Raw genomic sequence first — 144,179 nt, 5'->3', positions numbered from 1 at the left:
AAGCGGTAAGCGCTTAACCATATCTCTAGCAGACTGAGAAGTAAAATAGCATAACCGAAATTGTTTTAAGAAAATTACTGCAAAAGACACATAATCCACTCTATATTTCAATGCCCTCTACTCATCACGCGTTGCATTTTATTCCCTGTCGTTACTTAAGAAATACATTAACGACATTGAATCTGACACTGAGAAAGCAAAAACAAAAACAATTGCTGCAGGTTGGAACGGCCAACATGTGATTAAGCATGGCACTCTTCTCATTTTTAAATGAGTAAACAGGCAGTAGGGACATGTTTTGTTTTTTGTTCAAACTCAAATATCTCACAGTGAAATAATGCATAATTATTTCAGTGGTTAAACGGCTGAAGATAATGAGAATTATTGAGTACGAAGAAAGAAGGAGATAATGGCAGTTTTGAATACGTTACCATCTAAATTTATTGAATCCACATTTGAATTTAGTCTGCCTTTAAAGCCCGCCGTGCCAGAGGGATCATCCGCAGAACTGAGTTGCAGGCACTGAGCTGGCTAAGGATGAAATTTTGGAACATTATCGTTTGCATAGGCAGGCTTTCTGGGTCAAACTGACGTCAAGAGGAGACTTGACATTGTTCCAGCGATGAGGGGAAGGGACGGAAATATGAACAAGGCCAATTGGCTGGAGCTGGCGGTGTCCCTTTAAAAGCATTGGAGGGGAATCTTGAATACTGAATAGTGAATAAATTTCAGCAGCATATTGGAAGGAAAAATTCTCAGAATCGATTAATACGGTATGGCGAAATTCAGAAATATTGGAGCTGAGTCCTTTGTGTAAGTAACGGAGATATAAACTATGTTCACGGGAGATGTGGAAGCCGGGGGAAATCATAGCAGAAATTGAAAGGAAACTCGTTCTCTGAGATCGAGGGAGGGGAATGGACTGCCACAGTCGAAGTTTACAGTGAGAACGGTGGTAGAAGTGATCGATGATGATGATAGTTTCCAAGTCAAAGCAAAAGATGAAAATTTCACCGACGGAGTCGATAAGTTCCCTCCAAGATAGACGTGTGAGAGAGTGGACAGATTGTCTTACAGAAATTGAATACATTCAGTCTCCAATGCGGAAGCAATTTGAGTCTGGAATAACCTAATCGCATCTATTACATTTGAGGAGCGATGTGGTTTACTGGAGTTTGGAGCAGCAAATCCAGACTGACATGGATTGACCGGGAAATCGAACTCTGGAGCACAAGTACGCGCTTCGAAGGAAGGAGTTTAGTGGCGATGTGAATCATTCAAGGCAGGAAGAACCGATGGATGAACATACTTACCCAGAGGAAGGGAGACACATCATGACGGGATGAACTAATAATTGAGATGGTAGCAATTAAGATCCAACCAAATCATTCAATTAATGTAAAGCAAATATTTGCTTAGGTGGTTAAAGAAAGGATAAATCACATTTTTCGATGGATTTCATTCCAATATATTGCTGAAAATAATATGTGATGAATGAGCAGATTAGTTGTATTCTGTACGTTAATAGTCGTCAGCTGATTGCCAAAGGATTTAAAGTACGAAGTCTTACAACACCAGGTTAAAGTCCAGCAGGTTTGTTTCCATGTCACTAGCTTTCGGAGCGCTGCTCCTTCCTCAGGTGAATGAAGAGGTCTGTTCCAGAAACACATATATAGACAAATTCAAAGATGCCAAACAATGCTTGGAATGCGAGCATTAGCAGGTGATTAAATCTTTACAGATCCAGAGATGGGGTAACCCCAGGTTAAAGAGGTGTGAATTGTACCAAGCCAGGACAGTTGGTAGGAATTCGCAGGCCAGATGGCGGGGGATTAATGTAATGCGACATGAATCCCAGGTCCCGGTTGAGGCCGCACTCATGTGTGCAGAACTTGGCTATAAGTTTCTGCTCGGCGATTCTGCGTTGTCGCGGGTCCTGAAGGCCGCCTTGGAGAACGCTTACCCGGAGATCAGAGGCTGAATGCCCTTGACTGCTGAAGTGTTCCCCGACTGGAAGGGAACATTCCTGCCTAGTGATTGTTGCGCGATGTCCGTTCATTCGTTGTCGCAGCGTCTGCATGGTCTCGCCAATGTACCATGCTTTGGGACATGCTTTCCTGCAGCGTATGAGGTAGACAACGTTGGCCGAGTCGCACAAGTATGTACCGCGTACCTGGTGGGTGGTGTTCTCACGTGTAATAGTGGTATCCATGTCGATGATCTGGCACGTCTTGCAGAGATTGCCATAACAGGGTTGGGTGGTGTCGAGGTCACTGTTCTGAAGACTGGGTAGTTTGCTGCAAACAATGGTTCATTTGAGGTTGCGCGGTTGTTTGAAGGCAAGTAGTGGGGGTGTGGGGATGACCTTGGCAAGATGTTCATCGTCATCAATGACGTGTTGAAGGCTGTGAAGAAGATGACGTAGTTTCTCCTGGTGAGTCTGATGGTTGGATGGAACTTATTAATGTCATTGTGTAGTCGTGTCAGTGATTCTTCGCCGTGGGTCCAAAGGAAAAAAGTGTCATCGATGTATCTGGTGTATAACGTCGGTTGGAGGTCCTGTGCGGTGAGTAGGTCCTGTTCAAACTTGTGCATGAAGATGTTGGCGTATTGGGGTGCGAATTTGGTCCCCATGGCTGTTCCGTGCGTTTGGATGAAGAACTTGTTGTCGAAGCTGAAGACGTTGTGATCCAGAATGAAGCGGATGAGTCGCAGAATTGCGTCTGGAGATTGGCAGTTGTCGGTGTTGAGTACTGAGGCTGTTGCAGCAATGCCGTCGTCATGGGGGATGCTGGTGTAGAGTGCCGAGACGTCCATTGTGACGAGGAATGTTCCTGGTTCAACTGGTCCATGGGTGCTGAGTTCCTGTAGGAAGTCCGTCGTGTCACGACAGAAGCTGGCTGTACCTTGTACGTTGGGTTTCAAGATGCCCTCAATGTAGCCAGAGAGGTTCTCACACAGGGTCCCATTGCCTGAAACGATAGGGCGGCCTGGTGTGTTGGCCTTATGTATTTTCGGGAGGCAGTAGAGATCTCCAATGCGGGGAGTAAGTGGGATGAGAGCACGTAGGGTGCTCTGAAGATCTGGATCCAAGGTTTTGATCAATCTGTTAAGTTAGCGGATGTGTTCCTTGGTCGGATCTGCGGGTAACTGTCTGTAGTGTTCTTGGTTGTTCAGTTGTCGGTATACTTCTTTGCAGTAGTCCGTTCTGTTCAGTACGACAGTTGCCCCCCTTTGTCTGCTGGTTTGATGACGATGCTGCGGTTGGTCTTGAGAGCGCGGATGGCATTGCGTTGTGCTTGGGTGACGTTCGGGGCTGTCTTGTGAATGTGACTGATGAATCTGGCATTGACGCGACTCCTGACGGCTTGAGCATACATGTCGAGTCTAAGGCAGCGGCCTTCCGGAGGGGGCCAATTCGACTCTTTCCTCTTCGGTTGCCGCACCGCAGATTTCTCGGTCTGCTGTACCGGTTCATTGGTAGTCTGCTTTGGTTCGCTGTTGGCCTCTTGGGCTCTGTGGAAGAACTCCCGGAGCCTCATTCGCCTGATGAATTCCTCCATGTCTGCCGCGAGACTGATGGGGTCCATTTTGGTGGTGGTGCAGAAATTGAGCCCTCTGCTGAGGAATTCGATTTTGTCTGGTTGAAGGGTGTAGTCTAACAAGTTGACAATAGATTTCCCTGTATTGTTTTTTACTGTGACACCGGGGGTGGCTTGGTTGCTGCTGGTGGTGATGCCAAGTTTCTCAAGCTTTCTGTTCTTGGTATGCATATAGGTGGCATAGTATTGTTGTCTCATCTGTTTGGCGGTGTTCCGCAGCTGGTCTGCTGCATTCTGAGCGCAAGTTGCATTCAGTTGCATTCTTGGACACACTCGTCTCCATCAAGGACGGTCACCTCAGCAGTTTGCTTTACCGCAAACCCACGGATAACCTCATGATGCTCCACTTCTCCAGCTTCCACCCTAAACACATTAAAGAAGCCATCCCCTCTGGACAAGCGCTCCGTATACACAGGATCTGCTCAGGCGAGGAGGAGCGTAACAGACATCTACAGACGTTGAAAGATGCCCTCGTACGAACGGGATATGGCACTCGACTCATCGATCGACAGTTCCAACGCGCCACAGCGAAAAACCGGACCGACCTCCTCAGAAGACAAACATGGGACACAACCGACAGAATACCCTTCGTCGTCCAGTACTTCCCCGGAGCGGAGAAACTACGTTATCTTCTTCACAACCTTCAACACGTCATTGATGACGATGAACATCTTGCCAAGGTCATCCCCACACCCCCACTACTTGCCTACAAACAACCGAGCAAACTCAAACGAACCATTGTTTGCAGCAAACTACCCAGTCTTCAGAAAAGTGACCACGACACCACACAACCCTGTCATGGCAAGCTCTGCAAGACGTGTCAGATCATCGACATGGATACCACTATTACACGTGAGAACACCACCCACCAGGTACGCAGTACATACTCGTGCGACTCGGCCAACGTTGTCTACCTCATACGCTGCAGGAAAGAATGTCCCGAAGCATGGTACATTGGCGAGACCATGCAGACGCTGCGACAACGAATGAACGGACATCGCGCAACAATCACCAGGCAGGAATGTTCCCTTCCAGTCGGGGAATACTTCAGCAGTCAAGGGCATTCAGCCTCTGATCTCCGGGTAAGGGTTCTCCAAGGCGGCCTTCAGGACCAGCGACAACGCAGAATCGCCGAGCAGAAACTTATAGCCAAGTTCCGCACACATGAGTGCGGCCTCAACCGGGACCTGGGATTCATGTCGCATTACATTCATCCCCCACCATCTGGCCTGCGAAATCCTACCAACTGTCTTGGCTTGATAAAATTCACACCTCTTTAACCTGGGGTTACCCCATCTCTGGATCTGTAAAGATTTAATCACCTGCTAATGCTCGCATTCCTAGCATTGTTTGGCATCTTTGAATTCGTCTATATATGTGTTTCTGGAACAGACCTCTTCATTCACCTGAGGAAGGAGCAGCGCTCCGAAAGCTAGTGCCATCGAAACAAACTTGTAGGACTTTAACCTGGTGTTGTAAGACTTTGTACTGTGCTCACCCCAGTCCAACGCCGACATCTCCACATCAAAGAATTTAAAGGCAGATGATTTGAAACAAAATCTAGCAAAAGTGCAACGAATTATAATGTGGTTAAATAAAGTCTTAGGAAATTAATGAAACAAAATGTAATAAAAAAGTGAAATCCATAAATACAGAATATACTAAACTGTCGTCAGCACACTTTCGAAGAACAAGGTGCAAGTATTTGAATAACTATCAAAATTATTGATTTAATGAATAAGATCGATGTCAAGCTCTCTGATTTTCGAAATACAACATAACAGACTACTGCCAAATGGCAGAACAATTGGAGTGAAGTACAAAAGCAGCAGAAGGGGGGAAGCGATGTTCCAGGAGGATAACATTTTGGATCTTATTTTTCAACAGTCACATAACAGAGATGCAATCGAATGGCAGCAAGGTAATTTCCAAAGCAACAACCAAACCATAATTAAGACGAGAAAAACAACAAACTAGTAAACACATTGATAACAAGTGGTCAATCGTACAATTGACTTTTCCATGGGCTATTCATTCCAATCACGTTAGCCGTCAGGTGTTCGTTTCTTTCGAAATACTATGGTTTCCAAATAGTCCTTCGAAGATAAGTGTGCATGAACGAGATTGGGGCCTTTAGGGGTTCAGGCGAATAGATCCATGAATCAGTTAAATCAGTAACCCAGCTTCGAATGAAAGTACAACCCAACAGATATTGAAATTAATTTCTGGAAGAACGTAAGTAAATGAAACCAAAAAGTCTATCTGGACACATTAAGACTGCTGTCGGGTTGTTACAATTTCTGCAACTAAATAGAAAATCGAGCGATCGTACAGAGGTAATTCAGGTCATTCGTTTTAAGATAGATGAGATCAATGATCACATGTCTGTATAACGGTGATCATCAGATCAGCAGGAAATTTAATAAGTGACAGAGCAGCTCACGTACATATTTAAACAACTCCGATCAGCAGAATAACTTACCAGGAACACCAATAACAGCAAGGAACGTGTAAAATATTTTCATGAGACTTTCAAATGATTCCACCATCTTCAGTCTGAATTGATACGATCCTTCCGGCTGCAGTTAATGCCTCGCTGTCAACTTGTGAGGTGCTTTATGGGGGAAGCCTTTCAGTTATACCAGCTTGAATCACCGCAGGGAAATTGATGTTGCTACGTCAATTAACATTCTTTCTGCTCGTGAACAAACAGATTACGACATTGAGTTAATTAATACAGTTTGTATCTGACATTCAGTTTCCACATTACAAATATTGGCCAAATTCCAACACGTTAATTAACTCTGCAAATTATACATTTCGAAGCATTTTCAATACTGTTGTTTACACAAACACCATCATTTACAGCTCGTACATTTTTGAAAAGAAGTGTTTTATGAAGATGTCAATGTGCGAAACAGAAGCGTATGAGGTTGGCGATAATATAGTAGCATGCATTGAGAACCGATCAGAGACACGGAACAGAGAGCCGGTATAAATGGGTATCTGTCCGGGTGGCAGCCCGGTTAGTCGGATCCGCAGCATTCAGTGCTTGGGTACCGGCAATTTACCACATACATCAGAAATTTGGATAAGGGAAACAAATGCAATGTTTTCAAGTTTCCTGACGAGAATACATTTGGTGGATATATGAGTGGTGTGGAGGATGTTCAGAGAATTTGGAGTGATTTGGACAAGTTGAATGAATGGACAAGCATAACCTGGATGAATGTGAAATTATCACTTGGGACAGAGGAACAGATTGGAAAAAGTATGATTTAAGTGGAGAGAGATTTTGGAAATATTGAGGTGAAAAGGGAACTAGGTATCCTTGTACACCGGTCAGTGGAAGCATTTATGCTGGTGCAGCTAATGTTTAAAGTGGCAAATGGTTCATCGGCATTCATTGCAAGAAGGCGTGCGTACAGGAGAAAGGATATCTTACTGCAATTGGGCATAGCTTTGGTGAGCCGCTACCTGGTGTAGTTGCGTCAGTTTCGATCTGCTTGTCGAACACATGATTCATTTACATGCAGGAAGAGCAAATACTGTTTGGTGTGCTGATTCCTGGGATGATTGGATTGCCGTATGAAGAGATATTGAGTTAGCCGAGCCTGCACACACTCGATTGAGAAGAATGAGAGGATATAATAATTGAAATGTATAAAATGCAGACAGGGCTGGACTTAATAATGCCAGTGGTGTTCTTTGCTTTGGCTGTGGGTTCCAGAATAATTGATCACAGTCTCGGCAGACGTGATAGTCTATTTCGGACTGAGATGATGAGAAACCTCTTCACACAGAGTGTGGAGAACATGTCTAATTCCCTACCACAGAAGGATGTGCAGGCCATTTTAGTGAACATATTTAAGAAGGGAATTGACACGTTTCCAAACTCTGAAGATGTTTAGCGCTATGGGAAGAGTAGAGGATATCGTGTGGAGACCAGGATCAGCCATAATCATTTGGTAAGGCAGAACATCTCGTAGAGCCGAATGACCTACTCTCAACTTATTTTCTATGTGTGTTTATTGCCTTCAAACTGCGCTCATTAGTCACTTAAATTCGAAATGATAGTGTTTTACTCTCCGAGATGTTCTGATCCCTCACTGATACCTCAGATTTCAAATACATATATTTATATTTATTGGTGTTCAGAGTGAGATACAAGGAACCAAGTTTTACATGGAAAAGATAATGCAGCAAAAATAATATTAAAAAATAGACACAAGAAGATTTGAGCCCTTTCCTGTCACCATAACCGTGACTGGGGCTACAATAGCAGTTGACATTTATGTCTGTACGCTAGTGTGTTTTATACTGTGACTTTGCGAGTTTCCGATAGAGCTCCTACCGGCTGGCGATATGGGTTGCACGCAGCCGGTAGGAGCTCAGATATATTAGTGATCCTTCCCTTCGCTCAAATGGAGACTCTGGTACGCTGAGGGATGGTGGGGAGGGGGATGTCCTGCTTCTCCCTTGAGTTTGAGCTTTCGAGGGAAGGTGGGTGCCTGTCGGTCCGATTTCTCCCAGTGTGCAAGCACTTTGGTCCCTCCAGTGGGTGGCCTTCTTCCCCATTATTTCTCTGCCCCTCGCGAACTTCCCTCCCTTTCGGCATCCTTCACGCACCCCCTACCCTCCACCTTCAGCAACCTTAAACACCCGCCCCTACTCCTCCCCACCTCCCTATCCTAGTTAGCTCCTCCACACCCAGCATCGTTGCAAACAGGTCTTGCTGTAGGATCCCTGCATCCTCGTCACAATTCACCCTACCACATAATTTGGTATCATCTGCAAACTTTGAGATGTTACATTTTGTTCCCATATCCAAATCATTAATATATATTGTGAATAGCTGTGGTCCCAGGACCGACACCTGTGGTACCCCACTGGTCACTGCCTGCCAATTTGAAAAGGACCCATTAATCCCGACTCTTTGTTCCTCTCTGCCAACCAGTTTTCTGTCCAGCTCAATTCATTTCCCCCAATCCCATGCGCTTGGGACATAGCCTCAAAGAAGGCCGTCCAGAGGTCCGTGAGACAGGGGTCGGACCACAACTTGTGAGTGTGGTTTGCCGATCCCCCCCGTACCTCTTGCACGTCCTCCACTCATACGTGTCTCGGTGAGGTGTGCTCTGCGCACTATCTTCAGTTGCATCAGGCTTAGAACTTGTGGTGTTGCAGATCAAAATCTGGGTCGCTGCCGAAGCGACCAGTGGGCGCAGTCCGCAACTTGGCGAAACACAACTTGCCGACCTGTTTTCCGGGCATCACGGCTGTAAATTCCATTGGATTCCTTTTCTTCATTCTTTCCAGTAGCCCCACGTTTCTTAGGTTCTGGCACCCCGACCTGTTCTCCTGATCGGCGACCTGTTCCTTCAGGCCTTTTGGGTCTTGATGAAGCTTTCCACCACGCTTTAAGTGCTGTCATCCTTCTCCAGGCCTCTCGCAGTACACTGTTTGGCCTCAATCCGCCACTGCATCTGATCGAAATCATAGAATTTACAATGCAATCGGGTCTGCACCGCCCCTTAGAAAGAGCATCCTACTTAAGCTCACGTCTTCACCCTCTACCCATAACTCAATAACCTCACCTAAGCTTTTGGACGAATGGTCAATCCACCTAAAAGGCACATGTTTTAACGGTGGGAGGAATCCGGATGGGGAAGCTAACAAAACTGGTACCTTGATCTGTGAGGACCCTTCAGGAAATCGGTCGAAGTGCGGTCTCAGAGGACAGAATCTCCCAGTGCACAAACAGAGAGAACGTGTCATTCAGTAACTGGGTGTTTCTCAGCACTGCAGCTACAGAGAAAGATTCCGCTAAATGCGCCGTTCACAGACTCTGTTTGAAGTCCGGTGAATCGCGCCCGTGTTGGTGTTGATGGTAAGAGGTTCCCTGGAATTGTGCCTCAATCTAACTTTTGCTAGGAATGACTCTTACTTAGAATGGGGTAAGTTAAGCCTCCAGCCAGTTTGGCGTATAAATCAGAGAATATTAATCAAACAGAACCTAATGTGCAGAAAATAACCCACACAAACACTGAGACGGCAACCGCGGGTCGCGACCCCCACTTTGAAAATCACTGCTCTAGGGAAGTAAATCTGCCGACCTTACTGCTCTGGTCTACATGTGACTCCAGACCAACAGCAATGTGGTTGACTCTTAACTGCCCCCTCAATGGCGTTTAAGAATGGTCAATTAAGGGTTGCCCACCTAGCGACGTCCACAGGATATGAAGAATAAACATATGCATTTTCACATTCGTATCAATTTCCTTCAGAATAATTTTAACACTTCCGCATTAACTAGCCTTGTTGCGACCCCATTAATACAAACTTAAACCTACACAGATTAATTATAGACGTGTTTTCTTTGAAAATGTAAAATAAATCAACTGCCTGTTGATGTGGCTAATTTTCCTCCAGAATCAAATGTGCGGAGTGTGGCCGGGGAAACTTGGAACAACATCTTGACCCTTTATATTATCTAAAACATTATATTGTTCTATTACTTGGCATGTGGATGTACCTTTAAGAAATGGGTGTTTATCAAATAGCTGCCGTGATGTGACTGGATTCATAGAATAAGAATTGTTTTTGTAATAAAAAGTTCTCTGTTGCATAACACCTGGCGAGTGGACCCTTGTGCTCCCCATTACCAAAATCTATTAAAAGTCTTGGTTCAGGTGAATCCCATGATATACTTTGGAGTTTTCTAAACCCTGGCCCACAGCATACATTAACTGTGCTCGAAATTATTTCCTTTTTACTGAGGAGGAATGAAGAGCACCTCTAGGAAACGGTGAGAAAGTGCAAACTCCACACAGAAGTGTCTTTAGATTGAATTTAACCCGTGTCCCTAGCACAGTGAGGCCGCAGTGCTAACCATGGTGCCACCATGCCGCCCCTTTAATGAGAACCCTGTAGTCGGACTTTCATTCTGTTTCTAACTCTGTGCTGTACCTTTGCTAGCAGTCGATTGGGAGAAGTTATTCCTTTAACTTAACAAATTGAAGGAGTACGTCTGCCGCTAACCATTTAATGTATGAAGAATACCTTAAAGAGGAGCCAACGCTCTCATTAATGACTCAGTGTTCCGCTCAAATAAAATGGCCACTGTGAAGAAAGTTGAAATGGCTGACTAATGTTTTTGGATTTCATTTGCAGATTCCCAGGGAGAGAAAGAGATCAATAGATAACACAAAAGAGTTCTGCGAATCATTACTTCCTTCTCATTGTCCCTAACTGGACCTCAACATTTTCTGAAAGGCAATTATGTGGTTTGTGGAGAGTTGGAGAGGTGATTTCAATGAAACAGACAAACAATTAAATTCGATTCTGAGAAATGAGAAGGGTTACGTTCTACACAATAAGTTGAAAAGAGAAAATATAATGGAAATGGCACGAAATTAAAAAGGCGGAAGGAACAGGGAAACAGTTTCTACAAGTTCTCAATATGACTCTTTTTTCGCGCTCTATGCATGTGTTATCTGTTGATCTCTCTCTCTCTGGGAATCTGCAAATTAAATCCACAAACATCAATCTGGCATTTCAAGTTTCTTCACAGTGGCCATTTCATCTGAGCGGAGCACTGAAACATTAATGAGAGCGTTGGCTCCTCTTTAATATTTTGGTCATACATTAAATGCGATACAGACCATAAGGCCATAAGTCATAGGAGCAGTATTAAGCCACTCGGCCCATGGAGTTTGCTCCGCCACTCAATCATGGCTGATATTTTCTCAGACTTAACTATGGATTCGCAAACGAGGCTTTGTCTATCGTGAATGATGGCGTTTCAGGGACAATTTGATCAAACTTGTCAGGAAAATAAAGGAAACTGATACTGAAGATGGAGATATTTTTTCTTGCTGGTTGTACAGTGCCAGCCAGGAATAAATGTCTATGGACCTTCATATTTCCGCTCTTTGTATCTTCATTCCACAACAGAATCACAAAATTGTGAGAGAGCAAACGCAGGCCATTCGGACCATAGTCTCTCCTAGCTCTGCGAATGAGCAATTCACCCAATCCTGTCTTCCTACTGTAACATAGTATATTCTTAGTTTCCAGATAACGATCCCATTTCCCTTTTATAAAAGCAAATTACTGCAGATGCTGGCATCTGAAAACAAAAAGAAATGCTGTAAAATCTCAGCAGGTCTGGCAGCATCTGTAGGGAGAGAAAAGAGCTGACGTTTCGAGTCCAGATGACACTTCGTCAAAGCTGAGATTCCAGAACGTAACAACGAGGTAACTTAAACTCTCATATTGTCTGGGCGAAGTGTTTAAATCATGAAGTCTACTTTCGATGCCATCACGGGTGGAAATTATTTATCCCGATCATTTCTGTCTCGACTCTTCAAGATCTCTCTCTACGGGCACCATGCCCTAAGAGGGCCTTCGCCTCCTTTGCTTTCCTACATGCATGTGCGTGGCATGTCATGACTATAAGATCATAAGACATAGGAACAGAATTATGCCATTCAGCCTATCGAGCGTGCTCCATCATTCAATCAAGGCTGACATGCTTGTGATCTCCATTGGAACATAGAACATACAGTGCAGCAGGAGGCCATTCGGCCCATCGAGTCCACACCGACCCACTTAAGCCCTCACTTCCACCCTATCTCCGTAACCCAATAACCCCTCCTAAACTTTCTTGGTCACTAAGGGCAATTTATCATGGCCAATCCACCTAACCTGCACGTCTTTGGACTGTGGGAGGAACCCGGAGCACCCGGAGGAAACCCACGCACACACTGGGAGAACGTGCGGAGTCTGCACAGACAGTGACCCAGCGGGGAATCGAACCTCAGACCCTGCCGCTGTGAATCCACAGTGGTATACACTTGTGCTACCTTCTCATGCCTGCTCTGGATAACGTCTATTCCCTATATTAATCAGCAACATATTTATCTCTGTATTAAAGCCAGTCAGCGGTTTGGCCTGCACAGCGTTCTACGGCGAAGTTCCACAGATTCAGCACCCTCTGGCTGAAGATAATCCCCTCATCCATCTTTTAAAGGGTCATCACTTTGGTCTGAGATTGTACCCTTTTGTTATACTTTTTTTCCACCATTGGAAACATGCTGTCCTCTTCTGCTCGATCCAGGCCTCTCAGTATCCTGCAAGATTTAATAATCCCCCTCAAAATAATTGTCAGACATGAGCTCCCCTTGAGGACGCCGTGCTTACTCAGTCCTATTTTATCATACACTTCCCAGTAGTCCACGATATCATCTTTAATAAAGAATTCTAAAATCTTACCAATGACCAACGTCAGGCTAACCGACCTATACTGTACCGTCTCCTGCCTTCCTCCCTTCTTAAACATCGGTGTTACATTAGCTACTTTCCAGTCAAAGAACAAAGAACAAAGAAATGTACAGCACAGGAACAGGCCCTTCGGCCCTCCAAGCCCGTGCCGACCATGCTGCCCGACTAAACTACAATCTTCTACACTTCCTGGGTCCGTATCCCTCTATTCCCATCCTATTCATGTATTTGTCAAGATGCCCCTTAAATGTCACTATCGTTCGGGAAAAGCTTTGCTCCCAGTGATTACTGAACGATACCGACCAATGCCTCCTCAATTTGCTCAGCTATCTCCATTAGAATTGTGGTGTGTAGTCCATTCGGTCCAGGGGAATTATCCATCTTCAGACTTTTCAGGTTTGCCAGACTCCCAACCTTAGTGATGGCCAGCACACTCACCTCTGTTCCCTGAGTCTCCTGGAGCTCAGGAAACCGACTGGTGTATTCCACTTGGAAGACTGATGTAAAGTAACTATTCAGTTCCTCTGCTATTTCTTTGGTTCGTATTATTACTTCTCCAGCCTAATTTCCAGTGGCCCAATGTGTATTTTTGCCTCTCTCTTACGTTTTATATATTGAAGTAAATGAATGTGCATGTCCAGGAACTTCAGTTCCACAGCATAAAATCGACTATTTAAAATAAATAAATATATCTTCCTCTGAGTAACTTGTGACATCAAAGACATATATACACAAACCACAGACTTATGAAGCTCCTGGAAATGGTAACGTGCAAAATAGACTACATTCACTTTCCACCTCTGGCTCTCTATGATTCTCTCATTTGCTCTGACTTGTGGTCCCTTACCGATTCAGCTGGCCATTAAAGTATGTCGCACAGTCAGAGTGTTGAGCAACAGAATTAAACCGAATGCTGTCAATGGGGTTAAAACAATTTTAAAATGTCTAAATCCAACCCAGCCACGATCGGTTAAATATTTATTATCACAGTCACATGGTACATTATCAGCAGCCCTTCTCTCTTCAATCTGATACAGTGGGAATTGCTTTAAACAGAATAAAGTTTCGATTTTTGTTAGCATAGCGGCCGCAATTTTCTAAGTGAAATGTTTAGATCTCAGCTTCTGAAAACAAATTGCGAAAATCCGATCAAATGTGAAAACGACGGAAACTGGACAGAAGAGACTATCGCTGCACGGAGATGAACAGAATGAACAGTACAGGCGCGGGTAATCCACGGAACATGTGTTGGGAAATGACAAGGGTTCTGCCTGAGAATGACCTCAGTAATAAGGACCAGTGGTCCGCAGTTGCCAAGACCAACAGGTAACGAGTGGATCAGTTGGGGAGGCCACAGTTCCCACGGGACAGCATCACGGTTGCTGCTACGTTCACTGGGAGATGGAATGGACAAAACAGATTAGAAATGACGGAAGCATAGTATCTGCGTCAGAGAAAAGGCAGCCTGGATTTTAGCACCATAATATTTTGGGCTGATATCGGCTCAGAGGTTAGTAAATCTCACCGATTACATAAACGACTCTTGAAATCGCACTTTCCTGGTACCCCGTCCTGGAAATGTCCTTCAGATAGGGGAGCCGGATTAATGTGGAGCTATTCCCTGTGATGATGCGACCAGTTATAGATGCATGGCTGATCAATTCAAGGGGGCGGGGGGGGGGGGGGGAATAACGAGATTTGTATATTTGTTCAAATCAAAGGGTTTTATTTATGCTCAAAAATCATTATACAAATAACGTTTACATTTATTAATAGTGAATCGTGATTCAACATAACTACATTTATTTGTAGGCTTCTCACTTCACATCACAAAAATATCAAATCTGCGGGGCAGGTACACACACTGTACAAAAATAACAGGAAACTCTGAGAGATGAGAACAAACTGAAAATATCTGTCTGACTTTGTGTATCGGGGAGGCTGATGTTTAACCGAATGAGTATCTTTCCAACTAGAATGCGTTTTGAGTGTGGAAAGGCGAATAGGTGACAGATACTAATACATGTAAGTTCTGGCCCACTGGCGTCATGCTCCAATTTGTCACCACAAAGATTTGGCACTGACAGGTAAAACTGCTAGCCCTTGTTCACTGAGCTTCCTGCTGATCGATCAGGTAAAGTCGCTCCGAAGGCTACGATCACTTCTGCAGGAACTCGCATCCTTTCCGGATGATTACAATTTAAACACTTGCATTGATCAAACGAAGCGAGTTACCACTGAGATCATAGAGGTTTATCATAGAATTTACAGAGCAGAAGGAGGCCATTCGGCCCATCGAGTCTGCACCGGCTCTTGGAAAGAGCACCATACCCAAGGTCAACACCGCCACCCTATCCGCATAACCCACTAACCCCACCCAACACTAAGGGCAATTTTGGACACTAAGGGCAATTTATCAAGGCCAATCCACCTAACCCGCACATCTTTGGACTGTGGGAGGAAACCGGAGCACCTGGAGGAAACCCACGCACACACGGGGAGGATGTGCAGACTCCGCACAGACAGTGACCCAAGCCAGAATCGAACCTGGGACCCTGGAGCTGTGAAGCAATTGTGCTATCCACAAGGCTACCGTGCTGCCCGTGGACGTGATCTTCCCCAATATTTGAAATCTGGTTCCCCTGTTTACTTGAACGAACTGAGGCGCGGTATCGACTCCCTGGTCAGTTGTGGAACATAAAGTTTTGCTTGTTTTCTGTAAACAATATTGTTCAGGAGACTCAGAAAGGAAAACCCGCGACGTAGCGCCCAGGGATCGATCTCACCTTTTCGAAAGCATTGTCAAGTGAGTGACTGAAGGTGCGGCTGCAGGATCAGGGTCATCGGCTACGCAAGGGCCCTCGTGACCCGTGACCAGTAGCACGGAGTGTCTTCGATGGACAAGCACGCCGGTTAGCCAGTGATCATTGGCCCAAGTTAACGTCGTTACTGCATTTTCCGTCAGCAGCAACAGCACCAGTGCAGCGCTGGCAACAGACACGGCCAGGAGGTGAAAGGCCGCGTACTTCCAGCGCGCATGCCTGCACTCCCTGTGTTGTCACGCCGTGGATGTGCGGCGCACTAGCGACTCAAGTTGCGAATGGTGCAGGACATTTCGGGCCCACTGTGATTTCCGTCCACTGTTTATTGTGTATTCATCGTAGTTTGATTAATATTTGCTAAATGCCACAGTTTGCAGGTCACCTGGAAGTGTGATTCTGTTCCGAATAAGCAGCCGTGCGTCACTGCTCGATCCTGGTTGATGTTATCGATAATTTAATTCATTGGCAGACCTGACCGTTTCAAAAATCTGGAAAGTTGTGGCGGTGTTTATGCTACTGAATGTTGTTTGCGGCAAACGCTGCATGTTGAGTGCAGCACAGGATTTTGAGTTTCCGCGGGGAGTTGTGTGAATACAAAATGAGGTGCCCCGTCCGATGATCAATAGCCCAGTCACTGCACAACGGTTTTGGTGATAGTTGATTTGAAGTAATGTTCAGGTCCGCCCTGCTGAGTTCATCTTTTGTGCGATGTGCACCAGGTGGAATCGACAGGCCATGTGCCAATGTGAGAAAACCAGGCAGTGGAGGTCCTGGGCAACTTCAGAGTTCCCGTTGGGGAATTGAACCAGGGTCTCCCACTTAACAAGCGGGGGTGTTAACGAGGAACTCAGGTGCTCAGGTATCCCCTTGGCGGCGGAGAGAGATTTAGTTATCTTCTGAAGTCCGATAATTTGCAACAGTGTCTGGTTTTGGCTTTGATTTCAGGACTTTCCTTGGCAACAAATTAGGCCAGCAAGAAATTCGTGGTGGAGATACAAGACATTGGTGATCACAGCTGGAGTACTGTTTGTAATTCCGGTCGCCATATTATATGAAGGATATGACGGCACTGGCGTGGGTGTAGAGGCGTTTTACCGGGATGTTGCCTGGGATGGAATATTTAAGTTATAAGCGAGGTTGGATAGGCTTGGGTTGCCTTTACTGGAACAGGGAAGACTGAGGGACGACCTGATTGAGGTGTAAAGCATTATGAGGGGCATGAGCAGAGTAGATAGGGAACAGCTGGTCCCTTAGCTGTAGTGTTAGTTATGAGGTGGACACAATTTCAAGGTGAGATGCGGAGGTTTCAGGGCGATTTGAGGGGGAAAAAACATTAATCAGAGTGTGGTGACGGTCTGGAATGCACGGCCTGGGAGGGCGCGAGAGGCGGGTTCCCTCAGATCCTTCAAAAATACCTCGATAACACATGGCACGTCTCAACATTGGTTGAATTGATGGCAAATTGAATTAGCATTTGCCGATCAGGTCCCTTTCATGCCGCAGAGCAGGCTCGATGGGCCGAAGTGTCTATTCTGCACATTATTTTCCTGTGCTTCAGTGATTAAAAACCAAATATACTCTGGAAACCTCTCTAAAGGTTCTGACTGCTTTGTCCCAGTTTAACACGACATTTTGAATGGAATGATGCAGGATCATCCAAACTCCACCTCATGTGCTAATGTGTAAATATTGAGTTGAGGTGTTGAGATTGAAGCCGTCCATCACTTGAACCTCTGCCAACTGCCAACCGGCTAAAGGATCAATTTCCATGTTCTGACAGGAATATTCTGGCGGTCAGCTTCAGTGGATTCGATGCAGCAGAAGCCAGCAACCAGTCCGCCCCCCCCCTCCCCCCCGCCCCCGCACCCCCCCACCCCCACCAACCACACCCCCGATTCCCATTAACTCCAGGTTAGCGTGGGCTTCTTGATGCCATATTCGGTCAAAAGCTGCCGTGTTGTCAAGGGCAGTAATTCTCACCTCAGCTCTGGCATTCAACGCTTTGGTCCATTTTTGAACCAAGTCTGTAATGAGCTCAGGAGCTGAGTGAACCTGGTGAAACTCAAACTGAGCGTCCGTGAGTAAGTGCCAATAGGTTGCATTGTTGATGACTGCTTCCATAACCTTACTGATGATGGAGTGTAGACTGATTGGTTGGATTAGATCAGTCCTATTTCTTGCGTAAAGGACACACCTGGGCAATTTTACACATTGCCGGGTAGACGCCTATGTTGTAGCTCTACTCGGACAGCTGGCTCGGCGTGCATCGAGTTATAGAGCACGAGCGGCACCAATGGCATAGCTAAGAAAAGGGTGGAGGATCTAAAAAGTGATTGTAGGGAGTTAGGTTGGAAGCTAAAGAGCAGGACAAGCAGACTCGTGATCTCAGGAATGCTACCGGTGCCACGTGCAAGTGAGGCAAGGAACAGAGAGCGAGCGCAGCTGAACACGTGGCTACAGGACTGGTGCAGGAGGGATGGCTTCAGATATGTGGATCATTGTGATATCTTCTGGGGAAGGTGAGACCTGTACATGAAGGACGGATTGCACCTAAACTGGAGGAGCACCAATATCCAGGGTTGGGGGTTTGCGAGAGCTCTTCGGGAGGGTTTTAACTAGTTCGGCAGGGGGTTGGGAACCAGAGCTATGGATCAGAGATAGGGTAGCTGTTGAACAGGCAGAAATAGTATGCAGCAAGTCTGTGAGGAAGGATAGACAGTTCATAGAGCAAAGTTATACTCAGTGGAATGGGTTAAAGTGTGTCTGTTTCAATGCAAGGAGTGTCAGGAATAAGGGAGATGAATTTAGAGCGTGGATCGGTACTTGGAACTACGATGTTGTGGCCATTACGGAGACATGGATTTCACAGGGGCAGGAATGGTTGTTAGATGTTCCGGAGTTCAAATGTTTTCAGAAGAATATGGAGGACGATAAAAGAGGAGGGGGAGTGATACTGTTCATGAGGGAGGGCACCATAGCTGCAGAAAAGGATGTAGTTCAGGAGGGGTTGTCTCCTGAGTCAGTATGGGTGGAAGTCAAAAACAAGAAAGGAGCAGTCACTTTATTGGGAGCTTTCTATAGACATCCCAATAGCAGCAGAGAGATAGAGAAACCGATTTGGCGGCAGGTCTTGGAAAAGTGCAGAAGTAACAGAATTGTTCACATGAGTGACTTGAACTTCCCTAATATTGACTGGAACCTCCTTAGTGCAAACGGTTTGGATTGAGCAGATTTTATCAGGTGTGTACAGAAGGATTCCTGACTCAATATGTATATAGGCCCACTAGGGGGGAGATAATATTGGTCTTGTTGCTCGGCAATGAACCATGTCAGATGTCTCGGTGGGAGAGCACTTCGGTGACAGTGACCACAGCTCCTTGACCTTGACCATAGTCATGGAGATGAATAGGAACACACAGTATGGGAAGGTATTTAATTGGGGGAGGGAAAATTATACTGCTATTAGACAGGAGCTGAGGGGCATAAGTGGGAACAACTGTTCTTGGAGAAATGCACAACAGTAATGTGGGGATTGTTTAAGGAGCACTTGCTGCGAGTGCTGGATAGTTTTGTCCCACTGAGACGTGGACGGAAAGGTACGGTGAAGGAGACTTGGATGACAAGTGAAGTAGAGTTTCTAGTCGAGGAAGAAGGAAGCTTACGTAAGGTTGAGGAAGCAAGGATCTGACTCGGCTCCAGAGGGTTACCAGGTAGTCAGGAATGAACCCATAAATAGACTGAGGAGAGCTAGAATGGTGCATGAAAAAGCCCTGGCGGAAAGGATTAGGGAAAACCCCAAAGCGTTCTACACTTATATGAGAAATACGAGGATGGTCAGAGTGAGAGGAGGGCCGATCAGGGATAGTGGAGGGAACTTCTGCCTAGAGTCTGAAAAGATGGGGAGGGCCTAAATGAATATTTTGCTTCAGATATCACTAGAGAGAGTGACCTTGTTGCCCATGATAACAGTGAACCAGGTTAATAGACTCGAAGAGTTTCATATTAAGAAGGAGGAAGTGCTGGAAATGTTGAAAAGCATCAGGATAGATAAGTCCCCTGGCTCTGACGGGACACACCCAAGGTTACTACAGGGAGCGTCAGTGGAGATTGCTGCGCCGTTGGCGATTATCTTTGCGTGCTCACTCTCCACTGCACTAATAACGGATTATCGGAGGGAGACGAATGATGTTCCCCTATTCAAGAAAAGGGAATAGGGAAATCCCTGGGAATTACAAACCCATCAGTCTTTCGTCTTTGCTGAGCAGTTTTTTTGGAAAGGATTCTGACAGATAGGATTTATGATTATTTCGAAAAACATAGTTTGATTAAAGATAGTCAGCATGGCTTTGTGAGGGGCAGGTCATGCCTCACAAGCCTCATTGAATTCTTTCAGGATGAAACGAGACACATTGATGAAGGTGAGGCAGTGGATGTGGTGTACATGGATTTCAGTAAGGCATTTGATAAGGTTCCCATGGTAGGCTCATTCAGAAAGTTAGGTAGCGTGGGATACAGGAAAATTTGGCTGTCTGGATACAGAATTGGCTGGCCGCAAGAAGACAGCGAGTGGTAGTGGATGGAAAGTATTCCGCCTGGAGGTCGGTGACCAGTGGTTCACCGCAAGGATCTGTTCTGGGACCTCAGCTCTGCTCTTTTAAATGACTTGGCTGATGAAGTGGAAGAGTGGGTTAGTAAGTTTGCCGATGACACAAATGTTGGGGGAGTTGTAGATGCTGTTGAAGGTTGTTGCAGGTTACAACAGGACATTGGCATAATGCAGAGCTGCGCTAAAAAGTGGCACATGGAGTTCAACCTTGCTAAATGTGAAGTCATTTAGTTTGGAAGGTCGAATTTGAATGCTGAATACAGGGTTACATGCAGGATTCTTGGAAGCTTGGATGAACAGAGGGATCTTGGGGTTCACGGACATAGATCCCTCAACGTTGCCACCCAGGTTGATAGGGTTGTTAAGAAGGAATCTGGTGTGTTGACTTTCATTAACAGGGGGATTGAGTTTAAGAGCTTCGAGGTTTTGCTGCAGCTTTATAAAACTCTAGTTAGACCAACTTGGAATATTGTGTCCAGTTCTGGCAGCCTCATTATTGGAAGGATATGGATGCTTTGGAGAGGGTACAGAGGAGATTTACCAGGATGCTGCCTGGACGAGGGGCCATGTCATATGAAGAAAGGTTGAGGGAGCTAGGGCTTTTTTCACTGGAGCGAAGAAGGCAGAGCGGTGAATTGATAGAGGTGTACAAAGTGATGAGAGGCATGGAGAGAGTGGATAGCCAGAGACTTTCCCCCAGGGTGGAAATGGCTGTCAGGAGGGGACATAATTTTACGGTAATTAGAGGAAGGTACAGGGGAGATGTCAGTGGTATGTTCTTTAGTCAGACGTGTACAGGTGTGTGGAATACACTGCCCGCAGAGGTGGTGGAGTCAGAGTGATTAGGGACATTGAAGCGACTCTTAGACAGGCACATGGACAGCAGTAAATTGAAGGGGTGTACGTTAGGTTGATCTTAGTTTAGGACAACTGGTCGGCACAACATCGTGGGCTGAAGGGCCTGTAATGTGCTGCACTGTTCTATGATCTACGTTCTAAGTTTTCAGTACTATTAAGGGGATGTAGTCAGTACCCATCGCATTTGTAGTATCCAGTGCCTTCAGCATTTTCTTGGTATCACGTGGAGTGAGTCGTATTGGCTGAAGACTGTCATCTGTGGCGCTGGGGACCTCTGGAGGAGATCGAGATAGATCATTCTCTCGGCACATCCGTCTGAAGATTTTTACGAATTACTCAGTTTATCTTTTGCACAAAATTGCTGGGCCCCATCATAATTGAGGATGAGAATATTTGTAGAACCTCCTCCTCCAGTGAGTTGTTGAATTGGCCACCACCATTCACGGCTGGATGTTGCAGAACTACAGATCTTAGATCTGATGCGTTCAATGCAGGATCGCTTAGCTCTGTCTGTCGCCTGTAATTTCTCAAAGTTGAAATTAAAGATCTTTCTCTCTCTACGCTCAGATTGAATGACAAGAGTTTTCAGTTCAGGAACAGCTGAAGGTAGGGCCATTTTAAAAAAATAACCTTGGAAGGGCAGTGAGTTGAAAAAAGCAACATAAACAATCGAAGCAAGGACGCAGATCATCCATTTCACATTAATCCACTTTTATTTCCCCACTCCGACTCTCTCTACCTGTGCATGTCGTGTATGTTTCCATATAGGGTGGAACGCTGAAAGGAGATGGTAGCAGATTCGCAGACTTTTATTCCAGTATAATCAATACATAACGTCTCTATTTATATTATAAATACACATCTGATGTGTTTTACTTATAAAGCTGGTGCCTGTAAGTCCTTTGAGCAGTCAAGGGCCAAATAGCTCCGAAACTTTACAGGATTAATTGGTTGTCACTTCTGTTGGGACTCCAGGGCCTGATAGGCTGGATAAAAGCAAATTACTGCAGAGTCTGGAATCTGAAACCAAACGTGAAAATGCTGGAAAATCTCAGCAGGTCAGTCAGTATGGAGAGACAAGAACTAACGCTTCGAGTCCTGAATGACCGCATACTCGCCAAGTGTGCCATAGCCTGCAACGGTCCCACAGGTGTCAATGACGCTGGTCAAACAATGGACACAAAGGGACCCATTGTTATCTCGAGTCAAGGACATGGTCCTTCATGGCTGGCAGTGTGATAATATATTTGAATTACTGCGACCCTTCCAGTTAAGAGCAGATGAGTTAAGTTGTGATCTCACCGTGTTATTGTGGGGAGCTTGGGTGGTCATTCCCACTCCCGCAAATAAACTATTGTTCCAGGAGCAACACTCCGCCAATTCTGGCATGACAAATTTGATGATGCTGGTACGCAGCTACGCGTGATGACCCAGGATGGACATCAACCTGAAGAATCTGCTCAAGCAGTGCGACCGGCGATAAATCTCGCAACACTTGCTGTCTGCGCCCCTAACATACCCTTGGGCGTCGCCATGTTGCCACTGGGTGAGAATGCACGTCGACATTGGTGGCCCATTTATGGCACCATGTTCTTGTTTATTCGAAATGCACAGTCCAAGTGACTGGAAATACAATAAATGATGTCCACAACTTCACCAGCAATGGTGGGTAAATTGTGCAGACGTTCTCCAGCCGTGGGCCATCTGAGGTCTTGTCTCAGAAAAAGGATCTGTTTTCACAGGTATTACTGACAAGACCTGTCAGTAATATGGATGCGAATGAAAGTAATACTGCTGCAAACTTCCCCAAGAACCAAGTCAGGATTGTTTCTGGGGTGCTGGTAATATCCCAGAATAGTTTCATCATCGCCAATTAAGTATCAGCCCGTTGAGGGCCAAATGCCAGTCAGCTTCACTGCTGATGCTCTCGAAAGTAAATTGAACAAAGAACAAAGAACAATGAAAATTACAGCACAGGGATAGGCCCTTTGGCCCTCCCAGCCTGCGCCGATCCAGATCGTTTATCTAAACATGTCGCCTATTTTCCAAGGATCTACTTCCCTCTGTTCCCCGCCTGTTCATGTATCTTTCTAGATGCATCTAAAATGATGCTATCGTGCCCGCCTCTACCATCTCCGCTGGCAAAGCGTTCCAGGCACCCACCACCCTCTGCGTAAAAAACTGTCCACGTACATCTCCCTTAAACTTTCTCCCTCTCACCTTGAAATCGTGACCCCTTGCAATTGACACTCCCACTCTTGGAAAAAGCTTGTTGCGATCCACCCTGTCCATACCTCTCATAATTTTGTAGACCTCAATCAGGTACCCCCTCAATCTCCGTCTTTCGAACGAAAACAATCCTACTCAACATTTCTTCATAGCTAGCACCCTCCATACCAGGCAACATCCTAGTGAACCTCCTCTGCACCCTCTTGAAAGCATCCACATCCTTCTGGTAATGTGGCGACCAGAAATGCACGCAGTATTCCAAACCAAAGTCCTATACAACTGTAACATGGCCTGCCGACTCTTGTACCCAATACCACGTCCGATGAAGGCAAGCATGTTGCATGCCTTCTTGCCCACTCTATCGACCTGCGTTGCCACCTTCAGGGTACAATGGACCTGAACTCCCAGATCTCTCTGTACATCAATTTTCCACAGGAGTCTTCCATTGACCGTATAGTCCGTTCTTGAATTAGATCTTCCAAAATGCATCACCTCGCATTTGCCTGGATTGAACTCCATCTGCCATTTCTCTGCCCAACTCTCCAATCTATCTATATTTTACTGTATTCTCTGACAGACCTCCTCGCTATCTGCAACTCCACCAATCTTAGTATCACCTGCACACTGGCAAATCAGACCACCTCTACCTTCGTCCAGATCATTTATGTATATCACAAACAACAGTGGTCCGAGTACGATCCCTGTGGAACACCACTAGTCACATTTCTCCACTTTGAGACACTCCCTTCCACCACTACTCTCTGTCTCTTGTTGCCCAGCCAGTTCTTTATCCATCTAGCTAGTACACCCTGAACCCCATACGACTTCACTTTTTCCATCAACCTGCCATGTGAAACTTTATCAAACGCCTTACTAAAGTCCATGTATATGACATCTACAGCCCTTCCCTCATCAATTAACTTTGTCACTTCCTCAAAGAATTCTGTTAGGTTTGTAAGACATGATCTTCCCGGCACAAAATCATGCTGCCTATTAATGATAAGTCTATTTTCTTCCAAATGTGAATAGATCCTATCCCTCAGTATCATCTCCAACAGTTTGCCTACCACTGCCGTCAGATCACAGGTCTATAATTCCCTGGATTATCCCTGCCACCCTTCTTAAACAAAGGGACAACTTAGCAATTCTCCAGTCCTCCGGGACCTCTCCCGTGCTCAAGGATGCTGCAGCGATATCTGTTAAGGCCCCAGCTATTTCGTCCCTCGCTTCCCTCAGTAACCTGGGATAGATCCCATCCGCACCTTGGGACTTGTCCACCTTAATGCCTTTTAGAATACCCAAATATTCCCTCTTCCTTATGCCGACTTGACCTAGAGTATTTAAACATCCATCCCGAACGTCACCATCCGTCATGTCCCTCTCCTTGGTGAATACCGATGCAATTGTGTCGCTTTCAAAGGATCTATAAGTCCCCTGACAGGTTGACGCTGTTATTCAAACTTTTTTCCCGAGACCCACTTTCACCAAGTGGCTAAACTTCGGGAAACATGCCTCCACGAGCAATGCTGGTTGACCTTCACAATCCAGCCGGCTGATCTTCGCGACCCACCCTTGCCGACCTCCGTGGCCCACCGTTATTTCTTATATTTAATGCAACCGGTGAACCTGCTTCATCCTCAGAACCTCATTTGCTTTGTTTGTCATTCGATGTAATATTTCTGCTGAGGACTTTAGCTGACGATTTAAATTCTCGTTGCATCCTTTGAACCAAAGAGGTTTGTCCTCGAAATCGCCATGTTTGAGATTTTGAGGGTTTTAAACTTTGTATTAACAGTACCTCCCCCCATACAACACATATGTATTAACATCCTGGTTCTCATTGGCAAAATTAAGACAACACACATCATTGAATTATTTTTAGTCTTCTTTGACCTCGATTTCCGTTATTTTCTTTGTTGGGTATTACTCAGAAGTCCTGGAGTCCTGGATACAGCTCACACCAGGGCTGCTTTGTCCTGGACTCTCCTGTAAAGCTCGCTCCAAAAGATTCAATTGTGAGGTATTGGCCTATTTGTGACGCTGGCCCTCTCTTCCTTATTACACAATGAGACATGTTATATTCTTCACACAGTCCTGTTGCTGGATTGCTGACAGTTAGTTGCAAATGGAGGAATCTCTCCTTCACGACCTTGCGGCCAAATCAGGGGTGCAGATGGCGCGTGACTTCAGTGTACGTGCCGCGCTCGTGACTAGTCCTCTGCCACCGCTTCTGGCGGGAAAACTCCATCGTTTGTATTTAACGATCTGTCGGGGCCGGAATTCCGAAACGATCATCGCGGGAAGCCGGTGGACGCTTCACCCGCGGTCGGGATTGCCGCGTCTGACCAAGGTCGTAACTCTGAGATTGAAAGACGCTGCCATAAGGGACTGCTTTGAAAGATGTGTGTTGTACATTTTTGTAAGTAGTGTATTTGTTCTTTGAGAATGTTAATCAGGGACTATCGGGGAGGGCTATGGTAGCCTTCCCCGTAAAGAAGCAAGAATCATGGGGCACAATGTGATTCAATTAGACAATGGGCCTGAGCCTGTGAAACCTGAGGGTGGCGCGCGGTTCCTCGCCAGTCTGGAGTTTGGAGGCTTTTTATCTTATTCGCTTTCCATACTGCTTACTTTAAATGCAAGTTATACATTAATCCAGCGAGAGGCCACTGGCCGATCAAGATACGACAAGTGCATGAGTGAAGATCGGTATCCTTATCAATCCTTCAGTTTCTTTGAAAAAAAACTAGATTAAGGGCATTAAATGCGATTTTCCTGAACAATAGGCGAGCTTCTGGTCACTCATAAACACCATTGCCTCACTGAGAAGCGATATTCCTGTCCTCCATTCTGACCTGTAGACATGTTCCCACGGCTAAGATTATACTGACTACCTTGTCAAAGAACAAAGACAAGTATTGTTCAGGAACAGGCCCTTTAAACCTCCAGGCCTCCGCCGACCATGGCACCGTCTAAGCTAAATCCTTTTACATTTCCGGAGTACCTTTCACTCTGCTCCAATCCTATTCATGAAGGAGTCGATATGCCCCTAAAAAGTAAATGTCGTAGCTGCGTTCACCGCCTCCTCTGGTAGCGAGTTCCAGGCTCCCATTACCCACTGTGTAAAAATCCTGCCTTGCACATCTGCTCCAAACTGTACCCCTCGCACCTAAAACCTATATCCCCGAGTAACTGACTCTTCCACCCTCGAAAAAAGCGACTACCCACTGTTCATTTCCCTCACAATTTTCTGGACTTCCATCAGTTCGCCCCCTCCCTCCATCGTTCCAGTGAGAACACATCGAGTGCATCCAACACAAACCGAGTTGTCTTTCTATTTCTCCCTTTGTAAATGATGGTGCCTGGAAATCTCTATTTCTCCCTTTATAAATGATGGTGCCTGGCACTCGCAGCCAAAAGAGGTGGTGGAAACAAATGTGAGAGTGACGTTTAAGGGGCGTCTTGACAATGATAATCGTCCGTGTGTGCGTGCGTTTCCTCCGGGTGCTCCGGTTTCCTCCCACAGTCCAAAGATAATCGTCCAGTCCCCTGAAACGACGCACCTATCACAGGAGGATTTAATATTGCGGTCAGTGTTCCCGCTATTTGCAGCTTTCCATCCCTCAGTTACTCACATACTTACAATCCAGACCGTGTTTACCTTCAACTTCAAAGAACAAAGCCAATTACAGCACAGGAACAATACTTCTGCCCTTCAGTCCTGCACCGGCCGTGCTGCCCTTCTGAACAAAAACCACTTACCCTTCTTGGTGCCATATCATTCTATTCCCATCATATTCATGTATTTGTCAAGATGTCCCTTAAAAGGTGCTATCGTATATCGTTCCACTTCCTCCCCAGGCAGTGAGTTCCATGTACGAACCACCCTCTGTGTAACAAACTCGCCTCGTAATCGTCTTTAAACCATTCCCCCTGCACGTTAAACCTATGCCCCCCCCCCCCGTAATTGTTTCATCAACTGTGGTAAAAAAAAACTTCTGACTATCCACTCTGTCCATGCCCCCCACAATCTTGTAGAATTCTATCAGGTCGCCCACAATCTCCCTCGATCCAGTGAGAACAAACCACGTTTCTCCAACCTCTCCTCATAGCTAATGACCGACAGACAAGGCAGCATCGTGGTAAATCGTGTCTGCTCCCTGTCCAAAGTCTCCACATCCTTCTGATAGTGTGGCGACCAGAATATGACACTATATTCCAAGTGCCACGTAACTCATTTGCCAATTTCTAAACTCAATGCCCCGGCCGAACAAGGCAAGCATGCATTATGTCTTGTTGACGATCTTCCCCAGCTGCGTTGTCACCTTCAGTGACGTATGTAGCTGGACACCCAGATCCCTTTCCCTATTAATACTCTTCAGGGTTCTGCCAATTACTGCATATTTTCCACCTGTACTGCACTTTACAAAATTAATTACCTCGCATTTGTCCGTATTAAACTCCAGCTGCCATCTCAACGCCCAAGTCTCCTACCGTTCTATATCCTGTTGTATCCTCTGACCGTCCTCATCACTATCCACAATTCGTCGAAACCTTGTGTTATCCGCAAATTTACTAATCAAACCAGTTGCATTTTCCTCCAAATCATTTCCAGATACTACAAACAGTAATGGTCCCAGCACTTATTCCGTTCGAACGCCAATATTCACAGGGCTCCATTAAGAAACGCACGTTTCCACTGCTCCCTGCTGCTTCCACTGCGTAGACGTGTCTTCTACGACCGAGCCATTTATTTTTTATTTAAACGTTGTTTTTTTTAGAGTACCCAATTCATTTCTTTCCTCTTACTGGGCAATTTAGCGTGGCCAATTCATCTATCCTGCACGTCTTTGCGTGGTGGGGGCGAAACCCATGCAAACACGGGGAGAATGTGCAAACTCCACACGGACAATGACCCAGAGCCGGGATCGAACCTGGGAAATCGGCGCCTTGAGGCAGCAACGCCAACCACTGTGCCACCGTGCTGCTGTTCCAGTTCTGTATTAATCTTGCCAGCACACCTCTGACCCCGTGCGACTTCATCCTCTATACCAGTCTGCTATGAGGGACCTTGTCAAAGACCTTACTGAAGTTCATCTAATGCCCTACCCTCATCAATCATCTTCGTCATTTCCTCGATAAACACGATCAAGTTAGTGAGACACGAACTCCACGTCATAAACCCATGTTGCTTCTCGCTAATACGTTCCACTTATTTCCAAATTGTGTAAATTCTGTCTCGAAGAATCCTCTCCGATAATTTCCCGAGCACTGACATCAGGCTCACCAGCCGGTAATTACCTGGTGTATCCTTGTTACCCTTCTAAACAAAGGAACAACATTGGCCATTTTCCAATCGTCTACGACCTGCCCTGTAGCCCGTGAGGATATAAACATTCCTCTCAAGGCCCCGCAATTCCCTGCATTGCCTCCCTCAGGCGACTTCCCATCAGGTCCCATGAACGTGTCTAGCTTAATGCTTTTCAAAACTCAATACCTGCTCCTGTTTGACCTCGACATAACAGCCACCATCTGCACACCCTTCCCCAGACTCATCATCCATCAAGCCCTTATCCTTGGTGAACACTGACACAAAGAACTCATTTAATACCTCTGACTCCACGCAGATTCCCACCCCTGTCCTTGCGTGACGCAAACCTCTCTCTGGCTACCCTCTTGCTCTTTATATATGTATCAAAAGCCTTGGGATTTTCCTTACTCCTGCTGGCCAAAGACTTTAGCCCTCGTGACTCAATGCTTCATTTTATTTCTACTTTCCTTGTATTGCACACTTGCTTCGTGTGTTCCCAGCCTCCTAGCCTGGAGAAATGCTCCCTTTTTGACTTAATTGTGATTTAAAAAGTTTTGGATTGAAAGGGGTTAACAAAACCTGTTTGTTTAGTGACTGCAATTAATATCAGTCTCCTTGAATCATAATTGGGTCGCTGGAGAATTATCCTCTTCTATTAATAAGGAATTCATTTCGATGTGTTACCCCATACTATGAGAGCGGGAGCATCAACTCGAACACTAGCAGAGACCCAGAGAAGGAATCAAAATCTAAGAAATCGATCGGAACATTCTAACATTGGATCAGAATCTCAGAACAACATTCTAACATTGGATCAGAATCTGAGTACGATCGATCGGAACATTACAAAAATGGACAGGAGTTTATCCGAGGGATTTTACTATATTTCGTCTGGTTATATACCATGGCGGATCAAAGGCGCACTTATGATTATTCAAGTGGGTTACTATCCTATCCTGGCTATTGTTGGTGTAACTGGTAAGTCTCATTGTCCAGTTATTCACTGTATAATCTACTGAAAGTGCAATATTTCTCTCATAATTTACATCTTGGAAAGATTCAATCAGTATGCTTCAGTCCCAGTCACTTATTTCAGTCGGTATCCAGTGTCTCTACTCCGCGCTCTGGTTGATACGGAGGTTATTCACAATCCACGCTCCCTTTGACACTGTAATACTTTATTCAAATGTGTGCTCAACACTTACAATCCTGCCCACATGCCATCGACACCCTGCCTCACCTGAGATGCAGAATAAACTATAATGTGTCATTGTTTAAACAGACTTGATAATTCCCATGATATTCTAGTCACACAAGTTATGTTACAAACCTTCATGGAGCACAGATCATCCGCAACTCTGTTTTCCATATCCTAACTCTCAGCCAATGCCAGTCACCTATCATCCCGGTGCTCTCTGATCTACATTGGTTCCCAGTCTGGCAGCATCTGAATATCAATATCTCCCATTCTGTGATTGAAATTCAGTCTCACCGCAAATTTATCTCACCCCCTTCTCCATTTCCAATGAATGTGAACATTAATCAATTTGTATTTCTTGTCCAGTTCTCTTATTGGAAAGTTAGTGGAAGTTCTGCCGATGGGTTTCTGGATGTTGTGTTGTGAGCTGCCGCATACATTCAGGGAGAACAAAGGGTTCTGTGATCCATCTCTGGACGAGCTGTGAGGATTGTAGATACAGTGTATCTGGACCTACAGCTTGGCCATCATGTGGAGCAGGTGCTGCAGAGAGTGGAAGCCCTGTAAGGGGAGATGAGTAGGGTGTCTGTTCAGGGTTTACAAGAACGATTTGCCAACCTACAGCTAACCCAGGAGCCGACTGCGATCGGACTCTGATTCAACATGGAGGTGATCACTGAAATGTGTCACCTCATTAAACATGACCTGAAGCCTCACACCAGTGTGTGTATAATGTTATCAATGGCCGTTAAAGTCATCATTTTATTGACCTTCTCTGCACCTGGCATTAAAAACCTCGTTTCAGGAATGGTAACGATTAAAGTGTAGTGGTTTGAGGGAGCACTCGGAGTCTTTTGTGTAACGTAACTGATTTATTGAGAACAAGGACAGGGTTAAGTGGAACAGCTATTTTCTCTCGACACCCGAAACCGCTCAGCTCGGGCCCCTGCCCCCAGCCGCCTCCCCCTCCTCACTCTTTCCCCATTCACCGGAGTTCGAGCTTTCATCCAGGATCGGTCCAACCTGATGACGTGGACCACAAGGTATCACCCCTTCAAAACGCTGTCGCACTCCTCGCCCTAACGTCCCTCAGTAACATTGAGACAACATTTCCAGCCAACTATGTAGGAGAAAAGGCTGAGAGCTGACAGTGTGAACGTCCAGAACTGTCCTTGATAGAGTTAATCTGTCAATAGCTTCTGAAACACGGTGCAGCGCCTCAGTCCCTCATTCTGCTCCTCCACCAGTGAGATATTGTCGTTGTGAGCAGGAGGAGGTTACCTTAAGGATTCGAGCACTGCTTCGGAGGCGCACCCTTTCCAGCTCCCTCAGAGGTCATCGGCGGGTTCTCTACCGAACTCCCCATGACTTCTGGTCAGCTCCGCCACAGGGTCAGTGGTGATGCCTGATGGGTCCAACTGTTCTGACAGTGGGCGTGTGTCCGATCAGCACCTTACAGGGTCAGCATACTTCTTCACTTGCCCGCCTTGCAAATCCATCATGTACAAGACTGGGATAGATTTGACCACAATTCTGCCGGGTAACCACAGTGGGTCTGAAGCAGTTTATTTCTCAGATCAGGTCACCGAGTTTAAATAACATGTCTCCCTTTGCCGAGTCACGCTGCCAGTATTGGGAGCCCAATGCACCTTTCGCCTTATTGCATGATTAGGGAAAACGAGGGCTAATCGAGTCTGCTCGTGCCGACCAATTAATAACTCTGCGGGCGTGAGTCGAGTAGTGGGAAGAGCGGGGGGCAGGGGCGGGGGGATGGGGGCGTGACGTGGAGCGTTCTCCGAGAGAAGGACATTTACCAATTTAATGCGCAATGGTCTGTTTGGTTGCTTCTTCACTGCGAACTGAATGGCTGAGCTGACCGCTGCTAACCCGCCCAAGGCCGAGCGATACGGAGCTGTTTGGATGTAGTGGATGTCATTTGGTTTGACACAGCGTTGAAAATATCCCTTGGTGAATGCAGCGGTCACTCGGTGCAGGAACATTCTGCCGAAGAAAGCACCAGCGAAATCAAAATTAACCTTGTCAACGAACGGTCCGTCCTGGGTGGAGACGTTTGCTGTGCCTGGCAGAAAACGTCAATGTCCTTATCAATGCTGCGTCACCAAATGTAGTTTATGACCAATATTCCCATCTTTGTTTGAACAGAGTGTTCCCTGTTTAACTCCTGCTATAGCGGCTGTATTGGTGGGGGTGGAATTACCACCGGGGAAGCGCAGAGTCAGATTCTGGTCTCACCGCGGAACCCATCTTTTCTGATCAGGCATGATCGAAGCTTTGATTGATATTTATCGCCACATGAACCGGACTACAGTGAAAAGCATGTTTTGTGCAGCCAAGGGAATGTACACAGTACGCACATAGTAGGCAGAAGAATAATCGACAGAGTCAAATGGTACGTTAACAACTAGTGATTGGTTCCAGTTCGGAACATGGACCAAACATGCAGTACATGAGCAAAGCAGTATAGTGCGTCATCAATAGCGTTCTTACAGGGAACATGTCTGTCCATGGGAGAGTGGTTCAGCAGCCGAGTAGCTGTGGGGAATAAACTGTTTAAAAGCAAATTACTGCGGATGCTGGAATCTGAAACGAAAGAGAAAACGCTGGAGAATCTTAGCAGGTCTGGCAGCATCTGCAGGGAGAGAAAAGAGTTACCGTTTTGAGTCCAATGACTCTTTGTCAACGCTAACAGTCAGAGGCCGTGGGAAATATTTATACCGTGGAGTGAGAATGAAAGATGAGTCATAGCCACAGAAACCCAGGGAAACGGGGTGCTAACAGCCACAGAAACCCAGGGAAACGGGGTGCTAACAGCCACAGAAATCCAGGGAAACGGGGTGCTAATAGCCACAGAAACCCAGGGAAAAGGGGTGCTAATGGCCACAGAAAACCAGGGAAACGGGGTGCTAATGGCCACAGAAACCCAGGGAAACGGGGTGCTAACAGCCACAGAAACCCAGGGAAACGGGGTGCTAACAATCACAGAAACCCAGGGAAACAGGGTGCTAACAGCGACAGAAATCCAGGGAAACGGGGTGCTAACAACCACAGAAACCCAGGGAGACAGGGTGCTACCAGTCACAGAAACCCAGGGAAACGGGGTGCTAACAGCCACAGAAACCCAGGGAAACGGGGTGCTAACAGCGACAGAAACCCAGGGAAACGGAGTGCTAACAGCGACAGGTACCCAGGGAAACGGGGTGCTAGCAGTCACAGAAACCCAGGGAGATAGGGTGCTAACAGCCACAGAAACCCAGGGAAACGGGGTGCTAACAGCCACAGAAACCCAGGGAAACGGGGTGCTAACAGCGACAGAAACCCAGGGAGACAGGCTGCTAACAGTCACAGAAAGCCAGGGAAACGGGGTGCTAACAGCCACAGAAACCCAGGGAAACGGGGTGCTAACAGCGACAGAAACCCAGGGAAACGGGGTGCTAACAGCGACAGGTACCCAGGGAAACGGGGTGCTAGCAGTCACAGAAACCCAGGGAGATAGGGTGCTAACAGGCACAGAAACCAAGGGAAACGGGGTGCTAACAGCCACAGAAGCCCAGGGAAACGGGGTGCTAACAGCGACAGAAACCCAGGGAGACAGGGTGCTAACAGCCACAGAAACCCAGGGAAACGGGGTGCTAACAGCCACAGAAACCCAGGGAAACAGGGTGCTAACAGCCACAGAAACCCAGGGAAACGGGGTGCTAACAGTCACAGAAACCCAGGGAAACAGGGTGCTAACAGCGACAGAAACCCAGGGAAACGGGGTGCTAACAGCGACAGAAACCCAGGGAAACGGGGTGCTAACAGCGACAGAAACCCAGGGAAACGGGGTGCTAACAGCGACAGAAACCCAGGGAAACGGGGTGCTAACAGCGACAGAAACCCAGGGAAACGGGGTGCTAACAGTCACAGAAACCCAGGGAAACGGGGTGCTAACAGCGACAGAAACCCAGGGAAACGGGGTGCTAACAACCACAGAAACCCAGGGAGACAGGGTGCTACCAGTCACAGAAACCCAGGGAAACGGGGTGCTAACAGCCACAGAAACCCAGGGAAACGGGGTGCTAACAGCGACAGAAACCCAGGGAAACGGAGTGCTAACAGCGACAGGTACCCAGGGAAACGGGGTGCTAGCAGTCACAGAAACCCAGGGAGATAGGGTGCTAACAGCCACAGAAACCCAGGGAAACGGGGTGCTAACAGCCACAGAAACCCCGGGAAACGGGGTGCTAACAGCGACAGAAACCCAGGGAGACAGGGTGCTAACAGTCACAGAAAGCCAGGGAAACGGGGTGCTAGCAGCCACAGAAACCCAGGGAAACGGGGTGCTAACAGCGACAGAAACCCAGGGAAACGGGGTGCTAACAGCCACAGAAACCCAGGGAAACGGGGTGCTAGCAGTCACAGAAACCCAGGGAGATAGGGTGCTAACAGGCACAGAAACCAAGGGAAACGGGGTGCTAACAGCGACAGAAACCCAGGGAAACGGGGTGCTAACAGCGACAGAAACCCAGGGAAACGGGGTGCTAACAGCGACAGAAACCCAGGGAAACGGGGTGCTAACAGCGACAGAAACCCAGGGAAACGGGGTGCTAACAGTCACAGAAACCCAGGGAAACGGGGTGCTAACAGCGACAGAAACCCAGGGAAACGGGGTGCTAACAGTCACAGAAACCCAGGGAAACAGGGTGCTAACAGCCACAGAAACCCAGGGAAACGGGGTGCTAACAGTCACAGAAACCCAGGGAAACAGGGTGCTAACAGCGACAGAAACCCAGGGAAACGGGGTGCTAACAGCGACAGAAACCCAGGGAAACGGGGTGCTAACAGCGACAGAAACCCAGGGAAACGGGGTGCTAACAGCGACAGAAACCCAGGGAAACGGGGTGCTAACAGCGACAGAAACCCAGGGAAACGGGGTGCTAACAGTCACAGAAACCCAGGGAAACGGGGTGCTAACAGCGACAGAAACCCAGGGAAACGGGGTGCTAACAGCGACAGAAACCCAAGGAAACGGGGTGCTAACAGTCACAGAAGCCCAGGGAGACAGGGTGCTAACAGCCACAGAAACCCAGGGAAACATGGTGCTAACAGCCACAGAAACCCAGGGAAACGGGGTGCTAATAGCCACAGAAACCCAGGGAAACGGGGTGCTAACAGCGACAGAAACTCAGGGAAACGGGGTGCTAACAGCGACAGAAACCCAGGGAAACGGGGTGCTGACAGTGACAGAAACCCAGGGAAACGGGGTGCTAACAGTCACAGAAACCCAGGGAGACAGGGTGCTAACAGCCACAGAAACCCAGGGAAACAGGGTGCTAACAGCCACAGAAACCCAGGGAAACGGGGTGCTAATAGCCACAGAAACCCAGAGAAACGGGGTGCTAACAGCGACAGAAACCCAGGGAGATAGGGTGCTAACAGGCACAGAAACCAAGGGAAACGGGGTGCTAACAGCCACAGAAGCCAAGGAAAACGGGGTGCTAACAGCGACAGAAACCCAGGGAGACAGGGTGCTAACAGCCACAGTAACCCAGGGAAACGGGGTGCTAACAGCCACAGAAACCCAGGGAAACGGGGTGCTAACAGCCACAGAAACCCAGGGAAACGGGGTGCTAACAGCGACAGAAACCCAGGGAAACGGGGTGCTAACAGCGACAGAAACCCAGGGAAACGGGGTGCTAACAGCCACAGAAACCCAGGGAAACAGGGTGCTAATAGCCACAGAAACCCAGGGAAACGGGGTGCTAACAGCGACAGAAACCCAGGGAAACGGGGTGCTAATAGCCACAGAAACCCAGGGAAACGGGGTGCTAACAGCCACAGAAACCCAGGGAAACGGCGTGCAATAGCCACAGAAACCAAGGAAAAAGGGGTGCTAACAGCGACAGAAACCCAGGGAAAAGGGGTGCTAACAGCCACAGAAACCCTGGGAAACGGGGTGCTAATAGCCACAGAAACCCTGGGAAACGGGGTGCTAACAGCGACAGAATCCCAGGGAAACGGGGTGCTAATAGCCACAGAAACCCAGGGAAACGGGGTGCTAACAGCCACAGAAATCCAGGGAAACGGCGTGCAATAGCCACAGAAACCAAGGAAAAAGGGGACTAACAGCGACAGAAACCCAGGGAAAAGGGGTGCTAACAGCGACATAATCCCAGGGAAACGGGGTGCTAATAGCCACAGAAACCCAGGGAAACGGGGTGCTAACAGCCACAGAAACCCAGGGAAACGGCGTGCAATAGCCACAGAAACCAAGGAAAAAGGGGTGCTAACAGCGACAGAAACCCAGGGAAAAGGGGTGCTAACAGCGACAGAAATCCAGGGAAACGGGGTGCTAACAGCCACAGAAACCAAGGGAAACGGCGTGCAATAGCCACAGAAACCAAGGGGAAAGAGTTTTAATGGCAGTCCCCAGAAAGAACAAAAGATGTGAGAGGCCAAACAGGAGATAAACTAGCATCAGAGGCTAAACTGTGACAGATGGAGATGTGGGTGGAAGGGAAGGGAGATGCAAAGGGGAGAAGGGGTAAGGAAATGTGGATAAGATTGGCGTTGGGATTAAGTATGTACTAAGAAAGACAAGAAAGAAAGAAATGGTAAGAGACAGTTGAAATAAATGGGATGAAAACAAATGGGTCTAGGTGGGGTAGAGCTAATCATCTGAAGTTGGTGAAATCGATGTTGAGACCGGAAGATTAGAGCGTGCCTAACTGGAAGATGCAATGTTGTTCCTCGAGCTTGCGCCGCGCTTCACTGAAACATTGTATCAGGCTAAGGACAGACATGTGATCATGGGCGTAGGGTCTTGTGTTAAAATAGCAAGCAACGAGAAGATCCAGGTCCTGAATGCGCACAGACCGAAGGTGCTCAGCAAAGCTTTCACACAGTCTGCGTTTGGCCTCTCCGATATAGGGAGGACCATATTGGGAGCAGCGAATGCAATAGACCAGATTAGAAGAGCTGCAAGTGAAACGCTGTTTAACCTGGAATGAGTGTTTTGGGCCTGGGATGTTAAGCATGGAAGAGGGAAAGGGGCAGGTGTCACACCTTCAGCGATTGCATGGGACGGTGCCATGGGTGCTGGGAGAGGTATTGGGTATGGTGGAGGAGTGGACTAGATTATCTCGAGGGAACGGTCTGTTCCTATGTCTGGATGTGTGAGTCTTCAGACTTCTGTATCTTCTGCCTGATGGAAGGGTCTGGAGGGGTCTTTGCCAATGCTGTCTGCCGTCCTGAGGCAGTGCGACGTGTAGACAGAATCAATGGACGGATGGCAAGCACGTGTGACTTCCAAGTTGGTCTGATTTGACATGATTTCTTTCGGTCACGATTATTTGCTTCATTCTGGAAAGGGCGGGATGGCCTTCAAAGAATCGGACAGTACAGAAAAGGCCCTTGGACCAAACAAGCCTGCAGGGAAAAAAGATAAACATCATCTAACCCACACTAGTGCCGCGAGTCCCAGCTCTTGACACTTGTCTTGAATATTATGACATTTCAGTGCTCAGCCGGGAATTTGGTAAACAATTTAACAACACCAGTTTAAAGTCCAACAGGTTTGTTTCGAATCACTAGCTTTCGGAGCAGTGCTCCTTCCTCGTGTTAATGAAGAGGTGGGGTACGGAGAGGTAGGGCAGCACGGTAGCATTTTGGATAGCACAATTGCTTCACAGCTCCAGGGTCCCAGGTTCGATTCCGGCTTGGGTCAATGTCTGTGTGGAGTCTGCACATCCTCCCGGTGTGTGCGTGGCTTCCCTCCGGGTGCTCCGGTTTCCTCCCACAGTCCAAAGATGTGCAGGTTAGGTGGATTGGCCATGATAAATTCCCCTTAGTGTTCAAAATTGCCCTTAGTGTTGGATTGGGTGGGGTTACTGGGTTATGGGGATAGGGTGGAGGTGTTGACCTTGGGTAGGGTGCTCTTTCCAGGAGCCGGTGCAGACTCGATGGGCCGAATGGCCTCATTCTGCACTGTAAATTCTATGATAAGCTTCAGAGAGGGTGCAGAGGAGGTTCACCAGGATGTTGCCTGATATGCAGGGTATTTGCTATGACGAAAGGTTGAGTAGATTAGGAATGTTTTCGTTGGAACGATGGAGGTTGCGGGGGGGGGGGGTGGATATGATTGAGGTCTACAAAATTATGAGAGGTATGTACAGGGTGGATAGCAACAAGCTTTTTCCAAAAGTGGGGGTGTCAATTACAAGGGGTCACGATTTCAATGTGAGAGGGGGAAAGTTTAAGGGAGATGTGCGTTGAACGTTTGTTATGCAGAGGGTGGTGGGTGCCTGGAACGCTTTGCCAGCGGAGGTGGTAGAGGCGGGCATGATAGCATCATTTAAGGTGCATCTAGACAGATATATGAACGGGCGGGGGCAGAGGGATGTAGATCCTTGGATAATAGAAGGCAGGTTCAGATAAAGGATCTGGATCGGCGCAGGCTGGGAGGGCCGAAGGGCCTGTTCCTGTACTGGAATTTTCTTTGTTCTTTGAATGACACTAGAATTGCGGTTGTTCGATGAATCCTCAAGCTTTCCCTTGCATCCGTCGCTAGTTTGGTGTTTCTACTTGTCAAATTCAAAGGCTGCATTCTTCCTTGATAATATCACAATGTTTGTTATCCCACAACTATGGTGGACATCTTTGCATCGAACTTACTGATCTCCCGTTAACAATGAGAACGATTTCTATTGAAACGGGTTTGCTCACTTTCATTTATTTCATTTCTTTGTCATATTCAACTTGTGGATTTCTGATCATCAGATTTATTCTCCTTGTTCGTGACTGGAATTGTTTCTTAGACTCAGCACGCCCTGCCTGTCTCAGCAACATGTCTTAATTTGCCCCTTGGTTTTGCTCAAAAAGAAATGACTTTTCTGCAGTGACCCACTTCTTCGGGGTTGATGCCCACATCAATAGCGGTCTCATGACGAGTGCTGGAAGCATTTCATGATAACAGACGTCAGGGCCACCAGTCGGTAGTGGTTGAGGCACTCTACCTTGTCTTCTTGGGTACTGGTATAATGGTGGTCTACTTGAGGGAGGTGATGACCTCGGGGCGAAGGAGTGAGGTGTTGAAGATATCTGCGAATAATCTCGCCAGCTGGTCTATGCGGGCATTGAGTGCTCACCCAGGGACTACGTTGGCGCCCTTTACTTTCCACGTAATCATTTTCAAGAAGAAAGCTCTTACCTCTGAGGCTGTAATAGTGGGTATGAGCGTGCCCATGGCTGTTGGGGCGGCTGGCACTGATGCATTGGCTGACAGCTCAAAGCGGGCACAGAACCTGTTCGATCATCGGGGAGGGATAGTCCAGCCCCAGATAGTCGATCTGGCTTTGCTTTGTAGCCTGTCATCTCGTGTAGGCCTTATCAGAGTCGTCGTGGGTTACTGCCGTTGACCTGAGATTCTAGTTTGATGCGGTGCTAACTTTTGGCGTCCCTGATGGCTTTCCGTACGTTGTACCGAGGTTTCTCATATAGGTCAGGGTCGTCAGACCTGAACGACTCGGTCGGGGATTTCAGCAGGGAGTGGACCTTTTGACTGAGCCAGGGTGTCCGAGTGCGGAACGGCCGTATCTTTGGTACACCGTCCTCGACACACTTACTGATAAAGTATGTTTTCTCCCTTAGCCTGGAAAATCAGGATGAGAGATCACTTGGTATTCCCTGGATAGTGGAATTCCTGATGGTGCCTGCGCCTCTTCCGCGTCGCCGTGTCAATGGAGAGAGGCAGAGGAACTGAATGAACACTCACTCCATTAATGTACGGTTGGTGTGTGACCATGTGTAGTACATCATGTTGGCGAATGTCCAGTATCCTGGCAGCAGTCTCCACTCCTTCATTCAGGAACAGTCAGTCACTCCCAACTTCGTCAGACCCTCACGGCGCCCAGAGGATAGTTTCTCAGATACAGAATCATAGAATCCCTAAAGGGGAGTAGGAGGACATTCGGCCAATCTAGTCTGTGCCGACCCTCTGAGAGCACTCTCAACTGTGCTAAATCCCCCACTCCAGCATTGCAACACCCCCTGGGACAATTGAGCATATACGGTCCACCTAACCTGCACATCATTGTATAGTGAGAGGACAACGGAGCACCTGGACGAAACCCATGAAGACAAGAGAGGGAATTGCATACTCTCACCAGACAGCCGTAATCGAACTCTGGTCCCTGTTGTTGTGAGGCACCAGTTCTAACCATGGACCCACCGCTCCGCCACCATGAAGGGTGCCCCTTCGTTTCATGGTGCAAATCCCTCCCCCTCCCCCCTGAAAACCAATCATGTGAAAATAACACGTGCATGCAAGTGCAATGGCACCACCAGGGCCACCATCGATGTGATAAAACAATACTTGTGGTTCCTGAACGGCTCGGAGTGAAGCTTCTTGTACAGCTGGAGCAGGGGTCCATGGAGTAGACATAGAGTTCTGCTGTGCCCTTCATATCATCACCATAATGAGGACACAGACATTCATTTTATATTTCACGGGATGTGTATTTTACATGACTAGATATTGCCCATCCCATAATTGCCAAACCACCTCCTGTGTGTAATGGCACAGAGAATAAAACAGGATAAATCTTTAGAATCCATTATGGTCCAGAGGTTCCACTTCAGATGTTCCATTCAGCAACAGATGGCAGAAGCCCTCGAACTGACCTTCCAAATGATTACTAATGCCTGGAGCATGACATCAACAACCTGGCAGCAGTGTTGCAAAAAAACATCATAGCGTCACTTGATTGGTCAGTGCATCTACACTAGTGTTTCTGAAACTTATTTTTTCCGGCAACCAATTTTTATAGAATGGCCAACTCTCGCGACCCACACCACAGTCAGCACAGATTCTGCACAGTTACTGTTCAAAACGTCACACTCATTGTTGGCACTTCTATATCATTAAATGTAAACATTGTAATTTGCACTGCTGTTTCACCATGGAGGACAGTAATATCCTGACACATTGCTCAAGGCTCCAACTGAGGATCATTTGATTATTTAATTTCTTCACAGCAATTATTAGCATTTGGAAAAATGCTTACAAGCGCTGGAAATTTTAACAGGCTCAATATTGTTTAGTTTTAACAACGTCGTACACATTCGGTCAAAGCCTAACATGACATCGGATTGGAAATTAAACATAAACCTCGCACTTCAGAAAGAGGAGCCCTAACGGGTGAATTCAAAGCGCCGCCAGACAGCATATCACTGGACGCCTGTCAATACCGTTTCCCATGTAAACATACAACATACTGAAAACATTTAAAAAAACAATGTTGGGCACAGCTCAGTTGAACAATGTGCAAAATGTGTAGGCACATTCCATTCCATCCACCTGCGACATTTTACCAGGCCCTGTATATGTGAGCGTAGCTTTGTCCACAGTTAATGCCATCTTTGGCGAACAATTGGAGATCTGATAAAGTTAGAAGCAAAAGTCCTTGCTGTCGATGAAAAAATTCAGCTGATGAAGTCCATGTAGTCACACGGCAGAGATGGATGCTTGGAGACGAGTATCTCGGAAGACGGGGTGGATAGAGGCTGAAGAGGAGATGAAAAGTTAAGCGTTTTTAAAGGAGAATGGGCGACACCGTGGCGCATTGATCTGCACTGCTGCCTCAAACCACTAAGGACCTAGGTTCGATTCCGGCCCCGGGTCCCTCTCCGTGTGGAGGTTGCAGATTCTCCCCTGGTTTGCCTGGGTTTCACCTCCACAACCCTAAAATGGGCAGGAAAAGTGGATTAGTCACCCGAAATTGTCCCTGAATTGGTAAAACAAATAATTAGCTAGTCCAAATTCATTGCAAAATACAAGAAAAAGAGATTGAAGGACATGCGCCCAGGTGCAGAGAGGCAATTCAGAAATTGAGTGAGTGGACATAGGGGCTAGTCCGGTTGATGGATACTGTAGGTCAGGCCTAACTCAGAGAATGGTAAAGCACACACGGGGTTTGTTAGTGACACACTGAAATTAAGAAATTTATACAGATCCACACTCTGAACACAGTAGATGGAAAGGCCACCCAATCTGCAAACGGCACCAACTATATTTTCGACCAAAGTGGCAAGGGTGTCCATGGTCCCATGTTCTACATCAGTGCGGTGTGGCCATACACTGTACTGCAGTGAGATTTTACCTCGTGAGAAAATGGAAAAATGGTCAGACGATCATTGAGAATTTTTTTCGGTGTCCTTTTGGCGACCCATGTGCCACGATCCTCCGACCCATCCGTGGTTCACGACCCCCACTTTGAAAATCACTGGATTGGTGCATACTTGTCAGCCATTGTTGCTATTTGGCCAGCAGATTGCACCATCTGATCTTCAACATGGGTTTCATTATTGAAGGTCACCAATTCTTCAGCTCCTCGAAGACAACGACCTCTCCAAGAGCCTCAAAGGCAGTTTCATCTCGCAATGGTACCTATCTATTAAAATGTTTACGTTTATCCCTTTGAAATTCTGGTTAAGTCTGTCCTGGTTGTATCCCTAAATTCCAAAATTCTTTCCTGTATACTTCCGGAATCAATTCGTGTCCATCTACATGAACCTTTCTTGCCGCCTCATAACTCTTATAGACCTCCTGTGACAAGGAAGCATTCACTTCCTGTGCTCACCCCTTCAATTTGTACTGCAGGAGTAATGTAAGATTCACTTTTGGCAACTCAATCTGGGTCACTATTTTCTCAATTGTCTCAGCCACGAGCAAACATACAATAGGAAGAAAGAGAGAGAAAACATGAGTCAAACGGGGGTTAACAGGGGAATGCTTCCACAGGATGATCCACACCTGTCTTTTAACAATAATCTTTATTCGTATCACAAGTAGGCTTACATCAACACTGCAATTAAGTTACTGTGATGAACCCCTAGTCGCCACACACCGGCGCCTGTCCGGGTACACGGAATGAGAATTCAGAATGTCCAATTCACCGAATAGCACGTCTATCGGGACATGTGGGAGGAAGCCGGAGCACCCGGAGGAAAACTACGCAGAAACAGTGGAAAGGGATGAATCTGCACAGACAGTTGCCCAAGAAGGAAATCGAACCAGGACCCTAGAGCTGTAAAGCAACACTGCTATCAACTGTGCTAGCGGGCCGTCCCATTTTGGAAGGGAGGAACCAGACAATTGCAAAGTAAAACAACTCCCTAACGTCGGATGAGGTGGACGTTACCCGTATAGGTCAATGTCTGCCCGGTGTGATGAAAACTGCATCAGTGGGCGTTTCACCGTGATCGATGTTCGCATTGTCACAGGAACTGGACCGACCCTCGATTAACGACCCGCTGTCTTCTGATCTGCAACGGCCGATCCACCTCATAAATGTCGCTATGACGATCCGCACCAGACCCAACTGTGGTTGAATACTGGACAGAAACCACAAAATGTTATCTCAATAGTCTAAACAGTGCTGAAAGGATACGCTCCAGGAACAATGTTCGGAAAATATGGAAATAGTATACTAAAGCTAGCTTTATTGCTAAAAGTAAAACAAGCATATTTAGCATCAAACAAGAAAATAGCGTTCGATTGCCCCTTTAGAAATGCTAATCAATACGGTGCCACAATAGCCCGTCACTGCTCTATCTTCCCACTCAAACAACGAAACAATCTCAGATCCCAGTTCACTGTTTGCAGTCAGAAATACGGACTGTACAGAGCTGTCTTGAAAACTTTAGTTTGAGAAAGAGAGATGTTTTGAGACTTCTTTAAAGAACGAGCACTGTCAGATTAATTCAAAATCTCGTCTTTATTTTTTCACAAAATTTTGACAGCTCAACTTCCAACCAGGAACAAACCCTGACCCTTAGCACCTGACTGCCTCGTAAACTGGTTCTGGCTCCACCCATTTCCAACATCATCTCACTAAACTGAACAGAACGTTGCTGATTAACTATTCCAGACGGAAACATCTTGATAGAAACAAAAATCCATTAGCCCAAACGTTTACAAAACCTTCATTGCATCTGTTGTTGCCCAAAATTCTCGCTGTCTTGCAAATCTGAATTTTTTGTTTTCGAAACTATGACGCAGCCGTTCTACACACGAACGACACAAGAGTTTTAACCCTTACTGCACCAAATACACAAAATATAATATATCTGAAATTCATACATTCAGCACACCCTGCATCAGGCGTCTACTCAGAGCAAACCAGCACCTACCCTACACACAGCAAATCCTCTGTGACCATCAGAAAGGACAGTTAGATCGCCAAGACCCGAACTTCAGACCGGAACGTTGGTGGTGGAGTTTTATTCAATCTTCTAGCTCTTGAGATAAGAACAAAAGAGCGTTTCGCCTGCTACCGTCATGACTGAGCAGCCCTCCAGCCTGCTCTCTGCTCACCATGTATGAGAACATGGAAGAAAAAGGTGCCGAAAATAGTCTGTTCCGATCCGAAAGTGGCAACAACCAGTAACTCATTTACCTGGGGTCAGATTATCAAACCCAAACTGAATTTCAGAACCCGGAATGAACGAACCCTTATGGTTAACGAGGAACACAGCTGGTAAGAACGGAGAGCTCCGTTTGTGGCCGTGAACTCAAACTGTTCAACAATGATGTTGTTGCGAAGCAAGAGACCGAAGAAACAGGTGAAGGGCAGCTGAGCGATTTTGGTGGAGATAAAATATTCCACTGTAGAGGAAAAACCCAACTATCATTGCAGGACGCATTGGATTGAAATTGACATCAAACCAAACTCATTAACCGACTCTTGGAACATCTGGTCAGAATCAATGGGCGCGACATGTCCCATCTACAAATTGGCCGAGAAGAAGCAGGCATGCTGATAGAGTCAGAATCATGAATGTTGATACCATGGAAACAGGCCCGTCCCTCCAACTTGCCCATGCCACACAAGTTTACCCACTACGTTGGCCCCAATTGCCCGCATTTGATCCCTGTCCCGTTCTACCCACCTTAGCCAAATAACTGTCTAAATGTTTGTAAAAGGACAAACCTGTATCCGCCACTACTGCTGCATCTGGCAGCTGTTTCCAGACAATCACCATCTTCTGTGTTAAAACATTGCCTCTCTGGATTATTTAGTATCTCTCCCCTCTCACCATAAACCTCTCCACTATAGTTTTAGACCCACTACCTTTTGGAAAACAGGTTGACTATCTATCTTACCTATGCCCTCATTATTTAGTAGACTTCAATCAGTTCATCCCTGAGCCTCCTATGCTCCACGGAAAAAGTCCCAGTCTCCCCAGCCTCTCCTTATTATTCAAACCATCAAGTCCCGGCAGCATCCCACCAAATCTTTTCTTTACACTTTCTAGTTTAATAATATCCTTTCTATAACAGGGGGACCAAACTGTACACAGTATTCCAAGTGTGGCCTTACGAATGTCTTGTACAAATTCAGCAAGATGTCCCAACTTCTGTATTCAATTTTCTAAACTATGAAACAAAGCATGCCGAATGGCTTCTTCGCCCCTCTGTCCTCCTGGGACTCCACTTTCAAGGAGCGATGAATTTGCATTCGTAGATCACGTTGTTGTCTAACTCTTCCCAACTCCCTACCATTAACTGAGTAGGTCCTGCCATGATTCGATCTCCCAAAATTCAACACCTAACATTTGTCTATATAAAACGCCATCTGCTATTCCTCGGCTCACTGGCCCAATTGATTAATGTCCAGTTTCAATCTGAGATAACCTTCCTCAATGTCCACAATGCCACCAATCTACAAACTTACTCACCATGCCTCCTAAATGCTCATGCAAATCAGAAGGATAACTAACAAATAACAATGGAGCCAGCACTGATGTTGCGACACTGAGCTGGTCACAGGCCTCCAGTTTCACAAACACCCTTTGTCGCCACACTCCGGCGCCTGCTCGGGTACACTGAGGGAGAATTCAGAATGTCCAATTCACCTAACAAGCACGTCTTTCGGGACTTGTTAGAGGAAACTGTAACCCATCTTGGTGGGGAGCGTGAATGCTGATTTGACAAGGTGGAACATTCTTTCGTTGCCATTGGCAGGCCGGGAACAGGCTGTCAAAGTGAATATGTTACCGCTGTTTCTCTGCCAGTGCTGCCCGCAGTTCTACCGAAATCGTTCATCAAGGGCGTGGATAAGTTGATCTCATTCATATTTTTTGTTGTGGGAGGGGCTCACCAGAATTAGAAAGGTGGCATTACAGAGCGGCGACTGTGCCTCCCGAACTCGCATTACCATTACTGGGGGGGGGGGGTAAACGCTGAGAATGTGTGAGGATGGTGTCAGGAGGGGATGGGTCTGTGGGTAAGGATGGAGACGGGCTCCGTGGATAAGAATGGAGACGGGCTCTGTGGGTAAGGATAGAGACGGGCTCTGTGGGTAAGGATAGAGGCGGTCTCTGTGGGTAAGGATGGGGGTGTATTCTGTGGGAAAGGATTGAGACGGTCTCTGTGGGTGAGAATGGGCCTGGGCTTTGTGGACAGGAATGGAGTCGGGCTCTGAAGATAGGGATGCGGGTGGGCTCTGCGGGTAAGGATAGAGACGGGCACTGTGGGCAAGGATGGGGTGAGTTCTGTGGGTAAGGATGGAGACGGGCTCTGTGGGTAAGGATTGAGACGGGCTCTGTGGGTCAGAATAGAGACGGGCTCTGTGGGTCAGAATGGGCCTGGGCTTTGTGGACAGGATTGGAGTCGGGCTCTGAAGATAGGGATGCGGGTGGGCTTTGCGGGTAAGGATGGAGACGGGCACTGTGGGTAAGGATGGAGACGGGCACTGTGGGCAAGGATGGTGTGAGTTCTGTAGGTATGGATGGAGACGGGCTCTGAGGATAGGCATGGGGGTGGGCTCTGTGGAACAGGATGAGGGTTCATGTGTACGTGTGACTGGGCATTTGGTTATGAATGTTCTTTGGTGCGCGTTTTGGTGTTTGTGTGTACGCATGTGGGTGTGCATGTGGTTGTTATTGTGCATGTGCTTGTTGGTGTGTGTGTTGGCTGAGAGTGTGTATGTGTGGGTGTATGCGTGTGGGTGTGGGCGTGTCTTTGTGTGTTGGTATGTGTGTATGTATACATGTGAGTGTGAGAGAGTGTGTGCCGGTGTGTGCGCCTGTTTGTGTGTGCGTTTGGTTGTGTCTATGTATGTGTGTCTGTGTGTATAGGTGTGTGGGTGAATGTGCAGCTGTGTGTGTGCTTATGTGCGTAGATTTGTGTGAGCGGGTGCCTGTGTATTTGGGTGGGAGGAGGTGTTTGTGGGTGGGCGGTATATGTGGACTGTTTTTGAGAAAGTGTTTGGTTGCGTGTGCGTGAGAGAGGGTCAGTGTGTGTGAGGACTTCTGCCTGTGGGTGTGTGTTTTAGTGTGAAAGTAAGTCTGTTTCTGTGGTTGGATTTGAGTGTGAATGTGTGCGTGTGGGTATGAGCATGTGCATGTGTGTGTGAGAGGGTGTGTGGGGGTTTCTGTGTGTGGGTCCGTGTTTGGGTGTGCGTGTGAGCTTCTGTGTATGCGCGGCTGATGTGTGTGTGAATGGGTCTGTGTGTGCGTGGAGGGTGTACGCCTATTTGGGTGAGTTGGTGGAGTGTGGGTAAGTAAACGTGTGAGATTGTGCGTGTGTTCTTGTGTGTGTGAGTGCGAGTGTGCGGCTGTGGGCCTGTTTGTGGAAATGTGTGAGTGGGAGTGTATGTGTATGTGTGCCTATGTGAGCGTCTTTGAGTGTGAGGGTGGGGTTGTGTGTTGGTTTGCATATGTGCGTATTTGAGTGTGTGTATGTGCGCGTCTTGGTTTGGGTGTGTGTATGTGAGAGTTTATGCGTTTGTCTTTGTGAGGGTGCATTTTTGTATGTGAGGGTACGAGTGTGCGCCTGTGTATGTGGGCGTGTGGGGGTGTTTGTGTGAGGATGTATGTATGTATCCGTCTTTGTGTGTTTGGGTATGTGTGTGAGTGTGCTTGGGTGGACTTGTATGTGTGGGTTTGCGTGTGGTGGTTTGTGTTTGTGCATATGCGTGTGCATATTCGTGTTGCTGTGTGTGAGTGTGCGGTGGGGATCTCTGTGAGAGGGTCTCTGTGTATATGTGGGTGTGTATGAGAGTGTGAGTATGAGTGTGCGTGGGGGGACTCTATATGTGTATGCATGTGGGTCTTTGTGTTTCTGTCGGGGTTTTTGTGTATGAGTGAGTTTGTGTGTGTGGGAGTGGATGTGTGTTTGGGGGGAGTCTGTGTGTGCGTATGTAGTATGTCTGAGTGTGCTTGGATTTTGTGTGCTTAAGTATATGTGTGTGCATTTTGTGTTTGGGGGACTAATTTTGCGGGTGTGTGTGGGGGTAAGTTTTAGAGTGTCTGTGTGCATTGGTGTTTGTGTGTGGGTACGTGAGTGCATGCCAGGGTGTGTGTGTGGGTGTGGGTGTGTGTGCATGTTCTTGGGTGTGTGGGTGGGTGCAGTGGAATGTATTTGTGGGTACAAATATACGTGTGTGTGTGTTTGTGTGTGTATGTGTGTCTCTGTGTCTGTGAGTGTTTGTGTTTGTGTCTCTGTGATTTTGTGAGTGTGTGAGTTTGCATTTCTGTGTCTGTGACAGTGCATTTGTGTATCTGTGTCTGCGTGTCTGTATGTGTGCCTCTGTGTATCTGTGTGTGAGTGTATTTGTGCATATCTGTTTGTCTTAGTCAACAACACCTCTATCAAACTGGGAACGCCTTCCCCAGCCAGATGTATAATTTCATTGTCTACTTCCCTTCCTCACAGTGAACCTCATCACAATTATGATCCTGAAGAGAAAAAACTGCGGACTGTCCAAATGTGTCACTTGTTACCTGGTGGCCATGGCAGTGGGAGATCTGCTGGTCGTGATTCTCGACCTGATATTGAGACACATTCCCATTGTCTTTGATAAGCAGTTTGTTTTTCTGTGGTCTATCCCCGTGTGTAATATCCACGCCGTCCTGCTCTATGCAGCCACTGACTGTTCTGTCTGGTTCACCGTCACTTTCACCTTTGATCGATTTGTGGCCATTTGTTGCCCGAAGCTGAAAAGTAAACATTGCAGCCAGAAAACGGCGGCTGTGGTCCTGGCTACAACGACTGTGCTGAGCTGTTTGAAGGACATTTTCTGGTATTTTATGTTCTCAGGTAAGTATCGGTTGATGAATCTGCCATGGTTTTGTCATGTCCCAGGGGATGTTGCGTTCTCTCCTGTCTGGACAACAATCGAGCTCCTCCACAACAGTCTAACCCCGTGTGTTCCATTCGCCCTGATTCTGCTGCTCAATGTTCTCACCGTCAGACACATTGTCCTGTGCAGCAGGGCCCGCAGGAGACTCCGGGCTCACAGCAGTGGGCACAGTCCCAGAGACCCTGAGATGGAGAGTCGGAGGAAATCAATCATGTTACTGTTTATTATCTCGGCCAATTTCATCCTGTTATGGTCAATGTTAATGTTTTTTTCTATGTGGAACCGGCTGGATTATCTGGGGCATACCACTGTATGGGTAGAGTATTATGTTATGGAATTGGGGTTCATGTTGCAGCTCTTGAGTTGCTGCACAAACACTGCGATTTACGCCGTGACACAGACTCAGTTCAGACAGCAGTTTAAGAATATGCTGAAATTTCCCTTTAGTCCGATTCTTCAATTTATGAAATCCTGTGAGGGAACCACAACCACACGGCCCCTCTCTCCTCACACTGCCAGTAAAACTGCCCATCACCAGCCAGACTCACCCTGATTTGTCATCCTGCATTACCAGGATCGTTGGCTATTTATGTTACCATTGGAGATGGTCGCCGGCCACTTTGGGTTTTGTGTGTGTATGTGTGTGGGTGGTGGGGCCGACGATGCGAGGCCAAGAGGTTACTCTGGGAGGGGCAGCTACCACAGCAGTAGAACTGCAGCGGCCCCTGGGAATCGGGAGGAGGTAGAGGAGAAGGAACGCCACCAACTACAATGGGGAAAAGACGAGAAAAGATCTCAAATGAAATAAATCCGCTGACACAAGCATCATTTTAATGTTTTCAAAATGATTGAAACTTCCAAGTTCATGAAATGGAGAAATTCTCTTAATCAGTCAATAAAAAAACGTAAAAGACCTCAGCACCAACAGTCAGAATAATAGGGCAGCATTACCGAGGCACACTCACCTGCGCCATCCCGGAACCCCAGCTAACCTCCTGCAACCCTCCTAATCGCTTCTCGCCCCCCGCCCCTCCCCCGCTGAGGGGTGGGGGACTCTTTAGTCCGTTGTATAAAAGGTCGTTCAGGACGCTGTCCACCAGGGGAGAAACCCAGCTGCTTCTGAGTCATTCCCCCATGACCAATCAGCTGAGTCTAGTGGGGAATGTCTGAATCACACAGACACCTTTACTATTCGGGTCAAACTAGCTTTTTCAAGTTATCCCCCGGTATAACCCATATCTTCGTAGAATAATTTTATTTGCTTACCACTTAGTAACTTACACGTGGGTCCAGTTTGCTAAGTGAAGTAAAGTAAATTTTATAAAGAAAATAATAATCACCACTCTTTCAGGTTATCAATTTCAACTTAACTTTATTTTCAAGTTAAAAGAGAATAACTACTTTTACAGACAGGTAAAAGGATCTTTGCTTGTTCGGGCCAGTTGCAGAATTTCAAGTCACTCTTGGCAATCAGTTTTCTTTAACCTTTGGTCTTCTGCTGACTTCTCTGGGCTACTCGGTCTGTCGATGTTGCTTGTCCCATCACCGAGGAAGATCCTGATTATCAGCTCATTTTGGGGGGGGGGGGGGCAATGTGGGCGGCGCAAATTTGGGGGAATAAAATTGTGGGGGGATTATTATTGGCTGTCCTGTAACTTGACTAACCTGGTTGGTGGATTTAAACACATTCTCTATTCAGCCCCTGTGCTGTGCAAGTCTGCCTATATTTAGTGTTTAAAGTGATAATTACCTCCTGTTCTGGTCTACATGTGAATGCAGATGCATAGAATTCTGCTTTAATCTTACCTTCCCTCTGAAATGGCCGAGTTAGAGACTGAGATCCAGTGCAATTATCATGGATACGTCATGCTGGCCTTTCCAGAGATGTCCAAACCACATGGCAGAATGGACAAAGAAAACATCTCATTGTATTCTTGTTCACAACGCAAAATGGAAAAAATACATACCTCTGTTGTGCGACGTCTATTGATGCAATTCCGCAAGCGCCAAACTGGCGAAAAACAACAGAATCAGCGAAACACAAAGTATTCAAATTAAATATATAATTCCAACCTCATCCACCCCACAGCAATCCTCAAACTATCTGGACAATGGTTAAAGTTGTAGACAACATGCAGACGGGTAAAGTGACCTATTCCACTGCATGGGTCTGATCTAATCATGAAGATTAATTTCAGAACCAAATGCTGTGTAGACTGAAAACTGACAGAGGACGAAAACATTCTTAAGAAGTTCAACAGTCCAGGCAGCATCGGTGGAGATAATCCAGCTAACGCTTCAGTTCAGGATGTCCTGCCATCATAAGGAAAGAATGATAAAAATGTCAGAGTAATAAACCAGGGGAAGAAGGACGGGTCAGGGCGAGCAAAGGATGAGTGTGTGTGAGTGTGGAGACAAACAATGATGGAAGAGAAATATATTTCATGATAGAAATACAGAGGGAATGGACATGGCAGTAGCAATGAAATAAAGGTTGTGTCTAAAGAACTTTGATTGATACATGTGTCATGTGAGACTACCTTTAAGAAACGGGTGTTTATCAAATAGATGCAGTGATGTCAGAGTCTGGGTGGAGCTGGGCTGTCTGTCTGCTTTTACTTTCGTTTTTGAGCTGGTTGCTACAGTCTGTGTTTAGTTTCGCTTTCAGAGTTGGAGCTGCAACCAGCCAAACAAGATGTAATTTTGATCTCTCTCTGCATGAAAAGAATGTCTTCAGATTACTTGCTAATTTCAAAGTGATATCTGCTCTCAGTAGAGAATTTAAACTTGATGTATTTGTTAAAGAGAGTATTTGTCTTCTGGATGTTGCTGGGAATGATTAAGGGTTACTTATAGAGTGCTGTATTCTTTTGGGGGGGACTTTTTGAGTTGATAGTTGCCAATATGTTTACTATGTGTTTATAACATGTTAACTTGATTCATATGATAAACATTGTTTTGTTTGAAAAGCACTTTTGATCTCTGCTGTATCACACCAAAGTGGGCCCTTGTGCTCGCCATAACTACAATCTATTTGAAAGTTGTGGGTCAGTTGAACTCCATGATACACTTTTGTGATCTCTAAACACTGGCCGGTAATATATGAAACCGATCTGATTGTAACATGATGCGAGAAAGAAAGAAAACCAAGCCAACAATGTCAAATAAATATGAAACACAAACAACAAGATGGAGACAAAGGTTAGGAGATAAAGCTGTTGAACTCAATATTAAGTCCAGATATATGTGGATTTCTGAGTCTGGACGATCATGAGCTCATTGTCGAGGTTGTATTGAACTTCACTGGAACAGCCCTGCAGACCAATGACAGAATGATCAGAGTTGAAGCAAGGCAGCGAATAAAAATAACACGACGGTCATGATTAAGCTAGTGGACAGAGCAGAGGTGTTGTCTGCCTCTTGACACAACGTCCGTGGCTGAGATACTCTGCGTATCATAGCTGCCACCTTTTCCAAGATACACCAATTGAAACTTGGATGCTTGACTGTATACACACTCCAAACCCGAAAATCTAGATAACCGCTCAAAGGCTCTGATCTAGCCTGAACTTATACCTGACAGAATAGACATAGGTAAATATAAACAGAGTTAGGAGAATTGATTCCACAACATTATTTCAGGGAAAGAGTCGAAAGATATTTCCATGGGCGGAGAAGGGTTGGAGAAATATTTTGGGACAAACAGATCTGATTTACGATTAATAACACATGACACAACGCATTACACAAGCTTGCCACCTGCACATTGATTCTGTCTATACCTCCCGATGCCTCAGGCCGGCGGACACCATTCCCACATAGCCGTTGCCTTCTTCCAGACCCTTCCATCAGACAGAAGATACAGAAGAAACAGCTTGTTGCCCAAAGCTGCTAGGCTCCTCAACGACTCCCCCTCGGACTGATCTGCTCCCTGTAAGGCGCTATTCACGACGCCCTATGTTACTCTTGCTCATGTATTTGCTTTGTTTGGCCCTTTGTTCCGCATGGTAACCAATTACTGTTTGTCGATGTACCATTTGTCAATCTACTCTGTCAATTATTATTTTCGTCCACTATGTACATCTCATTGGCAGCAGAAAATACTTTTCACTGTACTTCGGTTATTGTGACAATAAATCAAATCAAAACAAATTAAATAGGTGCTACCTTGTTCATCTTATTTTAGTGATGACAACATAAAGGATAACTTGAGTTCATAGAATAAACATTGTTTTGTTGTTAAAAATACTGGGCCACTTCTGCTGTTGCATGACTGTGGGCTGTAGAATGTGCTCCCCAAACCACAATCTATTAAAAGTTGTGGGTCAGGTGAACTCCATGATACACTTTGGGATTCTCTAAACAACGACCCGTAACAACTGGGGGCTCATCCGGGATAAAAGTCTATCTATTTGATTGGCTGAGTGAACTTAAAGACCGTGGGGTGAGCATATTGTGGTTGATTTTCAGGTGTGCTATTTTCGTTTAAGTGGGAAGGGGTGGTGGTGTTATGGACAATGGCTCTTTCAGATGCTCAGACGTTTTTGGGGGTGGAGACGGTCACTCACAGTACCTTACGGACAGAGACTAAAAGCAGCCTGTTAGATTCAGCAAAAACATTGCAGTTAACATTATCTGACAAAATGCGAAAAGATGAGGTATTTATGGCGGTGGAAAAGCATTTAAAGTTGCCTGAGATACAGTTTGACTCATTGGAAATGGCAAAAATTCAGTTAAAAATTAAACAAATGGAACATGAGAAAGAATTAAAGCAGCTTAAATATGAAAGAGAGAGGGCAGAAAGAGAAAGTGAGAGAGAGAAAAAAGAAAAGGAGAGAGAAGAAACTGGTAAAGAAAGAATAGCTCTCGCAGAACCAAAATAAAAATAAAGGGAAATAGACAAAGAGAGAAAGTTTGAACTTCAGAAAATGGCCATGAAACATGACAGTCATTTAAATTTAGCAGACGTAAAGGGAAACGTACAGTTGGATGATACTGAGTAGGATAGTGAGAAAGAGCGTCATAGTCGAAGGCGTGGTGGGGATCTATTTAAATATGTCCAAGCATTGCCAACGTTTGACGAGAAGGAGGTAGAAGCCTTTTTCATTTCATTTGAGAAGGTAGCTAAACAAATGAAATGGCCACAGGACATGTGCGTTCCTGATTGAAACAAAGCTGGTAAATAGGGCTGGTAAAGTGTTCGCAGCACTACCGGAGGAGGTATCGGGGTCGTATGAGGAGGTGAAAAAATCCATTTTAGGTGCATTTGAACTAGGGCCTGAAGCTTACAGATTAAGGTTTAGAAATTTAAGGAAATAATTTGCTCAAACATACATGGAGTTTGAAAGGCTCAAACAGAGTCATTTTGATAGGTGGAGAAGGGCTTTGAAAATAGACCAAACGCATGAAGCTCTCTGAGAAATTATGCTTTTGCAGGAGTTTAAAAATTCAATTCCTGGTGGAGTGAGAACTCATGTGGAAGAGTAGAGTGTTAAAACTGCGAGATTAGCAGCAAAAATGGCAGATGATTATGAATTAGTTCATAAATCAAAGCTTGTTTTCCGACATCAGTTTCAGCCTGTGAGCGATAGAAACTGGGGAGATGAGACATACTCAAGTGGTAAAGGTAAAGGTGATCTGATGGGAGATAATAAGGAGAGTGTACCTCAGATTTTCTTTTTAAATCCAGGAGGGTAGAAAAGAAATGAAACGTTTCAAATGTTTTCACTCAAATTAACTAGGCCATGTAAAGTCACAGTGTCGGTGGTTGGAGAAAAGCACTGGGAAGGCTGATGTGATGAAACAGGATAAGACAGTGGGGTTTGTTAGAATGGTGAAGGAAAGCCCAAGAGAAGCCAAGAAAGTGCAAACGATTGTACAGACTGTTCAAGAAGGTGCCAGGTCTCCTTAAAGAATTTACTTGTGTGGGTAAAAGTTTACTCATGTGTATCAGGAGGAGCAGATAAATAAGTCACAATTTTAAGAGATACGGGAGCTAGTCAATCTTTAATGGTAAGAGATGCGGAGTTATGTAGGTTGGGAAGAATGTTGCCAGAAAAGGTGATAATAGGTGGAATGCAGGGTGAGAGGAGTAGCGTTCCATTATATAAGTTAAGGTTGGAAAGTCTAGTGAAGGGTGGTGAAGTGGTAGTAGGAGTAGTAGAGAAACGATCTTGCCCAGGAATACAGTTTATCTTGGGTAATGATATAGCTGGATCGCAAGTGGGAGTGATGCCTACTGTGGTTGATAAGCCAGTGAAAAATCAGACAACTGAAGTTTTGAAGGGCGAATACCCTGGGTTTTCTCCGGATTGTGTAGTAACAAGGTCGCAAAGTGACAGGTTAAGACAAGATGATAAATCAAAGAGTGAAGATTAAATTGAAGTGCAATTATCAGAAACGATTTTTGATCAGATGATTGAAAAAGAACACGAACAGGTGGAGGATAAGGCGGATATTTTTAGTTCAGGAAAATTGGCGGAGTTAAAACAGAAAGATATAAAAATGAAACAGATGTATCAGAAAGCATATACGGAAGAGGAATCTGAGTGTATACCAGAGTGTTATTACCGTAAAAGTGATGTATTGATGAGATAATGGAGACCTGTACATATGCAGGCGGATGAAAAGTGGGCAGAAGTTCATCAAGTAGTATTGCCGGTAAGGTATAGAAAGGAGGTATTGCGAGTTCCACATGAGGCACCAGTGGGAGGTGATTTGGGGTAAGGAAAACTCAAGCTAATATCTAGAAACATTTTTATTGGCTTGGACTACATAACGATGTAGTTAAAAGTTGTCAATCAAGTCACACATGTCAAGTGATACCCCAAGCAGTGATAAAAACCAGTGCCCTTAATACCCATTGCAGCATTTGAGGCTCCGTTTAAAAGGGTCCTAATTGATTGCGTAGGGCCGCTTCCTAAAAAAACCGTGCGAATCAATATCTTTTGACTATAATGGATGTGTCTACTAGGTTTCCATTACGTAATATTACAGCTAAAAGTATTGTGGAGGAATTACATGAATTCTTTACTAGATATGGACTACCCACAGAAATACAATCGGATCAAGGATAAATTTTACCTCAAAAGTTATTCAAAGAATTTATGGATAGCCTGGGAATAAAACAATTTAAATCAACTGTGTATCATCCAGAATCGCACATTGCGTTAGAAAGGTGGCATCAGACATTAAAGACAATGTTGAGGGCTTATTATCAAGATTATCCAGAGGATTGGGAGAAAGGAATTCCATTCGTACTGTTTGCAATTAGGGATGCACCGAATGAGTCAACCAAATTTAGTCCTGTTGAACTTATTTTTGGTCACGAGGTAAGAGGACCAGTTAAATTGATTCAGGAAAAATTGGTGAGTGAGAAATCGGAAATTACATTATTCGATTACGTGTCAAAGTTTAGGGAACGATTAAATAGAGCAGGCAAATTGGCCAGACAACATTTAAAAGGTGCACAAAATGTGATGAAACGGGAAGCAGACAAGGAATCCGAAGTCCGTAGTTTTGCCAGTGGGGATAAAGTTTTAGTGTAGTTACCAGTGGTAGGTGAACCTTTAAAAGCTAGGTTTTGTTGACCTTATCAAATTGAAAGGAAATTAAATGAGGTGAATTATGTGGTAAGAACACCAGATAGAAGGAAGACTCGCCGAGTGTGTAATGTGAATATGCTGAAAGGGTACTTTGAAAGGGAAGGAGAGAAAAAGGAGGAGGTTTTAATGATTCTAACTCAAAGTAAAGAACCAAATCCAGATGACTGAATTTGGCATATCTCAAATTAAATAGGATAATGAGGATTTTCTTAGCAATTGGGATAAATTGTTGAGTTATCTTCCGGAGGAAAAACGAACTGACCTGAAAGAGTTATTGATATCATATGGGCAAGTTTGTGGAGATAAATTGGGAAGTACTAAACTGGCTATACATGATGTAGATGCGGGAAATGCTGTGCAATCAAACAACATCCATGTACACATCCTTTAAAATTGGCACATGTTAACAAAGAGATTGAGAGTATGCTGACAAATGGCATAATTGAAGTGGGTTGCAGCCAATGGAGCTCACCCATAGTGATGTTACCGAAACCAGATGGTACCCAACGGTTGTGTGTGGACTACAGAAAGGTTAATGTAGTTACAAGAACGGACTCTTATCCTATCCCACGTTAGGAGGATTGCATTGAGAAAGTGCGACAGTCCGCTTTTATTTCCATTTGGATTTACTTAAAGGCTACTGGCAGGTACCGTCTGGTCAAATAGTTATGCTATTTGGCATGAAAAACGCCCCAGCCACATTTCAACGGTTAACTAACGATGTTGTTTCAGGATTACTTGGATTGTGCGGTATACATCGACGATCTGGTAATTTTCAGCCAGACATGGAAAGAACATTTAAAACATTTGACCGACTTCAGGAGGCGGGTTTGGTGGTAAACCGAGCCAAAAGTGAATTTGAAAAAGCCCAAATCACTTTCCTTGAGGAGTATCCGATACCCTCGAGACGAAGGGAAATAATGCAATTTTGTGGAATGAGTGGATTTGATCGAACATTTGTGCAAAAGCTTTGTAGCATGATTCCGCCACTCATGGACTTTCTGAAGAAACCTCGAAAATGTCAATGGACAACGGACTTTCAACAGGCATTTGAAAGCCTGAAAGCTGTGATAACCAATGCTCCTGTGTTGGAGAATTGCAAGGGACTCAATGATCAGATTGAACTAAAGCATCTGAATATAAAGAGAAATGTCGAGGCGCAGAGAAATGGACTGATCTTGCAGAGACCTCCTTGTTCAAAGAGACTGTCAATCGAGAAAGATTTCAGTTGGAGTATGAAGAAAGAACAAAAAAAAGGAATATATTTTTATACCTGTTCGCGGGTGTTGTTTTTTGCAACGATAAAGTATATTTACTGTGTTCATTATTGAAAGGATGTTGAAAAGCTGAAAAATCGAACCATCTTGAAGTTGATGGTATATTTTCTTTGTGGGGGTGGTGTCATGAGAATGTCGCTTTAAGAAATGGTTAGCTTCTCATGTTACTGCAGTTATGTCAAAGTGTGGGTGGAGCTGAGCACTGCTTCTGCTTTTTAGTTTCACTTTGCAAAAAGCGTGGGCGTGTCTGGGTTTTCCAATCAGCTGCAGTTGAAGTTAAACAAAGAGCTGTCCCGTTGATCTCTGCCATCCAAAGACTATCTCTGGATCATTTGGTGAAATCAGAATTATAAATGTTCTCAGTAGTGAATGTGTACCTAATGTGCTCGTGTTTAATTGTTTGTTAAGTCTTTTGCATGTTAAAAGGACAGCTTAAAGGAGTACTTAGTGTTGTATTGTTTGGGGGTTATCTCTGAATTAATGTTTGCTCAGATATTCACTGTTTGTTTTAAAACGGTTAACTTGAGTTCCTAAAATAAACAATGTGTTGTTTCAAAAAATACTGGTCCATTTCTGCTGTACCATACCTGCAGAGTGAGCCGTGTGCTCCCCATACCACAATCTATTGAAGGTTGTGGGTCAGGTGATCTCAATGATTTACTTTGGGGTTCTCTAAACCCTGGCCCATAACAATTAACTTACATATTTGACTTTGTCTATAAATATGTTTCTGGAACCTAACTTTTCATTCACCTGAGGAAGGAACAGTGCTCCGAAAGCTAGTGATTTGAAACAGAGCTATTGGACTTTAACCTGGTGTTGTAAGACTTCTTACTGCACATTAAAACAGTCGATGTAAACAGTGCCCTACAGTAAACAGAGTCCATATAGACAGTGACCAACAGTAAACAAAGTCTATGTAAACGGAGCACTACAGTAAACAGAGTCAATGTAAACAGTTCCCAACAGCAACTAGAACCTATGCAAACCGTGTCAAAAGAGTAAACAATCGATGTAAATCGTGCCCTACAGCAGTCTATATAAACAGTGCACTGCAGTAAACAGAGACTACACAAATCTGTGCCCATAGTAAACAGAATCGATGTAAACAGTGCCCTACAGTAAACAATCTTTGCAAACAGTACAGAACAGTAAACATAGGCTATGTAAACAGTGCCCACCAGTAAACAGAGTCGATGTGAACAGTCCCCGATAGTGAGAAGGCAATCTAAACATTGCACTGCAGTAAACAGAGTAGATGCAAACATTACCGACAGTAAACAGAGATTATGTGAACGCTGTCCTACGGTCAAGGCAGTCTATTAACACAGTGACCTACACTAAACATAGACGAAGGGAACAGTGCCCAGCAGTAAACAGGGTCTACAAGAAGGGTGCACTATCGTAAACAGAGTTTATGTAAACAGTGTCTGATAGTAAACAGAGTCCACGTAAACTGTGCCCTAAAGTAAAAAGAGTCTATGTCAACAGCTCCGTTTTAAATTGGATTTGTTTATTGCCACGTGTACTGATGTACAATGAAAAGTATCGTTCTGCAGACTCTATGTTAAAAGTGCCCGACATAAACAATGTTTAGCTAAACCGTGCACTACTGTAAACAGAGTCTGTGTAAACAGTGTCCTACAGTAAACAGTGTTTCTGTAAACCGTCCCCTGCTGTAAACAGAGCCTGTGTAAACAGCGACGACAGTAAAAAGTGTTTTTGTAACGGTGCAATGCTGCAAACAGACTATGTAAACAGTGCTCTTCAGTAATCAGCGTTTATGTAAACCGTACACTGCTGTAAACATAGTCGATGTAAACAGTCCCCTACAGCAAACAACGTTTATGGAAACCGTACACTGCTGTAAACATAGTCGATGTAAACAGTCCCCTACAGCAAACAATGTTTATGGAAACCGTACACTGCTGTAAACAGAGTCTATGTAAACAGCGCCCTACAATAAACAGAGTCGATGTGAACAGTCCCCGATTGTGAGAAGTCAATCTAAACAGTGCACTGCAGTAAACAGCGTATATGCAAACAGTACCGACACTAAACAGAGATCATGTGAACGCTGCCCTAAGGTCAAGGCAGTCTATTAACACAGTAACCTACACTAAACATAGACGAAGGGAACAGTGCACATCAGTAAACAGGGTCTACAAGAAGGGTGCACTATAGTAAACAGAGTTTATGTAAACAGTGTCGGATAGTTAATAGAGTCTACATAAACTGTGCCCTGAAGTAAAAAGAGTCTATGTCAACAGCTCCTTATTAATTTGGATTTGTTTATTGCCACGTGTACTGATGTACAATGAAAAGTATCGTTCTGCAGACTCTAAGTTAAAAGTGCCCGACTTATAAAATGTTTATCTAAAACGTGCACTACTGTAAACAGAGTCTATGTAAACAGTGTCCGACAGGAAACAGTGTTTATGTAAAACGCCCCCTGCAGTAAAAAGTGTTTTTGTAAACGGTGCAATGCTGCAAACAGTCTATGTAAACAGTGCTCTTCAGTCATCAGCGTTTATGGAAACCGTACACTGCTGTAAACATAGTCGATGTAAACAGTCCCCGACAGCAAACAATGTTTATGGAAACCGTACACTGCTGTAAACATAGTTGATGTAAACAGTCCCCTACAGCAAACAATGTTTATGGAAACCGTACACTGCTGTAAACATAGTCGATGTAAACAGTCCCCTACAGCAAACAATGTTTATGGAAACCGTACACTGCTGTAAACATAGTTGATGTAAACAGTCCCCTACAGCAAACAATGTTTATGGAAACCGTACACTGCTGTAAACATAGTCGATGTAAACAGTCCCCTACAGCAAACAATGTTTATGGAAACCGTACACTGCTGTAAACAGAGTCCACGTAAACTGTGCGCTGCAGTAAGCAGTGTTTACTTAAACTGTACAGCGCCGTAAACAGTTTACACAAATAGTGCCCTACGGTAAACCGAGATTTTGTAAACCATACCTTGCTGTAAACAGAGTCTATATAAAAAGTGCCCTGCAGAAAACAATGTTTTTGTAAACCGTGCAATGCTGTAGAGTCTATGTAAACAGTGCCCAACAGTAAGCAGTGTTTATTTAAACCGTACACCACTGTAAAAATAGTCTATGCTTACAGTGCACTACAGAAAACAGTGCTTTTGTCAACCGTACACGGCTGGAAACAAAGTCTATGTAAACTGTGCGCTGCAGTAACAGTGTTTATTTAAACTGTACAGCGCCGTAAACAGTTTACATAAACAGTGCCCTACGGTAAACCGAGATTTTGTAAACCGTACCTTGCTGTAAACAGTCTATGTAAAGAGTGCCCTGCAGTAAACAATGTTTTTGGAAACCGTGCAATGCTGTAAACAGTCTATGTAAATAGTACCCTACAGAAAACTTGGGGCAGCACGGTAGCATTGTGAATAGCACAATTGCTTCACAGCTCCAGCGTCCCAGGTTCGATTCCGGCTTGGGTCACTGTCTGTGCGGAGTCTGCACATCCTCCCCGTGTGTGCGTGGGTTTCCTCCGGGTGCTCCGGTTTCCTCCCACAGTCCAAAGATGTGCAGGTTAGGTGGATTGGCCATGATAAATTGCCCTTAGTGTCCAAAATTGCCCTTAGTGTTGGGTGGGGTTACTGGGTTATGGGGATAGGGTGGAGGTGTTAACCTTGGGTAGGGTGCTCTTTCCAAGAGCCGGTGCAGACTCGATGGGCCGAATGGCCTCCTTCTGCACTGTAAATTCTATGATCTATAAAACAGTGTTTATGTAAACCTTACCACTGCTGTAAACATACTCTATGTACACAGCGTCCTGTAGTAAACATTTTACGTAAACCGTACACTGCTGTAAAACGAGTCAATGTGTACAATGCCCGTGTAAACTGTAAAGCGTGTTTATGTGAGCTGCATAATGATGTAATCAGTCAATATAAACAATTATAAACAGTGCTTATGTAAACCGTACACTGCTGTAAACAAAGTCTATGTAAACAATGCCCTACGGGAAACAGTGTTTATGTAATCCGTACACTGCTTTAAACTGAGTCAGTGTAAACAGTTCCCTACGGTAAACAGTGTTTATGTAATTCGTACACTGATGTAAGCTGAGCCATTCTAAACAATACCCTACAGTAAACAGTTTTTAAGTAAACCTTACCTTTCCCCGCACAGACTCTATGAAAACAGGGCCCGACAGTAAACAGTGACTATGTTAACGGTACACTGCTGTAAAGTAAGTACATAAACAGTGCCCTAAAGTAAACAGTGTAAATGCAAATTGTCCAGTGCTGTAAACAGTCGATGTAAACAGTGCCCAATTGTAAACAGTGTTTATGTAAACGTTACATTGCTGAAAACAAAGTAAATGTAAACAGTTTCCCACAGTAAACAGTGTTTACGTAAACCATACACTGCTGTAAATAGAGTCTCTGTAAACAGTCCAATACAGTAAACAGCATTTATGTAAACCGCACACTGCTGGAAGCAGAGACTAGTTTAACAGTTACCTACAGTAAACACTGTGAATGTAAGCAGTACACCGCTGTAAACAGAGTCGATCTAAACAGTGCCTTTCAGGTAAAAGTGTTAATGTAAACCGTACACTACTGCAAAAAGAGTCCACATGAACACCGCCGCACAATAAACAGTGTTTACGTAAGCCTTACACTACTGTAAACAAAGTCTATGCAAACAGTGCCATACAGTAAACAGTGTTTCTCTATACAGTGCGTTGCTGTAAACAGAGTTCATGTAAACAATGCTTATGTAAGCCGAACACTGTTGTAGACAGTCTAACTAAGCAGTGCCCTACCGTGAACAGTGTTACTGTGAACCGTACACGACTGTAAACAGAGTCTATGTCAACAGCGCCCCACAGTAAAGTGTTTACGTAAACTGTGTATTGCTGTAAACAGATTCTATGTAAACCGGGCCCTACAGTTAACAGTATTATGTAAATCGTACACTGCTGTAAATACAGTCCATGTAATCAGTGTCCTACAGTAAACAGTATTTTTGTAAACTATACACATGTAAATAGGAACAATGTTAACAGTGCCCTCCACTAAACAGTGTCCATGTACACTGCTGTAAACAAAGCATATGTAAAGTGTTCCCTAATGTAAACAGCATTTATGTGCAAGTTAACCTGCTGTAAACACTCCATGTAAACAGTGCCCGACAGTAAACAGTGCGGATGTAAACTGTACATTGCTGTAAAGATAGTTTAGCATACAGTTCATGACGGTAAACAGACCGAACGAACACCGTACACTATGAAAACAGAATCTCTTTAAACAGCGCCCTACAATAAACAGTGTTTACGTAAAACGTACACTGCTGTAAGCAGAGTCTCTGTAAGCAGTGCCCTACCGTAAACAGTGTTTATATTAGCCGTACACTAGTGTAAACAGTCTATATAAACAGCACCCTACAGTAAAGTGTTTATGTAAACCGTGCACTGCTCTAAACAGAGTCAATGTAAACTGTACCCTACTGCAAACAGTGTCCATGCAAAATGTACAATGCTGTAAACAGAGTCTATGTAAAGAGTGCCTTCCATGTAAACAGAGTGAAAGTAAACCGTATACTACTGTAAACAGTGTCTATGTAAACAGTGACCTACAGTAAACAGAATGTATTGAGTGCCCTACGGTAATCAGAGTCTATGTAAACAGTGATCTAAAGCAAACAGTGTTTATGTAAAATGTACACTGCTGTAAGCAGAGTCTTTGCAAACAGTGCCCTGCAGGAAACAGAGTGAAAGGGAACCGTACATTACTGTAAACAGTCTATGTAAAAGTGCTCTATACAAACAGTCTTAAAAGAGTGCCCGACAGTAAATAGCCTTCATGTAAACAGCACACTGCTGTAAACAGGGTTGAGGCTAATAGCCCGTTCAGTAAACATTGTTTATATAAACCGTACACTACTGGAAACAGAGTCTCTGGAAACAGTGCCCCACAGTCAACAGTATTTCTATAAATCGTACACGGCTGTCAGCAATGTCTATGTAAACAATGCTCTACAGTAAACATTGTTTATGTAAACCGCACACTTCTTTAAAGAGAGTCTCTGGAAACAGTGCCCTACAGCAAAAAGTGTTAATGTAAACCGTACACAGCTGTAAACAGGGTCGAGGCAAATAGCCCGTTCAGTAAACAATGTTTATATCAACCGTACACTACTGTAAACAGAGTCTCTGTAAACAGTGCCCTACAGTAAACAGTGTTTCTATAAGTCGTACACTGCTGCAAACAATGTTTAGGTAAACAGTGCCCGACAGGAAACATTGTTTATGTAAACCGTACATTGCTGTAAACAGAATCAATGTAAACAGTGCCCTACAGTAAACAGTGTTTATGTAAACGGTAAACTGCGTAAAAAGAATCTATAAAACGGTGCCCTACAGTTAACAGTGTTTATGTAAACGGTAAACTGCTGGCAACATATTCTGTATCAACGGTGCTCTACAGTAAACAGTGTTTATGTAAACAGTATACTACCGGAAACAGATTCTATATAAACGGTGCTCTACAGTAAACAGTGCTTATGTAAACAGTATACTGCTGGAAACAGATTCTATATAAACGGTGCTCTACAGTAAACAGTGTTTATGTAAACAGTATACTGCTGGAAACATATTCTATATAAACGGTGCTCTAAAGTAAACAGTGTTGATGTAAACAGTATACTGCTGGAAACAGATTCTATATAAACAGTGCCCTACCGTAAACGGTATACTGCTGGAAACAGATTCTATATAAACGGTGCTCTACAGTAAACAGCGTTTATGTAAACAGTATACTGCTGGAAACAGATTCGATACAAACAGTGCGCTACAGTGAACATTATTTTTGTAAACGGTGCAATGCTGCAAAACAGTCTATGTAAACAGTGCTCTTCAGTAATCGGCGTTTATGTAAACCGTACACTGCTGTAAACATAGTCGATGTAAACAGTCCCCAACAGCAAACAATGTTTATGGAAACCGTACACTGCTGTAAACATAGTCGATGTAAACAGTCTCCTACAAAAAACAATGTTTATGGAAACCGTATACTGCTGTAAGCAGAGTCAATGTAAACAGCGCCCTATAGTAAGCAGTGTTTATGTAAACTGTACAGCGTGGTAAAAATAGTCTATGCTTACAGTGCACTACAGAAAACAGTGCTTTTGTCAAACGTACATGGCTGTAAACAAAGTCTATATAAACTGTACGCTGCAGTAAGCAGTGTTTATTTATACTGTACAGTGCCGTAAACAGTTTACAAAAACAGTGCCCTACGGTAAACTGAGATTTTGTGAACCGTACCTTGCTGTAAACAGAGTCTATGTAAAGAGTGCCCTGCAGTAAACAATGCTTTTGTAAACCTTGCAATGCTGTAAACAGTCTATGTAAGTAGGACCCTACAGCAAACAGTGTTTATGTAAACCTTACCACAGCTGTAAACATACTCTATGTACACAGTGTCCGGTAGTAAACATTTTACGTAAACCGTACACTGCTGTAAAACGAGTCAATGTGTACAATGCCCGTGTAAACTGTAAAGCGTGTTTATGTGAGCTGCATAATGCTGTAATCAGTCAATGTAAACAGATTGCCCAATTATAAACAGTGCTTAAGTAAACCGTACACTGCTGTACACAAAGTCTATGTAAACAATTCCCTACAGTAAACAGTGTTTATGTAATCCGTACACTGATGTAAACTGACTCATTCTCAACAATGCCCTACAGGAAACAGTTTTTAAGTAAACCTTACCTTGCCCTGCACAGACTATATGTAAACAGGGCCCGACAGTCAACAGTGACTATGTTAACGGTACACTGCTGTAAAGTAAGTACATAAACAGTGCCCTAAAGTAAACAGTGTAAATGCAAATGGTCCAGTGCTGTATACAGTCGATGTAAACAGTGCCCAATTGTAAACAGTGTTTATATAAACGTTACATTGCTGAAAACAAAGTAAATGTAACAGTTTCCCACAGTAAACAGTGTTTCCGTAAACCATACACTGCTGTAAATAGAGTCTCTGTAAACAGTCCAATACAGTAAACAGTATTTATGTAATCCGCAAACTGCTGGAAGCAGAGACTAGGTTAACAGTTACCTACAATAAACACTGTGAATGTAAGCATTACACCGCTGTAAACAGAGTCGATCTAAACAGTGCCTTTCAGGTAAAAGTGTTAATGTAAACCGTACACTACTGCCAAAAGAGTCTACATAAACACCGCCGCACAATAAACAGTGTTTATGTAAGCCGTACACTACTGTAAACAAAGTCTATGTAAATAGTGCCAGACAGTAAACAGTGTTTCTCTATACCGTGCCTTGCTGTAAACAGAGTCTATGTAAACAGTGCTTATGTAAACCGAACACTGTTGTAGACAGTCTATCTAAGCAGTGCCCTACCGTAAACAGTGTTAATGTGAACCGTACACGACTGTAAACAGAGTCTATGTCAACAGCGCCCCACAGTAAAGTGTTTACGTAAACTGTGCACTGCTGTAAACAGATTCTATGTAAACCGGGCCCTACAGTTAACAGTATTTATGTAAATCGTACACTGCTGTAAATACAGTCCATGTAAACAGTCTCCGACAGTAAACAGTGTTTTTGTAAACTGTACACTGCTGTAAATAGGAACAATGTTAACAGTGCCCTCCACTAAACAGTGTCCATGTACACTGCCGTAAACACAGCAGATGTAAAGTTTTTCCTAATGTAAACAGTATTTATGTAAACCGTAACCTGCTGTAAATACTCTATGTAAACAGTGCCCGACAGTAAACAGTGCGGATGTAAACTGTACATTGCTGTAAACATTGTTTAGTATAAACAGTTCCCGACGGTAAACAGACCGAAAGAACACCGTACACTACTGAAAACAGAGTCTCTTTAAACAGCGCCCTCCAATAAACAGTGTTTACGTAAAACGTACACTGCTGCAAGCAGAGTCTCTGGAAACAGTGCCCTACCGTAAACAGCGTTTATATAAAACATACACTGCTGGAAACAAAGTCTGTCTAAGCAGTGCCCTACTGTAAACAGTTTTTATATAAACCGGACACTAGTGGAAACAGTCTATATAAACAGCGCCCTACAGTAAAGTGTTTATGTAAACCGCGCACTGCTCTAAGCAGAGTCAATGTAAACGGTACCCTACTGCAAACAGTGACCATGGAAAATGTACAATGCTGTAAACAGAGTTTCTGCAAAGAGTGCCTTCCAGTAAACAGAGTGAAAGTAAACCGTATACTACTGTAAACAGTGTCTATGTAAATAGTGCACTACAGTAAACAGAATGGATTGAGTGCCCCACGGTAATCAGAGTCTATGTAAACAGTGCCCTAAACCAAACAGTGTTTATGTAAAATGTACACTGCTGTAAGCAGAGTCTATGTAAACGGTGCCGTATAGTAAACAAAGTGAAAGGGAAACGTACATTACTGTAAACAGTCAATGTAAAAGTGCCCTATACAAACAGTATTAAAACAGTGCCCTACAGTAAACGGAGTCTATTTAAACAGTGCTCTACAGTAAACATTGTTCATGTAAACCGTACACTACTGTAAACAGAGTCTCTGGAAACTGCCCAAAAGTAAAAAGTGTTAATGTAAACCGTACACTGCTGTAAACAGGGTCGAGAGTAATAGCCCGTTCAGTAAACATTGTTTATGTAAACCGTACACTACTGTAAACAGAGTCTCTGTACACAGTGCCCTGCAGTAAACAGTATTTCTATAAATCGTACACTGCTGCAAACAATGTTTATGTAAACAGTGCCCTACAGTAAACATTGTTTATGTAAACCGTACATTGCTGTAAACAGAATCAATGTAAACAGTGCCCCAGAGCAAACAGTGTTTATGGAAACAGTATACTGCTGGAAATAGATTCTATATAAACGGTGCTCTACAGTAAACAGTGTTTATGTAAACGGTAAACTGCTGGAAACAGATTCTATATAAACGGTGTTCTATAGTAAACAGTGTTTATGTAAACGGTATACTGCTGGAAACAGATTCTATATAAACGGTTCTCTACAGTAAACAGCATTTATGTAAACAGTATACTGCTGGAAACAGATTCTATATAAACGCTGCTCTACAGTAAACAGTGTTTATGTCCACAGTATACTGCTGTAAACAGATTCCATATAAACGGTGCCCTGCAGTAAACAGTGTTTATGTAAACGGTATACTGCTGGAAACAGATTCTATATAAACGGTGCGCTGCAGTAAACAGTGTTTATGTATACAGTGTACTGCTGGAAACAGATTCGAGAGAAACGGTGCGCTGCAGTAAACAGTATTGTTGTAAACGGTGCAATGCTGCAAAACAGTCTATGTCAACAGTGCTCTTCAGTAATCAGCGTTTATGGAAACCGTACACTGCTGTAAACATAGTGGATGTAAACAGTCCCCTACAGCAAACAATGTTTATGGAAACCGTACACTGCTGTAAACAGAGTCTATGTAAACAGCGCCCTATAGTAAGCAGTGTTTATGTAAACCGTACACCGCTGAAAAAATAGTCTATGCTTACAGTGCACTACAGAAAACAGTGCTTTTGTCAACCGTACACGGCTAGAAACAACGACTATGGAAACTCTGCGCTGCAGTAACAGTGTTTATTTAAACTTCACAGCGCCGTAAACAGTTTACATAAACAGTGCCCTACGGTAAACAGAGATTTTGTGAACCGTACCTTGCTGTAAACAGAGTCTATGTAAAGAGTGCCCTGCAGTAAACAATGTTTCTGTAAACCGTGTAATGCTGTAAACAGTCTATGTAAATAGTACCCGACACCAAACAGTGTTTATGTAAACCTTACCACTGCTGTGAACATACTCTATGTACACAGCGTCCGGTAGTAAACATTTTACATAAACCGTACACTGCTGTAAAACGAGTCAATGTGTACAATGCCCGTGTAAACTGTAAAGCGTGTTTATGTGAGCTGCATAATGCTGTAATCAGTCAATGTTAACAGATTGCCCAATTATAAACAGTGCTTATGTAAACCGTACACTGCTGTACACAAGGTCTATGTAAACAATGCCCTACAGTAAACAGTGTTTATGTAATCCGTACACTGCTTTAAACTGAGTCAGTGTAAACATTTCCCTTCGGTAAACAGTGGTTAAGTAAACCTTACCTTGCCCTGCACAAACTCTATGTAAACAGGGCCCGACAGTAAACAGTGACTATGTTAACAGTACACTGCTGTAAAGTAAGTACATAAACAATGCCCTAAAGTAAACAGTGCAAATGCAAATTGTCCAGTGCTGTAAACAGTCGATGTAAACAGTGCCCAATTGTAAACAGTGTTTATATAAACGTTACACTGCTGAAAACAAAGTAAATGTAAACAGTTTCCCACAGTAAACAGTGTTTACGTAAACCATACACTGCTGTAAATAGAGTCTCAGTAAACAGTCTAATACAGTAAACAGTATTTATGTAAACCGCACACTGCTGGAAGCAGAGACTAGTTTAACAGTTACCTACAGTAAACTCTGTGAATGTAAGCAGTACACCGCTGTAAACAGAGTCGATATAAACAGTGTCTTTCAGGTAAAAGTGTTAATGTAAACCGTACACCACTGCAAAAAGAGTCTACATAAACACCGCCGCACAATTGTTTACATAATGCGTACACTACTTTAAACAAAGTCCATGTAAATAGTGCCATACAATAAACAATGTTTCTCTATACCGTGCGCTGCTGTAAAGAGAGTATATGTAAACAGTGCTTATGTAAACCGAACACTGTTGTAGACAGTCTATCTAAGCAGTGCCCTACCGTATACAGTGTTAATGTGAACCGTGCATGACTGTAAACAGAGTCTATGTCAACAGCGCCCCACAGTAAAGTGTTTACGTAAACTGAGTATTACTGTAAACAGATTCTATGTAAACCGGGCCCTACAGTTAACAGTATTTATGTAAATCGTACACTGCTGTAAATACAGTCCATGTAAACAGTTCCCTACAGTAAACCGTGTTTTTGTAAACTGTACACTGCTGTAAATAGGAACAATGTTAACAGTGCCCTCCACTAAACAGTGTCCATGTACACTGCCGTAAACAAAGCAGATATAAAGTGTTCCCTAATGTAAACAGTATTTATGTAAACCGTAACCTGCTGTAAACACTCTATGTCAATAGTGCCCGACAGTACACAGTGTGTATGTAAACTGTACATTGCTGTAAACATAGTTTAGTATACAGTTCCCGACGGGAAACAGACCGAAAGAACACCGTATACTACTGAAAACAGAGTCTCTTTAAAGAGTGTCCTACTGTAAGCAAATTCTATGGGACCTGCGCCCTACAGTAAACAGTGTTAAAGTAAACCGTACACTGCTGTAAGCAGAGTCTCTGTAAACAGTGCCGTACAGTAAACAGTGTTTATTTAAGACCATAAGACCATAAGACATAGGAGTGGAGGCAAGGCCATTCGGCCCATCGAGTCCACTCCGCCATTCAATCTTGGCTGATTTCAACTCCATTTACCCGCTCTCTCCATAGCCCTTAATTCCTCGAAAAATCAAGAATTTATCAACTTCTGTCTTAAAGACACTCAACGTCCCGGTTTCCACCGCCCTCGATGGCAATGAATTCCAGAGACGCACCACTCTCTGGCTGAAAAAAATTCTCCTCATCTCTGTTCTAAAGTGACTCCCTTTTATTCTAAGGCTGTGCCCCCGGATCCTAGTCTCCCCTGCTAATGGAAACAACTTACCTCCATCCACCCTATCTAAGCCATTCATTATCTTGTAAGTTTCTATTAGATCTCCCCGCAACCTCCTAAACACCAATGAATATAATCCCAGGATCCTCAGACGTTCATCGTATGTTAGGCCTACCAATCCTGGGATCATCCGTGTGAATCTCCGCTGGACCCGCTCCAGTGCCAGTATGTCCTTCCTGAGGTGTGGGGCCCAAAATTGCTCACAGTATTCTAAATGGCGCCTAACTAATGTTTTATAAAGCTTCAGAAGTACATCCCTGCTTTTATATTCCAAGCCTCTTGAAATGAATGACAACATTGCATTTGCTTTCTTAATTACGGACTCAACCTGCAAGTTTACCTTTCGAGAATCCTGGACTAGGACTCCCAATTCCCTTTGTACTTCAGCATTATGAATTTTGTCACCGTTTAGAAAATAGTCCATGCCTCTATTATTTTTTCCAAAGTGCAAGACCTCGCACTTGTCCACGTTGAATTTCATCAGCCATTTCTTGGACCACTTTCCTAACCTGTCTAAATCTTTCTGCAGCCTCCCCACCACCTCCATACTACCTCCCGCTCCACCTATCTTTGTATCACCGGCAAACTTAGCCAGAATGCCCACAGTCCCGTCATCTAGATCGTTAATATATAAAGAGAACAGCTGTGGCCCCAACACTGAACCCTGCGGGACACCACTCATCACCGGTTGCCATTCCGAAAAATAACCTTTTATCCCAAATCTCTGCCTTCTTCCTGACAGCCAATCGTCAATCCATGTTAATACCTGGCCACGAATACCATGGGCCCTTATTTTACTCAGCAGTCTCCCGTGAGGCTCCTTATCAAAGGCCTTTTGGAAGTCAAGATAGACATCCATTGGCTCTCCTTGGTCTAACCTATTTGTTATCTCTTCAAAGAACTCTAACAGGTTTGTCAGGCACGACCCCCCCCCCCCCCTTACTAAATCCATGCTGATTTGTCCTAATCCGACCCTGCACTTCCAATAATTTAGAAATCTCATCCTTAACAATGGATTCTAGAATCTTGCCAACAACCGAGGTTAGGCTAATTGGCCTATAATTTTCCATCTTTTTCCTTGTTCCCTTCTTGAACAGGGGGGTTACAACTGCGATTTTCCAATCCTCTGGGACTTTCCCTGACTCCAGTGACTTTTGAAAGATCATAACTAACGCCTCCACTATCTCTTCAGCAATCTCCTTTGGAACTCTAGGATGTAGCCCATCTGGGCCCGGAGATTTATCAATTTTTAGACCTCTTAGTTTCTCTAGCACTTTCTCCTTTGTGATGGCTACCATATTCAACGCTGCCCCCTGACTCTCCGGAATTTTTGGGATATTACTCATGTCTTCTACTGTGAAGACTGACGCAAAGTACTTATTTAGTTCCTCAGCTATTTCCTTGTCTCCCATCACTAGATCACCAGCGTCATTTTGGAGTGGCCCAATGTCTACTTTTGCCTCCCTTTTGCTTTTCATGTATTTAAATAAACTTTTACTATCATTCCTAATGTTACTGGCTAGTCTACCTTCATAATTGATCCTCTCTTTCCTTATTTCTCTCTTTGTTATCCTCTGTTTGTCTTTGTAGCCTTCCCAATCTTCTGACTTTCCACTACTCTTTGCCACATTATAGGCTTTCTCTTTTGCTTTGATGCATTCCCGAACTTCCTTTGTCAGTCATGACTGCCTAATCCCCCGCCCCCCCCCCCCCCCACCCGCCCCTCTGATAACCTTTCTTTTCTTTGGGATGAACCTCTGTGCTGTGTCCTCAATTACTCCCAGAAACTCCTGCCATTGCTGTTCTACTGTCTTTCCCACTAGGCTCTGCTCCCAGTCGATTTTCCTCAGTTCCTCCCTCATGCCCTTGTCGTTAACTTTATTTAACTGTAACATCTTTACATCTGATTCTACCTTCTTTCTTTCAAATTGAAGATTGAATTCTACCATATTATGATCACTGCCTCCTAAGTGTTCCCTTACTTTAAGATCTTTAATCAAGTCTGGCTCATTATATAACACTAAGTCCTGAATGGCCTGTCATTCGTGGGTTCCATCACAAGCTGTTACAAAAGCCCTCCTGTAAACATTCAATGAATTCCCTTTCCTTGGGTCCACTGGCAGCATTATTTACCCAGTCCACCTGCATATTGAAGTCCCCCATGATCACTGTGACCTTGCCTTTCTGACATGCAATTTCTATTTCGTGGTGCAAATTGTGCCCCTGGTCCTGGCCACTGTTAGGAGGCCTGTACATAACTCCCATTATGGTTTTTTTGCCTTTGTGGTTCCTCAACTCTATATAAACCGTACACTGCTGGAAACAAAGTCTGTCTAATCAGAGCCCTACCGTAGACAGTGTTAAAGTAAACCGTACACTAGTGTAAACAGGCTATACAAACAGCGCCCTACAGTAAAGTGTTTATGTAAACCGTGCACTGCTCTAAACAGAGTCATTGTAAACGGTCCCCTACTGCAAACAGTATCCATGCAAAATGTACACTGCTGTAAACAGAGTCATTGTAAAAGGTACCCTACTGCAAACAGTATCCATGCAAAATGTACACTGCTGTAAACAGAGTCATTGTAAAGACTGCCTTCCTGTAAACAGAGTGAATGTAAACCGTATACTTCAGTAAACAGTGTCTATGTAAACAGTGACCTACAGTAAACAGAATGTATTACGTGCCCTACGGAAATCAGAGTCGATGTAAACAGTGACCTAAAGCAAACAGTGTTTATGTAAAATGTACACTGCTGTAAGCAGAGTCTATGTAAAAAGTGCCCTACAGTAAACAGAGTGAAAGGGAACCGTACATTACTGTAAACAGTCTATGTAAAAGTGCCCTATACAAACAGTATTAAAACAGTGCCCTACAGTCAACAGTGTTAATGTAAACCGTACACTGCTGTAAACAGAGTCTCTGGAAACTGTGCCCTACAGTAAACAGTATTTCTATAAACCGTACACTGCTGCAAACAATCTCTATGTGAACAGTGCTCTCCAGTAAACATTGCTTATGTAAACCGTACACTACTGTAAACAGAGTCTCTGGAAACTGCCCAACAGTTAAAAAGTGCTAATGTAAACCGCACACTGCTGTAAACAGGGTCGAGGCAAATAGCCCGTTCAGTAAACATTGTTTATGTAAACCGTACACTACTGTAAACAGAGTCTCTGTACACAGTGCCCTACAGTAAACAGTATTTGTATAAATCGTACACTGCTGCAAACAATGTTTATGTAAACAGTGCCCTACAGTAAACATTGTTTACGTAAACCGTACATTGCTGTAAACAGAATCATTGTAAACAGTGCCCTATAGCAAACAGTGTTTAAGTAAACGGTATACTGCTGGATACAGGTTCTATATAAACGGTGCTCTACAGTAAACAGTGTTTATGTAAACATTATACTGCTGGAAATAGATTCTATATAAACGGTGCTCTACAGTAAACAGTGTTCATGTAAACGGTAAACTGCTGGAAACATATACTATATAAACGGTGCTCTACAGCAAACAGTGTTTATGTAAACAGTATACTGCTGGAAACAGATTCTATATAAACGGTGCCCTACAGTAAACAGTGTTTATGTAAACGGTCAACTGCTGGAAACATATACTATATAAACGGTGCTCTGCAGCAAACAGTGTTTATGTAAACAGTATGCTGCTGGAAACAAATTCTATATAAACGGTGCCCTACAGTAAACAGTGTTTATGTAAACAGTATACTGCTGGAAACAAATTCTATATAAACGGTGCCCTACAGTAAACAGTGTTTATGTAAACAATGTACTGCTGGAAACAAATTCTATATAAACGGTGCCATACCGTAAACAGTGTTTATGTCAACAGTCTACTGCTGGAAACAGATTCTATATAAACGGTGCTCTACAGTAAACAGTGTTCATGTAAACGGTAAACTGCTGGAAACATATACTATATAAACGGTGCTCTGCAGCAAACAGTGTTTATGTAAACAGTATACTGCTGGAAACAGATTCTATATAAACGGTGACCTACAGTAAACAGTACTTTTGAAAACGGTGCAATTCTGCAAACAGTCTATGTAAACAGTGTTCTTCAGTCATCAGCGTTTATGTAAACCGGACACTGTTGTAAACATAGTCGATGTAAACAGTCCCCTACAGCAAACAATGTTTATGTAAACCGTACACTGCTGTAAACATAGTCGATGTAAACACTCCCCTACAGCAAACAATGTTGATGTAAACCGTACACTGCTGTAAACATAGTCGATGTAAACAGTCCCCTACAGCAAACAATGTTTATGGAAACCGTACACTGCTGTAAACATAGTCGATGTAAACAGTCCCCTACAGCAAACAATGTTTATGGAAACCGTACACTGCTGTAAACATAGTCGATGTAAACAGTCCCCTACAGCAAACAATGTTTATGGAAACCGTACACTGCTGTAAACATAGTCGATGTAAACAGTGCCCTACAGCAAACAATGTTTATGGAAACCGTACACTGCTGTAAGCAGAGTCTATGTAAACTGCGCCCGAAAGTAAGCAGTGTTTATGTAAACCATACACCACTGTAAAAATAGTCTATGCTTACAGTGCACGACAGAAAACAGTGCTTTTGTGAACCGTACACGGCTGGAAACAAAGTCTATGTAAACTGTGCGCTGCAGTAACAGTGTTTATTTAAACTGCACAGCGCCGTAAACAGTTTACATAAACAGTGCCCTACGGTAAACAGAGACTTTGTGAACCGCAACTTTATTTTGTAAACCTTGCAATGCTGTAAACAGTCTATGTAAATAGTACCATCGAGCAAACAGTGTTTATGTAAACCTTACCACTGCTGTAAACATACTCTCTGTACACAGCGTCCGTTAGTAAACATTTTACGTAAACCGTACACTGCTGTAAAACGAGTCAATGTGTACAATGCCCGTGTAAACTGTAAAGCGTGTTTATGTGAGCTGCATAATGCTGTAATCAGTCAATGTAAACAGATTGCCCAATTATAAACAGTGCTTATGTAAACCGTACACTGCTATAAACAAAGTCTATGTAAACAATGCCCTACAGTAAACAGTGTTTATGTAATCCGTACACTGCTGTAAACTGAGTCAGTGTAAACAGTGCCCTACGGTAAACAGTGGTTAAGTAAACCTTACCTTGCCCTGCACAGACTCTATGTGAACAGGGCCCGACAGTAAACAGTGACTATGTTAACGGTACACTGCTGTAAAGTAAGTACATAAACAGTGCCCGAAAGTAAACAGTGTGAAGGTAAATGGTCCAGTGCTGTAAACAGTCGATGTAAACAGTGCCCAATTGTAAACAGTGTTTAAATAAACGTTACATTGCTGAAAACAAAGTAAATGTAAACAGTTTCCCACAGTAAACAGTGTTTACGTAAACCTTACACTGCTGGAAGCAGAGAGTAGGTTAACAGTTACCTACAGTAAACACTGTGAATGTAAGCAGTACACCGCTGTAAACAGAATCGATATAAACAGTGCCTTTCAGGTAAATGTGTTAATGTAAACCGTACACAAATAGAGTCTCTGTAAACAGTCCAATACAGTAAACAGTATTTATGTAAATCGTACACTGCTGGAAGCAGAGAGTAGGTTAACAATTACCTACAGTAAACACTGTGAATCTAAGCAGTACACCGCTGTAAACAGAGTCGATATAAACAGTGCCTTTCAGGTAAATGTGTTAATGTAAACCGTACACTGCTGCCAATAGAGTCTACATAAAGCACAATAAACAGTGTTTATATAAGCCGTACACTAATGTAAACAAAGTCTATGCAAATCGTGCCATACAGTAAACAGTGTTTCTCTATACCGTGCGCTGCTGTCAAGAGAGTCTATGTAAACAGTGCTTATGTAAACCGAACACTGTTGTAGACAGTCTATCTAAGCAGTGCCCTACCGTAAACAGTGTTAATGTGAACCGTACACGAATGTAAACAGTCTATGTCAACAGCGCCCCATAGTAAAGTGTTTACGTAAACTGTGTATTGCTGTAAACAGATTATATGTAAACCGGGCCCTACAGTTAACAGTATTTATGTAAATCGTACACTGCTGTAAATACAGTCCATGTAAACAGTGTCCTACAGTAAACAGTGTTTTTGTAAACTATACACTGCTTTAAATAGGAACAATGTTAACAGTGCCCTCCACTAAACAGTGTCCATGTACACTTCCGTAAACACAGCAGATGTAAAACGTTCCCTAATGTACACAGTATTTATGTAAACCGTAACCTGCTGTAAACACTCTGTGTAAACAGTGCTCGACAGTAAATAGTGTGGATGTAAACTGTACATTGCTGTAAACATAGTTTGGTATACAGTTCCCGACGGTAAACAGACCGAAAGAACACCGTACACTACTGAAAACAGAGTCTCTTTAAAGAGTGTCCTACTGAAAGCAGATTCGACGGGAACAGCACACTACAGTACACAGTGTTTACGGAAAACGTACACTGCTGGAAGCAGAGTCCCTGTAAACAGTGCCGTACAGTAAACAGTGTTTCTATAAACCGCACACTGCTGGAAACAAAATCTGTCTAAGCAGAGCCCTACCGTAGACAGTGTTAAAGTAAACGGTACACTAGTGTAAACAGGCTATACAAACAGCGCTCTACAGTGAAGTGTTTATGTAAACCGTGCACTGCTCTAAACAGAGTCAATGTAAACGGTACCCTACTGCAAACAGTGTCCATGCAAAATGTACACTGCTGTAAACAGAGTCTATGTGAACGGTACCCTACTGCAAACAGTGTCCATGCAAAATGTACACTGCTGTAAACAGAGTTTCTGTAAAGAGTGCCTTCCAGTAAACAGAGTGAAAGTAAACCGTATACTTCAGCAAACAGTGTCTATGTAAACAGTGCCCTTCAGTAAACAGAATGTGTTGAGCGCCCCACGGTAATCAGAGTCTATGTAAACAGTGCACTAAAGCAAACAGTGTTTATGTAAAATGTACACTGCTGTTAGCAGAGTCTATGTAAACACTGCCGTACAGTAAACAGAGTGAAAGGGAACCGTACATTAATGTAAACAGCGTATGTAAAAGTGCCCAAAACAAGCAGTATTAAAACAGTGCCCTACAGTAAACGGAGTCTATTTAAACTGTGCTCTACAGTTAACATTGCTTATGTAAACTGTACACTACTGTAAACAGAGTCTCTGGAAACTGCCCTGCAGTAAAAAGTGCTAATGTAAACCGCACACTGCTGTAAACAGGGTCGAGGCAAATGGCCCGTTCAGTAAACATTGTTTATGTAAACCGTACACTACTGAACACAGAGTCTCTGTACACAGTGCCCTGCAGTAAACAGTATTTCCATAAATCGTACACTGCTGCAAACAATGTCTATGTAAACAGTGCTCTACAGTAAACAGTGTTTATGTAAACCGTACACTACTGTAAACAGAGTCTCTGTACACAGTGCCCTACAGTAAACAGTATTTCTATAAATCGTACACTGCTGCAAACAATGTCTATGTAAACAGTGCCCTACAGTAAACATTGTTTATGTAAACAGTACACTGCTGGAAACAGATTATATATAAACGGTGCTCTACAGTAAACATTGTTTATGTAAACGGTATACTGCTGGAAACAGATTCTATATAAACGGTGCTCTACAGTAAACAGTGTTTATGTAAACGGTATACTGCTGGAAACAGATTCTATATAAACGGTGCTCTACAGTAAACAGTGTGTATGTAAATGGTATGCTGCTGGAAACAGATTCTATATAAACGGTGCTCGACAGTAAACAGTGTGTATGTAAATGGTATGCTGCTGGAAACAGATTCTATATAAACGGTGCTCTACAGTAAACAGTGTGTATGTAAATGGTATGCTGCTGGAAACAGATTCTATATAAACGGTGCTCGACAGTAAACAGTGTGTATGTAAATGGTATGCTGCTGGAAACAGATTCTATATAAACGGTGCTCTACAGTAAACAGTGTGTATGTAAATGGTATGCTGCTGGAAACAGATTCTATATAAACGGTGCTCGACAGTAAACAGTGTTTGTTTAAAATATACACTGCTTTAAACAGAGTCTATGTAAACAGTGCTCTGCAGTAAACAGAATGAAAGTAAACCGTACACTAATCTAAACAGAGTCTATGTAAACCGTGTCCTACAGTAATCAGTACGAAGTCTTACAACACCAGGTTAAAGTCCAACAGGTCTGTTTCGATGTCACTAGCTTTCGGAGCACTGCTCCTTCATAAGACCTTAAGACATAGGAGCGGAAGTAAGGCCATTCGGCCCATCGAGTCCACTCCACCATTCAATCATGGCTGATTTCAAATCCATTTACTCGCTCTCTCTCCATAGCCCTTAATTCCTCGAGAAATCAAGAATTTATCAACTTCTGTCTTAAAGACACTCAACGTCCCGGCCTCCACCGCCCTCTGTGGCAATGAATTCCGCAGACCCGCCACTCTCTGGCTGAAGACATTTCTCCTCATCTCTGTTCTAAAGTGACTCCCTTTTATTCTAAGGCTGTGCCCCCGGGTCCTAGTCTCCCTGCTAATGGAAACAACTTCCCTCCATCCACCCTATCTAAGCCATTCATTATCTTGTAAGTTTCTATTAGATCTCCCCTCAACCTCCTAAACTCCAATGAATATAATCCCAGGATCCTCAGACGTTCATCGTATGTTAGGCCTACCATTCCTGGGATCATCCGTGTGAATCTCCGCTGGACACGCTCCAGTGCCAGTATGTCCTTCCTGAGGTGTGGGGCCCAAAATTGCTCACAGTATTCTAAATGGTGCCTAACTCATGCTTTATAAAGCTTCAGAAGTACATCCCTGCTTTTATATTCCAAGCCTCTTTAGATGAATGACAACATTGCATTTGCTTTCTTAATTACGGACTCAACCTGCAAGTTTACCTTTAGAGAATCCTGGACTAGGACTCCCAAGTCCCTTTGCACTTCAGCATTATGAATTTTGTCACCGTTTAGAAAACAGTCCATGCCTCTATTCTTTTTTCCAAAGTGCAAGACCTCGCACTTGCCCAGGTTGAATTTCATCAGCCATTCATCACTACAGTAAACAGTGTGAACGTAAACCGGACACTACTGAAAACAGCATATGTGTACACAGCGCCCTACAGTAAACAGAGTGCTACTTAACCGTACACTACTGTAACCAGAGTCAATGTAAAAAGTGCCCTACAGTAAACAGTGTCTATGAAAACTGTCCACCACTGTAAACAAAGTCTAAGTAAACAGCGCCCTACAGTAATCAGTGTTAACGTAAACCGAACACCGCTGTAAACAGTCAATGTAAACCATGCCCTACAGTAAACAGTGATTATGTGAAACGGACACGATATGTAAACAGAGTCTATGTAAACAGTGCCCTACTGTAAATAGTGTTGATGTAAGATGTGCACGGCTGCAAACAGAGTGTATGTGAACAGTGCCCTACAGTTAACGGAGTGAAAGTAGGCCATACACTACTGCAAACAGTCTATATAAACAGTACCCTAATGTCAATAGAATTTAAGCTGCGCCCTCCAGTGAGCAGATACTATGTAAACTGTGCCCTACAGTAAACAGTATATTTAAACCGGACATTGACGTGAACAGAGTCGATGTAAACAGTCCCGTACAGTAAACAGTGCTTATGTAAACCGTACGTTGTTGTAAACAGAGTCTGTATAAACAGTGCCCGATAGTAAACAATGTAATGTAAACCGCACGCTGCTGTCAATAGTCCATGTAAAGAGTGTCCTCCAGTAAACAGTGTCTATGCAAACCGTAATCGCTGTAAACCGTGTATGTAAACAGCGCCCTACAATAATCAGTGTTGATGTAAACCGTACACTGCTGGAAACGGAGTCTTTGTAAGCAGTGCCCTACAGGAAACAGTGTTTATGTAAATCATGCACGGCTGTAAACAGTGCAGTGTAAACGGTGTCCTAAAGTAATCAGTGTTTACTTAAACAGTGCCCTGCTGTAAACAGAGTCGATGTAAACATTGCCCTCCGTTAAAGAGTGTTAATTTAAACCATACACGACGGTAAACAGAGTCTATGTAAATTTTGCCCTACAGTGAACAGGCTCTGTGCAAACTGAACCTTCCAATAATCAATGTTAATGCAAACCGTACACCACTGTAATCTGCCTATGTAAACAATGCACTGCCGTACACATATTCTAGGCAAACAATCCGTGCAGTAAACAGTGTTCAGGTAAACCGTACACTGCAGTAAACAGAGTCAATGTAAACTGTGCCCTCCAGTAAACAGTGTTTATGTAAACCGTGCACTGCTGAACACATAATCTATGAAACAGTGCGCTCCAGCAATCAATGCTTTTGTAAAATGTACACTACTGTAAACAGTCTATGTAAATGTGCCCTGCAGTAAACATAGTCTATTTAAAAATTGCCCTACAGTAAACAATGTATTTATGCCGGACAATGCTATTAACAGAAAATATATGAACTGGGCCTACAGTAAACAGTGTTGATGTGAACCATTCACTGCTGTAAACAGAGACTGTGAGAACAGACCCGAACACTGAGCAGTGATTACGTAAACCGTACACTGCTGTAAACAGAGTCTGAGTAAACAGTGCCCTACCGTAAACAGTCCTATTGTGAAATTTACACTGCTGTAAACAGAGACTATGTAAGCAGTGCACTACAGTAAAAAGAATTTCAAATGTGCCCTACAGTAAACAGTCTATGTAAACAGTGCGCTACAGTAAACAGAGTGAAAGTAAACCGCACACTAATGTAAACAGTGTTTTTGTAAAACGTACACTGCTGTGATCAGTGAATATGCAAACAGTACACTACACAAAACAGTCTATGTAAACAGTGCTTAAATGTAAACAATGTTTATGCAAACCGTACACTACTGTAAAGTCTATGTGCATTTGTCCTGCAGGAAACATAGTCGATTTAATCAGTGCCCTGCAGTAAACAGTAAACCGGACATTGCTGTAAACGGAGTGTATGTAAACAGTGCCGTCCAGTAAACAGTCTTAATGTAAATCGTACACTGCTGTAAACAGAGTCTATGTGAACAGTGCCCTACTGTAAACAGTGTTGATGCAAAATGTACAGGACTGTAAACAGAGTCTATGTTAACAGTGCACTAAAGTAAACAGTGTTGATGCAAAATGTACAGTGCTGTAAACAGAGTCTATGTGAACTGTGCCCTACTGTAAACAGTGTTGATGCAAAATGTACAGGGCTGTAAACAGTCCATGTAAACAGTGCCCTACAGTAAACAGAGTGAAAGTAAACGATACACGACTGCAAACAGTCTATATAAACAGTAACCTACAGTAAATAGAATTTAAGCTGTGCCCTCCTGTGAACAGATACTATGTAAACTGTGCCTGACGGTAAACATAGTGAAAGTGTGCGCTACCGTAAACATAATCTCAACAGTGCCGGACAGTAAACAGTGATCATGTAAACCGTACATTTCTACAAACAGTCTCGGGAAAAAGAGCGCTCGTGCAAACAATGTTTATATAAACAGTACATACCGTAAATCGTCTATGTAAAGGTGCCCTGCAGTAAATATCATTTATTTAAACAGTGCCCCACATTAAACAGTATATAAAAGGGCACAGATAAATCCCCGGGACCTGATGAAATGTATCCCAGGATGTTGTGGGAGGCTAGGGAGGAAATTGCGGGTCCCCTAACCGAGATATTTGAATCATCGGCAGCCACAGGTGAGGTGCCTGAAGATTGGAGAGTAGCGAATGTTGTGCCCTTGTTTAAGAAGGGCAGCAGGGAAAAGCCTGGGAACTACAGACCGGTGAGCCTAACGTCTGTAGTAGGTAAGTTGCTGGAAGGTATTCTGAGAGACAGGATCTACAAGCATTTAGAGAGGCAAGGACTGATTCGGGGCAATCATGCATGGCTTTGTGCGTGGAAAATCATGTCTCACAAATTTGATTTGAGTTTTTTGAGGGAGTGACCAAGAAGGTAGATGAGGGCAGTGCAGTAGACGTTGTCTACATGGACTTTAGCAAAGCCTTTGACAAGGTACCGCATGGTAGGTTGTTGCAGAAGGTTAAAGCTCACGGGATCCAGGGTGAGGTATCCAATTGGATTCAAAATTGGCTGGACGACAGAAGGCAGAGGGTGGTTGTAGAGGGTTGTTTTTCAAACTGGAGGCCTGTGACCAGTGGTGTGCCTCAGGGATCGGTGCTGGGTCCACTGTTATTTGTGATTTATATTAATGATTTGGATGATAATTTAGGAGGCATGGTTAGTAAGTTTGCAGATGACACCAAGATTGGTGGCACAGTGGATAGTGAAGAAGGTTATCTAGGATTGCAACGGGATCTTGATCAATGAGGCCAGTGGGCCGACGAATGGCAGATGGAGTTTAATTTAGATAAATGTGAGGTGATGCATTTTGGCACATCGAATCAGGCCAGGACCTACTCAGTTAATGGTATGGCGTTGGGGAGAGTTATAGAACAAAGATATCTAGGAGTACAGGTTCATAGCTCCTTGAAGGTGGAGTCGCAGGTGGACAGGGTGGTGAAGAAGGCATTCTGCATGCTTGGTTTCATTGGTCAGAACATTGAATACAGGAGTTGGGACTTCTTGTTGAAGTTGTACAAGACATTGGTACGGCCACACTTGGAATACTGTGTGCAGTTCTGGTCACCCTATTATAGAAAGGATATTATTAAACTAGAAAGAGTGCAGAAAAGATTTACTAGGATGTTGCCGGGACTTGATGGTTTGAGTTATAAGGAGAGGCTGGATAGACTGGGACTTTTTTCCCTGGAGCGTAGGAGGCTTAGGGGTGATCTTATAGAGGTCTATAAAATAATGAGGGGCATAGATAAGGTAGATAGTCAACATCTTTTCCCAAAGGTAGGGGAGTCTAAAACTAGAGGGCATAGGCTTAAGGTGAGAGGGGAGAGATTCAGAAGGGCCCAGAGGGGCAATTTCTTCACTCAGAGGGTAGTGAGTGTCTGGAATGGGCTGCCAGAGGTAGTAGTAGAGGCGGGTACAATTGTGTCTTTCACAAAGCATTTAGATAGTTACATGGGTAAGATGGGTATAGAGGGTTATGGGCCAAGTGTGGGCAACTGGGACTAGCTTAATGGTAAAAACTGGGCGGCATGGACTGGTTGGGCCGAAGGGCCTGTTTCCATGCTGTAAACTTCTATGATTCTATGATTCTTTTTAAACCGGACATTGATGTGAACAGAGTCGTGTAAACAGTCCCGTACAATAAACAGTGCTGATGTAAACCGTACGCTGCTGTAAGCAGAGTCTGTATACACAGTGCCCGACAGTAAACAATGTTAATGTAAACTGACCAATGCTGTAAATAGTTCATGTAAACGGTGTCCTATAGTAAACTGTGTTTATGCAAACCGTACACTGCTGGAAACTGAGTATTTGTAAGCAGTGCCCTAAAGGGAACAATGTTTATGTAAACCGTACACTGCTGTAAGCAGAGTATACTAAACACTTCCCGTCAGTAAACGGTGTTAATGAATCGTACACTATTGTAAACAGAGTCTCTGTATATGTAGCACTCAAGTAAACCGTCTTTATGTAAACGGTAGACTGCTGTAAACAGAGTCTATGTAAACAGTGCCCTACAGTAAACAGACTTTATTTAATTCATACACTGCTACAAACGGAGTATATGTAAACGGTGCCCGACCGTTAACAGTGTTAATCGTACCCATAATGGTACAAAATAGTCTATGCAAACAGTGCCCTACAGTAAACATTGTCTATTTAAACAGTGACCTACAGTATACAGTATATTTAAACCGGACATTGATATATAAGGTGCCCCACTGCAAACAGTGTTTATGCAAAATGTACACAGCTGTAAACAGAGTCTATGTAAACAGTGCCCGAGAGTGAACAATGTTTATATGAACCGAAGACGACATGTAAACAGAGTCTATGTGAACAGTGCCCGACTGAATATCACAGCTATACTGCGAGAGGACACCTCAGAGGGCAGTGAGGCTATATGGGTAGAGATCAGGAATAAGAAGGGTGCAGTCACAATGTTGGGGGTATACTACAGGCCTCCCAACAGCCAGCGGGAGATAGAGGAGCAGATAGGTAGACAGATTTTGGAAAAGAGTAAAAACAACAGGGTTGTGGTGATGGGAGACTTCAACTTCCCCAATATTGACTGGGACTCACTTAGTGCCAGGGGCTTAGACGGGGCGGAGTTTGTAAGGAGCATCCAGGAGGGCTTCTTAAAACAATATGTAAACAGTCCAACTAGGGAAGGGGCAGTACGGGACCTGGTATTGGGGAATGAGCCCGGCCAGGTGGTAGATGTTTCAGTAGGGGAGCATTTCGGTAACAGTGACCACAATTCAGTAAGTTTTAAAGTACTGGTGGACAAGGATAAGAGTGGTCCGAGGATGAATGTGCTAAATTGGGGGAAGGCTAATTATGACAATATTAGGCGGGAACTGAAGAACATAGATTGGGGGCGGATGTTTGAGGGCAAATCAACATCTGACATGTGGGAGGCTTTCAAGTGTCAGTTGAAAGGAATACAGGACAGGCGTGTTCCTGTGAGGAAGAAAGATAAATACGGCAATTTTCGGGAACCTTGGATGACGAGTGATATTGTAGGCCTCGTCAAAAAGAAAAAGGAGGCATTTGTCAGGGCTAAAAGGCTGGGAACAGACGAAGCCTGTGTGGCATATAAGGAAAGTAGGAAGGAACTTAAGCAAGGAGTCAGGAGGGCTAGAAGGGGTCATGAAACGTCATTGGCAAATAGGGTTAAGGAAAATCCCAAGGCTTTTTACACGTACATAAAAAGCAAGAGGGTAGCCAGGGAAAGGGTTGGCCCACTGAATGATAGGCAAGGGAATCTATGTGTGGAGCCAGAGGAAATGGGCGAGGTACTAAATGAATACTTTGCATCAGTATTCACCAAAGAGAAGGAATTGGTAGATGTTGAGTCTGGAGAAGGGGGTGTAGATAGCCTGGGTCACATTGTCATCCAAAAAGACGAGGTGTTGGGTGTCTTAAATATTAAGGTAGATAAGTCCCCAGGGCCTGATGGGATCTGCCCCAGAATACTGAAGGAGGCTGGAGAGGAAATTGCTGAGGCCTTGACAGAAATCTTTGGATCCTCGCTGTCTTCAGGGGATGTCCCGGAGGACTGGAGAATAGCCAATGTTGTTCCTCTGTTTAAGAAGGGTAGCAAGGATAATCCCGGGAACTACAGGCCGTTGAGCCTTACTTCAGTGGTAGGGAAATTACTGGAGAGAATTCTTCGAGACAGGATCTACTCCCATTTGGAAGCAAATGGACGTATTAGTGAGAGGCAGCACGGTTTTGTGAAGGGGAGGTCGTGTCTCACTAACTTGATAGAGTTTTTCGAGGAGGTCACTAAGATGATTGATGCAGGTAGGGCAGTAGATGTTGTCTATATGGACTTCAGTAAGGCCTTTGACAAGGTCCCTCATGGTAGACTAGTACAAAAGGTGAAGTCACACGGGATCAGGGGTGAACTGGCAAGGTGGATACAGAACTTGCTAGGCCATAGAAGGCAGAGGGTAGCAATGGAGGGATGCTTTTCTAATTGGAGGGCTGTGACCAGTGGTGTTCCACAGGGATCAGTGCTGGGACCTTTGCTCTTTGTAGTATATATAAATGATTTGGAGGAAAATGTAACTGGTCTGATTAGTAAGTTTGCAGACGACACAAAGGTTGGTGGAATTGCGGATAGCGATGAGGACTGTCTGAGGATACAGCAGGATTTAGATTGTCTGGAGACTTGGGCGGAGAGATGGCAGATGGAGTTTAATCCGGACAAATGTGAGGTAATGCATTTTGGAAGGGCTAATGCAGGTAGGGAATATACAGTGAATGGTAGAACCCTCAAGAGTATTGAAAGTCAAAGAGATCTAGGAGTACAGGTCCACAGGTCATTGAAAGGGGCAACACAGGTGGAGAAGGTAGTCAAGAAGGCATACGGCATGCTTGCCTTCATTGGCCGGGGCATTGAGTATAAGAATTGGCAAGTCATGTAGCAGCTGTATAGAACCTTAGTTAGGCCACACTTGGAGTATAGTGTTCAATTCTGGTCGCCACACTACCAGAAGGATGTGGAGGCTTTAGAGAGGGTGCAGAAGAGATTTACCAGAATGTTGCCTGGTATGGAGTGCATAAGCTATGAGGAGCGATTGAATAAACTCGGTTTGTTCTCACTGGAACGAAGGAGGTTGAGGGGAGACCTGATAGAGGTATACAAAATTATGAGGGGCATAGACAGAGTGGATAGTCAGAGGCTTTTCCCCAGGGTAGAGGGGTCAATTACTAGGGGGCATAGGTTTAAGGTGAGAGGGGCAAGGTTTAGAGTAGATGTACGAGGCAAGTTTTTTACGCAGAGGGTAGTGGGTGCCTGGAACTCACTACCGGAGGAGGTAGTGGAAGCAGGGACGATAGGGACATTTAAGGGGCATCTTGACAAATATATGAATAGGATGGGAATAGAAGGATACGGACCCAGGAAGTGTAGAAGATTGTAGTTTAGTCGGGCAGTATGGTCGGCACGGGCTTGGAGGGCCGAAGGGCCTGTTCCTGTGCTGTACATTTCTTTGTTCTTTGTTTGTAAACAGTGTTGATGTAAAATGTACACGACTGTAAACAGAGTCTATGTTAACAGTGCACAACAGTAAACAGAATTTAAACTGCGCTCTTTGGTAAACAGAGTCTATTTAAAGAGTACCCTACAGTAAACAGAGTGAAAGTAAACCGTACACTACTGCAAACAGAGTCGATGCCCCGCAGTAAACAGTATTTCTGTAAATCGTACACTGCTGTAAACAGTGCTGTGTAAACAGTGCCCTACAGTAAACAGTGTTTAGGGAAACCGGACGCTGCTGTAAACAGAAGCTATGTAGACATGGGCTACTGCAAACAATGTTTATGTAAACTGTTCACTACTGTAAACACTCTATGTAAATGTGCCCTGCAGTAAACATAGTCTATTTAAACATTGCCCTGCAGTAAACACTGTATTTCATCCGGACAATGCTGCAAACGGAGAACACATGAACTGGGCCTACAGTAAACAGTGTTTATGTGAACCATTCACTGCTGTAAACCAGTCTGTGTGAACAGAGCCTAACACTAAGCAGTTTTTCCGTAAACCGTACACTACTGTAAACAGAGTCAATGTAAACTGTGCCCTCCAGTAAATAGTGTTTAGGTAAACCGTACACTGCTGTACACATAATCTATGTAAACAGTGCGCTCCTGCGAACAATGTTCATGTAAACTGTACACTACTGTAAACAGTCTATGTAAATGTGCCCTGCAGTAAATATAGTATATTTTAAAACTTGCCCTCCAGTAAACAATGTATTTAATCAGGATAATGCTGTAAACGGAGAATATATGAACTGGGCCTACAGGAAACAGTGTTTATGTGAACCACTCACTGCTGTAAACTAGTCTGTGAGAACAGAGCCGAACACTAAGCAGTGTTTACGTAAACCGTACACTACTGTAAACAGAATCTGTGTAAACAGTGCCCGACAGTAAACAGTTCTTATGTGAAATGTACACTGCTGTAAACAGACACTATGTTAACAGTGCACTACAGTAAACATAATTTAAACTGTGCACTACAGTAAACAGTGCCTATGTAAACAGTGCGCTACAGTAAACAGAGTGAAAGTAAACCGTACATTACTGTAAACAGAGTCTATGTAAACAGTGCCCTACAGTAAACAGAGGGAAAGGGAACCGTACATTACTGTAAACAGTCTATGTAAAAGTGCCCTATACAAACAGTATTAAAACGGTGCCCTATAGTAAACATAAGAACATAAGAACTAGGAGCAGGAGTAGGTCATCTGCCCCCTCGAGCCTGCTCCACCATTCAATGAGATCATGGCTGATGTTTTGTGGACTCAGCTCCACTTTCCGGCCCGAATACCATATCCCTTAATCTCTTTACTCTTCAAAAAACTATCTATCTTTATCTTAAAAACATTTAATGAAGGAGCCTCTACTGCTTCACTGGGCAAGGAATTCCATAGATTCCCAACCCTTTGGGTGAAGACGTTCCTCCTAAACTCAGTCCTAAACCTACTTCCCCTTATTTGAGGCTATGCCCCCTAGTTCTGCTTTCACCCGCCAGTGGAAACAACCTGCCCGCATCTATACTATCTATTCCCTTCATAATCTTATATGTTTCTATAAGATCCCCCCCTCATCCTTCGAAATTCCAACGAGTACAGTCCCAGTCTACTCAACCTCTCCTCGTAATCCAACCCCTTCAACTCTGGGATTAACCGAGAGAATCTCCTCTGCACACCCTCCAGTGCCAGTACGTCCTTTCTCAAGTAAGGAGACCAAAACTGAACACAATACTCCAGGTGTGGCCTCACTAACACCTTATACAATTGCAGTATAACCTCCCTAGTCTTAAACTCGACCCCTCTAGCAATGAAGGAGAAATTTCCATTTGCCTTCTAAATCACCTGTTGCACCTGTAAACCATCTTTTTGCGACTCATGCACTAGCACACCCAGGTCTCACTGCACAGCAGCATGTTTTAATATGTTATCATTTAAATAATAATCCCTTTTGCTGTTATTCCTGCCAAAATGGGTAACCTCACATTTGTCAACATTGTATTCCATCTGCCAGACCCTAGCCCATTCACTTAGCCTATCCAAATCCCTCTGCAGACTTCCAGTATCCTCTGCACTTTTTGCTTTACCACTTATCTTAGTGTCTTCTGCAAACTTGGACACATTGCCCTTGGTCCCCAACTCCAAATCATCTATGTAAATTGTGAACAATTGTGGGCCCAACACTGATCCGTGAGGGACACCACTAGCTACTGATTGCCAACCAGAGAAACACCCATTAATCCCCACTCTTTGCTTTCTATTAATTATCCAATCCTCTACCCATGCTACTACTTTACCCTTAATGCCATGCATCTTTATCTTATGCAGCAACCTTTTGTGTGGCACCTTGTCAAAGGCTTTCTGGAAATCCAGATATACCACATCCATTGGCTCCCCGTTATCTACCGCACTGTTAATGTCCTCAAAAAATTTCACTAAATTAGTTAGGCACACCTGCCCTTTATGAACCCATTCTGCGTCTGCCCAATGGGACAATTTCCATCCAGATGCCTCGCTATTTCTTCCTTAATTATAGATTCCAGCATCTTCCCTACTGCCGAAGTTAAGCACACTGGCCTATAATTACCCGCTTTCTGCCTACCTCCTTTTTTAAACAGTGGTGTCACGTTTGCTAATTTCCAATCCGCCGGGACCACCTCAGAGACTAGTGAATTTTGGTAAATTGTCACTAGTGAATTTGCAATTTCCCTAGCCATCTCTTTGAGCACTCTGGGATGCATTCCATCAGGTCCAGGAGACTTGTCTGCCTTTAGCCCCATTAGCTTGCCCATCACTACCTCCTTGGTGATAACAATCTTGTCAAGGTCCTCACATGTCGTAGCCCCATTTCCATCAGTCACTGGCATGTTATTTGTGTCTTCCACTGTGAAGACAGACCCAAAACACCTGTTCAGTTCCTCAGCCATTTCCTCATCTCCCATTATTAAATCTCCCTTCTTATCCTCTAAAGGACCAATATTTACCTCAGCCACTCGTTTTTGTTTTATATATTTGTAGAAACGTTTACTATCTGTTTTTATATTCTGAGCAAGTTTACTCTCATAATCTATCTTACTCTTCTTTATAGCTTTTTAGTAGCTTTCTGTTGCCCCCTAAATATTTCCCTGTCCGCTAGTCTCCCACTGATCTTTGCTACTTTGTATGTTTTTTTCCTTCAATTTGATACTCTCCCTTATTTCCTTAGATATCCACGGTCGATTTTCCCTCTTTTTACCGTCCTTCCTTTTTGTTGGTATAAATCTTTGCTGAGCACTGTGAAAAATCACTTGGAAGGTTCTCCACTGGTCCTCAACTGTTTTACCATAAAGTCTTTGCTCCCAGTCTACCTTAGCTAGTTCTTCTCTCATCCCATTGTAATCTCCTTTATTTAAGCACAAAACACTAGTGCTTGATTTTACCTTCTCACCCTCCATCTGTATTTTAAATTCCACCATATTGTGATCGCTCCTTCCGAGAGGATCCCTAACTATGAGATCCTGAATCAATCCTGTCTCATTACACAGGACAAGATCTAGGGCCGCTTGTTCCCTCGTAGGTTCCATTACACACTGTTCTAGGAAACTATTGCGGATACATTCTATAAACTCCTCCTCAAGGCTGCCTTGACCGACCTGGTTAAACCAATCGACATGAAGATTAAAATCCCCCATGATAACTGCTGTACCATTTCTGCATGCATGAGTTATTTATTTGTTTATTGCCTGCCCCACCATAATGTGACTATTTTGTGGCCTTTCGACTACTCCTAGCAGAGACTTTTTTGCCTTACTATTCCTGATTTCCACCCTAATGGATTGAACCTTATCCTCCATAGCACCGATGTCATCCCTTACTGTTGCCCGATGTCATCCTTAAATAATAGAGCTACACCACCTCCCTTACCATCCCCTCTGTCCTTCCGAATAGTTTGATACCCTTGGATATTTAACTCCTAGTCGTGACCATCCTTTAACCATGTTTCAGTAATGGCCACTAAATCATAGTCATTCACGATGATTTGCAGCATCAACTAATTTACCTTATTCCGAATACTACGAGCATTCAGGTAAAGTACACTTATGTTGGCTTTTTTACCTCTGTTCTGAATCTTAACACCTCGATCAGTAACCTCTCGTAAGTTATATTTCCTCTTAACCTTTCTCCTAATTTTCCTTGTCGTTGAACCCATATCTTCAGGTAACAACCTGCCGCGTCGCTCACCATTAATGTTTTCACTTCCCGTTTTATTCCTTTTAGTATTCCTGGTCCTATTCACTGAGATCCCTTCAGTCACTGTACCTTGTACTGTTGCCCTTTTTGCTTTTTGACTATGGCTTCTCTGCCTTACACATTCCCCCTTACTGCCTTTTGTTACTGCCACTGTTTTACTACCTTCCAACTTACCGAATCGGTTCCCAGCCCCCCCCCCCCCCAACCCCCCCCCCCCCCGCCACATTAGTTTAAACTCTCCCCAACAGCTCTAGCAAACACCCCCTCCCGGACATCGGTTCCAGTCCTGCCCAGGTGCAGACCGTCCGGTTTGTAATGGTCCCACCTCCCCCAGAACCGGTTCCAATGTCCCAGGAAATTGAATCCCTCCCTCTTGCACCATCTCTCGAGCCACGCGTTCATCCGATCTATCCTGACATTCCTACTCTGACTAGCTCGTGGCACTGGTAGCAATCTCAGCAATCCTGAGATTACTACCTTTGAGGTCCTACTTTTTAGATTAACTCCTAACTCCCTAAATTCAGCTTGTAGGACCTCGTCCCGTTTTTTACCTATATCTTTGGTGCCTATGTGCACCACGACAGCTGGCTGTTCAACCTTACCCCCCCCCCCCCCCAGAATGTCCTGCAACCGCTCCGAGACATCCTTGACCCTTGCACCATCCTGGATTCTCGATTGCGTCCGCAGAACCGCCTGTCTATTCCCCTTACAATTGAGTCCCCTATCACTATAGCCCTGCCATTCTTCTTCCTGCCAAGCTGCGCAGCAGAGCCAGCCACGGTGCCATGAACCTGGCTGCTGCTGCCTTCCCCCGGTGAGCCATCTCCCTCAACAGTATCCAAAGCGGTATATCTGTTTTGCAGGGAGATGACCGCAGAGGACACCTGCACTGCCTTCCTACTCTTGCTCTGTCTTTTGGTCACCCATTTTCAATCTCCCTCAGTACCTTTCACCTGCCGTGTGACCAACTCGCTAAACGTGCTATGCACGACTTCCTCAGCATCGCGGATGCTCCAAAGTAAGTCCATCCGCAGCTCCAGAGCCGTCAAGCGGTCTAACAGGAGCTGCAACTGGACACACTTCTTGCACGCGAAGGAGCCAGGGACAGTGGAAGTGTCCCTGAACTCCCACATCGCACACGAGGAGCATGACACGGGTCTGAGATCTCCTGCCATGTCTTAAACCTTCGGTTAACTTCAACAATTACAATTTACCAAAAACAAGAAATAAACAAATAAACAACGAAGAAAAAAATAAATCAATATACCAATGAAAAGAAAAAGAAAACAGAAACATTACTTACCAGTCACTTACCAGGGATAAAAAGCACTTCCTCCCCACCCAAGCTTCAAATTCCCACCTAGTTTCAAATTCCCAAAGTTGGTTCTGTCTCACTCTGGCTGTGTCTTCTCTGGCTCACTGGGAGAACTCACTGGGAGTGAGTTTACAAGTTGCTCTTTTTAAACTGTGCCGAATTGACTCCCCTCCCCCACCTGCTTTTCGATCAAGGGAAATTTAAGTGACTGACACTTAACTGCAAACCAGTTATGTGAGTGGGTGGGGCAGCCCTTGTTAACCTACACTGCACAATTCTAGCTTAATTTAAATTAATTTAAACTCCTGAAATTTAAAAGGAGCTGCCTTAATGATTTGATTCAATTCCCACCAAGATTCAAATTCCCAAACTCACTCTTGGTTCTATCTCACTCTGGCTGTGTCTTCCCTGGCTCACTGGGAGAACTCACTCGGAGTCTATTTAAACAGTGCCCTTCAGTAAAACGTGTTAATATAAACGGTACACTGCTGTAAACAGGGACGAGGTAAATAGCCCGTTCAGTAAACATTGTTTATGCAAACACTACTGTAAACAGAGTCTCTGTAAACAGTGCCTTACAGTAAACAGTATTTCTATAAATCGTACACTGCTGCAAGCAATGTCTATGTAAACAGTGCTCGACAGTAAACATTGTTTATGTAAACCGTACATTGCTGTAAACAGAATCAATGTAAACAGTGCCCTACAGTAAGCAGAGTGAAAGTAAAACCTACACTAATGTACACGGAGTCTATATAAACAGTACCCTACAGTAAACAGTGATTATGTAAACCGTACGCTGCTATAAACTGGGTCTATGCAAACAGTGCCCTACAGTATACAGTATTTAAACAGTGCCCTACAGTAAAAAGATTCAATTAAAAAAGTGTCCGACAGTAACCAGCATTGAAGCAATGCCCGACAGTAAACGGTCTATGTAAACAGTGCCCGACAGTAAACAGTGGTAATGAAAACCGTACACTGCTGTAAACAGAGTCTTGTAAACTGTGCACTACTGTAAACAGTGTGTATGCAAAACATACTGTTCTGTACTGAGCAGTGCGCCAAACGCTCGCAATTTGAAACAAACCTGTTGGACTCCTTACTGTGCTCACGCCAGTCCAACGCCAGGATTCCACTTTATGTAAACAGTGCCCTACGGTAAACAGGAGTTAAACAACACCATACAGTAAACAGCGTGAGTGAAAGCCGTACACTGCTGTAAACAGAGTCAATGTAAACAGTCCTCGACAGTAAACATTGTTTCTGTAAACCGTACACTAATGTAAACAAAGTCTATGTAAAGGCACCGTAGATGAAACAGTGTTAACGTAGAGCGTACTCTGCTCTTAACAGTCTGTGGAAACAGTACTCTAGAGTAAACAATGTTTATGTAAACCGAACACCACTGTAAACAGTCTATGTAAACAGTGCCCTCCAGGAAACAGTGTTGATGTAAACCGTATACTGCTGGAAACAGAGTCTATGTCAACAATGACCTACAGTAAACAGTGTTTATGCAAACCGTACACTATTGTAAACCGTATATGGAAACAGTTTTTATGTAAATCTTCTGTAAACCGAGTCTTGGTAAACAACAACTACTGTAATCAGTGTTTATGTACACCGTGACAGCTGTAAACAGTGACGATGTAATCAGTGCCCTACAGTAAACAATGTTTATGTAAACGGTACACTACTGTAAACAGAGTCTATGGATATGTTGCACTACAGTAAACTGTATTTATGCAAAAGGCACACTGCTGTAAACAGAGTTTCTGAAACCCGGGCCCTGCAGTAAACAATGTTTATGTATACCGTACCCAGCTGAAACCAGACAATGTAAACAGTGCCCAACAGTAAATAGACTGAAAGTAAACCGTGCACTACTGTAAACAGTGTCTCTGTAAAAAGTGCCCAAAGGTAAGTAGTAATTAAAACGTGTCCTACAGTATCAGAGTCTATGTGCACAGTACCTTACAGAAAACAGTGTTAATATAAAATGTACCATGCTGCAAACAGACTATTTAAAAAGTGGGCTGCAGTAAGAACACAGTAACTAAACCGTACACTACTGTAAATATAGTCTATGTAAAAAGGGCCCGACAGTAAACAGTATTTAAACAGTGCACTAGAATACGCAACCTATGTAAACAGTACATGACAGTAAAATGTGTTAATGTAAACCGGACACAGCTGTTAACAGAGTTTAGGTAAACAGCGCCGACAGCAAACAGTGCTTATGTAAACCGTGCATTTCTGTAAACTGAGTCTTGGTAAACAACGTCTACATTAATCAGAGTTAATGTAAACCGTCCACTTCTGTAACATGAGTCTTGGTAAACAGCACCGACATTAATCAGTGTTTATGAACCGTGCACAACTGTAAACAGTGACGATGTAATCAGTGCCCTACAGTACACAATGTTTATGTAAACGGTACACTACTGTAAACAGAGTCTATGGATATGTTGCACTACAGTAAACTGTATTTATGCAAACGGCACACTGCTGTAAACAGAGTTTCTGAAACCCGTGCCCTACAATAAACAGAGTTTATGTAAATGGTATACTGCTGGAAACAGATTCTATATAAATGGTGCCTTACAGTAAACAGTGTTTATGTAAACGGTAAACTGCTGGAAACAGAATCTATATAAACGATGCTCAACAGTAAACAGTGTTTATGCAAACAGTATACTGCTGGAAACAGATTCTATATAAATGGTGCCTTATAGTAAACAGTGTTTATGTAAACAGTATACTGCTGGAAACAGATTCTATATAAACGGTGCCCTACAGTAAACAGTGTTTATGTAAACGGTATACTGCTGGAACCAGATTCTTTCTAAACGGTGCTCTACAGTAAACAGTGTTTATGTAAACAGTACACTGCTGGAAACAGATTCTATATAAACGGTACCCTACAGTAAACAGTGTTTATGTAAACGGTATACTGCTGTAAACAGAGTCTATATAAACGGTGCTCTACAGTAAACAGTGTTTATGTACACAGTATACTGCTGAAAACAGATTCTGTATAAACGGTGCCCCACAGTAAACAGAGTTTATGTAAACAATATACTGCTGGAAACAGATTCTATATAAACGGTGCCCAGCAGTAAACAGTGTTTATGTGAACGGTATACTGCTGTAAACAGAGTCAAAATGAACGGTGCCCAACAGTAAACAGTGTTTATGTAAATAGTATACTGCTGTAAACAGATTCTATATAAACGGTGCTCTACAGTAAACAGTGTTTATGTAACAGTATACTGCTGGAAACAGATTCTATATAAACGGTGCTCTACAGTAAACAGTGTTTATGTAAACGGTATACTGCTGAAAACGGATTCTATATAAACCGTGCTCTACAGTAAACAGTGTTTATGTAAAAGGTGTATTGCTGGAAACAGATTCTATATAATCGGTGCTCTACATTAAACACTGTTTATGTAAACAGTATACTGCTGGAAACAGATTCTATATGAACGGCGCTCTACAGTAAACAGTGTTTATGTATACGGTGTACTGCTGGAAACAGATTCTATATAAACGGTGCCCTACAGTAAACAGTATTTATGTAAACGGTATACTGCTGTAAACAGATTCTATATAAACGGTGCCCTACAGTAAACAGTATTTATGTAAACGGTATACTGCTGTAAACAGAGTCTATATAAACGGTGCCCAACAGTAAACAGTATTTATGTAAACAGTATACTGCTCTAAACAGATTCTATATAAACGGTGCTCTACAGTAAACAGTGTTTATGTAACAGTATACTACTGGAAACAGATTCTATATAAACGGTGCTCTACAGTAAACAGTGTTTGTGTAAACGGTATACTGCTGAAAACGGATTCTATATAAACCGTGCTCTACAGTAAACAGTGTTTATGTAAACGGTATACTGCTGGAAACAGATTCTATAAATCGGTGCTCTACATTAAACAGTGTTTATGTAAACAGTATACTGCTGGAAACAGATTCTATATAAACTGCGCTCTACAGTAAACAGTGTTTATGTATACGGTATACTGCTGGAAACAGATTCTATATAAACGGTGCCCTGCAGTAAACAGTATTTATGTAAACGGTATACTGCTGGATACAGATTTTATATAAACGATGCCCTACAGTAAACAGTGTTTATGTAAACAGTAAACTGCTTGAAACAGATTCTATATAAACGGTTCTGTACAGTAAACAGTGTTTCTGTAAACAGTATACTGCTGGAAACAGATTCTATATAAACGGTGCTCTACAGTAAACAGTGTTTATGTTTACAGTATACTGCTGGAAACAGGTTCTATATAAACGGTGCCCTACAGTAAACAGTGTTTATGTAAGCAGTATACTGCTGGAAACAGATTCGTTATGAATGGTGCTCTACAGTAAACAATGTTTATGTAAACGGTACACTGCTGGAAACAGATTCGATATAAATGGTGCTCTACAGTAAACAGTGTTTATGTAAACAGGATACTGCTGGCAACAGATTCGATATAAACGGTGCTCTGCAGTAAACTGTGTTTATGTAAACAGTATACTTCTCGAAACAGATTATATATAAACGGTGCCCTACAGTAATCAGTGTTTATGTAAACGGCATACTGCTGGAAAACGATTCTATATAAACGGTGCCCTACAGTAAACAGTGTTTATGTAATCGGTATACTGCTGGAAAAAGATTCTACATAAAGGGTGCCTTACAGTAAACCGTGTTTATGTAAACGGTATACTGCTGGAAACAGATTCTATATAAACGGTGCCCTACAGTAAATAGTGTTTATGTAAATGGTATACTGCTGGAAACAGATTCTATATAAACGGTGCCCTACAGTAAACAGTGTTTATGTAAACGGTATACTGCTGGAAACAGATTCTCTATGAATGGTGCCTTACAGTAAACAGTGTTTATGTAAATAGTATACTGCTGGAAACAGATTCTATATAAACGGCGCCGTACTTTAAACAGTGTTTATGTACACAGTATACTGCTGAAAACAGGTTCTGTATAAACGGTGCACTACAGTAAACAGTGTTTAAGTAAACAGCATACAGCTGGAAACAGATTCTATATAAACGGTGCTCTCCAGTAAACAGTGTTTATGTAAACGGTACACTGCTGGAAACAGATTCGATATAAACGGTGCCCTACAGTAAACAGTGTTTATGTAAACGGTATACTGCTGGAAACAGATTCTCTATGAATGGTGCCTTACAGTAAACTGTGTTTATGTAAACAGTATACTTCTCGAAACAGATTATATATAAACGGTGCCCTACAGTAAACAATGTTTATGTAAACGGCATACTGCTGGAAAACGATTCTACATAAACGGTGCCCTACAGAAAACAGTGTTTATGTAAACGGTATACTGCTGGAAACAGATTCTCTATGAATGGTGCCTTACAGTAAACAGTGTTTATGTAAACAGTATACTGCTGGAAACAGATTCTATATAAACGGCGCCGTACAGTAAACTGTGTTTATGTACACAGTATACTGCTGAAAACAGGTTCTGTATAAACGGTGCACTACAGTAAACAGTGTTTAAGTAAACAGCATACTGCTGGAAACAGATTCTATATAAACGGTGCTCTACAGTAAACAGTGTTTATGTAAACACTATACTGCTGGAAACAGATTCTATATAAACGGTGCGCTACAGCAAACAGTGTTTATGTAACAGTATACTGCTGGAAACTAATTCTATATAAACGGTGCTCTACAGTAAACAGTAATTATGTAAACAGTATACAGCTTGAAACAGATTCTCTATAAACCGTGCTCTACAGTAAACAGTATTTATGTAAACAGTATACTGCGAGAAACAGATTCTATATAAAAGATGCCCTACAGTAAACAGTGTTTATGTAAACAGTATACTGCTGGAAACAGATTCTATATACACGGTACCCTACAATAAACAGTGTTTATGTGAACAGTTTACTACTGGAAACAGATTCTATATAAACCGTGCTCTACAGTAAACAGTATTTATGTAAACAGTATACTGCGAGAAACAGATTCTATATAAAAGATGCCCTACAGTAAACAGTGTTTATGTAAACAGTATACTGCTGCAAACAGATTCTATATAAACGGTGCTCTACAGTATACAGTGTTTATGAAAACAGTATACTGCGAGAAACAGATTCTATATAAAAGGTGCCCTACAATAAACAGTGTTTATGTAAATGGTAAACTGCTGGAAACAGATTCTATATAAACGGTGCGCTACAGTAAACATTGTTTATGTAAACAGTATACTGGTGGAAACAGATTCTATATAAACTGTGCCCTACAGTAAACAGTGTTTATGTAAACGGTTTACTGCTGGAAACAGATTCTATATACACGGTACCCTACAGTAAACAGTGTTTATGTGAACAGTTTACTGCTGGAAACAGATTCTATATAATCGGTGCCCTTCAGTAAACAGTGTTTATGTCAACAGTATACTACTGGAAACAGATTCTACACAAACGGTGTTCTACAGTAAACAGTATTTATGTAAATATTAAACTGCTGGAAACAGATTCTATATAAACGGTGCTCTACAGTAAACAGTGTTTATGTAAACAGTATACTGCTGGTAACAGATTCTATATAAACGGTGCTCTACAGTAAACAGTATTTATGTAAATGGTAAACTGCTGGAAACATATTCTATATAAACGGTGCCCTACAGTAAATAGTGTTTACGTAAACAGTATACTGCTGGAAACAGATTCTACACAAACGGTGCTCTACAGTAAACAGTATTTATGTAAATGGTAAACTGCTGGAAACAGATTCTATATAAACGGTGCTCTACAGTAAACAGTGTTTAAGTAAACAGTATACTGCTGGTAACAGATTCTATATAAACGGTGCTCTACAGTAAACAGTATTTATGTAAATGGTAAACTGCTGGAAACATATTCTATATAAATGGTGCCCTACAGTAAATAGTGTTTATGTAAACAGTATACTGCTGGAAACAGATTCTATATCAACGGTGCCCTACTGTAAACAGTGTTTATGTAAACAGTATACTGCTGGAAACAGATTCTCTATAAACGGTGCTCTACAGTAAACCATATTTATGTAAATGGTAAACTGCTGGAAACAGACTCTATATAAACGGTGCCCTACAGTAAACAGTGTTTATGTAAACAGTATTCTGCTGGAAACAGATTCTATATAAACGGTGCTCTACAGTAAACATTGTTTATGTAAACAGTGTACTGCTGGACAAAGATTCTATATAAACGGTGCTCTACAGTAAACAGTGTTTATGTACACAGTATACTGCTGAAAACAGATTCTGTATAAACGGTGCCCCACAGTAAACAGTGTTTATGTAAACAATATACTGCTGGAAACAGATTCTATATAAACGGTGCCCAGCAGTAAACAGTGTTTATGTGAACGGTATACTGCTGTAAACAGAGTCAAAATAAACGGTGCCCAACAGTAAACAGTGTTTATGTAAATAGTATACTGCTGTAAACAGATTCTATATAAACGGTGCTCTACAGTAAACAGTGTTTATGTAACAGTATACTGCTGGAAACAGATTCTATATAAACGGTGCTCTACAGTAAACAGTGTTTATGTAAACGGTGTACTGCTGAAAACGGATTCTATATAAACCGTGCTCTACAGTAAACAGTGTTTATGTAAACGGTATACTGCTGGAAACCGATTCTATATAATCGGTGCTCTACATTAAACACTGTTTATGTAAACAGTATACTGCTGGAAACAGATTCTATATAAACGGCGCTCTACAGTAAACAGTGTTTATGTATACGGTATACTGCTAGAAACAGATTCTATATAAACGGTGCCCTACAGTAAACAGTATTTATGTAAACGGTATACTGCTGTAAACAGATTCTATATAAACGGTGCCCTACAGTAAACAGTATTTATGTAAACGGTATACTGCTGTAAACAGAGTCTATATAAACGGTGCCCTACAGTAAACAGTGTTAATGTAAACGGTATACTGCTGGAAACAGATTCTATAAATCGGTGCTCTCCATTAAACACTGTTTATGTAAACAGTATACTGCTGGAAACAGATTCTATATAAACGGCGCTCTACAGTAAACAGTGTTTATGTATACGGTATACTGCTGGAAACAGATTCTATATAAACGGTGCCCTGCAGTAAACAGTATTTATTAAACGGTATACTGCTGGAAACAGATTTTATATAAACGGTGCCCTACAGTAAACAGTGTTTATGTAAACAGTATACTGCTGGAAACAGATTCTATATAAACGGTTCTGTACAGTAAACAGTGTTTCTGTAAACAGTATACTGCTGGAAACAGGTTCTATATAAACGGTGCCCTACAGTAAACAGTGTTTATGTAAGCAGTATACTGCTGGAAACAGATTCTCTATGAATGGTGCCTTACAGTAAACAGTGTTTATGTAAACAGTATACTGCTGGAAACAGATTCTATATAAACGGCGCCGTACAGTAAACTGTGTTTATGTACACAGTATACTGCTGAAAACAGGTTTGTATAAACGGTGCACTACAGTAAACAGTGTTTAAGTAAACAGCATACTGCTGGAAACAGATTCTATATAAACGGTGCTCTACAGTAAACAGTGTTTATGTAAACACTATACTGCTGGAAACAGATTCTATATAAACGGTGCGCTACAGCAAACAGTGTTTATGTAACAGTATACTGCTGGAAACTGATTCTTTTTAAACGGTGCTCTACAGTAAACAGTAATTATGTAAACAGTATACAGCTTGAAACAGATTCTCTATAAACCTTGCTCTACAGTAAACAGTGTTTATGTAACAGTATACTGCTGGAAACTGATTCTATATAAACGGTGGTCTACAGTAAACAGTATTTATGTAAACAGTATACTGCTAGAAACAGATTCTATATAAAAGATGCCCTGCAGTAAACAGTGTTTATGTAAACAGTATACTGCTGGAAACAGATTCTATATACACGGTACCCTACAATAAACAGTGTTTATGTGAACAGTTTACTACTGGAAACAGATTCTATATAAACGGTGCTCTACAGTATACAGTGTTTATGTAAACAGTATACTGCTGGAAACAGATTCTCTATAAATGGTGCCCTACAGTAAACAGTGTTTTTGTAAACGGTATACTGCTGGAAACTGATTCTATACAAACGGTGCCCTACAGTAAACAGTGTCTATGTAAACAGTATACTGCTAGAAACAGATTCTATATAAAAGGTGCCCTACAATAAACAGTGTTTATGTAAATGGTAAACTGCTGGAAACAGATTCTATATAAACGGTGCGCTACAGTAAACAGTGTTTATGTAAACAGTATACTGGTGGAAACAGATTCTATATAAACTGTGCCCTACAGTAAGCAGTGTTTATGTAAACGGTTTACTGCTGGAAACAGATTCTATATACACGGTACCCTACAGTAAACAGTGTTTATGTGAACAGTTTACTGCTGGAAACAGATTCTATATAATCGGTGCCCTACAGTAAACAGCGTTTATGTCAACAGTATACTGCTGGAAACAGATTCTACACAAACGGTGCTCTACAGTGAACAGTGTTTATCTAACCAGTATACTGCTGGAAACAGATTCTATATAAACGGTGCTCTACAGTAAACAGTATTTATGTAAATGGTAAACTGCTGGAAACAGATTCTATATAAACGGTGCTCTACAGTAAACAGTGTTTATGTAAACAGTATACTGCTGGTAACAGATTCTATATAAACGGTGCTCTACAGTAAACAGTATTTATGTAAATGGTAAACTGCTGGAAACATATTCTATATAAACGGTGCCCTACAGTAAATAGTGTTTACGTAAACAGTATACTGCTGGAAACAGATTCTACACAAACGGTGCTCTACATTGAACAGTGTTTATGTAACCAGTATACTGCTGGAAACAGATTCTATATAAACGGTGCTCTACAGTAAACAGTATTTATGTAAATGGTAAACTGCTGGAAACAGATTCTATATAAACGGTGCTCTACAGTAAACAGTGTTTAAGTAAACAGTATACTGCTGGTAACAGATTCTATATAAACGGTGCTCTACAGTAAACAGTATTTATGTAAAGGTAAACTGCTGGAAACATATTCTATATAAACGGTGCCCTACAGTAAATAGTGTTTATGTAAACAGTATACTGCTGGAAACAGATTCTATATACACGGTACCCTACAGTAAACAGTGTTTATGTGAACAGTTTACTGCTGGAAACAGATTCTATATAATCGGTGCCCTACAGTAAACAGCGTTTATGTCAACAGTATACTGCTGGAAACAGATTCTACACAAACGGTGCTCTACAGTGAACAGTGTTTATCTAACCAGTATACTGCTGGAAACAGATTCTATATAAACGGTGCTCTACAGTAAACAGTATTTATGTAAATGGTAAACTGCTGGAAACAGATTCTATATAAACGGTGCTCTACAGTAAACAGTGTTTATGTAAACAGTATACTGCTGGTAACAGATTCTATATAAACGGTGCTCTACAGTAAACAGTATTTATGTAAATGGTAAACTGCTGGAAACATATTCTATATAAACGGTGCCCTACAGTAAATAGTGTTTACGTAAACAGTATACTGCTGGAAACAGATTCTACACAAACGGTGCTCTACATTGAACAGTGTTTATGTAACCAGTATACTGCTGGAAACAGATTCTATATAAACGGTGCTCTACAGTAAACAGTATTTATGTAAATGGTAAACTGCTGGAAACAGATTCTATATAAACGGTGCTCTACAGTAAACAGTGTTTAAGTAAACAGTATACTGCTGGTAACAGATTCTATATAAACGGTGCTCTACAGTAAACAGTATTTATGTAAAGGTAAACTGCTGGAAACATATTCTATATAAACGGTGCCCTACAGTAAATAGTGTTTATGTAAACAGTATACTGCTGGAAACAGATTCTATATCAACGGTGCCCTACTGTAAACAGTGTTTATGTAAACAGTATACGGCTGGAAACAGATTCTCTATAAACGGTGCTCTACAGTAAACCATATTTATGTAAATGGTAAACTGCTGGAAACAGACTCTATATAAACGGTGCCCTAGAGTAAACAGTGTTTATGTACACAGTATACTGCTGAAAACAGATTCTGTATAAACGGTGCCCCACAGTAAACAGTGTTTATGTAAACAATATACTGCTGGAAACAGATTCTATATAAACGGTGCCCAGCAGTAAACAGTGTTTATGTGAACGGTATACTGCTGTAAACAGAGTCAAAATAAACGGTGCCCAACAGTAAACAGTGTTTATGTAACAGTATACTGCTGGAAACAGATTGTATATAAACGGTGCTCTACAGTAAACAGTGTTTATGTGAACGGTATACTGCTGAAAACGGATTCTATATCAACCGTGCTCTACAGTAAACAGTGTTTATGTAAACGGTATACTGCTGGAAACAGATTCTATATAATCGGTGCTCTACATTAAACACTGTTTATGTAAACAGTATACTGCTGGAAACAGATTCTATATAAACGGCGCTCTACAGTAAACAGTGTTTATGTATACGGTATACTGCTGGAAACAGATTCTATATAAACGGTGCCCTACAGTAAACAATATTTATGTCAACGGTATACTGCTGTAAACAGATTCTATATAAACGGTGCCCTACAGTAAACAGTATTTATGTAAACGGTATACTGCTGTAAACAGAGTCTATATAAACGGTGCCCTACAGTAAACAGTGTTTATGTAAACAGTATACTGCTGTAAACAGATTCTATATAAACGGTGCTCTACAGTAAACAGTGTTTATGTAACAGTATACTGCTGGAAACAGATTCTTTATAAACGGTGCTCTACAGTAAACAGTGTTTATTTAAAAGGTATACTGCTGAAAACGGATTCTATATAAACCGTGCTCTACAGTAAACAGTGTTTATGTAAACGGTATACTGCTGGAAACAGATTCTATAAATCGGTGCTCTCCATTAAACACTGTTTATGTAAACAGTATACTGCTGGAAACAGATTCTATATAAACGGCGCTCTACAGTAAACAGTGTTTATGTATACGGTATACTGCTGCAAACAGATTCTATATAAACGGTGCCCTGCAGTAAACAGTATTTATGTAAACGGTATACTGCTGGAAACAGATTTTATATAAACGGTGCCCTACAGTAAACAGTGTTTATGTAAACAGTATACTGCTGGAAACAGATTCTATATGAACGGTTCTGTACAGTAAACAGTGTTTCTGTAAACAGTATACTGCTGGAAACAGATTCTATATAAACGGTGCTCTCCAGTAAACAGTGTTTCTGTAAACAGTATACTGCTGGAAACAGGTTCTATATAAACGGTGCCCTACAGTAAACAGTGTTTATGTAAGCGGTATACTGCTGGAAACAGATTCGTTATGAATGGTGCTCTACAGTAAACAATGTTTATGTAAACGGTACACTGCTGGAAACAGATTCGATATAAATGGTGCTCTACAATAAACAGTGTTTATGTAAACAGGATACTGCTGGCAACAGATTCTATATAAGCGGTGCTCTACAGTAAACTGTGTTTATGTAAACAATATACTTCTCGAAACAGATTATATATACACGGTGCCCTACAGCAAACAGTGTTTATGTGAACGGCATACTGCTGGAAAACGATTCTATATAAACGGTGCCCTACAGTAAACAGTGTTTATGTAATCGGTATACTGCTGGAAACAGATTCTACATAAAGGGTGCCTTACAGTAAACCGTGTTTATGTAAACGGTATACTGCTGGAAACAGATTCTATATAAACGGTGCCCTACAGTAAATAGTGTTTATGTAAATGGCATACTGCTGGAAATAGATTCTATATAAACGGTGCCCTACAGTAAACAGTGTTCATGTAAACAGTATACTGCTGGAAACAGATTCGATATAAATGGTGATCTACAGTAAACAGTGTTAATGTAAACGGTACACTGCTGGAAACAGATTCGATATAACTGGTGCTCTACAGTAAACAGTGTTTATGTAAACAGGATACTGCTGGCAACAGATTCTATATAAACGGTGCTCTACAGTAAACTGTGTTTATGTAAACAGTACACTTCTCGGAACAGATTATATATAAACGGTGCCCTACAGTAAACAATGTTTATGTAAACGGCATACTGCTGGAAAACGATTCTACATAAACGGTGCCCTACAGAAAACAGTGTTTAGGTAAACGGTATACTGCTGGAAACAGATTCTCTATGAATGGTGCCTTACAGTAAACAGTGTTTATGTAAACAGTATACTGCTGGAAACAGATTCTATATAAACGGCGCCCTACAGTAAACAGTGTTTATGTACACAGTATACTGCTGAAAACAGGTTCTGTATAAACGGTGCACTACAGTAAACAGTGTTTAAGTAAACAGCATACTGCTGGAAACAGATTCTATATAAACGGTGCTCTACAGTAAACAGTGTTTATGTAAACACTATACTGCTGGAAACAGATTCTATATAAACGGTGCGCTACAGCAAACAGTGTTTATGTAAACAGTATACTGCTGGAAACTGATTCTATATAAACGGTGCTCTACAGTAAACAGTAATTATGTAAACAGTATACAGCTTGAAACAGATTCTCTATAAACCGTGCTCTACAGTAAACACTGTTTATGTAAACAGTATACTGCTGGAAACTGATTCTATATAAACGGTGCTCTACAGTAAACAGTGTTTATGTAAATGGTAAACTGCTGGAAACAGATTCTCTATAAACGGTGCGCTACAGTAAACAGTGTTTATGTAAACAGTATACTGGTGGAAACAGATTCTATATAAACTGTGCCCTACAGTAAACAGTGTATATGTAAACTGTATACTGCTGGAAACAGATTCTATATACACGGTACCCTACAGTAAACAGTGTTTATGTGAACAATTTACTGCTGGAAACAGATTCTATATAAACGGTGCCCTACAGTAAACAGTGTTTATGTAAACAGTATACTGCTGGTAACAGATTCTACACAAACGGTGCTCTACAGTGAACAGTGTTTATGTAAACAGTATACTGCTGGAAACAGATTCTATATAAACGGTGCTCTACAGTAAACAGTATTTATGTAAATGGTAAACTGCTGGAAACTGATTCTATGTAAATGGTGCCCTACATTAAACAGTGTTTATGTAACCAGTATACTGCTGGAAACAGATTCTATATAAACGGTGCTCTACAGTAAACAGTATTTATGTAAATGGTAAACTGCTGGAAACAGATTCTATATAAACGGTGCTCTACACTAAACAGTGTTTATGTAAACAGAATGCTGCTGGAAACAGATCCGAGATAAAAGGTGCTCTACAGTAAACAGTGTTTATGTAAACAGTATACTGCTGGAAACAGATTCTATATAAACGGTGCCCTACAGTAAACAGTGTTTCTGTAAACTGTATACTGCTGCAAACAGATTCTATATAAACAGTGCTCTGCAGTAAACAGTATTTATGTAAACAGTATACTGCTGGAAACAGATTATATATAAACGGTGCCCTACAGTAAACAGTATTTATGTAAATGCTGAACTTGTGGAAACAGATTCAATATAAACGATGCACTACAGTAAACAGTGTTTATGTAAACAGTATACTGCTGGAAACAGATTCTATATAAACGGTGCTCTACAGTAAACAGTGTTTATGTAAACAGTATATTGCTGGAAACAGATTCTATATAAACGGTGCCCTACAGTAAACAGTGATTATGTAACCAGTATATTTCTGGAAACAGATTCTATATAAACGGTACTCTACAGTAAACAGTGTTTATGTAAACAGTATACTGCTGGAAACAGATTCTATATAAACGGTGCTCGACAGTAAACAGTGTTTATGTAAACAGTATACTGCTGGAAACAGATTCTATATAAACGGTGCTCAACAGTAAACAGTATTTATGTCAACAGTATACTGCTGGAAACAGATTCTATATAAATGGTGCTCTACAGTAAACAGTGTTTATGTAAACAGTATACTGCTGGAAACAGATTCTATATAAACGGTGCTCTACAGTAAACAGTGTTTATGTAAACAGTATACTGTTGGAAACAGATTCTAAAAAAACAGTGCTCTACAGTAAATAGTGTTTATGTAAACAGTATACTGCTGGAAACAGATTCTATATAAACGGTGCTCTACAGTAAACAGTATTTATGTAAACAGTATACTGCTGGAAACAGATTCTATATAAACGGCGCTCTACAGTAAACAGTGTTTATGTTAGCAGTATACTGCTGGAAACAGTTTCGAGATAAACGGTGCTCTACAGTAAACAGTGTTTATGTGCAGTAAGATGTCTTACAACACCAGGTTAAAGTCCAACAGGTTTGTTTCGATGTCACTAGCATTCAGAGCGCTGCTCCTTCCTCAGGTGAATGAAGATTTATGTTCCAGAAACACATATATAGACAAATTCAAAGATGCCAAACAATGCATGGAATGCGACCATAAGCAGGTGATTAAATCTTTACAGATCCAGAGATGGGGTGACCCCAGGTTAAAGAGGTGTGAATTGCATCAAGCCAGGACAGTTGGTAGGATTTCGCAGGTCAGATGGTGGTGGATGAGTGTAATGCGACGTGAATCCCAGGTCCCGGTTGAGGCCGCACTCATGTGTGCGGAACTTGGCTGTACGTTTATGCTCGGCGATTCTGCGTTGTCGCGGGTCCTGAAGGCTGCCTTGGAGAACGCTTACCCGGAGATCAGAGGCTGAATGCCCTTGACTGCTGATGTGTTCCCCGACTGGAAGGGAACATTCCTGCCTGGTGATTGTTGCGCGATGTCCGTTCATTCGTTGTCGCAGCGTCTGCATGGTCTCGCCAATGTACCACGCTTCGGGACATCCTTTCCTGCAGCGTATGAGGTAGACAACGTTGGCCGAAATCCTACCAACGGTCCTGGCTTGATGCAATTCACACCTCTTTAACCTGGGGTCACCCCATCTCTGGATCTGTAAAGATTTAATCACATGCTAATGGTCGCATTCCATGCATTGTTTGGCATCTTTGAATTTGTCTATATATGTGTTTCTGGAACATACCTCTTCATTCACCTGAGGAAGGAGCAGCGCTCCAAAAGCGAGTGACATCGAAACAAACCTTTTGGACTTTAACCTGGTGCTGTAAGACTTCGTACTGTGCTCACCCCAGTCCAACGCCGGCATCTCCACATTGTGTTTATGTAAACAGTATACTGCTGGAAACTGATTCTATATAAACGATGCCCTACAGTAAACAACGTTTATGTAAACGACATACTGCTGGAAAACGATTCTACATAAACGGTGCCCTACAGAAAACAGTGTTTAGGTAAACGGTATACTGCTGGAAACAGATTCTCTATGAATGGTGCCTTACAGTAAACAGTGTTTATGTAAACAGTATACTGCTGGAAACAGATTCTATATAAACGGCGCCCTACAGTAAACAGTGTTTATGTACACAGTATACTGCTGAAAACAGGTTCTGTATAAACGGTGCACTACAGTAAACAGTGTTTAAGTAAACAGGGGGGATTAAACTAATGCAGCAGGGGCATGGGAACCTGGATTGTAGTTTTAGGGTCAGGGAGAATGAGAGTATAGAGGTCAGGAGCACAGATTTGACGTCGCAGGAGGGGGCCAGCGTTCAGGTAGGTGGTTTGAAGTGTGTCTACTTCAATGCCAGGAGTATACGAAACAAGGTAGGGGAACTGGCAGCGTGGGTTGGTACCTGGGACTTCGATGTTGTGGCCATTTCGGAGACATGGATAGAGCAGGGACAGGACTGGATGTTCAGGTTCCGGGGTTTAGGTGTTTTAGTAAGCTCAGAGAAGGAGGCAAAAGAGGGGGAGGTGTGGCGCTGCTAGTCAAGAGCAGTATTACGGTGGCGGAGAGGATGCTAGTTGGGGACTCTTCTTCCGAGGTAGTATTGGCTGAAGTTAGAAACAGGAAAGGAGAGGTCACCCTGTTGGGAGTTTTTTATAGGCCTCCTCATAGTTCTAGGGATGTAGAGGAAAGGATGGCGAAGATGATTCTGGATATGAGCGAAAGTAACAGGGTAGTTATTATGGGAGACTTTAACTTTCCAAATATTGACTGGAAAATATATAGTTCGAGTACAATAGATGGGTCGTTTTTTGTACAGTGTGTGCAGGAGGGTTTCCTGAAACAATATGTTGACAGGCCAACAAGAGGCGAGGCCACGTTGGATTTGGTTTTGGGTAATGAACCAGGCCAGGTGTTGGATTTGGAGGTAGGAGAGCACTTTGGGGACAGTGACCACAATTCGGTGACGTTTACGTTAATGATGGAAAGGGATAAGTATACACCGCAGGGCAAGAGTTATAGCTGGGGGAAGGGCAATTATGATGCCATTAGACGTGACTTGGGAGGGATGAGGTGGAGAAGTAGGCTGCAAGTGTTGGGCACACTGGATAAGTGGGGCTTGTTCAAGGATCAGCTACTGCGTGTTCTTGATAAGTATGTACCGGTCAGACAGGGAGGAAGGCGTCGAGCGAGGGAACCGTGGTTTACCAAGGAAGTGGAATCTCTTGTTAAGAGGAAGAAGAAGGCCTATGTGAAGATGAAGTGTGAAGTTTCGGTTGGGGCGATGGATAGTTACAAGGTAGCGAGGAAGGATCTAAAGAGAGAGCTAAGACGAGCAAGGAGGGGACATGAGACGTATTTGGCAGGAAGGATCAAGGAAAACCCAAAAGCTTTCTATAGGTATGTCAGGAATAAGCGAATGACTAGGGAAAGAGTAGGACCAGTCAAGGACAGGGATGGGAAATTGTGTGTGGAGTCTGAAGAGATAGGCGAGATACTAAATGAATATTTTTCGTCAGTATTCACTCAGGAAAAAGATAATGTTGTGGAGGAGAATGCTGAGCCCCAGGCTAATAGAATAGATGGCATTGAGGTACGTAGGGAAGAGGTGTTGGCAATTCTGGACAGGCTGAAAATAGATAAGTCCCCGGGACCTGATGGGATTTATCCTAGGATTCTATGGGAGGCCAGGGAAGAGATTGCTGGACCTTTGGCTTTGATTTTTATGTCATCATTGGCTACAGGAATAGTGCCAGAGGACTGGAGGAAAGCAAATGTGGTCCCTTTGTTCAAAAAGGGGAGCAGAGACAACCCCGGCAACTATAGACCGGTGAGCCTCACGTCTGTATTGGGTAAAGTCTTGGAGGGGATTATAAGGGACAAGATTTATAATCATCTAGATAGGAATAATATGATCAGGGATAGTCAGCATGGCTTTGTGAAGGGTAGGTCATGCCTCACAAACCTTATTGAGTTCTTTGAGAAGGTGACTGAACAGGTAGACGAGGGCAGAGCAGTTGATGTGGTGTATATGGATTTCAGCAAAGTGTTTGATAAGGTTCCCCACGGTAGGCTATTGCAAAAAATACAGAGGCTGGGGATTGAGGGTGATTTAGAGATCTGGATCAGAAATTGGCTAGCTGAAATAAGACAGAGGGTGGTGGTTGATGGGAAATGTTCAGAATGGAGTACAGTCACAAGTGGAGTACCACAAGGATCTGTTCTGGGGCCGTTGCTGTTTGTCATTTTTATCAATGACCTAGAGGAAGGCGCAGAAGGGTGGGTGAGTAAATTTGCAGACGATACTAAAGTCGGTGGTGTTGTCGATAGTGTGGAAGGATGTAGCAGGTTACAGTGGGATATAGATAAGCTGCAGAGCTGGGCTGAGAGGTGGCAAATGGAGTTTAATGTAGAGAAGTGTGAGGTGATTCACTTTGGAAGGAATAACAGGAATGCGGAATATTTGGCTAATGGTAAAGTTCTTGAAAGTGTGGATGAGCAGAGGGATCTAGGTGTCCATGTACATAGATCCCTGAAAGTTGCCACCCAGGTTGATAGGGTTGTGAAGAAGGCTTATGGAGTGTTGGCCTTTATTGGTAGAGGGATTGAGTTCCGGAGTCGGGAGGTCATGTTGCAGCTGTACAGAACTCTGGTCCGGCCGCATTTGGAGTATTGCGTACAGTTCTGGTCACCACATTATAGGAAGGACGTGGAGGCTTTGGAGCGGGTGCAGAGGAGATTTACCAGGATGTTGCCTGGTATGAGGGGAAAATCTTATGAGGAAAGGCTGACGGACTTGAGGTTGTTTTCGTTGGAGAGAAGAAGGTTAAGAGGAGACTTAATTGAGGCATACAAAATGATCAGGGGGTTGGATAGGGTGGACAGTGAGAGCCTTCTCCCGCGGATGGATATGGCTGGCACGAGGGGACATAACTTTAAACTGAGGGGTAATAGATATAGGACAGAGGTCAGAGGTAGGTTCTTTACGCAAAGAGTAGTGAGGCCGTGGAATGCCCTACCTGCTACAGTAGTGAACTCGCCAACATTGAGGGCATTTAAAAGTTTATTGGATAAACATATGGATGATAATGGCATAGTGTAGGTTAGATGGCTTTTGTTTCGGTGCAACATCGTGGGCCGAAGGGCCTGTACTGCGCTGTATTGTTCTATGTTCTATGTAAACGGTGCCCTACAGTAAATAGTGTTTATGTAAATGGTATACTGCTGGAAACAGATTCTATATAAAAGGTGCCCTACAGTAAACAGTGTTTATGTAAACAATATACTGCTGGAAACAGATTCGATATAAATGGTGCTCTGCAGTAAACAGTGTTAATGTAAACGGTACACTGCTGGAAACAGATTCGATATAAATGGTGCTCTACAGTAAACAGTGTTTATGTAAACAGGATACTGCTGGCAACAGATTCTATATAAACGGTGCTCTACAGTAAACAGTGTTTATGTAAACAGTATACTTCTCGAAACAGATTATATATAAACGGTGCCCTACAGTAAACAATGTTTATGTAAACGGCATACTGCTGGAAAACGATTCTACATAAACGGTGCCGTACAGAAAACAGTGTTTAGGTAAACGGTATACTGCTGGAAACAGATTCTCTATGAATGGTGCCTTACAGTAAACAGTGTTTATGTAAACAGTATACTGCTGGAAACAGATTCTATATAAACGGCGCCCTACAGTAAACAGTGTTTATGTACACAGTATAATGCTGAAAACAGGTTCTGTATAAACGGTGCACTACAGTAAACAGTGTTTAAGTAAACAGCATACTGCTGGAAACAGATTCTATATAAACGGTGCTCTACAGTAAACAGTGTTTATGTAAACACTATACTGCTGGAAACAGATTCTATATAAACGGTGCGCTACAGCAAACAGTGTTTATGTAAACAGTATACTGCTGGAAACTGATTCTATATAAACGGTGCTCTACAGTAAACAGTAATTATGTAAACAGTATACAGCTTGAAACAGATTCTCTATAAACCGTGCTCTACAGTAAACAGTGTTTATGTAAACAGTATACTGCTGGAAACTGATTCTATATAAACGGTGCTCTACAGTAAACAGTGTTTATGTAAATGGTAAACTGCTGGAAACAGATTCTCTATAAACGGTGCGCTACAGTAAACAGTGTTTATGTAAACAGTATACTGGTGGAAACAGATTCTATATAAACTGTGCCCTACAGTAAACAGTGTATATGTAAACTGTATACTGCTGGAAACAGATTCCATATACACGGTACCCTACAGTAAACAGTGTTTATGTGAACAATTTACTGCTGGAAACAGATTCTATATAAACGGTGCCCTACAGTAAACAGTGTTTATGTAAACAGTATACTGCTGGAAACAGATTCTATATAAACGGTGCCCTACAGTAAACAGTGTTTCTGTAAACTGTATACTGCTGCAAACAGATTCTATATAAACAGTGCTCTACAGTAAACAGTATTTATGTAAACAGCATACTGCTGGAAACAGATTATATATAAACGGTGCCCTACAGTAAACAGTATTTATGTAAATGCTAAACTTCTGGAAACAGATTCAATATAAACGATGCACTACAGTAAACAGTGTTTATGTAAACAGTATACTGCTGGAAACAGATTCTATATAAACGGTGCTCTACAGTAAACAGTGTTTATGTAAACAGTATATTGCTGGAAGCAGATTCTATATAAACGGTGCCCTACAGTAAACAGTGATTATGTAACCAGTATATTTCTGGAAACAGATTCTATATAAACGGTACTCTACAGTAAACAGTGTTTATGTAAACAGTATACTGTTGGAAACAGATTCTAAAAAAACAGTGCTCTACAATAAACAGTGTTTATGTAAACAGTATATTGCTGGAAACAGATTCTATATAAACGGTGCTCTACAGTAAACAGTATTTATGTAAACAGTATACTGCTGGAAACAGATTCTATATAAACGGCGCTCTACAGTAAACAGTGTTTATGTTAGCAGTATACTGCTGGAAACAGTTTCGAGATAAACGGTGCTCTACAGTAAACAGTAATTATGTAAACAGTATACAGCTTGAAACAGATTCTCTATAAACCGTCCTCTACAGTAAACAGTGTTTATGTAAACAGTATACTGCTGGAAACTGATTCTATATAAACGGTGCTCTACAGTAAACAGTGTTTATGTAAATGGTAAACTGCTGGAAACAGATTCTCTATAAACGGTGCGCTACAGTAAACAGTGTTTATGTAAACAGTATACTGGTGGAAACAGATTCTATATAAACTGTGCACTACAGTAAACAGTGTATATGTAAACTGTATACTGCTGGAAACAGATTCTATATACACGGTACCCTACAGTAAACAGTGTTTATGTGAACAATTTACTGCTGGAAACAGATTCTATATAAACGGTGCCCTACAGTAAACAGTGTTTATGGAAACAGTATACTGCTGGAAACAGATTCTACACAAACGGTGCTCTACAGTGAACAGTGTTTATGTAAACAGTATACTGCTGGAAACAAATTCTATATAAACGGTGCTCTACAGTAAACAGTATTTATGGAAATGGTAAACTGCTGGAAACTGATTCTATATAAATGGTGCCCTACATTAAACAGTGTTTATGTAACCAGTATACTGCTGGAAACAGATTCTATATAAACGGTGCTCTACAGTAAACAGTATTTATGTAAATGGTAAACTGCTGGTAACAGATTCTATATAAACGGTGCTCTACACTAAACAGTGTTTATGTAAACAGAATGCTGCTGGAAACAGATCCGAGATAAACGGTGCTCTACAGTAAACAGTGTTTATGTAAACAGTATACTGCTGGAAACAGATTCTATATAAACGGTGCCCTACAGTAAACAGTGTTTCTGTAAACTGTATACTGCTGCAAACAGATTCTATATAAACAGTGCTCTACAGTAAACAGTATTTATGTAAACAGTATACTGCTGGAAACAGATTATATATAAACGGTGCCCTACAGTAAACAGTATTTATGTAAATGCTAAACTTCTGGAAACAGATTCAATATAAACGATGCACTACAGTAAACAGTGTTTATGTAAACAGTATACTGCTGGAAACAGATTCTATATAAACGGTGCTCTACAGTAAACAGTGTTTATGTAAACAGTATATTGCTGGAAACAGATTCTATATAAACGGTGCCCTACAGTAAACAGTGATTATGTAACCAGTATATTTCTGGAAACAGATTCTATATAAACGGTACTCTACAGTAAACAGTGTTTATGTAAACAGTATACTGCTGGAAACAGATTCTATATAAACGGTGCTCGACAGTAAACAGTGTTTATGTAAACAGTATACTGCTGGAAACAGATTCTATATAAACGGTGCTCAACAGTAAACAGTATTTATGTCAACAGTATACTGCTGGAAACAGATTCTATATAAATGGTGCTCTACAGTAAACAGTGTTTATGTAAACAGTATACTGCTGGAAACAGATTCTATATAAACGGTGCTCTACAGTAAACAGTGTTTATGTGAGCAGTATACTGCTGGAAACAGTTTCGAGATAAACGGTGCTCTACAGTAAACAGTGTTTATGTGCAGTAAGATGTCTTACAACACCAGGTTAAAGTCCAACAGTTTTGTTTCGATGTCACCAGCATTCGGAGCGATGCTCCTTCCTCAGGTGAATGAAGATTTATGTTCCAGAAACACATATATAGACAAATTCAAAGATGCCAAACAATGCATGGAATGCGACCATAAGCAGGTGATTAAATCTTTACAGATCCAGAGATGGGGTGACCCCAGGTTAAAGAGGTGTGAATTGCATCAAGCCAGGACAGTTGGTAGGATTTCGCAGGCCAGATGGTGGGGGATGAGTGTAATGCGACGTGAATCCCAGGTCCCGGTTGAGGCCGCACTCATGTGTGCGGAACTTGGCTATACGTTTATGCTCGGCGATTCTGCGTTGTCGCGGGTCCTGAAGGCTGCCTTGGAGAACGCTTACCCGGAGATCAGAGGCTGAATGCCCTTGACTGCTGATGTGTTCCCCGACTGTAAGGGAACATTCCTGCCTGGTGATTGTTGCGCGATGTCCGTTCATTCATTGTCGCAGCGTCTGCATGGTCTCGCCAATGTATCACGCTTCGGGACATCCTTTCCTGCAGCGTATGAGGTAGACAACGTTGGCCGAAATCCTACCAACGGTCCTGGCTTGATGCAATTCACACTTCTTTAACCTGGGGTCACCCCATCTCTGGATCTGTAAAGATTTAATCACCTGCTAATGGTCGCATTCCATGCATTGTTTGGCATCTTTGAATTTGTCTATACATGTGTTTCTGGAACATACCTCTTCATTCACCTGAGGAAGGAGCAGCGCTCCGAAAGCGAGTGACATCGAAACAAACCTTTTGGACTTTAACCAGGTGTTGTAAGACTTCGTACTGTGCTCACCCCAGTCCAACGCCGGCATCTCCACATTGTGTTTATGTAAACAGTATACTGCTGGAAACTGATTCTATATAAACGATGCCCTACAGTAAACAACGTTTATGTAAACGGCATACTGCTGGAAAACGATTCTACATAAACGGTGCCCTACAGTAAACAGTGTTTATGTACACAGTATACTGCTGAAAACAGGTTCTGTATAAACGGTGCACTACAGTCAACAGTGTTTAAGTAAACAGGGGGGATTAAACTAATGCAGCAGGGGCATGGGGACCTGGATTGTAGTTTTAGGGTAAGGGAGAATGAGAGTATAGAGGTCAGGAGCATAGATTTGACGTCGCAGGAGGGGGCCAGCGTTCAGGTAGGTGGTTTGAAGTGTGTCTACTTCAATGCCAGGAGTATACGAAACAAGGTAGGGGAACTGGCAGCGTGGGTTGGTACCTGGGACTTCGATGTTGTGGCCATTTCGGAGACATGGATAGAGCAGGGACAGGAATGGATGTTGCAGGTTCCGGGGTTTAGGTGTTTTAGTAAGCTCAGAGAAGGAGGCAAAAGAGGGGGAGGTGTGGCGCTGATAGTCAAGAGCAGTATTACGGTGGCGGAGAGGATGCTAGATGGGGACTCTTCTTCCGAGGTAGTATTGGCTGAAGTTAGAAACAGGAAAGGAGAGGTCACCCTGTTGGGAGTTTTTTATAGGCCTCCTAATAGTTCTAGGGATTTAGAGGAAAGGATGGCGAAGATGATTCTGGATATGAGCGAAAGTAACAGGGTAGTTATTATTTGAGACTTTAACTTTCCAAATATTGACTGGAAAATATATAGTTCGAGTACAATAGATGGGTCGTTTTTTGTACAGTGTGTGCAGGAGGGTTTCCTGAAACAATATGTTGACAGGCCAACAAGAGGCGAGGCCACGTTGGATTTGGTTTTGGGTAATGAACCAGGCCAGGTGTTGGATTTGGAGGTAGGAGAGCACTTTGGGGACAGTGACCACAATTCGGTGACATTTACGTTAATGATGGAAAGGGATAATTATACACCGCAGGGCAAGAGTTATAGCTGGGTGAAGGGCAATTATGATGCCATTAGACGTGACTTGGGAGGGATGAGGTGGAGAAGTAGGCTGCAAGTGTTGGGCACACTGGATAAGTGGGGCTTGTTCAAGGATCAGCTACTGCGTGTTCTTGATAAGTATGTACCGGTCAGACAGGGAGGAAGGCGTCGAGCGAGGGAACCGTGGTTTACCAAGGAAGTGGAATCTCTAGTTAAGAGGAAGAAGAAGGCCTATGTGAAGATGAAGTGTGAAGTTTCGGTTGGGGCGATGGATAGTTACAAGGTAGCGAGGAAGGATCTAAAGAGAGAGCTAAGACGAGCAAGGAGGGGACATGAGAAGTATTTGGCAGGAAGGATCAAGGAAAACCCAAAAGCTTTCTATAGGTATGTCAGGAATAAGCGAATGACTAGGGAAAGAGTAGGACCAGTCAAGGACAGGGATGGGAAATTGTGTGTGGAGTCTGAAGAGATAGGCGAGATACTAAATGAATATTTTTCGTCAGTATTCACTCAGAAAAAAGATAATGTTGTGGAGGAGAATGCTGAGCCCCAGGCTAATAGAATAGATGGCATTGAGGTACGTAGGGAAGAGGTGTTGGCAATTCTGGACAGGCTGAAAATAGATAAGTCCCCGGGACCTGATGGGATTTATCCTAGGATTCTATGGGAGGCCAGGGAAGAGATTGCTGGACCTTTGGCTTTGATTTTTATGTCATCATTGGCTACAGGAATAGTGCCAGAGGACTGGAGGACAGCAAATGTGGTCCCTTTGTTCAAAAAGGGGAGCAGAGACAACCCCGGCAACTATAGACCGGTGAGCCTCACGTCTGTAGTGGGTAAAGTCTTGGAGGGGATTATAAGGGACAAGATTTATAATCATCTAGATAGGAATAATATGATCAGGGATAGTCAGCATGGCTTTGTGAAGGGTAGGTCATGCCTCACAAACCTTATTGAGTTCTTTGAGAAGGTGACTGAACAGGTAGACGAGGGCAGAGCAGTTGATGTGGTGTATATGGATTTCAGCAAAGCGTTTGATAAGGTTCCCCACGGTAGGCTATTGCAAAAAATACGGAGGCTGGGGATTGAGGGTGATTTAGAGATGTGGATCAGAAATTGGCTAGCTGAAAGAAGACAGAGGGTGGTGGTTGATGGGAAATGTTCAGAATGGAGTACAGTCACAAGTGGAGTACCACAAGGATCTGTTCTGGGGCCGTTGCTGTTTGTCATTTTTATCAATGACCTAGAGGAAGGCGCAGAAGGGTGGGTGAGTAAATTTGCAGACGATACTAAAGTCGGTGGTGTTGTCGATAGTGTGGAAGGATGTAGCAGGTTACAGAGGGATATAGGTCAGCTGCAGAGCTGGGCTGAGAGGTGGCAAATGGAGTTTGATGTAGAGAAGTGTGAGGTGATTCACTTTGGAAGGAATAACAGGAATGCGGAATATTTGGCTAATGGTAAAGTTCTTGAAAGTGTGGATGAGCAGAGGGATCTAGGTGTCCATGTACATAGATCCCTGAAAGTTGCCACCCAGGTTGATAGGTTTGTGAAGAAGGCTTATGGAGTGTTGGCCTTTATTGGTAGAGGGATTGAGTTCCGGAGTCGAGAGGTCATGTTACAGCTGTACAGAACTCTGGTCCGGCCGCATTTGGAGTATTGCGTACAGTTCTGGTCACCACATTATAGGAAGGACGTGGAGGCTTTGGAGCGGGTGCAGAGGAGATTTACCAGGATGTTGCCTGGTATGGGGGGAAAATCTTATGAGGAAAGGCTGACGGACTTGAGGTTGTTTTCGTTGGAGAGAAGAAGGTTAAGAGGAGACTTAATTGAGGCATACAAAATGATCAGGGGGTTGGATAGGGTGGACAGTGAGAGCCTTCTCCCGCGGATGGATATGGCTGGCACGAGGGGACATAACTTTAAACTGAGGGGTAATAGATATCGGACAGAGGTCAGAGGTAGGTTCTTTACGCAAAGAGTAGTGAGGCCGTGGAATGCCCTACCTGCTACAGTAGTGAACTCGCCTACATTGAGGGCATTTAAAAGTTTATTGGATAAACATATGGATGATAATGGCATAGTGTAGGTTAGATGGCTTTTGTTTCGGTGCAACATCGTGGGCCGAAGGGCCTGTACTGCGCTGTATTGTTCTATGTTCTATGTAAACGGTGCCCTACAGTAAATAGTGTTTATGTAAATGGCATACTGCTGGAAACAGATTCTATATAAACGGTGCCCTACAGTAAACAGTGTTTATGTAAACGGTACACTGCTGGAAACAGATTCGATATAAATGGTGCTCTACAGTAAACAGTGTTTATGTAAACAGGATACTGCTGGCAACAGATTCTATATAAACGGTGCTCTACAGTAAACTGTGTTTATGTAAACAGTATACGTCTCGAAACAGATTATATATAAACGGTGCCCTACAGTAAACAATGTTTATGTAAACGGCATACTGCTGGAAAACGATTCTACATAAACGGTGCCCTACAGAAAACACTGTTTAGGTAAACGGTATACTGCTGGAAACAGATTCTCTATGAATGGTGCCTTACAGTAAACAGTGTTTATGTAAACAGTATACTGCTGGAAACCGATTCTATATAAACGGCGCCCTACAGTAAACAGTGTTTATGTACACAGTATACTGCTGAAAACAGGTTCTGTATAAACGGTGCTCTACAGTAAACAGTGTTTATGTAAACACTATACTGCTGGAAACAGATTCTATATAAACGGTGCGCTACAGCAAACAGTGTTTATGTAAACAGTATACTGCTGGAAACTGATTCTATATAAACGGTGCTCTACAGTAAACAGTAATTATGTAAACAGTATACAGCTTGAAACAGATTCTCTATAAACCGTGCTCTACATTAAACAGTGTTTATGTAAACAGTATACTGCTGGAAACTGATTCTATATAAACGGTGCTCTACAGTAAACAGTGTTTATGTAAATGGTAAACTGCTGGAAACAGATTCTCTATAAACGGTGCGCTACAGTAAACAGTGTTTATGTAAACAGTATACTGGTGGAAACAGATACTATATAAACTGTGCCCTACAGTAAACAGTGTATATGTAAACTGTATACTGCTGGAAACAGATTATATATACACGGTACCCTACAGTAAACAGTGTTTATGTGAACAATTTACTGCTGGAAACAGATTCTATATAAACGGTGCCCTACAGTAAACAGTGTTTATGTAAACAGTATACTGCTGGAAACAGATTCTACACAAACGGTGCTCTACAGTGAACAGTGTTTATGTAAACAGTATACTGCTGGAAACAGATTCTATATAAACGGTGCTCTACAGTAAACAGTATTTATGTAAATGGTAAACTGCTGGAAACTGATTCTATATAAATGGTGCCCTACATTAAACAGTGTTTATGTAACCAGTATACTGCTGGAAACAGATTCTATATAAACGGTGCTCTACAGTAAACAGTATTTATGTAAATGGTAAACTGCTGGAAACAGATTCTATATAAACGGTGCTCTACACTAAACAGTGTTTATGTAAACAGAATGCTGCTGGAAACAGATCCGAGATAAAAGGTGCTCTACAGTAAACAGTGTTTATGTAAACAGTATACTGCTGGAAACAGATTCTATATAAACGGTGCCCTACAGTAAACAGTGTTTCTGTAAACTGTATACTGCTGCAAACAGAATCTATATAAACAGTGCTCTACAGTAAACAGTATTTATGTAAACAGTATACTGCTGGAAACAGATTATATATAAACGGTGCCCTACAGTAAACAGTATTTATGTAAATGCTAAACTTGTGGAAACAGATTCAATATAAACGATGCACTACAGTAAACAGTGTTTATGTAAACAGTATACTGTTGGAAATAGATTCTATATAAACGGTGCTCTACAGTAAACAGTGTTTATGTAAACAGTATATTGCTGGAAACAGATTATATATAAACGGTGCCCTACAGTAAACAGTGATTATGTACCCAGTATATTTCTGGAAACAGATTCTATATAAACGGTACTCTACAGTAAACAGTGTTTATGTAAACAGTATACTGCTGGAAACAGATTCTATATAAACGGTGCTCGACAGTAAACAGTGTTTATGTAAACAGTATACTGCTGGAAACAGATTCTATATAAACGGTGCTCAACAGTAAACAGTATTTATGTCAACAGTATACTGCTGGAAACAGATTCTATATAAATGGTGCTCTACAGTATACAGTGTTTATGTAAACAGTATACTGCTGGAAACAGATTCTATATAAACGGTGCTCTACAGTAAACAGTGTTTATGTAAACAGTATACTGTTGGAAACAGATTCTAAAAAAACAGTGCTCTACAGTAAACAGTGTTTATGTAAACAGTATACTGCTGGAAACAGATTCTATATAAACGGTGCTCTACAATAAACAGTATTTATGTAAACAGTATACTGCTGGAAACAGATTCTATATAAACGGCGCTCTACAGTAAACAGTGTTTATGTTAGCAGTAGACTGCTGGAAACAGTTTCGAGATAAACGGTGCTCTACAGTAAACAGTGTTTATGTGCAGTAAGATGTCTTACAACACCAGGTTAAAGTCCAACAGGTTTGTTTCGATGTCACTAGCATTCGGAGCGCTGCTCCTTCCTCAGGTGAATGAAGATTTATGTTCCAGAAACACATATATAGACAAATTCAAAGATGCCAAACAATGCATGGAATGCGACCATAAGCAGGTGATTAAATTTTTACAGATCCAGAGATGGGGTGACCCCAGGTTAAAGAGGTGTGAATTGCATCAAGCCAGGACAGTTGGTAGGATTTCGCAGGCCAGATGGTGGTGGATGAGTGTAATGCGACGTGAATCCCAGGTCCCGGTTGAGGCCGCACTCATGTGTGCGGAACTTGGCTATACGTTTATGCTCGGCGATTCTGCGTTGTCGCGGGTCCTGAAGGCTGCCTTGGAGAACGCTTACCCGGAGATCAGAGGCTGAATGCCCTTGACTGCTGATGTGTTCCCCGACTGGAAGGGAACATTCCTGCCTGGTGATTGTTGCGCGATGTCCGTTCATTCATTGTCGCAGCGTCTGCATGGTCTCGCCAATGTACCACGCTTCGGGACATCCTTTCCTGCAGCGTATGAGGTAGACAACGTTGGCCGAAATCCTACCAACGGTCCTGGCTTGATGCAATTCACACCTCTTTCACCTGGGGTTACCCCATCTCTGGATCTGTAAAGATTTAATCACCTGCTAATGGTCGCATTCCATGCATTGTTTGGCATCTTTGAATTCGTCTATATATGTATTTCTGGAACATACCTCTTCATTCACCTGAGGAAGGAGCAGCGCTCCGAAAGCGAGTGACATCGAAACAAACCTTTTGGACTTTAACCTGGTGTTGTAAGACTTCGTACTGTGCTCACCCCAGTCCAACGCCGGCATCTCCACATTGTGTTTATGTAAACAGTATACTGCTGGAAACTGATTCTATATAAACGATGCCCTACAGTTATCAACGTTTATGTAAACGGTACACTGCTGGAAACAGATTCTATATAAATAGTGCCCTACAGTATACACAGTTTATGTAAACGGTATACTGCTGGAAACATATTCTATATAAACGGTGCTCTACAGTAAACAGTATTTATGTAAACAGTTTACTGCTGGAAACAGATTCTATATAATCGGTGCTCTACAGTAAACAGTGTTTATGTAAACAGTATACTGCTGGAAACAGATTCTATATAAACGGTGCCCGACAGTAAACAGTGTTTATGTAAACGGTATACTGCTGGAACAGATTGTATATAAACGGTGCCCTACATTAAACAGTGTTTATGTAACCAGTATACTGCTGGAAACTGATTCTATATAAATGGTGCCCGACATTAAACAGTGGTTATGTAACGAGTATACTACTGGAAACAGATTCTATATAAACGGTGCTCTACAGTAACCAGTATTGATGTAAATGGTAAACTGCTGGAAACAGATTCTATATAAACGGTGCTCTACACTAAACAGTGTTTATGTAAACAGAATGCTGCTGGAAACAGATTCTATATAAACGGTGCTCGACAGTAAACAGTGTTTATGTAAACAGTATACTGCTGGAAACAGATTCTATATAAACGGTGCCCTCCAGTAAACAGTGTTTATGTAAACTGTATACTGCTGCAAACATATTCTATATAAACGATGCTCTACAGTAAACAGTATTTATGTAAACAGTATACTGCTGGAAACAGATTCAATATAAACGGTGCCCTACAGTAAAAAGTATTTATGTAAATGGTAAACTGGTGGAAACAGATTCAACATAAACGATGCACTACAGTAAACAGTGTTTATGTAAACAGTATACTGCTGGAAACAGATTCTATATAAACGGTGCCCTACAGTAAACAGTGTTTATGTCACTAGTATATTGCTGGAAACAGATTCTATATAAACGGTACTCGACAGTAAACAGTGTTTATGTAAACAGTATACTGCTGGAAACAGATTCTATATAAACGGTGCTCTCCAGTAAACAGTGTTTATGTAAACAGTATACTGCTGGAATCAGATTCTATATAAACGGTGCCCTACAGTGAATAGTGTTTATGTAAACAGTATACTGCTGGAAACAGATTCTATATAAACGGTGCTCAACAGTAAACAGTATTTATGTAAACAGTATACTGCTGGAAACAGATTCTATATAAACGGTGCTCTACAGTAAACAGTGTTTATGTAAACAGTATACTGCTGGAAACAGATTCAATATAAACGGTGCTCTACAGTAAACAGTGTTTATGTGCAGTAAGAAGTCTTACAACACCAGGTTAAAGTCCAACAGGTTTGTTTTGATGTCACTAGCTTTCGGAGCGCTGCTCCTTCCTCAGGTGAATGAAGAGTTATGTTCCAGAAACACATATATAGACAAATTCAAAGATGCCAAACAATGCATGGAATGCGACCATTAGCAGGTGATTAAATCTTTACAGATCCAGAGATGGGTTGACCCCAGGTTAAAGAGGTGTGAATTGCATCAAGCCAGGACAGTTGGTAGGATTTCGCAGGCCAGATGGTGGGGGATGAGTGTAATGCGTCATGAATCCCAGGTCCCGGTTGAGGCCGCACTCATGTGTGCGGAACTTGGCTATAAGTTTATGCTCGGCGATTCTGCGTTGTCGCGGGTCCTGAAGGCCGCCTTGGAGAACGCTTACCCGGAGATCAGAGGCTGAATGCCCTTGACTGCTGAAGTGTTCCCCGACTGGAAGGGAACATTCCTGCCTGGTGATTGTTGCGCGATGTCCGTTCATTCGTTGTCGCAGCGTCTGCATGGTCTCGCCAATGTACCATGCTTCGGGACATTCTTTCCTGCAGCGTATGAGGTAGACAACGTTGGCCGAAATCCTACCAACTGTCCTGGCTTGATGCAATTCACACCTCTTTAACCTCGTGTCACCCCATCTCTGGATCTGTAAAGATTTAATCACCTGCTAATGGTCGCATTCCATGCATTGTTTGGCATCTTTGAATTTATCTATATATGTGTTTCTGGAACATACCTCTTCATTCACCTGAGGAAGGAGCAGCGCTCCGAAAGCGAGTGACATCGAAACAAACCTTTTGGACTTTAACCTGGTGTTGTAAGACTTCGTACTGTGCTCACCCCAGTCCAACGCCGGCATCTCCACATTGTGTTTATTTAAACAGTATATTGCTGGAAACTGATTCAATATAAACGATGCCCTACAGTAAACAACGTTTATGTAAACGGTACACTGCTGGAAACAGATTCTATATAAATGGTGCCCTACAGTATACACAGTTTATGTAAACGGTATACTGCTGGAAACATATTCTATATAAACGGTGCTCTACAGTAAACAGTATTTATGTAAACAGTTTACTGCTGGAAACAGATTCTATATAATCGGTGCTCTACAGTAAACAGTGTTTATGTAAACAGTATACTGCTGGAAACAGATTCTATATAAACGGTGCCCGACAGTAAACAGTGTTTATGTAAACGGTATACTGCTGGAACAGATTGTATATAAACGGTGCCCTACATTAAACAGTGTTTATGTAACCAGTATACTGCTGGAAACTGATTCTATATAAATGGTGCCCGACATTAAACAGTGGTTATGTAACCAGTATACTGCTGGAAACAGATTCTATATAAACGGTGCTCTACAGTAACCAGTATTGATGTAAATGGTAAACTGCTGGAAACAGATTCTATATAAACGGTGCTCTACAGTAAACAGTGTTTATGTAAACAGTATACTCCTGGAAATAAATTCTATATAAACGGTGCCCTGCAGTAAACATTGTTTATGTAAACAGTATACTGATGTAAACAGTCTATATAAACGGTGCCCTACAGTAAACAGTGTTTATGTAAACAGTATACTGCTGCAAACTGATTCTATATAAACGGTGCTCTCCAGTAAACAGTATGTATGTAAACGGTATACTGCTGGAAACAGATTCTATATAAACGGTGCTCTACAGTAAACAGTATTTATGTAAATGGTATACTCCTGGAAACAGATACTTATTAAACGGTGCTCTACAGTAAAAAGTGTTTATGTAACCAGTATACTGATGTAAACAGAGTCTATATAAACGGTGCCCTACAGTAAACAGTGTTTATGTAACAGTATACTGCTGGAAACAGATTCTATATAAACGGTACCCTACAATAAACAGTGTTTATGTAAACAGTATACTGCTGTAAACAGAGTCTATATAAACGGTGCCCTACAGTAAACAGTATTTATGTAAACAGTATACTGCTGGTAACAGATTCGATATAAACGGTGCTCTACAGTAAACAGTGTTTATGTACACAGTATACTGCTGAAAACAGATTCTGTATAAACGGTGCCCTACAGTAAACAGTGTTTATGTAAACGGTATACTGCTGGAAACAGATTCTCTATAAATGGTGCCCTACAGTATACAGTGTTTATGTAAACGGTATTCTGCTGGAAACAGATTCTATATAATCGGTGCCCTACATTAAACAGTGTTTATGTAACCAGTATACTGTTGGAAACTGATTCTATATAAACGGTGCACTACATTAAACACTGTTTATGTAAACAGTATACTGCTGGAAACAGATTCTATATAAACGGGGCTCTACAGTAAACAGTATTTATGTAAATGGTAATCTGTTGGAAACAGATTCTATATCAACGGTACCCTACAGTAAACAGTGTTTATGTAAGCAGTATACTGCTGGAAGAAGATTATCGATACATGGTGCCTTACATTAAACAGTGGTTATGTCAACAGTATACTGCTGGAAACAGATTCTATATAAACGGTGCTCTACAATAAACAGAGTTTATGTAAACAGTATACTGCTCTAAACAGATTCTATATAAACGGTGCCCTACAGTAAACAGTGTTTATGTAATCAGTATACTGCTGGAAACAGATTATATATAAAAGGTGCTCTGCAGTAAACAATGTTTATGTAAACAGTATACTGCTGGAAACAGATTCTATATAAACATTGCCCTACAGAAAACAGTGTTTATGTAAACAGTGTATTGCTGGAAACTGATTCTATATAAACGGTGCGCTACAGTAAACAGTGTTTATGTAAACAGTATACTGCTGGAAACAGATTCTATATAAACGATGCCCTACAGTAAACAACGTTTATGTAAACGGTACACTGCTGGAAACAGATCCTACATAAATGGTGCCCTACAGTATACAGAGTTTATGTAAACGGTATACTGCTGGAAACCAATTCTACATAAACGGTGGCCTACATTAAACAGTGTTTATGTAACCAGTGTACTGCTGGAAACTGATTCTATATAAACGGTGCTCTCCAGTAAACAGTATTTATGTAAACGGTATACTGCTGGAAACAGATTCTATATAAACGGTGCTCTCCAGTAAACAGTATTTATGTAAAAGGTATACTGCTGGAAACAGATTCTATATAAACGGTACTCTACAGTAAACAGTGTGTATGTCACCAGTATACTGCTGGAAACTGATTCTATATAAACGGTGCTCTACAGTAAACAGTATTTATGTAAATGGTAAACTGCTGGAAACAGAATCTATATAAACAGTGCTGTACAGAAAACAGTGTTTCTGTAATCAGGATACTGCTGGAAACAGATTCTATATAAACGGTGCTCTACATTAAACAGTGTTTCTGTAACCAGTATACTGCTGGAAACTGATTCTATATAAACGGTGCCCTACAGTAAACAGTGTTTATGTAACCAGTATACTGCTGGAAACTGATTCTATATAAACGGGACCCTACAGTAAACAGTATTTATGTAACCAGTATACTGCTGGAAACTGATTCTATATAAACGGTGCTCTACAATAAACAGTATTTATGTAAACGGTATACTGCTGGAAACAGATTCTATATTAACGGTGCTCTACAGTCAACAGTATTTCTGTAAATGGTATACTGCTGGAAACAGATTCTATGTAAACGGTGCTCTCCAGTAAACAGTGTTTATGTAACCAGTATACTGCTGGAAACAGATTCTATGTAAACGGTGCTCTACAGTAAACAGTATGTATGTAAATGGTAAACTGCTGGAAGCAAAATCTATATAAACGGTGCTCGACAGTAAACAGTGTTTATGTAAACAGTATACTGCTGGAAATAGATTCTATATAAACGGAGCTCTACATTAAACAGTGTTTATGTAAACAGTATACTGCTGGAAACTGATTCTATATAAACGGCGCCCTACAGTAAACAGTCTTTATGTAAACAGTATACTGCTGGAAACAGATTCTATATAACAGGTGATCTACAGTAAACAGTGTTTATGTAACCAGTATACTGCTGGAAACTGATTCTATATAAACGGGGATCTACAGTAAACAGTAATTATGTAAACGGTATACTGCTGGAAACAGATTCTATATAAACGGTGCTCTACAGTAAACAGTATTTATGTAAATGGTATACTGCTGGAAACAGTTTCTATATAAACGGTGCTCTACAGTGAACAGTATTTATCTAAACAGTATTCTGCTGGAAGCAGATTCTATATAACCGGTGCTCTACGGTAAACAGTGTTTATGGAAACAGTATACTGCTGGAAACAGATTCTATATAAACGGTGCTCTACAGTAAACAGTATTTATCTAAACAGTATACTGCTGGAAGCAGATTCTATATAAACGGTGCCCTACAGTAAACAGTGTTTATGTAAACAGTATACTGCTGGAAACAGATTCTATATAAACGGTGCCCTACAGTAAACAGTATTTATGTAAATGGTAAACTGCTGGAAACAGATTCAATATAAACGATGCCCGACAGAAAACAGTGTTTATGTAAACAGCATACTGCTGGAAACAGATTCTATATAAACGGTTGCTCTACAGTAAACAGTGTTTATGTACACAGTATACTGCTGTAAACAGATTCTATATAAACGGTGCTCAGCAGTAAACAGTGTTTACGTAAACAGTATACTGCTGGAAACAGATTCTATATGAAAGGTGCCCTACAGTGAACAGTGTTTATGTACACAGTATACTGCTGTAAAAAGATTCTATATAAACGGTGCTCAGCAGTAAACAGTATTTATGTAAATGGTAAACTGCTGGAAACAGATTCAATATAAACGATGCCCTACAGAAAACAGTGTTTATGTAAACAGGAGACTGCTGGAAACAGATTATTTTTAAACGGTGCCCTACAGTAAACAGTGTTTATGTAAACAGTATACTGCTGGAAACAGATTCTATATAAACGGTGCTCTACAGTAAACAGTGTTTATGTACACAGTATACTGCGGTAAACAGATTCTATATAAACGGTGCTCGACAGTAAACAGTGTTTATGGAAACAGCATACTGCTGGAAACAGATTCTATATAAACGGTGCCCTACAGTAAACATTATTTATGTAAATGGTAAACTGCTGGAAACAGAATCTATATAAACGGTGGTCTACAGTAAACAGTGTTTATGTAAACAGAATACTGCTGGAAACAGATTCTATATAAAAGGTGCACTACAGTAAACTGTATTTATGTAAATGGTAAACTGCTGGAAACAGATTATATATAAACGCTGCCCTACAGTAAACAATGTTTATGTCAACAATATACTGCTGGAAACAGATTCTAGATAAACGATGCCCTTCAGTAAACAACGTTTATGTAAACGGTATACTGCTGGAAACAGATTATATATAAACGGAGCCCTACATTAAACAGTGTTTATGTAACCAGTATTCTGCTGGAAACTGATTCTTTATAAACGGAGCCCTACAGTAAACAGTGTTTATGTAACCAGTATACTGCTGGAAACTGATTCTATATAAACGGTGCTCTACAGTAAACAGTATTTATGTAAACGGTATACTGCTGGAAACAAATTCTATATAAACGGTGCTCTACAGTAAACAGTATTTATGTAAATGGTATACTGCTGGAAACAGATTCTATATAAACGGTGCACTACAGTAACCAGTGTTTATATAAACAGTGTACTGCTGGAAACAGATTCTATATAAACGGTGCTCTACAGTAAACAGTATTTATGTAAATGGTAAACTGCTGGAAATAAATTCTATATAAACGGTGCTCTACAATAAACAGTGTTTATGTAAACAGTATACTGCTGGAAACAGATTCTATATATACGGTGCTCTACAGTAAACAGTATTTATGTAAACGGTAAACTGCTGGAAACAGATTCTATATAAAAGGTGCCCTAAAGTAAACAGTGTTTATGTAAACAGTATACTGCTTTAAACATATTCTATAAAAACGGTGCCCTACAGTAAACCGTGTTTACGTAAACAGTATATTGCTGGAAACAGATTCTATATAAACGGTGCTCGACAGTAAACTCTATTTATGTAAATGGTAAACTGCTGGAAACAGATTCTATATAAACGGTGCCCTACAGTAAACAGTGTTTATGTAAACAGTATGATGCTGGAAACAGATTCTATATAAACGGTGCTTTACAGTAAACAGTGTTTACGTAAACTGTATACTGCTGGAAACAGATTCTATATAAACGGTGCTCTACAGTAAACAGTGTTTATGTAAACAGTATACTGCTGGAAACAGATTATATATAATCAGTGCCCTACAGTAAACAGTGTTTATGTAAACAGTACACTGCTGGAAACAGATTCTATATGAACAGTGCTCTACAGTAAACATTATTTATGTAAATGGTAAACTGCTGGAAACAGATTCAATCTCAACGATGCCCTACAGTAAACAGTGTTTATGTAAACAGTATACTGCTGGAAACAGATTCTATATAAACGGTGCTCAACAGTAAACAGTGTTTATGTAAACAGAATACTGCTGGAAACAGATTCAATATAAACGGTGATCTACAGTAAACAGTGTTTATGTAAACAGTATACTGCTGGTAACATATTCTATATAAACGGTGCTCTACAGTAAACAGTGTTTATGTAAACAGTATACTGCTGGAAACAGATTCTATATAAACGGTGCCCTACAGTAAATAGTGTTTATGGAAACAGTATACTGCTGGAAACAGATTCTAAAAAAACGGTGCTCTACAGTAAACAATGTATATGTAAACAGTATACTGCTGGAAATAGATTCTATATAAACGGAGCTCTACAGTAAACAGTGTTTATGTAAACAGGATACTGCTGGAAACTGATTCTATATAAACGGCGCCCTATAGTAAACAGTCTTTATGTAAACAGTATACTGCTGGAAACAGATTCTATATAAAAGGTGATCTACAGTAAACAGTGTTTATGTAACCAGAATACTGCTGGAAACTGATTCTATATAAACGGTGCTCTACAGTAAACAGTAATTATGTAAACGGTATACATACTGGAAACAGTTTCTATATAAACGGTGCTCTACGGTAAACAGTGTTTATGTAAACAGTATACTGCTGGAAACAGATTCTATATAAACGGTGCTCTACAGTAAACAGTATTTATCTAAACAGTATACTGCTGGAAGCAGATTCTATATAACCGGTTCTCTACGGTAAACAGTGTTTATGGAAACAGTATACTGCTGGAAACAGTTTCTATATAAACGGTGCTCTACAATAAACAGAGTTTATGTAAACAGTATACTGCTCTAAACAGATTCTATATAAACGGTGCCCTACAGTAAACAGTGTTTATGTAATCAGTATACTGCTGGAAACAGATTATATATAAAAGGTGCTCTGCAGTAAACAATGTTTATGTAAACAGTATACTGCTGGAAACAGATTCTATATAAACATTGCCCTACAGAAAACAGTGTTTATGTAAACAGTGTATTGCTGGAAACTGATTCTATATAAACGGTGCGCTACAGTAAACAGTGTTTATGTAAACAGTATACTGCTGGAAACAGATTCTATATAAACGATGCCCTACAGTAAACAACGTTTTTGTAAACGGTACACTGCTGGAAACAGATCCTACATAAATGGTGCCCTACAGTATACAGAGTTTATGTAAACGGTATACTGCTGGAAACCAATTCTACATAAACGGTGGCCTACATTAAACAGTGTTTATGTAACCAGTGTACTGCTGGAAACTGATTCTATATAAACGGTGCTCTCCAGTAAACAGTATTTATGTAAACGGTATACTGCTGGAAACAGATTCTATATAAACGGTGCTCTCCAGTAAACAGTATTTATGTAAAAGGTATACTGCTGGAAACAGATTCTATATAAACGGTACTCTACAGTAAACAGTGTGTATGTCACCAGTATACTGCTGGAAACTGATTCTATATAAACGGTGCTCTACAGTAAACAGTATTTATGTAAATGGTAAACTGCTGGAAACAGAATCTATATAAACAGTGCTGTACAGAAAACAGTGTTTCTGTAAATGGTATACTGCTGGAAACAGATTCTATGTAAACGGTGCTCTCCAGTAAACAGTGTTTATGTAACCAGTATACTGCTGGAAACAGATTCTATGTAAACGGTGCTCTACAGTAAACAGTATGTATGTAAATGGTAAACTGCTGGAAGCAAAATCTATATAAACGGTGCTCGACAGTAAACAGTGTTTATGTAAACAGTATACTGCTGGAAATAGATTCTATATAAACGGAGCTCTACATTAAACAGTGTTTATGTAAACAGTATACTGCTGGAAACTGATTCTATATAAACGGCGCCCTACAGTAAACAGTCTTTATGTAAACAGTATACTGCTGGAAACAGATTCTATATAACAGGTGATCTAAAGTAAACAGTGTTTATGTAACCAGTATACTGCTGGAAACTGATTCTATATAAACGGGGATCTACAGTAAACAGTAATTATGTAAACGGTATACTGCTGGAAACAGATTCTATATAAACGGTGCTCTACAGTAAACAGTATTTATGTAAATGGTATACTGCTGGAAACAGTTTCTATATAAACGGTGCTCTACAGTGAACAGTATTTATCTAAACAGTATTCTGCTGGAAGCAGATTCTATATAACCGGTGCTCTACGGTAAACAGTGTTTATGGAAACAGTATACTGCTGGAAACAGATTCTATATAAACGGTGCTCTACAGTAAACAGTATTTATCTAAACAGTATACTGCTGGAAGCAGATTCTATATAAACGGTGCCCTACAGTAAACAGTGTTTATGTAAACAGTATACTGCTGGAAACAGATTCTATATAAACGGTGCCCTACAGTAAACAGTATTTATGTAAATGGTAAACTGCTGGAAACAGATTCAATATAAACGATGCCCGACAGAAAACAGTGTTTATGTAAACAGTATACTGCTGGAAACAGATTCTATATAAACGGTTGCTCTACAGTAAACAGTGTTTATGTACACAGTATACTGCTGTAAACAGATTCTATATAAACGGTGCTCAGCATTAAACAGTGTTTATGTAAACAGTATACTGCTGGAAACAGATTCTATATGAAAGGTGCCCTACAGTGAACAGTGTTTATGTACACAGTATACTGCTGTAAAAAGATTCTATATAAACGGTGCTCAGCAGTAAACAGTATTTATGTAAATGGTAAACTGCTGGAAACAGATTCAATATAAACGATGCCCTACAGAAAACAGTGTTTATGGAAACAGGAGACTGCTGGAAACAGATTATTTTTAAACGGTGCCCTACAGTAAACAGTGTTTATGTAAACAGTATACTGCTGGAAACAGATTCTATATAAACGGTGCTCTACAGTAAACAGTGTTTATGTACACAGTATACTGCGGTAAACAGATTCTATATAAACGGTGCTCGACAGTAAACAGTGTTTATGGAAACAGTATACTGCTGGAAACAGATTCTATATAAACGGTGCCCTACAGTAAACATTATTTATGTAAATGGTAAACTGCTGGATACAGAATCTATATAAACGGTGGTCTACAGTAAACAGTGTTTATGTAAACAGAATACTGCTGGAAACAGATTCTATATAAAAGGTGCACTACAGTAAACTGTATTTATGTAAATGGTAAACTGCTGGAAACAGATTATATATAAACGCTGCCCTACAGTAAACAATGTTTATGTCAACAATATACTGCTGGAAACATATTCTAGATAAACGATGCCCTTCAGTAAACAACGTTTATGTAAACGGTATACTGCTGGAAACAGATTATATATAAACGGAGCCCTACATTAAACAGTGTTTATGTAACCAGTATTCTGCTGGAAACTGATTCTTTATAAACGGTGCCCTACAGTAAACAGTGTTTATGTAACCAGTATACTGCTGGAAACTGATTCTATATAAACGGTGCTCTACAGTAAACAGTATTTATGTAAACGGTATACTGCTGGAAACAAATTCTATATAAACGGTGCTCTACAGTAAACAGTATTTATGTAAATGGTATACTGCTGGAAACAGATTCTATATAAACGGTGCACTACAGTAACCAGTGTTTATATAAACAGTGTACTGCTGGAAACAGATTCTATATAAACGGTGCTCTACAGTAAACAGTATTTATGTAAATGGTAAACTGCTGGAAATAAATTCTATATAAACGGTGCTCTACAATAAACAGTGTTTATGTAAACAGTATACTGCTGGAAACAGATTCTATATATACGGTGCTCTACAGTAAACAGTATTTATGTAAACGGTAAACTGCTGGAAACAGATTCTATATAAAAGGTGCCCTAAAGTAAACCGTGTTTATGTAAACAGTATACTGCTTTAAACATATTCTATAAAAACGGTGCCCTACAGTAAACCGTGTTTACGTAAACAGTATATTGCTGGAAACAGATTCTATATAAACGGTGCTCGACAGTAAACTCTATTTATGTAAATGGTAAACTGCTGGAAACAGATTCTATATAAACGGTGCCCTACAGTAAACAGTGTTTATGTAAACAGTATGATGCTGGAAACAGATTCTATATAAACGGTGCTTTACAGTAAACAGTGTTTACGTAAACTGTATACTGCTGGAAACAGATTCTATATAAACGGTGCTCTACAGTAAACAGTGTTTATGTAAACAGTATACTGCTGGAAACAGATTATATATAATCAGTGCCCTACAGTAAACAGTGTTTATGTAAACAGTACACTGCTGGAAACAGATTCTATATGAACAGTGCTCTACAGTAAACATTATTTATGTAAATGGTAAACTGCTGGAAACAGATTCAATCTCAACGATGCCCTACAGTAAACAGTGTTTATGCAAACAGTATACTGCTGGAAACAGATTCTATATAAACGGTGCTCAACAGTAAACAGTGTTTATGTAAACAGAATACTGCTGGAAACAGATTCAATATAAACGGTGATCTACAGTAAACAGTGTTTATGTAAACAGTATACTGCTGGTAACATATTCTATATAAACGGTGCTCTACAGTAAACAGTGTTTATGTAAACAGTATACTGCTGGAAACAGATTCTATATAAACGGTGCCCTACAGTAAATAGTGTTTATGGAAACAGTATACTGCTGGAAACAGATTCTAAAAAAACGGTGCTCTACAGTAAACAATGTATATGTAAACAGTATACTGCTGGAAATAGATTCTATATAAACGGAGCTCTACTGTAAACAGTGTTTATGTAAACAGTATACTGCTGGAAACTGATTCTATATAAACGGCGCCCTACAGTAAACAGTCTTTATGTAAACAGTATACTGCTGGAAACAGATTCTATATAAAAGGTGATCTACAGTAAACAGTGTTTATGTAACCAGTATACTGCTGGAAACTGATTCTATATAAACGGTGCTCTACAGTAAACAGTAATTATGTAAACGGTATACTACTGGAAACAGTTTCTATATAAACGGTGCTCTACGGTAAACAGTGTTTATGTAAACAGTATACTGCTGGAAACAGATTCTATATAAACGGTGCTCTACAGTAAACAGTATTTATCTAAACAGTATACTGCTGGAAGCAGATTCTATATAACCGGTGCTCTACGGTAAACAGTGTTTATGGAAACAGTATACTGCTGGAAACAGTTTCTATATAAACGGTGCTCTTCAGTAAACAATTGTTATGTAACCAGTATACTGCTGGAAACAGATTCTATATAAACGGTGCCCTACAGTAAACAGTGTTTATGTAAACGGCATACTGCTGGGATCAGATTCTATATAAACGGTGCCCTACAGTAAACAGTGTTTATGTAAACAGTATACTGCTGGAAACAGATTCTATATAAACGGTGCCCTACAGTAAATAGTGTTTATGGAAACAGTATACTGCTGGAAACAGATTCTAAAAAAACGGTGCTCTACAGTAAACAATGTTTATGTAAACAGTATACTGCTGGAAATAGATTCTATATAAACGGAGCTCTACAGTAAACAGTGTTTATGTAAACAGGATACTGCTGGAAACTGATTCTATATAAACGGCGCCCTACAGTAAACAGTCTTTATGTAAACAGTATACTGCTGGAAACAGATTCTATATAAAAGGTGATCTACAGTAAACAGTGTTTATGTAACCAGTATACTGCTGGAAACTGATTCTATATAAACGGTGCTCTACAGTAAACAGTAATTATGTAAACGGTATACTGCTGGAAACAGTTTCTATATAAACGGTGCTCTACGGTAAACAGTGTTTATGTAAACAGTATACTGCTGGAAACAGATTCTATATAAACGGTGCTCTACAGTAAACAGTATTTATCTAAACAGTATACTGCTGGAAGCAGATTCTATATAACCGGTGCTCTACGGTAAACAGTGTTTATGGAAACAGTATACTGGTGGAAACAGTTTCTATATAAACGGTGCTCTTCAGTAAACAATTGTTATGTAACCAGTATACTGCTGGAAACAGATTCTATATAAACGGTGCCCTACAGTAAACAGTGTTTATGTAAACGGCATACTGCTGGGATCAGATTCTATATAAACGGTGCCCTACAGTAAACAGTGTTTATGTAAACAGTATACTGCTGGAAACAGATTCTATATAAACGGTGCTCTACAGTAAACAGTGTTTATGTACACAGTATACTGCTATAAACAGATTCTATATAAACAGTGCTCTACAGTAAACATTATTTATGTAAATGGTAAACTGCTGGAAACAGATTCAATATAAACGATGCCCTACAGTAAACAGTGTTTATGTAAACAGTATACTGCTGGAAACAGATACTATATAAACGGTGCTCTACAGTAAACAGTGTTTATGTAAACAGTATACTGCTGGTAACATATTCTATATAAACGGTGCTCTACAGTAAACAGTGTTTATGTAAACAGTATACTGCTGGAAACTGATTCTATATAAACGGTGCCCTACAGTAAATAGTGTTTATGGAAACAGTATACTGCTGGAAACAGATTCTAAAAAAACGGTGCTCTACAGTAAACAATGTTTATGTAAACAGTATACTGCTGGAAATAGATGCTATATAAACGGAGCTCTACAGTAAACAGTGTTTATGTAAACAGGATACTGCTGGAAACTGATTCTATATAAGCGGCGCCCTACAGTAAACAGTCTTTATGTAAACAGTATACTGCTGGAAACAGATTCTATATAAAAGGTGATCTACAGTAAACAGTGTTTATGTAACCAGTATACTGCTGGAAACTGATTCTATATAAACGGTGCTCTACAGTAAACAGTAATTATGTAAACGGTATACTGCTGGAAACAGATTCTATATAAACGGTGCTCTAAAGTAAACAGTATTTATGTAAATGGTATACTGCTGCAAACAGTTTCTATATAAACGGTGCTCTACGGTAAACAGTGTTTATGTAAACAGTATACTGCTGGAAACAGATTCTATATAAACGGTGCTCTACAGTAAACAGTATTTATCTAAACAGTATACTGCTGGAAGCAGATTCTATATAACCGGTGCTCTACGGTAAACACTGTTTATGGAAACAGTATACTGCTGGAAACAGTTTCTATATAAACGGTGCTCTTCAGTAAACAATTGTTATGTAACCAGTAGACTGCTGGAAACAGATTCTATATAAACGGTGTCCTACAGTAAACAGTGTTTATGTAAACGGCATACTGCTGGCATCAGATTCTATATAAACGGTGCCCTACAGTAAACAGTGTTTATGTAAACAGTTTACTGCTGGAAACAGATTCTATATAAACGGTGCTCAACAGTAAACAGTGTTTATGTAAACAGTATACTGCTGGAAACAGATTCAATATAAACGGTGCTCTACAGTAAACAGTGTTTATGTAAACAGTATACTGCTGGAAACAGATTCTATATAAAAGGTGATACACAGTAAACAGTGTTTATGTAACCAGTATACTGCTGGAAACTGATTCTATATAAACGGTGCTCTACAGTAAACAGTAATTATGTAAACGGTATACTGCTGGAAACAGCTTCTTTATAAACGGTGCTTTACAGTAAACAGTATTTATGTAAATGGTATACTGCTGGAAACAGTTTCTATATAAACGGTGCTCACCGGTAAACAGTGTTTATGTAAACAGTATACTGCTGGAAACAGATTCTATATAAATGGTGCTCTACAGTAAACAGTATTTACCTAAACAGTGTACTGCTGGAAGCAGATTCTATATAACCGGTGCTCTACGGTAAACAGTGTTTATGGAAACAGAATACTGCTGTAAACAGTTTCTATATAAACGGTGCTCTTCAGTAAACAATGTTTATGTAACCAGTATACTGCTGGAAACAGATTCTATATAAACGGTGCCCTACAGTAAACAGTGTTTATGTAAACAGTATACTGCTGTAAACAGATTCTATATAAACGGTGCTCTACAGTAAACAGTGTTTATGTAAACAGTATACTGCTGGAAACAGATTCTATATAAACGGTGCCCTACAGTAATCAGTATTTATGTAAATGGTAAACTGCTGGAAACAGATTCAATATAAACGATGCCCGACAGAAAACATTGTTTATGTAAACAGTATACTGCTGGAAACAGATTCTATATAAACGGTGCTCTACAGTAAACAGTGTTTATGTACACAGTATACTGCTGTAAACAGATTATTTTTAAACGGTGCCCTACAGTAAAAAGTGTTTATGTAAACAGTATACTGTTGGAAACAGGTTCTATATAAACGGTGCTCTACAGTAAACAGTGTTTCTGTAAACAATATACTGCTGGAAACAGATTCTATATAAACGGTGCTCTACAGTAAACAGTGTTTATGTACACAGTATACTGCTGTAAACAGATTCTATATAAACGGTGCTCTACAGTAAACAGTGTTTATGTAAACAGTATACTGCTGGAAACAGATTCTATATAAACGGTGCCCGACAGTAAACAGTATTTATGTAAATGGTAAACTGCTGGAAACAGATTCAATATAAAAGGTGATCTACAGTAAACAGTGTTTATGTAACCAGTATACTGCTGGAAACTGATTCTATATAAACGGTGCTCTACAGTAAACAGTAATTATGTAAACGGTATACTGCTGGAAACAGTTTCTATATAAACGGTGCTCTACGGTAAACAGTGTTTATGTAAACAGTATACTGCTGGAAACAGATTCTATATAAACGGTGCTCTACAGTAAACAGTATTTATCTAAACAGTATACTGCTGGAAGCAGATTCTATATAACCGGTGCTCTACGGTAAACAGTGTTTATGGAAACAGTATACTGGTGGAAACAGTTTCTATATAAACGGTGCTCTTCAGTAAACAATTGTTATGTAACCAGTATACTGCTGGAAACAGATTCTATATAAACGGTGCCCTACAGTAAACAGTGTTTATGTAAACGGCATACTGCTGGGATCAGATTCTATACAAACGGTGCCCTACAGTAAACAGTGTTTATGTAAACAGTATACTGCTGGAAACAGATTCTATATAAACGGTGCTCTACAGTAAACAGTGTTTATGTACACAGTATACTGCTATAAACAGATTCTATATAAACAGTGCTCTACAGTAAACATTATTTATGTAAATGGTAAACTGCTGGAAACAGATTCAATATAAACGATGCCCTACAGTAAACAGTGTTTATGTAAACAGTATACTGCTGGAAACAGATACTATATAAACGGTGCTCTACAGTAAACAGTGTTTATGTAAACAGTATACTGCTGGTAACATATTCTATATAAACGGTGCTCTACAGTAAACAGTGTTTATGTAAACAGTATACTGCTGGAAACTGATTCTATATAAACGGTGCCCTACAGTAAATAGTGTTTATGGAAACAGTATACTGCTGGAAACAGATTCTAAAAAAACGGTGCTCTACAGTAAACAATGTTTATGTAAACAGTATACTGCTGGAAATAGATGCTATATAAACGGAGCTCTACAGTAAACAGTGTTTATGTAAACAGGATACTGCTGGAAACTGATTCTATATAAGCGGCGCCCTACAGTAAACAGTCTTTATGTAAACAGTATACTGCTGGAAACAGATTCTATATAAAAGGTGATCTACAGTAAACAGTGTTTATGTAACCAGTATACTGCTGGAAACTGATTCTATATAAACGGTGCTCTACAGTAAACAGTAATTATGTAAACGGTATACTGCTGGAAACAGATTCTATATAAACGGTGCTCTAAAGTAAACAGTATTTATGTAAATGGTATACTGCTGCAAACAGTTTCTATATAAACGGTGCTCTACGGTAAACAGTGTTTATGTAAACAGTATACTGCTGGAAACAGATTCTATATAAACGGTGCTCTACAGTAAACAGTATTTATCTAAACAGTATACTGCTGGAAGCAGATTCTATATAACCGGTGCTCTACGGTAAACACTGTTTATGGAAACAGTATACTGCTGGAAACAGTTTCTATATAAACGGTGCTCTTCAGTAAACAATTGTTATGTAACCAGTAGACTGCTGGAAACAGATTCTATATAAACGGTGTCCTACAGTAAACAGTGTTTATGTAAACGGCATACTGCTGGCATCAGATTCTATATAAACGGTGCCCTACAGTAAACAGTGTTTATGTAAACAGTTTACTGCTGGAAACAGATTCTATATAAACGGTGCTCAACAGTAAACAGTGTTTATGTAAACAGTATACTGCTGGAAACAGATTCAATATAAACGGTGCTCTACAGTAAACAGTGTTTATGTAAACAGTATACTGCTGGAAACAGATTCTATATAAAAGGTGATACACAGTAAACAGTGTTTATGTAACCAGTATACTGCTGGAAACTGATTCTATATAAACGGTGCTCTACAGTAAACAGTAATTATGTAAACGGTATACTGCTGGAAACAGCTTCTTTATAAACGGTGCTTTACAGTAAACAGTATTTATGTAAATGGTATACTGCTGGAAACAGTTTCTATATAAACGGTGCTCACCGGTAAACAGTGTTTATGTAAACAGTATACTGCTGGAAACAGATTCTATATAAATGGTGCTCTACAGTAAACAGTATTTACCTAAACAGTGTACTGCTGGAAGCAGATTCTATATAACCGGTGCTCTACGGTAAACAGTGTTTATGGAAACAGAATACTGCTGTAAACAGTTTCTATATAAACGGTGCTCTTCAGTAAACAATGTTTATGTAACCAGTATACTGCTGGAAACAGATTCTATATAAACGGTGCCCTACAGTAAACAGTGTTTATGTAAACAGTATACTGCTGTAAACAGATTCTATATAAACGGTGCTCTACAGTAAACAGTGTTTATGTAAACAGTATACTGCTGGAAACAGATTCTATATAAACGGTGCCCTACAGTAATCAGTATTTATGTAAATGGTAAACTGCTGGAAACAGATTCAATATAAACGATGCCCGACAGAAAACATTGTTTATGTAAACAGTATACTGCTGGAAACAGATTCTATATAAACGGTGCTCTACAGTAAACAGTGTTTATGTACACAGTATACTGCTGTAAACAGATTATTTTTAAACGGTGCCCTACAGTAAAAAGTGTTTATGTAAACAGTATACTGTTGGAAACAGGTTCTATATAAACGGTGCTCTACAGTAAACAGTGTTTCTGTAAACAATATACTGCTGGAAACAGATTCTATATAAACGGTGCTCTACAGTAAACAGTGTTTATGTACACAGTATACTGCTGTAAACAGATTCTATATAAACGGTGCTCTACAGTAAACAGTGTTTATGTAAACAGTATACTGCTGGAAACAGATTCTATATAAACGGTGCCCGACAGTAAACAGTATTTATGTAAATGGTAAACTGCTGGAAACAGATTCAATATAAAAGATGCCCTACAGTAAACAGTGTTTATGTAAACAGTATACTGCTGGAAACTGATTCTATATAAACGGCGCCCTACAGTAAACAGTGTTTATGTAAACAGTATACTGCTGGAAACAGATTCTATATAAATGGTGATCTACAGTAAACAGTGTTCATGTAACCAGTATACTGCTGGAAACTGATTCTATATAAACGGTGCTCTACAGTAAACAGTAATTATGTAAAAGGTATACTGCTGTAAACAGATTCTATATAAGCGGTGCTCCACAGTAAACAGTATTTATGTAAATGGTATACTGCTGGAAACAGTTTCTATATAAACGGTGCTCTACGTTAAACAGTGTTTATGTAAACAGTATACTGCTGCAAACAGATTCTATATAAACGGTGCTCGACAGTAAACAGTATTTTTCTAAACAGTATACTGCTGGAAGCAGATTCTATATAAACGGTGATCTACGGTAAACAGTGTTTATGCAAACAGTATACTGCTGGAAACAGTTTCTATATAAACGGTGCTCTCCAGTAAACAATGTTTATGTAACCAGTATACTGCTGGAAACAGATTCTATATAAACGATGCCCTACAGTAAACAGTGTTTATGTAAACGGCATACTGCTGGAAACGAATTCTATATAAACGGTGCTCTACAGTAAACAGTGTTTATGTAAACAGTATACTGCTGGAAACAGATTCTATATAAACGGTGCTCTACAGTAAACAGTATTTATGTAAATGGTAAACTGCTGGAAACAGATTCAATATAAACGATGCCCTACAGTAAACAGTGTTTATGTAAACAGTATACTGCTGGAAACAGATTTTTTTTAAACGGAGCCCTACAGTAAACAGTGTTTATGTAAACAGTATACTGTTGGAAACAGATTCTATATAAACGGTGCTCTACAGCAAACAGTGTTTCTGAAAATAGTATATTGCTGGAAACAGATTCTATATAAACGGTGCTCTGCAGAAAACAGTGTTTATGTACACAGTATACTGCTGTAAACAGATTCTATATAAACGGTGCTCTACAGTAAACAGTGTTTATGTAAACAGTATACTGCTGGAAACAGATTTTATATATACGGTGCCCTACAGTAAACAGTATTTATGTAAATTGTAAACTGCTGGAAACAGATTCAATATAAACGATGCCCTACAGTAAACAGTGTTTATGTAAACAGTATACTGCTGGAAATAGATTCTATATAAACGGAGCTCTACAGTTAACAGTGTTTATGTAAACAGTATACTGCTGGAAACTGATTCTATATAAACGGCGCCCTACAGTAAACAGTGTTTATGTAAATAGTATACTGCTGGAAACAGATTCTATATAAATGGTGATCTACAGTAAATAGTGTTTATATAACCAGTATACTGCTGGAAACTGATTCTATCTAAACGGTGCTCTACAGTAAACAGTAATTATGTAAACGGTATACTGCTGGAAACAGATTATATATAAACGGTGCTCTACAGTAAACAGTATTTATCTAAACAGTACACTGCTGGAAGCAGATTCTATATAAACGGTGCTCTACGGTAAACAGTGTTTATGCAAACAGCATACTGCTGGAAACAGTTTCTATATAAATGGTGCTCTACAGTAAACAATGTGTATGTAACCAGTATACTGCTGGAAACAGATTCTATATAAACGGTGCCCTACAGTAAACA

This window comes from Scyliorhinus torazame, chromosome 23 (genome assembly GCF_047496885.1).
Source record: "Scyliorhinus torazame isolate Kashiwa2021f chromosome 23, sScyTor2.1, whole genome shotgun sequence".
Taxonomy (NCBI): domain Eukaryota; kingdom Metazoa; phylum Chordata; class Chondrichthyes; order Carcharhiniformes; family Scyliorhinidae; genus Scyliorhinus; species Scyliorhinus torazame.
Note: the sequence above shows the minus strand (reverse complement) of the source record.